This window comes from Stomoxys calcitrans, chromosome 1 (assembly GCF_963082655.1).
Source record: "Stomoxys calcitrans chromosome 1, idStoCalc2.1, whole genome shotgun sequence".
NCBI lineage: Eukaryota > Metazoa > Arthropoda > Insecta > Diptera > Muscidae > Stomoxys > Stomoxys calcitrans.
In genome coordinates, this window is record NC_081552.1 from 66,558,165 (window position 1) to 66,702,343 (window position 144,179).

The following is a 144,179-nucleotide window of genomic DNA, read 5'->3' on the forward strand; positions in this document are numbered from 1 at the left end:
ATAAGGGACTTAAATAAAAGATTTTTGGCGACAGAGTACAAATTTGATGTTATTTGTGTCCCTCCAATAAAAATAGCTTCTAATCTGATGTAAAAAATTTTGTTTGCCTCAGGGGATTCTGCCCCAACCTCAAAAACACCACAAAACCTCTAAAATTTAAATGAACACGATTAGGACGATATGGGTGTCGAATGAAAAGTATACCCACGACGTATTTACTAATTGGGGCAATATGGATATCTAATCTGATGTAGATCGCGACAATAAGGGACTTAAATAAAAGATTTTTGGCGACAGAGTACAAATTTGATGTTATTTGTGTCCCTCCAATAAAAATAGCTTCACACGGTCATAAAGGCCGTCCAGGAATTTAGATGAGAGGTCTATGGGATTGGAGTTCGTTATCCAATTTTAGGACAACTGCCTGAGACTGACCAAAAGAAAATCTAAGATACATGTAAACTGATCGGGACAAATGAAAGGCCTATGGGGACCTTCCAAGGGCCAAGAAGGACCTGTGGATATTAATAAATGTTTTATCCCATGTGATATGATTTTGTAAAAAAATTATTAATATGGATATCTCTCTCAATATTTTAGAGATCTGGGGACAATTTTCAGAATATGTATTTGCAAAAGCAACATACTGTCCAAAAGTGTCCAAAAGGCTTCATAGGGTGTATCGAAGTGCACCAGGCCAGCTATTTTACATATAAGTCAAAATTGGGAATATACAACTGCGACCTTAAAATGGCGCAGAGCAAACCCTTGATAGAATTCTTTAATTCCGTGGAAGAAACATCCGATTTCCCTATGCTAATGAAGGCCCATCCTCTACAACTATTACGGTAGGGTACATTAAGAAAACAGACAACGTATGGGCAATGTCTAGAGAGGAAACACCAGACCTACTTTTGGATACACATTACGATTACAATTCACCAAAAGAAAATGTGGCTACGATAGAAATTGTCACTGATGTGGATTCTTCGGTGATCATCCCAGAAAATTGTGTCAAAGACAAGAAGTCTTTGAGCGATAAAAAATTTCGACTCGTTTACATCGCCAGGACCTACAAACATATTGCCAGTCGAATGTTCGTAACAAATCGTATTCAATTGACTGGCTTCCTGAAAAAGGGAGGTATGGTCTCATCTGTGGGATGATGTTGGATGTAGTTTTCATTCAAAAACAGGTAAACCAAATTACTGTATCCCAAAGATTTTCGTCCTATAAGTCTGTCATTCTTTGTGGTGTAGACTGAAGAAGATTTATGGATAGAGGACGAGGTTTCCTAAGAATGGCTAGTCTCGATAACTGCCAACCTATAGCATATAATGGTTGCTACAAACAAATGTACAAAGTTATAAAACCTTGTACTACACTAATGGTGTACGGTATAAATATTGTGGTCTATGGAAAATGTGAAAAAAGGCGTACAAGAAGACGAGTATGCTGAAGACGTGGATATTGCGGCTTGGGGATTCATTAATAAAATAAAACTTGATGGGCCCATACGTTTCGATCTTTAGTCAAAGTTCAGGAAAGTCTACGCACGACGGCAAAATGGGCGTTAATCCGTCTAAAGCGGAAGTTGTTCTTCAAAGCAGAATATACAAGTTACCCACAGTGGCATCTGTTTCCTTGGGGGGAGAGAATATTCTATTACTGAAAGTGCAAAATACCAGGGTTTTAGCTGGAAAGGAAATTTAACTTCAAAAGTTTGAGGCTCGAAACACGTGGCAACCAGTAACGGTAGACCCTATTTTTTGGACCTATGGTGTTGTGGTTTGGTGGATGGCACTTTAGAAATCCAAATGATTACTTGTTTGTACACCTCAGCAAAACAGAGGATGACTGAAATCAATAATACAATACACTAAATGCCTTTGGACTCTGGACTGAACCATATCAACTACCAACTACTATATGTTAACACTGGTACTCGGGCAAGGACCACCGTTATTTGTCATAAAAATTTAAACTATATATTTTCCCCAGTGTTGTCAACGGCACACAATGGGCTAACCGGAGAAAAATACATGCATCTCATACTGTTAAATAGGAATGAATAGTTTAAATTTAAAATATCAAAATTTTGCTTTATTTTTTGCATAATTTTCCTTCAAGTTTTCGTACTTTTAGCCCTCAAAGTAATTTCATTTCTTTCCATTTTCATAAAGCGAAGGGATTAAGAAGTCTTAAATACTAACTTGACTAATTTCGAAATCAAACAACCCTGTTATCCCAAGACCAATATGGCCAATTTTTGTTACTAAATTTCAATAGATTTGCACCGATCTGAACTATATTCGGCAGAATTCTAGATAGGTCTTATAAAACTCCCGGTTAAAATTTCAGCCAAATCGAATAAAAAATATGCATTTTATGAGCTTAAGATGATTAATCTAGAGATTGGTATAGATGCACTCAGAGAAATTTGTTACAAAAAAGGAAAAATGTTTGCTATGATAGCAGAAAGTCTGTTGGAAATGCGACAGCAGTACTTTTTGATGAAACAGCAAACATTTTCTGTTCTTCTGGATGGCACGATCCGCATCGCTTGGAAACCGGGCCATAGCAGAGTAAATGATAATGAGAAAGCAGACGATTTGACAGTGAAGGTCAGAGGACTGCCATCATTAAACTTGGTTAGCTCAAAGCCTTTCGGGTCGACTCAGTCTGAGTTAAGGACGTTGGTGGCGAATGTGCATGTAACACTGTGGAACAGCGTAACGGTCGGTAGAACGACAAAAATCGTATGAGAAGATCCGAATTGTGAGAAGACGAGACATTAACTAAAAGGAAGTAAGTGGGTGGTCAGTATAGCTTTCGGTTTCAAAATAGGACACAAAGAAATACGAGACCACTAACACAAAATCGGAGAGGCAAGTGATATCATGTGGGGGAGATGATACGGCTTTGAATCATTTCATATGTCATGGTCTGGCTTTCGTGGCTAACAGATACCGGTACTTAGGTGGGGAAACAATACCAGACATGAACCAACTGAGGGGCGTGGTAGGGAAAACAATTTGTGGTTTTGTTAGAAGCACGGAATATCTAACTTAGGTTTTCTTCTTCGATGTTACCTTTCAGTATTTTTTAGTATTCAATGCACAACAAGCCGATTACTGGTTTAGGTGTATGCCCATTGTGGCATGGGGAGGATTTATATCCACATCCTCGTTTCAAGCTTATTTCCTAAAATGCCGATATGTGGTTAGGCAAGTTGCTGCCGCCACTGCCCTGAAATTAATGTAACTACGGGCACTGTATTATTCTTGACTCTATGCCCAATATCCTAGGCAGTATAGACTACACATTGTATGACTCGCTTTTCGATAAAAATTACTGTATCACTATACCTATAGCTCTATATTACTCCTGGTAATAGAGCATGCGAAGATTTCTTTGGATATATTGTAGTTTTAAGCAAAACAAGAAAAAGTGTGCAAAGTTCGGCCGGCCCGATTCTTGGGAACCCACCACCCCATGGTGGTTAAGTTGAAGGGCATTAATTTATTCTACATACCAAACTTCGCTCAAACCAGCAAAAATTGGAGCTTCTAGAAACCGAATAAGGATGATCGGGAGACCGGCTTATATGGGAGCTATATCAGGTTATAAACCGATTTTGGCCGTTCCAGGCACAGTTGTTGGAAGTCTTAAAAGAACACTACATGCAAAATTTCAGCCAAATCAGATGAGAATAGCGCCCTCTAGTGGCTCAAGAAGTGAAATCGGGAGATCGGTTTATATGGGAGCTGCATCAGGTTATACACCGATTTTGACCCCATTAGGCGCTGTTGTTGGAAGTCTAAATCGGACAAAAAATTCGGCTTCCAGGGGCCCAAGAAGTCAATTCGGGAGGTCGGTTTATGTGGGAGCCATATCAGGCTATAGACCAATTTAGACCGTACTTGGCACAGTTATTGAAATTGAAAGATAAAATTTTTAGCTAAATTTAACCCAGATGGGACGAAAATTGTGACTTCCAGTAGCTCAAGAAATCGAAACGGGAGATCGGTTTATATCAGAGCTGTATCCAACTCTGAACCAAATATGGTCCATTTGCAAACCCCAACGACCGACATCAATAGTAAGTATCTGTGCAAAATTTCAAGCGGCTAGCTTTACGCGTTCGACCGCTATCATTATTGCGACAGACGGACGGACATGGCTAGATCGAATCACAATGATGAGACGATCCAGAATATATATACTTTATGGGGTCGCAGAGCAATATTTCGTGGTGACTATATTAGTATACACCGATCCTATGGTGGTGGGTATAAGATGCAAAAATGCAATAAGTTCGGCCTGGTCGAATCTTGGTAACACACCACCATGGATGCCGCTCAAAATTTACACAAGATGAACTTGGTTCAAGAGTATATGTCTATTTAATGTTCAAAATTTAAAATTTCAGCCACAGCAATTGACGTTTCCAGGGGCTCAAGATGTCAATTCGTGAGGTATTGGGAGCTGGATTAGACAGTATTTGGCATCGTAATTGGAACCCATTACAGAATACCAAATATCAGCCTTATTCGAGAACAATTGCTGTTTCTAGTTGCTCAAAAAGACCGTTTCATATGGGAGCCATATCAAAATCTGAAAAGATTTGGCTCATTTGCAAATCCCAACGACTTACGTCTCCTCAACGACGTATCCTGGTAAACGGTCATTTCTATGGGATCAAACCAAACCACCTCCCCATAATACTCACCAACAACCGACTAAGCGATAACCTCTGAGCGCCAGACAATTATCAATCAGAAGCAGACCGATTGGGCCGGGTTCAGAGACCACACCAATCACATCTTCAGGGAGTTAACACCCCCCTCAAATTTGCTAGTTGCCGAGAAGAAATTCCGAGACATCATTTACGCAGCAGCCTTTTTCTTTATACTGGCCGATGTAATACGCCAAGTGCGGCCCCATTTCCCGGCGCAGGCAGTGATACTTGTAGACGAACGTAGTGAGCGTGGTCCGTTGCACGGACCCCCCCTAACCACAGAATTAGCAACTTGAAGGAGAGTCGTTCGTCGTATCCGTGGTCTCCGAGCCATTTCAATCACAATTTATAGTGAACGAAGTTAGGAGTATCATCAGTGGCGCCAGGTCATCCAATGCGTTGAGCCCCGACGGAATCTCTACACTGATGCTGAAGAATGTGAATCTACCTGAAGTCGAGTACATTACAACTGTCCTTAATCTGTCTTTGAACACTCTTTTAATACCCGATGTCGGGAAGATGGGAAGAGTAATTCCGCTACTGAAGGCTGGAAAGAACCCGAGGAGGAATCATACAGACCTTTCTCTCACCACTGTTAACCGTATACGTATCCTCAATTCCACGCCCTCCAGACGGCAAAAGGATCGTATCATATGCGGAGGATTGTACGATCATGGCATCAGGCTCCCCACCCATTGATGATTTCTACGAATGGAATGACAAAATTAGTATTCCCCAATCCCATGGTGGATGGTATAAAAATACTACGATAAATTTTACTATATTTTCCAACTAGCACTGTGCCACACTGTTTTATATCTTTAAACAAAATCACCGGATACATAGCTGTGTTACATTAGCATGAGCTGGGGCATGAAGTCCATTCTATGTTTACTTACGACTAGATTTTCCTTTCTCCCCATACAACCCCCCAAACTGCAAAACAGGAAACACAAAAGGCCTGCAGTGATTGTAGCATACCGAATATACTCTAGATTATGGCCATGGCTTTGATGCAAGCAATCTCAATCTCTCTGTGTCTTTTGCGTAGCTTTGTAGCCACAAGAAAGTGGGGCTAGCATACGCATGCAGGCATGAATATCCAGCTGAATGTAGCCATGGTGATCCAGTTGCAAGTGAACAATTTTTTCCACAATTTTAGGTCTTTTGTTTCCGCCTGAATCCTGCAGCTTCTTAACAAATTTGCATATTTCCGCTAGTGTTCCATATAATCTCACAGGCAAGAGCAATCACACACACACACACACCCATATACATAAGTAATCGGTTAAGAAAAATTCTATTTATACCCACCACCATAGAATGGAGTATACTTATATAGTCCTTCCGTTAGTAACATATCGAAATATTCGTCTAAGACCCCATAAAGCATATATACTCTTGATCGTCTCAAAATTCTGAGTCGATCTAGCCACGTCCGTCCGTTTGTCTGTCAAAATCACGATAGCGTTCGCTCGCGAAAAGCTAGAAACTTGAAAGTTTGCACAGATACTAAATATTGATTTAGGTCGTTGGGGATTGCATACATAGCTCAGATTTAAATATAGCTGACATATAAACCGATCTCCCGATTTGACTTCTTGAGCCTTTGGAAGCCGCAATTTTTGTCCGATTTGGTTGAAATTTTGCATCGGTCTTTAACCTGATAAATCTCCCATATAAACCGATCTCCAGATTTGAATTTTTGTAGTGTTCTGTTATGACTTTCAACAACTGTGTCAAGTACGATCCAAATCGGTCTGTACCCTGTTATAGCTCCCATATAAACCGATCTCGCTATTTGACTTCTTGAGCCTCTGGAAGCCACATTTGGTTGAAATTTTGCATGTAGCGTTCTGTAATGACTTTCAACATCTGGGCTTAGTACGGTCCGAATCGAACTTCAACCAGATATAGCACCCATATAAACCCATCTCCCGATTTAAATTCTTGAACCAGTACAGCCGCAATTTTTGTCCGATTTAGTTGAAATTTTGCGAGTAATGTTCTGTTATGACTTCCAACAACTGTGCTAAGTACGGCCCAAATCGGTCTATAACATGATATTGCTGCCATATAAACCGATCTCCCGATTTGAATTCTTGAGCCCTTACAAGCCACAATTTTTGTCACATTTGTCTAAAATTTTGTAAGTAGTATTCTATTAAAACTTCCAACACTTATGCTAAGTACGGTCCGAATCGGTATATAACCTGATACTGATATAACTCCCATATAAACCGATCTCCCGTTTCGACTTCTTGAGTCCTCACAAGCCGCGATTTTTGTCCGATTAGACTGAAATTTTGAATGCGGCGTTCTGTTACAACTTTCAACAACTGTGCCAAGTACGGTCCAAATCAGTCTATAGCCTGATGTAGCTCTCATGTAAACCGGCCTCTCGACCATCCTTGTTTGGTTCATAGAAGCTTTAATGTTTGCTTGTTCGACAGAAGTTTGGTATGTAGAATAAAATTATGCCCTTCAGCTACATTTATTTTGTATACATTTTTAGCAGAATCCGTAGTGGTGGGTTCCCAAGATTCGTCCCGGCCGAACTTAGCACGATGTTACTTGTTTCTTACTAACCTACCGCCAAGAGGACATAAATGCGTTTTTGTATTTGTCCTTCTGCTCATGTTGGCTCGGCCATTGCGCGTAAATCTTTTGGGTCCTCGTTGACAACAAGGAAGACAGGAAAATCGGCCATAAACTAAAGTGTCCTTATTTATATCGCTTTTATTGTCGTCAGCATATCGCCCTTCCTGCCGACTTATCGCTGAGGGAGGAAACTTGTCATGTTGTTATGCTGTTGTACCTTTTTGCAGTGCAATAAAATTTAATACACAACCATAACAACTAACATTGTGACAACGATAAAATGGAAACTACTGCAGAACGATAGTCATTACCATACGTTGCTATTTGCTGCGCCCGTAAGTACACAGCAGTATTGTATAAATTGTTTGAAATTAAATATACACAAAGCCCTTAAAGGGTTTTTGTTTCATGGCAAGTTATCATTAAATTATGATAAGCGAGTGGATGTAATTGAAATCAAATACATAGCAATGGTAGTTAATTTTAATTTCGTAGTTTAACGTTAGATCAAATTCACTCGTAGACGACCCTTTTGCCTTTTGGTAACATTAAAATTGGTTAAGGATTTGTTCACCACTTGTCCAATGACACAAGATGGCTAATGGCTAAGGATCGTAGAATTTTTTTATATATTACTAGCTGACCCGGGCCCGCTCCGCTGCGCTTTCTTTTACTTTACATGGAACAAAAGTTTCCTTAGAATATTTATTTTCGACAATTAAAGAGCTTTTAGTGAAATACCATGCTACGATAGAAGTATATCGCTTGGCTAAAAAGTTAAACAATATAAGTGCCCTTTATCTGTTTGGATGGAAGGTGTACAGCATTCTTAAAATACCATATTTTAACCCGATATTCTCAAGTTGTCTGATTTAGGGGTGCCCCCATATTGCCATTGCCCTTAAAATTGGATATCAAATTCGTTTTCTAATCAAATTTAAACTCTTTATTGCAAAAGTCAGCAAATATTTCCCGTTGGGGTATTGGCCCTAAAAACTATAAATATTTAGCTCCACTCTCTTTAGGACCCAAATTGTCTTGGTGAGAAAATACGTCCTATTTGGGGGTTGTTATGGTGGTGGGACTTCCGCTAGACAGTTGGCCCCTATTTTTTTTTATACCCTCCTATTATTTGCATTTTTATACCCCCCACCATAGGATGGGGGTGTACTAATTTTGTCATTCTGTTTGTAACACCTCGAAATATGCATCTGAGACCCCATAAAGTATATATATTCTTGATCGTCGTGACGTTTTAAGTCATACATGTCTGTCCGTCTGTCTGTCCAAAGCACGCTAACTTTTGAAGGAGTAGAGCTAGCCGCTTTGCACAAATCCTTCTAATAGGTGTAGGTCGGTTGGGATTGTAATGGGCGAAATCGGTACATGTGTTGATATAGCTGCCATATAAACCGATCTTGGATCTTGACTTCTTGAGCCTCTACAGGGAGCAGTTCTCGTCCGATTCGACTGAAATTTTGCACATGTGTGTTTTAGTGTGTTTTAATGTCACTTCCAACAACTGTGCGAAGTATGGTTCAAATCCGTTTATAACCTGATATAGCTGCTATATAAACCGATCTTGGGTCTTGACTTCTTGAGCTTTTAGAAAGCGCAATTCCTATCCGATGTGGCTGTAATTTTGCACGTGTTGTTTTGGTATCACTTCCAACATTTATGCGAAGTATCGTCCAAATCGGTCCATACCCTGATATAGCTGCAATATAAACCGATCTGGGATCTTGAGTTCTTGAACTTCTAGAGAGAGCAATTCTCATCCGACTTGGCACAAATTTTGTACAACGGCTTCTCTCATGGCCTTCAACATACGTGTGCAATATGGTCTGAATCGATCTATAGCTTGACACAGCTCCCATATAAACCGATCTCCGAATCGGACTATAACTTGATATAGCTCCTTCACCGTCCATATTCATTATTCTTTGTTTGCCTAAAAAGAGATACTGCGCAAAGAACTCGAACATCATATGCAGAATGTTATCAAATCGGACAAAAATTGCAGCTTCCATAGGCTCAAGAGGTCAAATCGGTTTATATGGTAGCTATATCTAAATCTGAACCGATATGGCCAATTTGCAATCCCCAATAACCTACATCAAGAGTAAGTATCTGTGCTAAAGTTCTAGCTTTACGTGTTCGACCGCTATCGAAATTTCGACAGACGGACGGGGAGACATGGTTAAATCGAATTAAAACATCGAGACGATCAAGAATATATAAAGTTTATTGGGTCTTAGATGAATATTTCGAGGTGTTACAAAAGGAATGACTAGATTAGTATACCCTTATCCTATGGTAGTGGGTATAGAAACTGGAGTGATTTTGTTGTTGTATTTTAGGACGTCTTTCCATGCGTTATAAATAGTGCCGATATTCATATTCAATTGATGAATACTAATCAAAGCAAATGCGAAACAATGGCTGGCTACTACTATAGCATGCTGGCTACCGGTCGTCGTGGTGCTCTAGATGATAAAGCGATAATTTAATAAATTATTAACGGGTTACATGATGAGGTTTTAGGGAGAAGCCTTTCCGCCATACGCTCAAAATATGCGCTCAGTGCAGAATGTGCCGGTAAAGAATTTGAACGTATATGAAGCAAGCACGATTGTAAATTTTTGTTGTCCATGATAGAGAAATCACCTGTGAAGTTCTACTTATACCCACCACCAAAGTATAGGGGTATATTGTCCGATTTCGCTTAAATTTGAAAAAGTGAGTTGTTTTAAGCCTACCGACATTAGACTCAAATATGGTTTAGTTCGAGCCATACTTACCGTTAAAGTCGATCAGATCGGAATATATTCAGACATAGCTGCCATATTGACCGATCTGCCGATTAAGAATCTTAAGTCCATAAAAGCTGCATAAAAGCTGCGATTTCGCTGGAATTTCACACCATGACTTATATTAAGCCTTCAGTTATCCGGCCAGAATATATTCCAGATTAGACTTTATTTAGATACTAGCTGGACAGGGCCCGCTCCGATACGCCTTCTTTCACTCTTATTTTATCTGAGTGCTATACGCACACGTCTGGAAATAAGTCCTGTTTGGGGATGCTGGCGCTAATGTGGATATTATATTGGTGCTCTTCTCCCAAATACCTTCATTGCAGCCTTATATTGCTATATGTCGTAAATATGTTCGGTATGGGGGCGAATCCCCATATATCAAATTAGTGCTCTGGTCATTATTGATTTTTATTTCATTTGGCTGGTGGCTTTGGATATCCCCCTAGATATCCCACCCAGAATAAGGATACAAATTTATGTATTTAAGTTATTATAAACAAGCTAAATTTCGCTCAAATCGCCCCACCTATCTCCGAGATCTAGCGTTTTTGAAAAAAGAGTAAGGGGAGGGCCCGCCCATTAAAGTTTGGATGTGAGATCTACTTCGTTCTCTTGGAATGGATTGGAGTAGCCAACATTTTTGGCCCGAAAGTGGATATCAGATTCATACTCCAATCAAAAAACCACATTGGAGCTACATACTGCTCTATTTGGTATATATATGTTGTTTTGGGGGGGCAAACTCTTTGCCCCGAATGTGGATATCAGATTCATACTCCACTTCCAAAAACCACATTGGACCTGCATATTGCTATATTGCGTATATTCGGTATATATGTGTGATTTAGAGGGAGTTTATGAGGTGAGGCGTTCCTGAAACACTTCGCCATGAAATATATACAGATTTGAGCCCCTTTTTGCCATAACCCACAAATATGTTCAGTTTGAGGGGTATGCAGAGTGGGTCGGCTACCCACGTACTAAGCCATGAAAAAATATCAGCATCGTACTCTAATCTAAAATTTCTTTAATTTGAACCCCAATTGCCATTCGTTTAGGGGGAGTTTATAGGGTGACATGACCGCCAAACATTTGGCCTCAAAATTGGATATCAAATTCGTTTACGACTATCAAATACCTATTATTTATCGGCATAGTATGCAATCATGACCGGATTGAAGGGAGTTTGGAGGCGTACAATGAAGTAATATCAGCATCGTGCTAGAGCACAATTTTGTTTAAGCCCCATAATGCCAAGCATTTTGAAGGAGGCTATCAAGATATTCAAGGCTATGGGCCTCGTTCAGTTTCAAACTAATTATTTTTATACCCTCCCCCATAATATGGGGGGTATACTAATTTCGTCATTCTGTTTGTAACTACTCGAAATATTCGCCTGAGACCCCATAAAGTATATATATTCTTGATCGTCGCGACATTTTATGTCGATCTAGCCATGTCCGTCCGTCTGTCCGTCCGTCCGTCTGTCTGTCGAAAGCACGCTAACTTCCGAAGGAGTAAAGCTAGCCGCTTGAAATTTTGCACAAATACTTCTCATTAGTGTAGGTCGGTTGGTATTGTAAATGGGCCATATCGGTCCATGTTTTGATATAGCTGCCATATAAACCGATCTTGGGTCTTGAATTCTTGAGCCTCGAGAGTGCGCAATTCTTATCCGATTGGAATGAAATTTTGCACGACGTGTTTTGTTATGACATCCAACAACTGTGCCAAGTATGGTTCAATTCGGTCCATAACCTGATACAGCTGCCTTATAAACCGATCTTGGGTCTTAACTTCTTGAGCCTCTAGAGTGCGATCCGATTGGAATGTAATTTTGCACGACGTGTTTTGTTATTATATCCAACAACTGTGCCAAGTATGGTTTAAATCGGTCAATAACCCGATCTTGGGTCTTGACTTCTTGAGCATCTAGAGGGCGCAATTCTTTTCCAATTTGAATGAATTTTAGCACGTAGTGTTTTGTTATGGTCTAACAAAGTGCCAAATATGGTTCAAATCGGTTCATAACCTGATATAGCTGTCATATAAACAGATCTGGGGACTTGACTTCTTGAGCTTCTAGAGGGCTCAATTTCGAAATTTCGCAATTTTTCGCAAGATGTTTTTTATTGTTACTTTCAACAACTATGTCAAATAAAGTACAAGTCGGTTCATAACCTGATATAGTTGCCATATAAACCGATCTGGGATCTTGACTACTTGAGCCTCTAGATGTCGCAATTATTATCCGATTTGCCTGAAATTTTGTACGACGGATTCTCTCATGACCATTAACATATGTGTTTATTATGGTCTGAATTGGTCTATAGGCCGATACAGCTCCCATATAAATCGATTTCTCTCTTTTACTTCTTGAGCCCACAAAGGGCGCAATTCTTATTCGAATTGGCTGACATTTAACACAGGTCTCCAACATATAGTTTAATTGTGGTCCAAACCGGACCATATCTTGATATCGCTCTAATAGCAGAGCAAATCTTTTCTTATATCCTTTTTTTTGCCTAAGAAGAGATGCCGGGAAAAGAACTCGACAAATAGGATCCAAGGTGGAGGGTGTATAAGATTCGGCCCGGCCGAACTTATTACGCTTTTACTTGTTTCTCACTCCGTTTGCAACACATCGAAATGTCCATTTCCGACCCTATAAAGTAAATATATTCTTGATCAGCGTAAAAATCTAAGATGATCTAGCAATGTCCGTCTGTCTGCCCGTCTCTCTGTTGAAATCATGCTACAGTCTTTAAAAATAGAGATATTGAGCTGAAATTTTGCACAGAGTCTTTTTATACCCTCCACCATAAGATGGGGGGTATACTTATTTCGTCATTCTGATTGTAACTACTCGAAATATTCGTCTGAGACCCCATAAAGTATATATATTCTTGATCGTCGTGAAATTTTATGTCGATCTAGCCATGTCCGTCCGTCTGTCCGTCCGTCCGTCTGTTGAAAGCACGCTAACTTCCGAAGGAGTAAAGCTAGCCGCTTGAAATTTTGCAAAAATACTTCTTATTAGTGTAGGTCGGTTGGTATTGTAAATGGGCCATATCGGTCCATGTTTTGATATAGCTGCCATATAAACCGATCTTGGATCTTGACTTCTTGGCCTCTAGAGTGCGCAATTCTTATCCGATTGGGATGAAATTTTGCATGACGTGTTTTGTTATGATATCCAAGAACTGTGCCAAGTATAGTTCAAATCGGTTCATAACCTGATATAGCTGCCATATAAACCGGTCTTGGGTCTTGACTTCCTGAGCCTGTAGAGTGCGCAATTCTTATCCGATTGGAATGAAATTTCACACGACGTGTTTTGTTATGATATCCAACAACTGTGCCAAGTATGGTCCAAATCGGTTCATAGCCTGATATAGCTGCCATATAAACCGATCTGAGGTCTTGACTTCTTGAGCCTCTAGAGTGCGCAATTCTTATCCGATTGGAATGAAATTTTTAACGGGGACTTGACTTCTTGAGCTTCTAGAGGGCGCAATTTCTATCCGATTTGGCTGAAATTTCGCAAGACGTTTTTCATTGTTACTTTCAACAACTATGTCAAATAAAGTACAAGTCGGTTCATAACCTGATATAGCTGCCATATAAACCGATCTGGGATCTTGACTTCTTGTGCCTCTAGAGGTCGCAAATATTATCCGATTTGCCTGAAATTTTGTACGACGGATTCTCTCATGACCATTAACATATGTGTTTATTATGGTCTGAATCGGTCTATAGGCCGATACAGCTCCCATATAAATCGATCTCTCTATTTTACTTCTTGAGCCCCCAAAGGGTGCAAATCTTATTCGAATTGGAGTATATATAAGATTCGGCCCGGCCGAACTTAGCACGCTTTTACTTGTTTTTGCCTAAGAAGAGATGCCGGAAAAAGAACTCGACAAATGCGATCCACGGTGGAGGGTATATAAGATTCGGCCCGGCCGAACTTAGCACGCTTTTACTTGTTTTCCATAACCAGGATAAGTTCGAAGATGGGCTTTATCGGACTATATCTTGATATAGCCCCGCTATAGACCGATCCGATCTTCTGCATTATGGCACAGATCGGTCCAGAGCAGCCATATAGACCGATCCCTTGATTTAAGGTCTTGGGCCCATAAAAGGCGCATTTTTGTCCGATTTTGCCATAGTTTGGGACAGTGAGTTGATTAATGCCCTTTGACATACTTTTTATACCCTCCACCATAAGATGGGGGGTATACTAATTTCGTCATTCTGATTGTAACTACTCGAAATATTCGTCTGAGACCCCATAAAGTATATATATTCTTGATCGTCGTGAAATTTTATGTCGATCTAGCCATGTCCGTCCGTCTGTCCGTCCGTCCGTCCGTCTGTCTGTCGAAAGCACGCTAACTTCCGAAGGAGTAAAGCTAGCCGCTTGAAATTTTGCACAAATACTTCTTATTAGTGTAGGTCGGTTGGTATTGTAAATGGGCCATATCGGTCCATGTTTTGATATAGCTGCCATATAAACCGATCTTGGGTCTTAACTTCTTGAGCCTCTAGAGTGCGCAATTCTTATCCAATTGGGATGAAATTTTGCACGACGTGTTTTGTTATGATATTCAACAACTGTGCCAAGTATGGTTCAAATCGGTTTATAACCTGATATAGCTGCCATATAAACCGATCTTGCGTCTTGACTTCTTGAGCCTGTAGAGTGCGCAATTCTTATCCGATTGGAATGAAATTTTGCACGACGTGTTTTGTTATGACATCCAACAACTGTGCCAAGTATGGTTCAAATCGGTCCATAACCTTATATAGCTGTCATATAAACCGATCTTGGGTCTTGACTTCTTGAGCCTCTAGAGGGCGCAATTCTTATCCAATTTGAATGAATTTTGGCACGTAGTATTTTGTTATGATATCCAACAACTGTTCCAAATATGGTTCAAATCGGTTCATAACCTGATATAGCTGTCATATAAACAGATCTGGGGACTTGGCTTCTTGAGCTTCTAGAGGGCGCAATTTCTATCCGATTTGGCTGAAATTTTGTACGACGGATTCTCTCATGACCATTAACATACATGTTTATTATGGTCTGAATCGGTCTATAGGCCGATACATCTCCCATATAAATATCGATTTATATGGGAGATGTATCGATTTATATCGGAGATCTATTTTACTTCTTGAGCCCCCAAAGGGCGCAATTCTTATTCGAATTGGCTGACATTTTACACAGGTCTCCAACATATAATTTAATTGTGGTCCAAACCGGACCATATCTTGATATCGCTCTAATAGCAGAGCAAATCTTTTCTTATATCCTTTTTTATACCCTCCACCATAAGATGGGGGGTATACTAATTTCGTCATTCTGTTTGTAACTACTCGAAATATTCGTCTGAGACCCCATAAAGTATATATATTCTTGATCGTCGTGAAATTTTATGTCGATCTAGCCATGTCCGTCCGTCTGTCCGTCCATCCGCCCGTCTGTCTGTCGAAAGCACGCTAACTTCCGAAGGAGTAAAGCTAGCCGCTTGAAATTTTGCACAAATACTTCTTATAAGTGTAGGTCGGTTGGTATTGTAAATGGGCCATATCGGTCCATGTTTTGATATAGCTGCCATATAAACCGATCTTGGGTCTTGACTTCTTGAGCCTCTAGAGTGCGCAATTCTTATCCGATTGGAATGAAATTTTGCACGACGTGTTTTGTTATGATATCCAAGAACTGTGCCAAGTATAGTTCAAATCGGTCCATAACCTGATATAGCTGCCATATAAACCGATCTTGGGTCTTGACATCTTGAGCCTCTAGCGTGCGCAATTCTTATCCGATCAGAATGAAATTTGCACGACGTGTTTTGTTATGATATCCAACAACTGTGCCAAGTATGGTTCATGGTTTTTGCCTAAGAAGAGATGCCGGGAAAAGAACTCGACAAATGCGATCCATGGGGGAGGGTATATAAGATTCGGCCCGGCCGAACTTAGCACGCTTTTACTTGTTTTTGCCTAAGAAGAGATGCCTGGAAAAGAACTCGACAAATGCGATCCATGGTGGAGGGTATATAAGATTCGGCCCGGCCGAACTTAGCACGCTTTTACTTGTTTAATATTGCACAGATCGGTCCAGATTTGTATATAGCTACCACATAGACCGATCTCTCGATTTAAGGTCTTGAACCCATAAAGGCGCACTTATTGGCCGATTTCGCCGAAATTTGGCATAGTGAGTAGCGTTAGGCTGTTCGACAACTTTCTGCAGTTCGGCCCAGATCGGTCCAGATTTGGATATAGCTGCCATATAGACTGATCTCTCGATTTAAAGTTTTGGCCTAATAAAAGGCACATTTATATTCCGATTTCGGTGAAATTTGACACATCCGTATCGAATATGGTTCAAATCGGTTTATATTTGGATATGGCTAACACAAAGACCAATATTTTGTTCTACAAAATTGAACAGTGACTTGTACTTATTAGACCACTCAATGTCCTTGCCGAATGTAGTCCAAATCGATCCATTTTTCGTTATAGCTGCTATGGGGGCATATATTTTTCTTTTTTCGCCGGATTATGACGAAAGTTGGTTTACATATATACCAGAGGTGGTGGGTATCCAAAGTTCGGCCCGGCTGAACTTAATGCCTTTTTACTTGTTGTTTGTATACCCATCACCGAAGGAAGGGGGTATATTCATTTTGTCTTTCCGTTTGCAACACATCGAAATATCCATTTCCGACCCTATAAAGTATATATATTCTTGATCAGCGTAAAAATCTAAGAAGATCTAGACATGTCCGTCCGTTTGTCCATCTGTCTGTTGAAATCACCCTACAGTCTTTAAAAATAGAGATATTCAGCTGAAACTTTCCACAGATTTTTTTTTTCTATAAGCAGGTTAAGTTCGAAGATGGGCTATATCGGACTATATCTTGATATAGCCCCCATATAGACCGATCCGCCGATTTAGGGTCTTAGGCACATAAAAGCCACATTTCTTATTCTATATTGCTGAAATTTGAGACAGTGGGTTGTGTTAGGCCCTTCGACATCCTTCATCAATTTGGCCCAGATCGGTCCAGATTTGGATATAAGTGCCATATAGACCGGTCCTCCGATGTAGGGTCTTAGGCCCTTAAAAGCCACATTTATTATCCGATATTGCGCAATTCTTATCCAATTGGGATGAAATTTTGCACGACGTGTTTTGTTATGATATTCAACAACTGTGCCAAGTATGGTTCAAATCGGTTTATAACCTGATATAGCTGCCATATAAACCGATCTTGCGTCTTGACTTCTTGAGCCTGTAGAGTGCGCAATTCTTATCCGATTGGAATGAAATTTTGCACGACGTGTTTTGTTATGACATCCAACAACTGTGCCAAGTATGGTTCAAATCGGTCCATAACCTTATATAGCTGTCATATAAACCGATCTTGGGTCTTGACTTCTTGAGCCTCTAGAGGGCGCAATTCTTATCCAATTTGAATGAATTTTGGCACGTAGTATTTTGTTATGATATCCAACAACTGTTCCAAATATGGTTCAAATCGGTTCATAACCTGATATAGCTGTCATATAAACAGATCTGTGGACTTGGCTTCTTGGGCTTCTAGAGGGCGCAATTTCTATCCGATTTGGCTGAAATTTCGCAAGACGTTTTTTATTGTTACTTTCAACAACTATGTCAAATAAAGTACAAGTTGGTTCATAACCTGATATAGCTGCCATATAAACCGATCTGGGATCTTGACTTCTTGTGCCTCTAGAGGTCGCAATTATTATCCGATTTGCCTGAAATTTTGTACGACGGATTCTCTCATGACCATTAACATACATGTTTATTATGGTCTGAATCGGTCTATAGGCCGATACATCTCCCATATAAATATCGATTTATATGGGAGATGTATCGATTTATATCGGAGATCTATTTTACTTCTTGAGCCCCCAAAGGGCGCAATTCTTATTCGAATTGGCTGACATTTTACACAGGTCTCCAACATATAATTTAATTGTGGTCCAAACCGGACCATATCTTGATATCGCTCTAATAGCAGAGCAAATCTTTTCTTATATCCTTTTTTATACCCTCCACCATAAGATGGGGGGTATACTAATTTCGTCATTCTGTTTGTAACTACTCGAAATATTCGTCTGAGACCCCATAAAGTATATATATTCTTGATCGTCGTGAAATTTTATGTCGATCTAGCCATGTCCGTCCGTCTGTCCGTCCGTCCGCCCGTCTGTCTGTCGAAAGCACGCTAACTTCCGAAGGAGTAAAGCTAGCCGCTTGAAATTTTGCACAAATACTTCTTATAAGTGTAGGTCGGTTGGTATTGTAAATGGGCCATATCGGTCCATGTTTTGATATAGCTGCCATATAAACCGATCTTGGGTCTTGACTTCTTGAGCCTCTAGAGTGCGCAATTCTTATCCGATTGGAATGAAATTTTGCACGACGTGTTTTGTTATGATATCCAAGAACTGTGCCAAGTATAGTTCAAATCGGTCCATAACCTGATATAGCTGCCATATAAACCGATCTTGGGTCTTGACATCTTGAGCCTCTAGCGTGCGCAATTCTTATCCGATCAGAATGAAATTTGCACGACGTGTTTTGTTATGATATCCAACAACTGTGCCAAGTATGGTTCATGGTTTTTGCCTAAGAAGAGATGCCGGGAAAAGAACTCGACAAATGCGATCCATGGGGGAGGGTATATAAGATTCGGCCCGGCCGAACTTAGCACGCTTTTACTTGTTTTTGCCTAAGAAGAGATGCCTGGAAAAGAACTCGACAAATGCGATCCATGGTGGAGGGTATATAAGATTCGGCCCGGCCGAACTTAGCACGCTTTTACTTGTTTAATATTGCACAGATCGGTCCAGATTTGTATATAGCTACCACATAGACCGATCTCTCGATTTAAGGTCTTGAACCCATAAAGGCGCACTTATTGGCCGATTTCGCCGAAATTTGGCATAGTGAGTAGCGTTAGGCTGTTCGACAACTTTCTGCAGTTCGGCCCAGATCGGTCCAGATTTGGATATAGCTGCCATATAGACTGATCTCTCGATTTAAAGTTTTGGCCTAATAAAAGGCACATTTATATTCCGATTTCGGTGAAATTTGACACATCCGTATCGAATATGGTTCAAATCGGTTTATATTTGGATATGGCTAACACAAAGACCAATATTTTGTTCTACAAAATTGAACAGTGACTTGTACTTATTAGACCACTCAATGTCCTTGCCGAATGTAGTCCAAATCGATCCATTTTTCGTTATAGCTGCTATGGGGGCATATATTTTTCTTTTTTCGCCGGATTATGACGAAAGTTGGTTTACATATATACCAGAGGTGGTGGGTATCCAAAGTTCGGCCCGGCTGAACTTAATGCCTTTTTACTTGTTGTTTGTATACCCATCACCGAAGGAAGGGGGTATATTCATTTTGTCCTTCCGTTTGCAACACATCGAAATATCCATTTCCGACCCTATAAAGTATATATATTCTTGATCAGCGTAAAAATCTAAGAAGATCTAGACATGTCCGTCCGTTTGTCCATCTGTCTGTTGAAATCACCCTACAGTCTTTAAAAATAGAGATATTCAGCTGAAACTTTCCACAGATTTTTTTTTTTTCTATAAGCAGGTTAAGTTCGAAGATGGGCTATATCGGACTATATCTTGATATAGCCCCCATATAGACCGATCCGCCGATTTAGGGTCTTAGGCACATAAAAGCCACATTTCTTATTCTATATTGCTGAAATTTGAGACAGTGGGTTGTGTTAGGCCCTTCGACATCCTTCATCAATTTGGCCCAGATCGGTCCAGATTTGGATATAAGTGCCATATAGACCGGTCCTCCGATGTAGGGTCTTAGGCCCTTAAAAGCCACATTTATTATCCGATATTGCGCAATTCTTATCCAATTGGGATGAAATTTTGCACGACGTGTTTTGTTATGATATTCAACAACTGTGCCAAGTATGGTTCAAATCGGTTTATAACCTGATATAGCTGCCATATAAACCGATCTTGCGTCTTGACTTCTTGAGCCTGTAGAGTGCGCAATTCTTATCCGATTGGAATGAAATTTTGCACGACGTGTTTTGTTATGACATCCAACAACTGTGCCAAGTATGGTTCAAATCGGTCCATAACCTTATATAGCTGTCATATAAACCGATCTTGGGTCTTGACTTCTTGAGCCTCTAGAGTGCGCAATTCTTATCCGATTGGAATGAAATTTTGCACGACGTGTTTTGTTATGATATCCAAGAACTGTGCCAAGTATAGTTCAAATCGGTCCATAACCTGATATAGCTGCCATATAAACCGATCTTGGGTCTTGACATCTTGAGCCTCTAGCGTGCGCAATTCTTATCCGATCAGAATGAAATTTGCACGACGTGTTTTGTTATGATATCCAACAACTGTGCCAAGTATGGTTCATGGTTTTTGCCTAAGAAGAGATGCCGGGAAAAGAACTCGACAAATGCGATCCATGGGGGAGGGTATATAAGATTCGGCCCGGCCGAACTTAGCACGCTTTTACTTGTTTTTGCCTAAGAAGAGATGTCTGGAAAAGAACTCGACAAATGCGATCCATGGTGGAGGGTATATAAGATTCGGCCCGGCCGAACTTAGCACGCTTTTACTTGTTTAATATTGCACAGATCGGTCCAGATTTGTATATAGCTACCACATAGACCGATCTCTCGATTTAAGGTCTTGAACCCATAAAGGCGCACTTATTGGCCGATTTCGCCGAAATTTGGCATAGTGAGTAGCGTTAGGCTGTTCGACAACTTTCTGCAGTTCGGCCCAGATCGGTCCAGATTTGGATATAGCTGCCATATAGACTGATCTCTCGATTTAAAGTTTTGGCCTAATAAAAGGCACATTTATATTCCGATTTCGGTGAAATTTGACACATCCGTATCGAATATGGTTCAAATCGGTTTATATTTGGATATGGCTAACACAAAGACCAATATTTTGTTCTACAAAATTGAACAGTGACTTGTACTTATTAGACCACTCAATGTCCTTGCCGAATGTAGTCCAAATCGATCCATTTTTCGTTATAGCTGCTATGGGGGCATATATTTTTCTTTTTTCGCCGGATTATGACGAAAGTTGGTTTACATATATACCAGAGGTGGTGGGTATCCAAAGTTCGGCCCGGCTGAACTTAATGCCTTTTTACTTGTTGTTTGTATACCCATCACCGAAGGAAGGGGGTATATTCATTTTGTCCTTCCGTTTGCAACACATCGAAATATCCATTTCCGACCCTATAAAGTATATATATTCTTGATCAGCGTAAAAATCTAAGAAGATCTAGACATGTCCGTCCGTTTGTCCATCTGTCTGTTGAAATCACCCTACAGTCTTTAAAAATAGAGATATTCAGCTGAAACTTTCCACAGATTTTTTTTTTTCTATAAGCAGGTTAAGTTCGAAGATGGGCTATATCGGACTATATCTTGATATAGCCCCCATATAGACCGATCCGCCGATTTAGGGTCTTAGGCACATAAAAGCCACATTTCTTATCCTATATTGCTGAAATTTGAGACAGTGGGTTGTGTTAGGCCCTTCGACATCCTTCATCAATTTGGCCCAGATCGGTCCAGATTTGGATATAGGTGCCATATAGACCGGTCCTCCGATGTAGGGTCTTAGGCCCTTAAAAGCCACATTTATTATCCGATATTGCGCAATTCTTATCCAATTGGGATGAAATTTTGCACGACGTGTTTTGTTATGATATTCAACAACTGTGCCAAGTATGGTTCAAATCGGTTTATAACCTGATATAGCTGCCATATAAACCGATCTTGCGTCTTGACTTCTTGAGCCTGTAGAGTGCGCAATTCTTATCCGATTGGAATGAAATTTTGCACGACGTGTTTTGTTATGACATCCAACAACTGTGCCAAGTATGGTTCAAATCGGTCCATAACCTTATATAGCTGTCATATAAACCGATCTTGGGTCTTGACTTCTTGAGCCTCTAGAGGGCGCAATTCTTATCCAATTTGAATGAATTTTGGCACGTAGTATTTTGTTATGATATCCAACAACTGTTCCAAATATGGTTCAAATCGGTTCATAACCTGATATAGCTGTCATATAAACAGATCTGTGGACTTGGCTTCTTGAGCTTCTAGAGGGCGCAATTTCTATCCGATTTGGCTGAAATTTCGCAAGACGTTTTTTATTGTTACTTTCAACAACTATGTCAAATAAAGTACAAGTTGGTTCATAACCTGATATAGCTGCCATATAAACCGATCTGGGATCTTAACTTCTTGAGCCTCTAGAGGTCGCAATTATTATCCGATTTGCCTGAAATTTTGTACGACGGATTCTCTCATGACCATTAACATACATGTTTATTATGGTCTGAATCGGTCTATAGGCCGATACATCTCCCATATAAATATCGATTTATATGGGAGATGTATCGATTTATATCGGAGATCTATTTTACTTCTTGAGCCCCCAAAGGGCGCAATTCTTATTCGAATTGGCTGACATTTTACACAGGTCTCCAACATATAATTTAATTGTGGTCCAAACCGGACCATATCTTGATATCGCTCTAATAGCAGAGCAAATCTTTTCTTAATCCTTTTTTATACCCTCCACCATAAGATGGGGGGTATACTAATTTCGTCATTCTGTTTGTAACTACTCGAAATATTCGTCTGAGACCCCATAAAGTATATATATTCTTGATCGTCGTGAAATTTTATGTCGATCTAGCCATGTCCGTCCGTCTGTCCGTCCGTCCGCCCGTCTGTCTGTCGAAAGCACGCTAACTTCCGAAGGAGTAAAGCTAGCCGCTTGAAATTTTGCACAAATACTTCTTATAAGTGTAGGTCGGTTGGTATTGTAAATGGGCCATATCGGTCCATGTTTTGATATAGCTGCCATATAAACCGATCTTGGGTCTTGACTTCTTGAGCCTCTAGAGTGCGCAATTCTTATCCGATTGGAATGAAATTTTGCACGACGTGTTTTGTTATGATATCCAAGAACTGTGCCAAGTATAGTTCAAATCGGTCCATAACCTGATATAGCTGCCATATAAACCGATCTTGGGTCTTGACATCTTGAGCCTCTAGCGTGCGCAATTCTTATCCGATCAGAATGAAATTTGCACGACGTGTTTTGTTATGATATCCAACAACTGTGCCAAGTATGGTTCATGGTTTTTGCCTAAGAAGAGATGCCGGGAAAAGAACTCGACAAATGCGATCCATGGGGGAGGGTATATAAGATTCGGCCCGGCCGAACTTAGCACGCTTTTACTTGTTTTTGCCTAAGAAGAGATGCCTGGAAAAGAACTCGACAAATGCGATCCATGGTGGAGGGTATATAAGATTCGGCCCGGCCGAACTTAGCACGCTTTTACTTGTTTAATATTGCACAGATCGGTCCAGATTTGTATATAGCTACCACATAGACCGATCTCTCGATTTAAGGTCTTGAACCCATAAAGGCGCACTTATTGGCCGATTTCGCCGAAATTTGGCATAGTGAGTAGCGTTAGGCTGTTCGACAACTTTCTGCAGTTCGGCCCAGATCGGTCCAGATTTGGATATAGCTGCCATATAGACTGATCTCTCGATTTAAAGTTTTGGCCTAATAAAAGGCACATTTATATTCCGATTTCGGTGAAATTTGACACATCCGTATCGAATATGGTTCAAATCGGTTTATATTTGGATATGGCTAACACAAAGACCAATATTTTGTTCTACAAAATTGAACAGTGACTTGTACTTATTAGACCACTCAATGTCCTTGCCGAATGTAGTCCAAATCGATCCATTTTTCGTTATAGCTGCTATGGGGGCATATATTTTTCTTTTTTCGCCGGATTATGACGAAAGTTGGTTTACATATATACCAGAGGTGGTGGGTATCCAAAGTTCGGCCCGGCTGAACTTAATGCCTTTTTACTTGTTGTTTGTATACCCATCACCGAAGGAAGGGGGTATATTCATTTTGTCTTTCCGTTTGCAACACATCGAAATATCCATTTCCGACCCTATAAAGTATATATATTCTTGATCAGCGTAAAAATCTAAGAAGATCTAGACATGTCCGTCCGTTTGTCCATCTGTCTATTGAAATCACCCTACAGTCTTTAAAAATAGAGATATTCAGCTGAAACTTTCCACAGATTTTTTTTTTTTCTATAAGCAGGTTAAGTTCGAAGATGGGCTATATCGGACTATATCTTGATATAGCCCCCATATAGACCGATCCGCCGATTTAGGGTCTTAGGCACATAAAAGCCACATTTCTTATCCTATATTGCTGAAATTTGAGACAGTGGGTTGTGTTAGGCCCTTCGACATCCTTCATCAATTTGGCCCAGATCGGTCCAGATTTGGATATAGGTGCCATATAGACCGGTCCTCCGATGTAGGGTCTTAGGCCCTTAAAAGCCACATTTATTATCCGATATTGCGCAATTCTTATCCAATTGGGATGAAATTTTGCACGACGTGTTTTGTTATGATATTCAACAACTGTGCCAAGTATGGTTCAAATCGGTTTATAACCTGATATAGCTGCCATATAAACCGATCTTGCGTCTTGACTTCTTGAGCCTGTAGAGTGCGCAATTCTTATCCGATTGGAATGAAATTTTGCACGACGTGTTTTGTTATGACATCCAACAACTGTGCCAAGTATGGTTCAAATCGGTCCATAACCTTATATAGCTGTCATATAAACCGATCTTGGGTCTTGACTTCTTGAGCCTCTAGAGGGCGCAATTCTTATCCAATTTGAATGAATTTTGGCACGTAGTATTTTGTTATGATATCCAACAACTGTTCCAAATATGGTTCAAATCGGTTCATAACCTGATATAGCTGTCATATAAACAGATCTGTGGACTTGGCTTCTTGAGCTTCTAGAGGGCGCAATTTCTATCCGATTTGGCTGAAATTTCGCAAGACGTTTTTTATTGTTACTTTCAACAACTATGTCAAATAAAGTACAAGTTGGTTCATAACCTGATATAGCTGCCATATAAACCGATCTGGGATCTTAACTTCTTGAGCCTCTAGAGGTCGCAATTATTATCCGATTTGCCTGAAATTTTGTACGACGGATTCTCTCATGACCATTAACATACATGTTTATTATGGTCTGAATCGGTCTATAGGCCGATACATCTCCCATATAAATATCGATTTATATGGGAGATGTATCGATTTATATCGGAGATCTATTTTACTTCTTGAGCCCCCAAAGGGCGCAATTCTTATTCGAATTGGCTGACATTTTACACAGGTCTCCAACATATAATTTAATTGTGGTCCAAACCGGACCATATCTTGATATCGCTCTAATAGCAGAGCAAATCTTTTCTTATATCCTTTTTTATACCCTCCACCATAAGATGGGGGGTATACTAATTTCGTCATTCTGTTTGTAACTACTCGAAATATTCGTCTGAGACCCCATAAAGTATATATATTCTTGATCGTCGTGAAATTTTATGTCGATCTAGCCATGTCCGTCCGTCTGTCCGTCCGTCCGCCCGTCTGTCTGTCGAAAGCACGCTAACTTCCGAAGGAGTAAAGCTAGCCGCTTGAAATTTTGCACAAATACTTCTTATAAGTGTAGGTCGGTTGGTATTGTAAATGGGCCATATCGGTCCATGTTTTGATATAGCTGCCATATAAACCGATCTTGGGTCTTGACTTCTTGAGCCTCTAGAGTGCGCAATTCTTATCCGATTGGAATGAAATTTTGCACGACGTGTTTTGTTATGATATCCAAGAACTGTGCCAAGTATAGTTCAAATCGGTCCATAACCTGATATAGCTGCCATATAAACCGATCTTGGGTCTTGACATCTTGAGCCTCTAGCGTGCGCAATTCTTATCCGATCAGAATGAAATTTGCACGACGTGTTTTGTTATGATATCCAACAACTGTGCCAAGTATGGTTCATGGTTTTTGCCTAAGAAGAGATGCCGGGAAAAGAACTCGACAAATGCGATCCATGGGGGAGGGTATATAAGATTCGGCCCGGCCGAACTTAGCACGCTTTTACTTGTTTTTGCCTAAGAAGAGATGCCTGGAAAAGAACTCGACAAATGCGATCCATGGTGGAGGGTATATAAGATTCGGCCCGGCCGAACTTAGCACGCTTTTACTTGTTTAATATTGCACAGATCGGTCCAGATTTGTATATAGCTACCACATAGACCGATCTCTCGATTTAAGGTCTTGAACCCATAAAGGCGCACTTATTGGCCGATTTCGCCGAAATTTGGCATAGTGAGTTGCGTTAGGCTGTTCGACAACTTTCTGCAGTTCGGCCCAGATCGGTCCAGATTTGGATATAGCTGCCATATAGACTGATCTCTCGATTTAAAGTTTTGGCCTAATAAAAGGCACATTTATATTCCGATTTCGGTGAAATTTGACACATCCGTATCGAATATGGTTCAAATCGGTTTATATTTGGATATGGCTAACACAAAGACCAATATTTTGTTCTACAAAATTGAACAGTGACTTGTACTTATTAGACCACTCAATGTCCTTGCCGAATGTAGTCCAAATCGGTCCATTTTTCGTTATAGCTGCTATGGGGGCATATATTTTTCTTTTTTCGCCGGATTATGACGAAAGTTGGTTTACATATATACCAGAGGTGGTGGGTATCCAAAGTTCGGCCCGGCTGAACTTAATGCCTTTTTACTTGTTGTTTGTATACCCATCACCGAAGGAAGGGGGTATATTCATTTTGTCTTTCCGTTTGCAACACATCGAAATATCCATTTCCGACCCTATAAAGTATATATATTCTTGATCAGCGTAAAAATCTAAGAAGATCTAGACATGTCCGTCCGTTTGTCCATCTGTCTGTTGAAATCACCCTACAGTCTTTAAAAATAGAGATATTCAGCTGAAACTTTCCACAGATTTTTTTTTTTTTCTATAAGCAGGTTAAGTTCGAAGATGGGCTATATCGGACTATATCTTGATATAGCCCCCATATAGACCGATCCGCCGATTTAGGGTCTTAGGCACATAAAAGCCACATTTCTTATCCTATATTGCTGAAATTTGAGACAGTGGGTTGTGTTAGGCCCTTCGACATCCTTCATCAATTTGGCCCAGATCGGTCCAGATTTGGATATAGGTGCCATATAGACCGGTCCTCCGATGTAGGGTCTTAGGCCCTTAAAAGCCACATTTATTATCCGATATTGCTGGCATTTGGAACGGTGAGTGATGTTAGGCCCTTCGACTTCCTTCATCAATTTGGCCCAGATCGGTCCAGATTTGGGTATAGCTGCCATATAGACCAATCCTCTGATTTGGAGTCTTAGGCGCCTAAAAGCCATATTTAATATCCGCTATTGCTGAAATTTGGTACAGTGTGTTGTATTAGGCTCTTCGACATCCTTCATCAATTTGGCCCAGATCGGTCCAGATTTGGATATAGCTGCCATATAGACCGATCCTCTGATTTAGGGGTTTAGTCTCATAAATGCCACATTTATTATCCGATTTTGCTGAAATTAGGGACAGTGCTTTGTGTTAGGCTCCTCGACATTTTTCTGCACCTTCTCCCATATCGGTCCAGATTTGGATATGGCTGCAATGTAGACTGATATCTCGATTCAAAGTCTTGGCCCCATAAAAGGCGCATTTATAATCCGATTTAATTGAAATTTGACACAGTGACTTATGTTAGGCTTTTCGACATCCGTGTCGTACATGATTTAGATCGGTTTATTTATAGATATAGCTACTGTACTTATTAGTATTTGGTCCAAATTGGAACATATTTCGATATAACTGCTATGGGACATAAGGTATGCAGTTTTCACCGGATTTTGATGAAAGTTGGTTTACATATATACCCGAGGTGGTGGGTATCCAAAGTTCGGCCCGGCCGAACTTAACGCCTTTTTACTTGTGTTTTTTGTAGGATAGGGGGAGAGGGACTGCCCTGTAACACGTCCTTACATTTGAGTACAATATATGCATTTATTGGGAGGAGAGGGTCGGTCCCCCCGACGCAAAGAACCAAACGACAATTAATTGGAGTCTTTTATTGCTATCACTATCTTTTATCGCTATCTATTGTCCTGCGGAACGGTAGGACGTGACCTAAATACTTAAATATTTATGCCATCATTAGATTTGAAATATACTGTCATAGACCTTTCATTGAATTGACATATTATCCCGATCGAACTATACATCCTATTGAAGGGTATTTAGTGCGTGGGCCTGTCCCAGATGTCCTAATTGTGCATACCAGATTCGTAGTCAACTCCCAAAGAAGTTTCATTCAATACCCATTTTGTGACGTTGAACACTTATTGCCCTTTTGGGGGTAGACACCTTGGACCAAATTCTTATAACAAATTCCAAATATCTTTCGTTTGATACCCTTATTGTCTCAATCGGTAAATACGTCCTGTTAAGGGATTTTGGGGGGTGGGGAGGCGCCTCAGACACCAAGGAATACATTTTTATATCACCATTGCACTCTACCTATAAATAGCTTTCATTTGATATCCATATTGTCCGAATCGGTAAATTTATCCGAGGGATGGCCCTCGGACACCAAAAAACAAATTTTTGTGTGAGATTAGTATTCTACTTTTAAATACCTTTCATTTGATACCCATATTGCTCAAAGTGGTTAAAGTGTCCTGTTGGGTGGTGTTTTTGGGGGTGGGGAGCCCCGGCACTTAGAGTAACATTTTAATGCCAAGTTCGTACTCTACTCTTAAATATGTTTTATTTGATTTGATTTTGATTATTGCCCAAAGCGATAAAAGTGTCCTCTTGGGGCTTTTTTGTGGGTGGTGGACCCCCCCTCCCCCCACCAAAAATTGAGAGTGAAATTTGTATACCAAATTTGTACTCTACTCTTAAATAACTTTCATTTGTTACCCATATTGTCCCAATCGGTACACATTTTTAAAAATTTTGTTTTTGGGATACCATTAGGTTGCATACAAAATTTCGCTTAAATCGGTGCACACATCTCCGAGATCTATCGTTTTTGAAAATTGGGTTAAGGGGAAGGGTCCGACCCCCTTCGGATATCACAAAATGTAGTACCCTATTTTCACCGGGCGCTCTATCAACCGTAAACATTTCATGAAAATCGGTTCAGCCGTTTTTGAGTCTATACAGAACAGACAAACAAACTAACAAACAAATAGAAAAACAAACAAACAAAGCGCAACAATTTCATTTTTATATAATAGAAGATAGCTGAACCTGGCCCGCTCCGCTGCGCCTTCTTTTACTTTGTATGGAACAAAAGTTTCCTTGGAATATTTATTTTCGACAACTAAAGAGCTTTTAGTGAAATACCATGCTACGAAAATAGTTTATCGCTTGACTAAAAGTTTAACAATATAAGTGCCTTTATTAGAATATGATGTTTATTGGTCTACGAATTTAAGTTTGGATGTAAGGTGTACTCCATTTTTAAAATACTTTATTTCAGCCCGATGTTCTAATGATGTCTGGGTGTTTTCGGGGGTGAGGTGCTCCCCCAGACACTTGGCCCTAAAAAAAGATCAGCATCGTGCTCTTCTCTCGTGCTCTTCTTAAACCCCATATTGCCATTGGTTTAAGAGGATGAGGCGTCCCCCAAGTTGGTTATCAAACTCGTTTTCTAATCTCAAATACCTTTCATTTGAGCCACATATTGGCATGGTCGAAAAATATTTAGCCTTTGGGGGGTGTTTTGGGGAAGGGGTGATGTCCTAAATACATGGTCCTACATTTGGATATTAAATTCGTATTCTACTCCCAAATACCTTTATTTGAGCCCCATATTGCGATGGTCAGTAAAAATTTGCTGTTTGTGGGGTATTTTGGGAAAATTGGCCCCGAAAATGGATATCAATTCTTCCTCTATTCCACAATAACTTTCGTTTAGGCTTCACATTGACATGGTCGGTAAATATGATCGATTTAGGGTTGTTTTGGGGATTGGGGTGGGCCCCCAAACACTAAGCCCGGAAAATATATCAGCCACGTACTCTATTATCATATATCTATATATCATTTATTTGAACCCCATATTGCCATTGGCCTCAAACTTGGATATAAAATTCGTTTTCTACTCTCATTTAAACTCCTTATTGCAAAAGTCAGCAAATATGATCGGTATGGGGTATTGGCCCTAAAAACTAAAAATATTTAGTTCCATTGTCTTGAGGATCCGAATTGTAGTGGTGAGCAAATACGTACTATTTGGGGGTTGTTATGGTGATGAGACGTCCCCTAGACAGTTTGTCCCGAATGTTGATGTCAGATTCATGGTCAACTCCCAAATATCTTTAATTTGAACCCCTTATTTCCATAGTCGGCAAACACGACCGGCTTTATGAATGTTTATGGGATCACCATCACCACTCAGTGATGCTTTGAAAATATATATCGGATTCGTGTTCTACTCTAAAAACCCTCCTATTTGAGCCTCATATTGCAATAGGTGTGGGGTTGGGGTGGCCCCATAGACACTCTTCGTATTCCACTCGCAATAACTTTTCATGGGGGTTGGTTGCTCTACTTCCAAATCTCTTACATTGGAGCCTTAAATTGCTATGGTCGGTGACTATGTTTCGCTTAAATCGCCCCACCCATCTTCGTTATCAGGTCCGCCCATTAAAGTTTGGATGTCAGATCTACTTCATTCTTTTGGTTTTGGTGGTGCATTGGAGTAGTCAAACCCTTTACCCTGAAAGTGGATATCAGATTTATACTCTACTCCCAAAAAACACATTTGAGCTACATATTGCTATTGTCGGTATATATGTCGTCCCTGAAACACTTAGCCATAAAATAGATATCAGATTGGAGCCTTTTTTTGCCATAATCCACAAATCTGTTCAGTTTGATGGGTATGTAGGGTTGGACGGCCTACTATGCACTTAGCACTGAAAAAATATCAGCATCGAGCCCTACTGTTAAATTCCTTTCATACCCCCAAACACTAGGCCTCAAAATTGCATATCAAAATCGTTTTCTCTGTCTAATACCTATTATTTGAGCCCCTTATTGCCATAGTAGGCAAACATGGCCATAGCTCCCATATATATCTTTCATCCAATATGGTCTTTTAAGGCTAAAGAAGCCACAATTTTGGTCCGATCTTTAATTTAGAATGAGTTAGTTTATTTGATGTCCAAATACGTGTGCAAAATTTCATTAAAATCGGTTCAGATTAAGATATAGCTCCCATATATGTCTTTCATCGGTTGAAGGCTATATTAGCCACAATTTTAGTCTCATCTTTACAAAATTTCGCATGAAATGTTTTATTTGACGTTCCAATATGTGTATCTTCCATATATCTTCCATTCGATATGGCTTTTTAAGGCTTTAGAAGCCAAAATTTTGATTTGATCTTTATAAAATTTAGTGTGAGGTGTTTTATTTGACGTTTTAGTTCGTGTGCTAAATTTAGTCAAAGACCGTCCAGATTTAGATATATGTAGCTCCCATATATATGTTTCATTTGATATTGCCTTTAACGCTCTAGAAGCCACAATTTAGGTCCTATTGTAAGAAAATCTTACAAGGTTCTATTCAATATACCAATTGGTATGCCAAATTAAAATCTGACTATATTTCAACATATTAAAAGTAGTACACAGTTACAGTAGGTTATTACAGAGTCGGCTCCGCCCGACTTTTACAATTCCTTACTGGTTTCTAATTCCTTTTTTTGGGTAGGATAGGTGGGCGGCGATTGCCCTCTGATACGTCCATTCATTTGAATACAATATATTCTCATTCGTCCTACATGACAGTTTGGTGTTGTTTTTATTGGGAGGAGAGCGTCGGTCTCCACGACGCTAAGACCCAAAAGACAATGACGAGATCTACATGTCCGGCAGAACGCCAGGACGTTATCTAGATTCTTGAATCCTTATATCAACATAAGATTTGAACTCTAATTTCATAGAACTTTCGTTTAAAGTTATCCCGATCGAACTACACGTCCTATCGATGTTTATTTAGTGAGTGGGCCGGTCCCAGACTCGGTCCAATATGTGTATATCAGATTCGTAGTCAACTCTCAAAGAATTTTCATTTTATACCCATTGTGTGACGTTGGACATTCATGCCCGTTTTGGGGGTTTTTGGGGTTAAAGAGGCTCCGTAGACACCTTGGACAAAATTCTTATAAGAGATGTGTACTCAACTTCCAAACACCTTTCATTTAATACCCATATTGGACCAACCGGTATATATGCCCTGTTGAGGGGCCATTTTTAAGCCAAGTTCATATTCTACTCATAAATATATTTCATTTGATACCCATATTGCCCAAAGCGGTAAAAGTGTCCTGTTAGGTGGTTTTTTGGGGGTGGGGTACCCCCCCCCAACATATAGGGTGCCATGTTTGTGCCAAGTTCGTACTCTGCTCGTAGATACCTTTCATTTGATACCCATATTGTTCCAATCTGTATATATGTCCTGCTGGGGAGTTTTGGTGGGTTGGGAGAGGTGGACGTCTCAGACACCAAAAAATTAACTTTTATGTCAGATTTGTATTCTACTTTTAAATACCATTCATATGATACTAATATTGCCCAAAGCGAAGAAAGTGTCCTGTTGGTGGGTTTTTTGGGGGTCGCGGACCCTCCCGACCACTTAAGGTGAAATTTTTATACCATGTTCGTACTCTACTCATAAATACCTTTCGTTCGATACCCATATTCTCCCAATCGGTAAACATGTCCGTTCGGGTGGGTTTTGGGATAGGGCGTTCCCCCATGTTATATGACCCAAAAATTGTATACCAATTTCGTGTTTTGGGGTACCATAAGGTGGCATACAAAATTTCGCTTAAATCGGTACACCTATCTCCGAGATCTGGCATTTTTGAAAATTTGGGTAAGGGGGGAGTTTTGATATCAAAAAATTTAGTACCCTATTTTCACCGGGGGTTGAAACTGTACCATCTGAAAAAAATTCATGAAAATCGGTTCAGCCGTTTTTGAGTCTATACGGAACAGACAAACTAACTAATAAACAAACAAACAAAACGCAACAATTTCATTTTTATATTGGATTGCCCAAAAAGTAATTGCGGATTTTTCATATAGTCGGCGTTGACAAATTTTTTCACAGCTTGTGGCTCTGTAATTGCATTCTTTCTTCTGTCAGTTATCAGCTGTTACTTTTAGCTTGCTTTAGAAAAAAAGTGTAAAAAAAGTATATTTGATTAAAGTTTCTTTTAAAAAATCCGCAATAACTTTTTGGGCAACCCAATATAATAGACTACCTGATTCGGGCCCGCTCCACTGCGCCTTCTTTTACTTTATATGGAACAAAAGTTTCCTTGGAACATTTATTTTCGACAATCAAAGATGTTTTAGTGAAATACCATGCTACGAAAATAGTATATCGCGTGACTAACAGTTAAACAATATGAGTGACTTTATCTGAATTCCATATGATCTTTATTGGTCTACGAATTTAAGTTTGGATGTAAGATGTACTCCATTCTTAAAATACTTCATTTCAGCCCGATATTCTCATGATGTCTGATTTAGTGGTGTTTTTGGGGGAGATGTATTCCCCCAGAAACTTGGCCCTGAAAAATATCAGCATCTCAAATACCATTTATTAAAACCCCATATTGCCATTGGCTTAAGAGGAATTTATAGGATGAGGCTTCCAAATCACATGTCCCCAAAATAGGCTATCAAATTCGTTTTCTTATCTCATTTAAACTCCTTATTGCAAAAGTCAGCAAATATGTCCGGTTTGGGGTATTAGCCTATTCCCCAAAATAGGCTATCAAATTCGTTTTCTTATCTCATTTAAACTCCTTATTGCAAAAGTCAGCAAATATGTCCGGTTTGGGGTATTGGCCCTAAAAACTATGAGTATATTTAGTTCCACTCTTTTGTAATACCCAAATCATCTTGGTGAGCAAATATGTCCTATTTGGGGATTGTTATGGTGGTAGGACGTCGGCTAAACAGTTGGCCCCTAATGTTGATGTCAGATACGTGGTCTACTCCCACATTCCTTTAATTTGAGCCCCATATTTCCATAGCCGGCAAACATGACCGGTTTGGGGGGTGTTTTGGGGCATGGGCGGCAACTCAGTGAGTTGGCCTTGAAAATAGATATCGGATTCGTTTTCCGCTTTAAAAACCCTCTTATTTGAGCCTCATATTGCAATAGTCAGAAAATTCTTACTATTTGGGTGGTGTTGTGGGGGGTGGGTGGCCTTATAGACACTTTACCGAATATTGATATTAAATTCGTGCTTTACTTTCAAAGACCTTTCATTTGAGCCCAATGTTGCTATGGTCGTAAATATGTCCCATCTGGGGGATGTTTTTGGTGAGAGGCGGCCCCCCAAACACATGCACCCATATTTGGATATCGGATTCGTATTTTACATTCAAATACCTTTTATTTAAGCCCCACTTTCCTACGGTCAGTAAATAAGTCCTGTTTGGGGGAGTTTTGGTATCACTTCCAACATTTGTGAGAAAAATGTTCCAAATCGGTATTGGTTCCATATAAACCGATCTTGAGTCTTGACTTCTTGAGCTTTTAACAGGCGCCATTCTTATCCGATTTGGCCGTAGTTTCGCATGTGGTGTTTTGGTATCACTTCCAAAATTTGTGCGAAGTATGGTCCAAATCGGTTCATAACCTGGTATAGGTGCCATATAAACCGATCTTGGGTCTTGACTTTTAGAAGGCTCAATTCTTATCCGATTTGGAACAAATTTTGTACAACGGCTTCTCCCATGGCCTTCAACGCACGTGTGAAATATGGTCTGAATCGATCTATAGCTTGATACAGCTCCCATATAAACCGGTCTCCCGATTTTGCTTCTTGAGCCCCGAATCGGACTCGACAGATGCGAACCTTGGTGGAGGGTGTATAAGATTCGGCCCGGCCGAACTTAGCACACTCTTTCTTGTTTATCTATCTATCTATATATATAAAAATGAATTTGTGTTTGTTTGTTTCTTTGTTCCGTATAGACTCAAAAACGGCTAAACTGATTTCTTTAAAATTTTCACAGATTGTGGAGAGTAGTCCGGAAGGAGCAATAGGCTATATAATTTATTGATATCTTTAGGGTGCGGACCCTCCCCCTTACCGACCCCAAAATAAAAGTGAACCGATCGGGACAATATGGGATTCAAATGAAAGGTATTCAGGAGTAGACTACGAATTTTATATTAAAAATTGGATCCAAGTAACCGGAGGCCGCCCGACCCAAAAACCCCCCAAAAAAAGTATATTGGTCGAAAATGACAATATGGGACTCGAATGAAAGGTATTCGGTCCGGAGGGAGCAATAGGCTATATAATTTGTTGATGTTTAAGGGGGACGGACCCTGCCCCGTTACCACAAAAACTCCACCCAAAATCAAAAGTGGCATTTGTCGAGTTCTATGCGTGGTATCTCTTTTTACGCAAACAAAAAATATTGAATAAGAACTGTTATGCTATTGAAGCTATATTAAGTTATGGTCTGATTCGGACCATAAATTAATGCTGAACATTGTAAAAGTCATTGTGTAATATTTCAGTTCATTTGAATAAGAATTCGATAGACAGATAGGTTTATATGGGAGCTGTATCAAGCTATTAATCGATTCAGACCATATTAGACATGTATGTTGAAGGTCATGAGAGAAGCCGTTGTACAAAATTTCTGCCAATTCGAATGAGAATTGTGCCCTCTAGTGGTTCAAGAAGTCAAGATCCCATATCGGTTTATATGATAGCTATATCGGCTTATGAACCGAGTTGAATCATACTAAACAGAGGTGTTGGAAGTGATACCAAAACACTGCGTGCAAAATTTCAGTCAAATCGGAAGAGAAATGTGCCCTCTAGAGGCTCAAGAACTCAACACCCAAGATCGGTTTATATGACATATCAAAACATATACCGATAGTCAAGATCCCATATCGGCTTATATGATAGCTATATTGGGTTATGAACCGAGTTGCACCATACTTAGCGCAGTTGTTGGAAGTGATATTAAAACACCATTTGTAAAATTTCAGTCAAATCGGACGACAATTGCGCCTCCCAACTGACCTACACTAATAAAAAGGATTTGTTCAAAATTCCAAGCGGCTAGCTTTTCTTCTACGAAAGTTAGCGTGCTTTCGACAGACAAACGGACGGACGGACAGACAGACGGACGGACATGGCTAGATCGACTTAAAATGACATGACGATTAAGAATATATATACTTTATGGGATCTCAGGGGCATATATTGGGGTGTAACAAACAGAATGATGCATAGACAACCACCAAATGACGATTACCTTAGAGTGGATTGTTTGTTTGTTTGTATGTTTCTTATGCTGTCATATAGTACCCTAAAAAACACCCCTAAATTGGACATATTTACCGACCATGGCAATATGGGACTCAAATGAAAGGTATTTGCGAATAGATACGAATCTTACATCCAAATGTGGGACCACGTTTCTGCGGGTCTACCCCTTCCCTAAACAGGACTTATTTGCTGACCATAGGAATATGGGCTTAAATAAAAGGTACGTAAGTATAGAATTCGAATTTGATATCCAAATATGGGACAAAGTGTTTGGGGTCCCGCCTCTCCCCAAAAACATCCCCCAAGGGGACAAATTTACGACCATAGCAATATGGGGCTCAAATGAAAGGTTTTCCGGAGTAAAGCAGAAATCTGATATTAATATTCGGGAAAAGTGCCTATGGGACCACCCCACCCCCACAACACCACCCAAATAGGAAGTATTTGCTGATTATTGCAATATGAGGCTCAAATAAGAGGGTTTTTAAAGTAGAACACGAATCCGATATATATTTTCAAGTCCAACTCACTGAGTTGCCGCCCATCCCCAAAACACCCCCCAAGGCGGTCATGTTAGCCGATTATGGAATTATGAGGCACAAATTAAAGGTATTTGGGAGTAGACCACGTATCTGATATCAATATTAGCCACCAACTGTCTAGGGGTCGTACCACCACCATAACAACCCACAAATAGGACGTATTCGCTCACCACGACAATTTGGGTCCTCAAGACAATGGAACTAAATATTTTTAGTTTTTAGGGTCAATACCCCATACCGGACATATTTGCTTTTGAGGCTAATGCCAATATGGGGTTCAAATAAATGATATAGAGATATATGAGAATAGAGCATGTTGCTGATATATTTTCCGGGCTTAGTGTTTGGGGACCACCCCAATCCCCAAAACACCAATAAATCTTACATATTTACCGACAATGTCAATGTGGAGCTTAAATGAAAGGTTTGGGGGGTAGAGCAAGAATTGATACCCACTTTCGGGGTCAATTTTCTGGGGGTCTACACCTTTCCCAATCTTACATCCAAACTTAAATTCGTAGACCATTAAAGATCATATGAGATTCAGATAAAGGCACTTATATTGATAAACTGTTAGTCAAGCGATAAACTATTATCGTAGCACGGTATTTCACTAAAAGCTCTTTAATTGTCGAAAATAAATATTCGAAGGAAAATTTTGCTCCATACAAAGTAAATGCAGGCGCAGCGGAGCGGGCCCAGTTCAGCTAGTGTCTTATATTTCACCCACTGATAAGTATGCCGATCGGCTTACAATCATTTCCCGATTCGATTTAGCTAAGTCCGTTTGTTCGTCAGTCTTTCTGCCTATCCATGTATTCTTGTAATCAAGGTGCCGGTCGCATTTGCAGTACGATTGTCGTAAAATTTTGCACATGCCACTTTTTTGGTCCCAGGACACACGGTATTTTGAACCAAATCGGATCTGATTTAGATATCGCTCTCATTTATATATTTCATCCGACATGGCCTTTTTAAGCTGTAGTAGCCACAATTTTGGTCCCTTCTTCACAACATTTTACATAAAGTGTTTTATTTGAAGTCCCAATAAGCGTCAAAATCGGTCCACATTCAGATATGGCTCCCATATATATCTCTCATCCGATATGGCCTATTTAGATTGTAGTCTTCCAAAATTTGCATTTCCTTACTTACTTTTCAATTTAACTTCTTTTTTTGTGATGTGGAACTTACCTTTCTTAGTGAGGTCACCATTCCAACTAAACTTATCTTTGTGCTTGTGTTTCCCATACACCCCATCCTATTGTAAGGGGATAAAAAGAATAAGAAAGTTATTATTACTACAAACTTTATTTTTTTAATTACAATTTGTTTTTTTTTTCAATAAACGTCATAATTATAAACAAGTAAAAGCGTGCTAAGTTCGGCCGGGCCGAATCTTATATACCCTCCACCATGGCTCGCATTTGTCGAGTTTTTTCCGGCATATCTTCTTAGGCAAAACAGGATATAAGAAAAGATAGCAGAGCAAATTAGAGCGATATAAATATATGGTCCGGTTAGGACCACAATTAAATTATATGATAGAGACCTGTGTAAAATGTCAGCCAATTCAAATAAGAATTGCGCCCTTTGGGGGCTCAAGAAGTAAAATAGAGAGATCGATTTATATGGGAGCTGTATCGGGCTAAAGACCGATTCAGACCATAATAACCACGTATGTTGATGGTCATGAGAGAATCCGTCGTACAAAATTTCAGGCAAATCGGATAATAATTGCGCGCTCTAGAGGCTCAAGAAGTCAAGACCCAAGTTCGGTTTATATGGCAGCTATATAAGGTTATGTACCGATTTATACCATACTAGGCACAGTTGTTGGATATCATAACAAAATACGTCGTGCAAAATTTCATTCAACTCGGATATGAATTGCGCACTCTAGAGGGTCAAGAAGTCAAGACCCAAGATCGGTTTATATGGCAGCTATATCAAAACATGGACCGATATGGCCCATTTACAATATCAACCGACCTACACTAATAAGAAGTATTTGTGCAAAATTTCAAGCGGCTAGCTTTACTCCTTCGGAAGTTAGCGTGCTTTAGATAGACAGACGGACGGACGGACGGACAGACGGACGGACATGGCTAGATCGACATAAAATGTCGCGACGATCAAGAATATATATACTTTATGGGGTCTCAGAGGAATATTTCGAGTAGTTACAAATAGAATGACAAAATTAGTATACCCCCATCCTATGGTGGAGGGTATAAAAATACAAAATAATCTAAACTCAAAAATCCATTCGAATTATTTTTTGTTTAACTTACTCTAACAACTCTGTAACATTTAGCAAATGTCTCGGCAAATGGCCAATGGCTTTTACAAAATTCGCTACCTGACAGGCATACAAATACCCCTTTTTCAGATTTTTATTAGTCATCCAACGCAACCAGGCGACTTGCTCATGGACATCGTCACAGATTACACACTCCGAGATTATTTCATTAAAATTGGCATGGGGATTATTTACACCAACCAAGGCAATGCCATGCCCGGGATGCCGTTGATCCACCATTATGCGGTAATAGAGCATGGGTACTGGCAGCAGACCATTGTTGTTGGCATCCCTGGCCAAATAGAAATCAGATTGTGGTGTCTGGCCACTGGTAGGGGATTTGCTGCTGGACGACAATTGCATGATGCCCCAGGTGCCGGTATAACAGTCGACCATAAGCTTCGACCTGGCAACATACTTGCGCACCTCATCCTCCAGAGTGGCCCATTGTCCACCATTGAAAGCCTGCCACTGGGGGGCCACGTTGAAGAAGTTAAAGGTGGACCTCTGCTGGCTGGCATATATGTAGTCGGCCTTTGCCGCCAAATGGCCACGAGCCAAGAACAGAGTGTTGTTGTCAAAGAGCATGGGCATGGACACATGCTGGCCGCCACCCTGTAAGGACGCCTCCATCGCCAATGATGCTTGCTGTTGTTGGTTGTGATGCGAGTAAAGGTAATGCATGTTGAAATCCTTGAAGTAACCTGCTTTGCTGAAATTCAAGCGCTTTACAAATCGCTGGAAATGAATGCTTGCTGGCAACAGTACATGCTGCACATACAAAGTGCGTAAATGGTCATTGTCATGGCAGATACGCATGGTCTCCACAAATCTATTCCTGCTGATGTTGTAGCCAACACGGTACATTTCGGCTTTGGAGTCCAGGCCATCTTTTGTCGCCTCAACAGAGGGGGGGCACTTCTCATGCAATTGTTCGATGGTGTAACGGGTGGATTTTTCACAAATGAATTGTCGGAATTCATATTTTTCTCCTTGCCACAGGAAGTTTTTATCTAGCAGGCAACGAGGACGTATTGTCCTGGTGTTCTTGGGAATGAGAAAAAAATTTCTGCTGGTGGTGGTGTTGATGCCAACAGTGGAAAAGAAGGAAGCGATAGTGATAGAGATGCTGCTGTTATTTGAGTTGCGGCTGTCGCCTACCGCCGTTGCCTTGGGCTTTGCCGTTGTACCATTGGCAAATGATTTGGTGCAATGTAGTTCAATGCTTGCTCCATGTGGTATCTGCAATTGTCCTTTCTCATTGGGCATCCAATATTGATTTGTATCTGGCACAAGGTAGAGCGGTTGCAATTCATTCGGTCGTGGAAAATCCTTTTGTACATCCAACAAACAAGCTGCTGGTCCTTTAAGGCACCCAGAACACAAGAGAAGTAATAACAAAAGAGAAGCAGTGAAAAGAATGAACAAAATGCAAGTAAGGCTATAAATTATTTTGCAGGCTATGGCAATTATTGCATAGGGCCATCATGGTGATAATGCACAATTAACATCGTCTCTATGGGGAAAATGTGCATTGGGTCTGTGGGAGGCATGGAAAGTAAGGTAGGATTATAATTAGACCATGAAGATGATATGCATGATGCAAAATGACACCTGATTAAATTATTCGTAAATGATCCTTGATTATTTACTCTTTGTCAGCAGAATGAAACAGAAACGCGATTTAAATTACCGGCATCAATGTAAGAGTATAATGTATCGTCTTTTACAGAGGTTCATTAAGATCGAGGTTAAGACTTCCCTCTGCCCTGGAAACCATGGGGATTAATAAAGATAAGAAAGACTGTATTTTTTCAATACTAATTAGAATTGTTGGTGTCTACCAAATAAGGATAAGTTACTGTGAAATTTTCGATAGGTGTGCAAGTGAGTGAGATCCAAATCTAATCACGTGATCGCACGTGACTGAGTAAGTGAAATCATGCTCATGACACTCATCACGAGTCATGAGATACTCACGAGGCAAAAAAAAAAACGAAAAACAAACAATTTGGAATGCTCTCAAATCATTCGAATCTGTCTACAGATGCAAAGAAAGGAAAAGAGCAAATAAGTGGCTATGCAGGGCTGATACAATTTATACATACATTAATATGCGTGCGTTCAAATGCTGAATGATTTGAGACGCATAGAAAAAAAATTAATACTCGCTTCGTGGAAAAATATTTGTTTAACCGTGATTCGTGATTGTTTCGTGAGTCGTGATTTTCTCGTGAGTGCCTCGTGAGTCGTGATTTTCTTGTGAGTCAGGCGTGAGCGTGAGTCGTGCGTGAGAAACATTTTTGTGTCTTGACCGTGCATGAAGGTGAGTTGACATAAAAAAGTCTTGAGCGTGAGTGAAAAATCACTCACGAGCACATCTCTAGTTGTCACCCGATCAAAACACGAGAAACAAAATAGATCATGTTGTTATAGATGGATGGAATTCAACCAACGTGTTAGATGTATGATTCTTGTTTAAACCATTGAGTGGAGCGGACGTTTTGATATTTTGCTCCGCATGAATTTTTTCTAGAAGAGAAATTTAAGTCACTCAGGGATAGCTGCGATAGAGGTATCCATTAGGCGGTTGATGATCTGCGTCTGTTTCCAGTGGCAGATCTAGAGCCCGGGAGTAGGCTTAGAATGGACTTCAAAGACTCAACAGCTGCAGAGGATATTGACAAAATGATCAAGCGGATCACGAAGGGCCTGAACGACTCGTTTCTGTCAGCATGCCCTAGTGCCAAGCGAAGGGGCAAACAGCGACGACCACCATGGTGGACCCCAGAGCTAGTTGGTCTAATGAATGACTGCAGAAAACTCTTCATCAGAGCAAAAGCCACTAGAGCACCACACGATTTGGACATACATAAAGCTGAGCTAAAAAAATATAAGGGCGAACTGAGAAAGGCTCAGAACAAATCTAGGGTAGAATTCTGCAGCTCCGTGGGGGTTCCATCGAAGGCCACTAGGCTAAGGAAGATTTTGTCCTCGAGACCTATTACGGTGGGGTATATTCAGAAGTCTGAGAATGTATGGACAATGTCTAGTGAGGAAACACTAGAACTACTCGGTGATACATTTTTCCTGGAAAATTCTACAACGGACAACGTGGCGCCGGAAGAGGTAGTCACTGGTATGCATTCGTCGTTGGTTATTTGGGAAATTGTGTCTGTGCCGAAAATCCTTTGGGCGATAAGAAGTTTTGAATCCTTTAAGTCGCCAGGCACTAACGATGTATCACCGGTTGAATTACAAGCTGTGTCTGACATACTAGTTCCCTGTTTTAGGGTTGGTATTCTATTCTGCTATCAGAATTGTCGCGGAAATCTTTAATTGTTCCGGGAGCGGAAATTGACAGCTATGTTTTGTTTTTATTTTCATACCAAAAGACGTTTTTTATCTGCACTTATGGTTTTATTAATTCTTTATTCGCAACTAAATAAAATAACAAAAAAACAAGTAAAAGCGAGCTAAGTTCGGCCGAGCCGAATCTTATATACCCTCCACCATGGATCGCATTTGTAGAGTTCTTTTCCCGGCATCTCTTCTTAGGCAAAAAATGATATAAGAAAAGATTTGCTCTGCTATTAGAGCGATATCAAAATATGGTCCAGTTTGGACCACAATCATATTATATGTTGGAGACCTGTGTAAAATGTCAGCCAATTCGAATAAGAATTAAAACAGAGAGATCGTCTATATGGCAGCTGTATCGAGCTACAGACCGATTCACACCATAATAAACACGTATGTTGATGGTCATGAGAGAATCTAGAGGCTCAAGAAATCAAAATCCCAGATTGGTTTATATGGCAGATATATCAGGTTATGAACCGATTTAAACCTTATTTGATATAGTTGTTGAAAGTAAAAAAAATACGTCATGCTAAATTTCAGCCAAATCGGATAGAAATTGCGCCCTCTGGAAGCTGAAGAAGTCAAGTCCCCAGATCTGTTTATATGACAGCTATATCGGGTTATGAACCGATTTGAACCATACTTGGCACAGTTGTTGGATGTCATAACAAAATACTTCGTGCGAAATTTCATTCCAAATGGTTAAGAATTCCGCACTCTAGAGGCTCAAGAAGTCAAGACCCAAGATCGGTTTATATGGCAGCTATATCAGGTTATGGACCGATTTGAACCATACTTGGCACAGTTGTCGTGCATATGGAAATATATATCGGTCCATATCAAAACAGGGACCGATATGGCCCATTTACATAATAATAACCGGCCTATACTAATAAGAAGTATTTGTGCAAAATTTCAAGCGGCTAGCTTTACTCCTTCGGAAGTTAGCGTGCTTTCGGACTGACTGACATGGCTAGATCGACATAAAATGTCGCGACGATCAAGAATGTATATACTTTATGGGCTCTCGGACGAATATTTCGAGTAGTTACAAACAGAATGGCGATATTAATATACTCCGCATCCTATGGTGGAGGGTATAATAAACAAACAATTGAAACCAATAAAACAAAAATGATGCCGACAATAATGTCAAGCGTTGCAACTAAAATCTCATTTTGCCTTTTACCTCTCTATAAATTACTACTTTTTTGCCTATTTTCCTCCGTTTCCTGCGTTTCGCCGACATTTCAGCTTTTCAGCATTCCGCCTGAAAAGCTGAACAGAATACTCAACTTTAGGGAGATATACTCTGTCTGTAACAGCATGTCATATATGCTTGTGGATTGAGAGACACAAAGGTCATTTCCATTCCGAAAGCAGAAAACCCCTATCACACGAATTCGAAAGATTTTCGTCCTATTAGTCGTCATCTTTTACGCTGAAGACTCTTGAAAAATTGATAGAAACATATCATAGGGCAAAGATCCCTAAAGGTCGCTTTTCGCGGCAACAGCATGCATATAGTAAAGGCAAATCCACTGAAGCAGCCCTTCACGACCTAGTCGGCTACATAGAGGGTTCTCTCGTTGTCAACGAATATACAATAGTAGCATTTCCTGACGTTGAAGGTGCTTTCAATAATGTAAAAACGACGTCAATCATGAAGGAGTTGAAGTTTCTAGGCATCAACTCTACCGTAAGATAGTTTATTAATAACTTACTTACTAGAAGATGTATTATTGGGTTGCCCAAAAAGTAATTGCGGATTTTTTAAAAGAAAGTAAATGCATTTTTAATAAAACCTAGAACTTTAATCAAATATACTTTTTATACCCACCACCGACGGATGGGGGTATATTCATTTTGTCATTCCTATTGCAACACATTGAAATATCCATTTCCGACCCTATAAAGTATATATATTCTTAATCAGCGTAAAAATTTAAGACGATCTAGACATGTCCGTCCGTCTGTCTGTTGAAACCACGCTACAGTCTTCAAAAATAGAGATATTGAGCTGAAATTTTGCACAGGTTCTTTTTTTTATCCATAAGCAGGTTAAGTTCGAAGATGGGCTATATCGGACTATATCTTGATATAGCCCCCATATAGACCGATCCGCCGATTTAGGGTCTTAGGCCAATAAAGGCCACATTTATTATATGATTTTGCTGAAATTTGGGACAGTGAGTTGCCTTATCCCCTTCGACATCCTCCGTCAATTTGGCTCAGATCGGTCCAGATTTGGATATAGCTGCCATATAGACCGATCCTCCAATTTACGGTCTTAAGCCCATAAAAGCCACATTTATTATCCGATTTTGCTGAAATTGGGGACAGTGAGTTGTCTTAGACAACTTTCGTCAATATGGTTTAGATCGGTTTAGATTTTGATATAGCTGCCATATAGACCAATCCTCCGATTTAGGGTTTTAGGCCCATAAAAGCCACATTTAGTATCCGATTTTGCTGAAATTTGGACAGTGAGTTGTGTTAGGTCCTTCAATATCCTTCGTCAATTTGGCTCAGATCAGTTTAGATTTGGATATAGCTGCCATATAGACCGATCCGCCGATTTAGGGTCTTAGGCTAATAAAAGCCACATTTATTATCCGATTTTGCTGAAATTCGGGACAGTGAGTTGTGTTAAGCCCTTCGACATCGTCTGTCAATATGGCTCAGATCGGTTCAGGTTTGGATATAGCTGCCATATAGACCGATTCTCCAATTTAGGTTCTTAGGCCCATAAAAGCCACATTTATTATCCAATTTTGAGAAAATTTGGGACAGTGAGTTGTATTAGGCCCTTCAACATCCTCCGTCAATTTGGCTCAGATCGGTTCAGATTTGGATATAGCTGCCATATAGACCGATTCTCCAATTTAGGGTCTTAGGCCCATAAAAAATCTGGACCGATCTGAGCCAAATTGACGGAGGATGTTGAAGGGCCTAATACAACTCACTGTCCCAAATTATCTCAAAATCGGATAATAAATGTGGCATTTATTATCCGATTTTGAGAAAATTTGGGACAGTGAGTTGTATTAGGCCCTTCAACATCCTCCGTCAATTTGGCTCAGATCGGTCCAGATTTGGATACTGCAGCTGCCATATAGACCGATCACTCGGTTTTAGGTTTTGGGGCCATAAAAAACGCATTTATTGTCCGATGTTGCCGAAATTTGGGACAAAGAGTTAAGTTAAGCCCCTCCACATATTTCTTTAAGTTGGTCTAGATCGATCAAGATTTGCATATAGCTGCCATATAGACCGATCTCTCGATTTAAAGTCTTGGCCCCATAAAAGGCGCATTTTTAATCCGATTGCGATTGAAATTTGACACAATGAATTACAAAAAAAAAAAAAAAAAAAAAAAAAAAACAAGTAAAAGCGTGCTAAGTTCGGCCGGGCCGAATCTTATATACCCTCCACCATGGATCGCATTTGTCGAGTTGTTTTCCCGGCATCTCTTCTTAGGCTAAAAAGGATATAAGAAAAGAGTTGCTCTGCTATTAAAACGATATCAAGATATGGTCCGGTTCGGACCACAATTAAATTATATGTTGGAGACCTGTGTACAATTTCAGCCAATTCGTATAAGAATTGCGAAGTAAAATAGAGAGAACGATTTATATGGGATCTGTATCGGGCTATAGACCGATTCAGAACATATTAAACACGTTTGTTGATGGTCATGAGAGGATCCGTCGTACAAAAGTTCAGGCATATCGGATAATAATTGCGATCTCTAGGGGTCAAGAATTCAAGATCCCAGATCGGTTTATATGGCAGCTATATCAGGTTATGAACCGATTTGAACCTTATTTGAGACTGTTGTTGAAAGTAAAAATAAAATACGTCATGCAAAATTTCAGCCAAATCGGATAGGAATTGCGCCCTCTAGAAGCTCAAGAAGTCAAATCCCCAGATCTGTTTATATGACAGCTATATCAGGTTATGAACCGATTTCAACCATACTTGGCACAGTTGTTGGATATTATGGCAAAATACTTCGTGCAAAAACTCATTCAAATCGGATAAGAATTGTGCGCTCTAGAGGCTCAAGAAGTCAAGACCCAAGATCGGTTTATATGGCTGCTATATCAGGTTATGAACCGATTTAAACCATACTTGGCACAGTTGTTGGGTATCATAACAAAACAGGTCGTGCGAAATTCCATTCCAATCGGATTAGACTTGCGCCCTCTAGAGGCTCAAGAAGTCAAGACCCAAGATCGGTTTATATGGCAGCTATATCAGGTTATGGACCGATTAGACCCATACTTGGCACAGTTGTTGGATATTATAACGAAACACGTCGTGCAAAATTTCATTCTGATCGGATAAGAATTGGGCACGCTAGAGGCTCAGGAAGTCAAGACCCAAGATCGGTTTATATGGCAGCTATATCAGGTTATGGACCGATTTAAACCATACTTGACACAGTTGTTGGATATAATAACAAAACAACAAAATAATGCAAAATTTCATCTCAATCGGATAAGAATTGCGCACTCTAGAGGCTCAAGAAGTCAAGACCCAAGATCGGTTTATATGGCAGCTATATCAAAACATGGACCGATATGGCCCATTTACAATACCAACCGACCTACACTAATAAGAAGTATTTGTGCAAAATTTCAAGTGGCTAGCTTTACTCCTTCGGAAGTTAGCGTGCTTTCGACAGACAGACGGACGGACGGACAGACAGACGGACGGACATGGCTAGATCGACATAAAATTTCACGACGATCAAGAATTTATATATACTTTATGGGGTCTCAGACGAATATTTCGAGAAGTTACAATCAGAATGACGAAATTAGTATACCCCCCATCTTATGGTGGAGGGTATAAAAAACAAGTAAAAGCGTGCTAAGTTCGGCCGGGCCGAATCTTATATACCCTCCACCATGGATCGCATTTGTCGAGTTCTTTTCCTGGCATCTCTTCTTAGGCAAAAAATTATATAAGAAAAGAGTTGCTCTGCTATTAAAACGATATCAAGATATGGTCCGGTTCGGACCACAATTAAATTATATGTTGGAGACCTGTTTAAAATTTCAGCCAATTCGTATAAGAATTGCGTCCATTAGGGCTCACGAAGTAAAATAGAGAGAACGATTTATATGGGATCTGTATCGGGCTATAGACCGATTCAGACCATAATAAACACGTTTGTTGATGGTCATGAGAGGATCCATCGTACAAAATTTCAGGCATATCGGATAATAATTGCGACCTCTAGGGGTCAAGTTCCAGATCGGTTTATATGGCAGCTATATCAGGTTATGAACCGATTTGAACCTTATTTGACACAGTTGTTGAAAGTAAAAATAAAATACGTCATGCAAAATTTCAGCCAAATCGGATAGGAATTGCGCCCTCTAGAAGCTCAAGAAGTCAAATCCCCAGATCTGTTTATATGGCAGCTATATCAGGTTATGGACCGATTTCAACCATACTTTGCACAATTGTTGGATATCATAACAAAACACGTCGTGCAAAATTTCATTTCAATCGGATAAGAATTGCGCACTCTAGAGGCTCAAGAAGTCAAGACCCCAGATCGGTTTATATGGCAGCTATATCAAAACATGGACCGATATGGCCCATTTACAATACCAACCGACCTACACTAATAAGAAGTATTTGTGCAAAATTTCAAGTGGCTAGCTTTACTCCTTCGGAAGTTAGCGTGCTTTCGACAGACAGACGGACGGACGGACGGACGGACGGACAGACGGACGGACATGGCTAGATCGACATAAAATGTCGCGACGATCAAGAATATATATACTTTATGGGGTCTCAGACGAATATTTCGAGTAGTTACAAACAGAATGACGAAATTAGTATACCCCCCATCTTATGGTGGAGGGTATAAAAATTTTGTTATATACAATTGAACAATAACTTTTACTTATTAGTATCTGGTCCAAATCGGAACATAGGTGCTATGGGACATAAGGTATGAATTTTACACCGTATTTTGAGGAAAGGTGGTTCACATATATATCCGAGGTGGTGGGTATCCAAAGTTCGGCCCTGCCGAACTTAACGCCTTTTTACTTGTTTTACACTTTTTTTCTAAAGCAAGCTAAAAGTAACAGCTGATAACTGACAGAAGAAAGAATGCAATTACAGAGTCACAAGCTGTGAAAAAATTTGTCAACACCGACTATATGAAAAATCCGAAATTACTTTTCGGGCAACCCAATACGACAGGCTTGGGATCTGTGGATCTAAAATTATGGGTCAGCAGAGGAACGCCTCATTGAGGTGTACTGTCTCCTCTACTTTGGAATATAGCCGCTAACAATATATTATTGTCTCTGGGAGAAAAAGGCATTAAAATGGTCGCGTAAGCTGATGAGGTGGCAATTGCGGTTAGGGGAAAGTTTCCCAGCACTCTTATAGACACACTTCAGGAAGCTCTGCGTGCAACAGCGAAGTGGGTAACCGAAAGTGGTCTAGGTATAAATCCGTGCTAGACGGAAGTATTTCCTTTCAGTAGAGGATACAGGTTACTTAAAATCCAACATTTTGGAAAGGGCAAGAAAAGCAACTCTTGCCTTATACACCTGCTAGAGAGCAAATGGCAAAAGTTGGTGGTTTAGATCGCGTATCATGCATTGGGTATATACTGCAGTTGTCAGACCCATAATGCTATATGGTGTTATGGTTTGGTGGACGGCGCGTCAAAAGTCCACCTACTGCTTAATACTCAACCGGATCCAATGGATGGCTTGCTTGTACATAGGCTCACTGAGGACGATCCCATCTGATGCACTGGATTTAATACTACATATAATGCCTTGGACAGCGCCCACTGCCGTGAGGTTAAGGGAGCTTTCTTACTGGTCATGTGGCGGCTACGGACACTGGATTATCCTTAATTCAATGTCCGATATTCCATGTAGTGTGGATTGCACCCTACCTAAGCCGCTTTTCTATAGAAAGTACCGTATCACTATTCCTGATAGAACCGATTGGAGCTACGATATCCTTGATAATATAAGTTACATAGACTTATATACGGATGGTTCCAAACTAGACGACCAGGTGAGCTTTGGAGTGTACTCTAAAGATCTAGAACTGGTCATATCGAAAAGGTTACCCGACCACTGCAGTGTGTATCAGGCGGAGATCCTTTCAATTAAGGAAGTGGTGGAATGGCTAAGAAATAATGTCATAACGACGATTGGCATAAATATCTTCTCAGGTAGCCATTAAATCCCTGGAGAATGTATTTCTGAACACGAAAACCGCCCTCGATTGTCGCAGATCTCTCAACGTGATGGCGGAACAGTTCAAAATTAACTTGTTCTGGGTGCCGGGCCACAGAGATATCTTGGGGAATTGTAAAGCGGATGAGCTTGCGAGACTAAGAACTATCCTACACATTCCAAGGATACTAGAATCTGAGGGTATGTATCTAGCGACATGTATGCTAAGTTTTCAGCATCAGGTCCGAAGGACAACGAATGATATATGGCCACAAAGAGGCCTTGAAGAGGTCTACCGCTTTGCTGTCATCGGCTACAATAGACGTCTCAGGCATTGTGTCCGTAATGACAGGTCACTGTCTAATAGGAAACATGCTTCCAGACTGAAGGTTGCCAGCAACGGCTTTTGAAGAAGCTGTAAGAACATCGAAGAAGAAGAGACTATTGAACACATTCAGTGTGTGTGTCCCGCAGAAGGAGTTCCACTTTAGGTTCTCATTTCTTTGAGAACCCGTCTGATTTAGCGGATGTGAACATTCGAAAGTTGTTAGGCTTTTTAAAGCGATATGGATGGTTCAACTGTAGGAACTAGAAGGCGAAATTGCCTTCTTCTTAAGTTCCTGTGGTATCACAATGGACGAAAACGTCTAAGTGAGTCTGATGGCCACTGCCACTTAAACCTAACCTAGATGTACAATCGATCCAAAAGACAAACATCGATTCGGATCATTACCTTGTTGTAGCAAAGGTTCGCATCCGTAGTAGTGTGGCAAAAAACGAACGATCTGACACTGCATGGAGTCTAGAAAGCTGGAAACACAACAGGTGGCAACGGCATACTCCACTCGGCTGACCCAATTGCTTGAAGAAAGCTTTCCCGATACTATAGTAGCGTAATGGCAAACCATTATCCACTCCATAGAAAAAGCCGCAACATCTGTACTTCGATACCAAAAGCCTTCCCCAAAGCGAATCGAGATGATCAGGAGGTAGAATGAAGTACGAAAATTCTACCAAAGAATTAGACATGGCATGGATAGCTGATACATATAGTGTGCTGAGAATATGGAAAAAACGCTTTTCCCAGTGCTGGTATCCGATGATGGTGAGCATGAGCATACCACAGAATCAATCCCTGACTGTGGTATAGAATGTATACCATCTAGTCAGAGGTCCACGTAGAAGGAACCCGGCTGAAAAACAATAAGGCAACAGGAGCCGATGGGTTGCCGGCAGAACGGTTTGAGACAGGAGGCGATACGCTGGTAAGACGTATGCATCAACTCGTCTGCGCAATCTGGCTAGAAGAACGCATACCAGACGATTTGAACCTCAGCATTCTATGTACTGCACACAAGAAAGGACACAAGACCGTATGTGCCAACTACAGGGGAATAAGTCTTCTCCCCCTACACATCAGTGTAGCTTAAGATCTGGTAAATCCACCATAGACCAGATATTTACACTGCGCTAAATTCTGGAAGAAACCCGTGAAGAACAAATCAACACCTACCATCTCTTCGTTGAGTTCAAAGCCGCCTTCGACAGCCCTATACGTTCCAAAGTATTTCAAACCATATCTGAGGTTGGTATCCCTGCAGAACTGATACGATTATGCAGGATGACGCTTGCTCGTACAGCCTTACTTAAAAAAGGATAGAACTTCTCCGAATCGTTCAATACCAAACAAGGTTTCAGACAAGGAGACAGCCCATTGTGTGATCTCTTTAATATTCTGCAGGAGAAGATTATAAAGGGTGATTTTTTAGCTATAATCTTTTTGGCAACACTGGTTTAAACAGCTCACTCACGTTTCGTGTTTTGTTTCATTGTCAAACATCTTCAGTTTGGTCTATAATTTTACCATGAATCGTCTTACAAATGAACAATGCTTGCAAAATTATTGAAATTTATTATCAGAATGCGTAATCTGTTAAAAAAGTTCAAAAAGTTCAAGCGCTTCTTCCATTTTACGACGAAGCACATTTTTGGTTCAATGGGTACGTTAATAAGCAGATTGTAGATTTTGGAGTGAAGATCAGCCAGAAACACTGCAAGAGCTAACAATGCACTCAGAAAAAGTCACAGTTTGGTAAGGTTTATGGGCTGGAGGCATCATTGGACCGTACTTCTTCAAAGATGATGCGAATCGTAACGGAACTGCGAACGGTGAGCGCTATCCCAAGATGACATTTTCTTTTGCCCAAAATGCAAGAGCTTGGCTTGCATGAGATGTGGCATCAACAAGGCGATGACACATGCCACACAGCACGCATATCAATGGACTTATTGAGAGGCGAGATCTGTGAACATTTTATTTCACGTTCGGGACCGTTCAATTGGCCACCTATATCGTGCGATTTAACGTCTTTAGACTATAATATGTGGAGCTATGTTAAAGCTCACATCTGTACAGACAAGACCTCTTCAAATAAAGATTTTAAGCATTTTTCTCAATTTTATGTGTTTCTTTAACTTTCCTATAACTGAAAAAATCACCCTTTACTCGATGCAGGTGTGAATAGGCATGGCATACTACTCACAAAAGAACATATGCCCTATGCAAAGCAGTTGCAGCCATTGAAAGTATCGAAAGAAAATCAACGAAAGTAGGTCTGTCAGCAAATGGAGATAAGACAAAGTGGATGAAATAAATCAACTCCTTAAAAGCTCTGGAGACCTGAGAAGATAAAGAAAATGGAGAAAGTTGGGAACTACAACTTTAAGATAGTCTGCAACTTTATCTACCTCGGCCCTGCCGTGACTGAAAGAAATGACTCCAGTTTTGAAATAAAAATAAAGATAATATTGACTAACAGAAGCTGCATATGATTAGCCAAGCAAATGCGGAGCAAATCCACTCCTCGGCAGGCGAAAATTACACTACACAAGCCACTGATACTACCCGTGCTGTTGTATGGTTCTGAGGCATGGGTACTTGTGAAAGCAGACGTTTGAGAGAAAAATCCTTCATAACATATTTGAACCAGTCTACGTCATATGAACAACAAGCTGTATGACGACACTAGCATAGTTATACGCATCAAAATGCAACGGTTGCGATGGCTAGGTCATATTGTCAGAATGTCCATATTGTCCAACATAGAAATTTTTTGAAGGCGGCTCTAATGGAGTGACCAAGTGGGGAGCGACATCTCGAAACTGGGTGTCAGAGATTGGAGAAGAAGCGCAGAAGATCGAGGAGCTTGGACATCTTTTCATATCTTTTCTACGTTCGTCTTGAGAAATAAATTTTCTGTAATGGTAAAGTAAAATCATATCGCCTTATCGTAGATGCCTGAGGAATGCATTATGAGCCCAATGGCCGTTTATAGGCAAAAAATCCAAGATAGCAGGTAAGGCTCTAGAAGTCAATACGCCGCACAGTGGGGCAAACGACGAAAAAATCGGAAATAAGTTCACAACTTTTTATCCGTTGATCTGAGCGGTAAAAAATATTCAAGACATTTGAAGAGGATGACATAGCCTGAAAGCCAATGTCCTCCTCTAAAACTCTAGAAGTTTAAACCAGCGACTGTGTGGGCAACGCCGCACAGTGGGCCAACGATGAAAAAATCGGAAAACCAGCGACTGTGTTGGCAACGCCGCACAGTGGGCCAACGATGAAAAAATCGGAAATAAGTTCACAACTTTTTATCCGTTAATCTGAGCGGTAAAAAACATTCAAGACATTTGAAAAGGATGACATAGCCTGAAAGCCAATGTCCTCCTCTAAGACTCTAGAAGTTTAAACCAGCGACTGTGTGGGCATAAAAACGCCGTACAGTGGCCCAAACGACGAAATAATCGGAAATAAGTACACAACTTTTTATCCGTTGATCCTGAAAGAAAATGTCCTCCTCTAAGACTCTAGAAGTTTAAACCAGCGACTGTGTGGGTATCAAAACGCCGCACAGTGGGCCAAACGACGAAAAAATCGGAAATAGGTTCACAACTTTTTATCCGTTGATCTAAGCGGTAAAAAATATTCAAGACATTTGAAGAGGAAGACATAGCCTGAAAGTCACTTTCCTGAAAGCCAATGTCCTCCTCTACAAATGTCTAGATATTTTGATACCCTCCACCATAGGATGGGGTGGAGGGTATAGAGGGTTTGTAACTACTCGAAGTATTCGTCTGAGACCCCATAAAGTTTATATATTCTTGATCGTCGCGACATTTTACGTCGATCTAGCCATGTCCGTCCGTCCGTCTGTCTGTCGAAAGCACGCTAACTTCCGAAAGAGTAAAGCTAGCCGCTTGAAATTTTGCACAAATACTTCTTATTAGTGTAGGTCGGTTGGTATTGTAAATGGGCCATATCGGTCCATGTTTTAATATAGCTGCCATATAAACCGATCTTAGGTCTTGACTTCTTGAGCCTCTAGAGTGCGCAATTCATATCCGATTTGAATGAAATTTTGGCACGACGTGTTTTGTTATGATATCCAATAACTGTGCCAAGTATGGTTCACATCGGTACATAACCTGATATAGCTGCCGTATAAACCGATCTTGGGTCTCGACTTCTTGAGCCTCTAGAGTGCGCAATTCTTATCCGATTGGAATGAAATTTTGTATGACGGATCCTCTCATGACCATCAATATACGTGTTTATTATGGTCTGAATCGGTGTATATCCCGATGCAGCTCCCATATAAATCGATCTCTCTATTTTACTTTTTGAGCCCCCAAAGGGCGCAATTCTTATTCGAATTGGCTGACATTTTACACAGGTCTCCAACATATAATATAATTGTGATCTAAACCGGATCATATTTTGATATCGCTCAAATAGCAGAGCAAATCTTTGCTTATATCATTTTTTGCCTAAGAAAAGATGCCGGGAAAAGAACTGACAAATGCGCTCCATGGTGGAAGGTATATAAGATTCGGCCCGGCCGAACTTAGCACGCTTTTACTTGTTTACCAATCAGATAAGCAAGTACAATGTTGTGGACTTATTTCCAACTTTTTTCGCCGTTTGGCCCACTGTACGCCATTGACAAAATTTGTTCTAGACCACGCCCACATTGAGCCTTGGATGTTAAATTTTCAACAATGTGATTTGTTTAATTTTTCATCTTTATCTATATAAAAGAGTTCCGTTACTGATTGGCTGACTGATTGACTGATCAATGTCCAGCCCAAACGGCTAAAGCTAGAATCATGAAATTTGCACGAATTTGGGCCTTATGTCGTAACCGCGTGATAAGAAGGCATCTCTTAATTGACGCGGTGGCACAAGGAACGGAAGAAAATTTAATAAATCGGGAGAATCTATATTCGAATCCAATAAATCTTTTATAAAAAGAATAATTTGAAGTTTTCTTCTACCTTTAAGAGTCATAATACCAAGCATATAGCAAAGACTTTCGTAAACTGTTATCAAAATAAAATTTCGTAATGCAAATCTAGTAAATCTCTTTTGAATCTTTTCTAGGCGGTTTATTGAGGTATCATAACACGGGCTCCAAATGATGGCACCATATTCAAGATAAGATCTTATTAACGAATCAAATAAAACCGTAATAGTATTAACATTTGAAAAATTTCGTGAATTTCTTTTTAAAAATCCAAATAGTGAGTTAGCTTTAGTTGTGATATAACCCATATGATCTTTAAATGTAAGACAACTTTCAAAATAAATCTCCAAATCTTTAACAAGGTTCTCACGCATAAACTGCAACCCATTAGCATATGTATAATTAAATAGAATTGAAAAATGTTTAAGGGTAAACGTAATGACTTTGCATTTTGATAATTTTAAGAAAAGATGATTATTATTACACCATAATAATACATTTTTTATATCACTCTCGAATTTTAAGCAGTCAGCAATGTTTTCGATAGCACGAATGACTTTTAAGTTATCTGCATATAACAGCACCTCTGAATATTCAAAAATTAAAGAAATGTCACTAATAAATAAAAGAACAAGTAAAAGCGTGCTAAGTTCGGCCGGGCCGAATCTTATTGTATATACCCTCCACCATGGATCGCATTTGTCGATAAGGATAAAAGAAAACAAGTAAAAACGTGCTAAGTTCGGCCGGGCCGAATCTTATATACCCTCCACCATGGATCGCATTTGTCGAGTTCTTTCCTGGCATCTCTTCTTAGGCAAAAAAGGATATAAGAAAAGAGTTGCTCTGCTATTAAAACGATATCAAGATATGGTCCGGTTCGGACCACAATTAAATTATATGTATGTTGGAGACCTGTGTAAAATTTCAGCCAATTCGTATAAGAATTGCGTCCATTGGGGCTCACGAAGTAAAATAGAGAGAACGATTTATATGGGATCTGTATCGGGCTATAGAACGATTCAGACCATTATAAACACGTTTGTTAATGGTCATGAGAGGATCCGTCGTACAAAATTTCTGGCATATCGGATAATAATTGCGACCTCTAGGGGTCAAGAAGTCAAGATCCCAGATCGGTTTATATGGCAGCTATATCAGGTTATGAACCGATTTGAACCTTATTTGACACAGTTGTTGAAAGTAAAAATAAAATACGTCATGCAAAATTTCAGCCAAATCGGATAGGAATTGCGCCATCTAAAAGCTCAAGAAGTCAAATCCCCAGTTCAGTTTATATGACAGCTATATCAGGTTATGGACCGATTTCAACCATACTTGGCACAGTTGTTGGATATTATAACGAAATACTTCGTGCAAAAATTCATTCAAATCGGATAAGAATTGTGCCCTCTAGAGGCTCAAGAAGTCAAGACCCAAGATCGGTTCATATGGCAGCTATATCAGGTTATGGACCGATTTAAACCATACTTGGCACAGTTGTTGGGTATCATAACAAAACACGTCGTGCGAAATTCCATTCCATTCGGATAAGAATTGGGCCCTCTAGAGGCTCAAGAAGTCAAGACCCAAGATCGGTTTATATGGCAGCTATATCAGGTTATGGACCGATTTGAACCATACTTGGCACAGTTGTTGGATATCATAACAAAACACGTCGTGCACAATTTCATTCTGATCGGATAAGAATTGTGCACGCTAGAGGCTCAAGAAGTCAAGACCCAAGATCGGTTTATATGGCAGCTATATCAGGTTATGAACCGATTTGAACCATACTTGGCACAGTTGTTGGATATCATAACAAAACACGTCGTGCAAAATTTCATTCCTATCGGATAAGAATTGCGCACTCTAGAGGCTCAAGAAGTCAAGACCCAAGATCGGTTTATATGGCAGCTATATCAGGTTATGGACCGATTTGAACCATACTTGGCACAGTTGTTGGATATCATAACAAAACACGACGTGCAAAATTTCATTCTGATCGGGTAAGAATTGCGCACGCTAGAGGCTCAAGAAATCAAGACCCAAGATCGGTTTATATGGCAGCTATATCAAAACATGGACCGATATGGCCCATTTACAATACCAACCGACCTACACTAATAAGAAGTATTTGTGCAAAATTTCAAGCTTTACTCCTTCGGAAGTTAGCGTGCTTTCGACAGACAGACGGACGGACGGACGGACGGACGGACGGACGGACGGACGGACGGACGGACGGACGGACGGACAGACGGACGGACATGGCTAGATCGACATAAAATTTCACGACGATCAAGAATATATATACTTTATGGGGTCTCAGACGAATATTTCGAGTAGTTACAAACAGAATGACGAAATTAGTATACCCCCCATCTTATGGTGGAGGGTATAATAATTGCTATGTTATTGGAACAATATCAAGTTCTGCTTCATTTCGAACCATAATTGAACTGAATATTGGAGACCATAGTAGAAGTCATTGTGTAAAATTTCAGCCAAATCTAGTAAGAATTGGGCATTTTAGGGGCTGAAGAAGTAAAATAGGGAGATCGGTTTATAGGGGAGCTGTATAAGGCTTTAAACCGATTCATGCCATATTCGACACGCATGAGAGAAGCCGTTGTACAAAATTTCAGCCAAATCGGAAAATACTTGCGCCCTCTAGAGGCTCAAGAAGTCAAAATCCCATATCGGTTTATATGGCAGCTATATCAGGTTATAGACCGATTTCAACTATTCTTAGCACAGTTGTTGAAACTTAAAGCAAAATATGTCATGCAAAATTTCAGCTAAATCGAATAATAATTGCGCCCTCTAGTGGCAAAAGAAGTCAAGACCCCAGATCGGATTATATGACAGCTATATCAAAACATGGACCGATATAGCGCATTTACAATCCCAACCAATCTACACTAATAAGAAGTTTTTGTGCAAAATTTCTAGCGGCTAGCTATGCTCCTTCGAAAGTTAGCGTGCTTTCGACAGACAGACGGACGGACATGGCTAGTTCGACTTAAAATGTCACGACGATCAAGAATATATATACTTTATGGGGTCTCAGACGAATATTTCGAGTAGTTACAAACAGAATGACGAATATAGTATACCCCCCATCCTATGGTGGAGGGTATAAAAAGAAGGGGCCCCAAATGGCTCCCCTGTGGAATACCAGATTTAAGTGGAATTGGATTTGAAAAATAACTCCCGACTCTGACATAAAATACTTGACATATTAGATACAAATCTATCCATTTAAGAAAACTGGAATGAATTTTTTGTTGAATTTTATCGAAAGCTTTTTGAAAGTCAGTATAGAGTACATCTAATTGATGTCCTGCTTCTACGCTTTTAATGCAAGTTTTATTAAATGAGAAAGGTTGGTGGAAGTTGATCTTCCCCGAAAAAAACGTGTTGTTGGATAATTATATGATTTTTAAAGGGATCAACAATTTTTTTTGCTTATTATTTTGTCCAAAAACTTTGAGATGGCAGATAATTTCACAACTGGGCGATAATTTTCTACCAAATCTTTTCAACCTGACTTGTGTATCGGGGATAGAACTGCCTGTTTCCATTCATCCAAAAAATAGCCTTCAGCAATTGATTGATTGAGGAGCATAGGAAATTGAATATGCACTGTAATAAAGAAATATAGGGAGAATAGCATCGAATCCAGAGGTCTTATTAACATCCAGTTGTATAACTTCCAATTCTATGAGACCAAAATTTGCACCTTCGGATAAATTTTTCAAGAAATCCATTGAAATATCTTCACCAACAGAATCTTCGTACACTGTAGAGAAATATGCAGTAAACAGGTTAGAGATGTTAGCCTCGCCAAATACAGTCAAGTGCCCATGACTCATGGATGACGGAATTCGATTAGTTTTTCGTTTGGAATTGACAAAAAAATTGGGATCCTTAGTAATTTTGCATTCAATTTCAGCAATATATCTTTTGTACAAAAAGTTGGATAAAAACTCAAACTCTCTTCGCAAACTGGTAAAACAATACCTAAAAGCCAGAGAACCAGTTGTTTTGTAGATTTTGTTGAATTTGTTTCTGCGATTTTTCAAATTAGTCAATCTGTGATTATACCATGGAAGCTAAAAACAGGTTCTCTTCTTTACCGGATCGAATTTGTTAAATGTTTCATTCAAAATTATGTAAAATAAGTGTATCGTGCGAAATAGATCATGGCTCGCTAATAACTGATCCCACGGTGTGGAATGCAAAAACTCGTCAATTTGAATGGATTGCAGCTTTAAAACCAAAGTAAAACTCATCATCATTTTCTGAAATAGTAGCGAAAACATCTATGTAAGTTACATATGCAATTATCGCTTACACAAACCAAATCCAATATACGATTAATATCATTCTTAATGTTGTTAATTTGAGTTAATCCAATAGAATGCATTTTGTCACAAAAGTAGCTTTCAATGATATTATGAACATTAAAAGGTATTAACGTTTACTCAGATTCCCAATATTCCCAAATTACACTGCCAAGATTGAAGTCTTCTAATATGCATGGAGTTGGAAATTAAGATAAAGATGAAACGACATATACAATGTTCCGCAAATGTAGTTGGTATAGCTCAAATCTACTTTGCGGTGGAATGTAGCTAACTATGAACACAATTTCTCGTTTAGGCAGATTAATTGTATGAGGCAACGTCACAACAGCACAAACTTGCTCGACATCCTCGCTGCTGTAAGGAAGGTTGATTTCGGTATGACTATCTTAGTATCTGTTACCAATAACACGCCTCCTCCTCTGGTGACATTATTATTAAGGACGCGGTCATGTCTGAAGACTTGACAATCTAAATCGAAAAGTTCACTGTATAAAATACGAAATATTAGCCAAGTTTCCGTAATAGCAATTGTCAAAATGGGAGCTTGCAGCCAGAAACAATTCATTCATTTAAGTCCATAAGTCACTGGCATTGTGATAAAAAAAACTTTAACAAAATCATTGTGATTTACGCAGTTATCAATTTGGAGTCCACATCCAGTTTACTGGCAACAAATTTTATTATCGCTTCTGGTTCAGTGGAGATTTTAAATTTAAACATGTAGATATTTCAATCTATGAATAACTTCGAAACCATTGCAAGCTGCATCTCTTCTAAATATATTTCGCTTGTTTTGGTTTTCTCTTCCTCTCTTCCAACAGTCACCCAAGCATTGTCCCATTCTTCGTTGTTGACATTATAGCATCCACAAATTTGTCGAACTCATCAACAGTAGAAGAAGCAGCAGAGGGGGCAACAAAAGGATCCCAAGCCGGTTTTTGTTTTGGTTTAGAATTTTTAGTTTTTTCTTTTACTTCTTTATAATCATCATAAAATTTTCGCTCCAGGGCCAAAAATTTGTTTGGCATTTCTCTGACTTTTTGAGAGAGTATTTAAATCTTCTGTCTGTATCATTTGAAACAACAATGCTAGCATCGTAACGCCACAACAAATTTGGATTGTTTGTTAAGAGTTTTATGTGATCGGGGAGCAAATTAACACACTTATTATGAAAAAATTCGACCACAAACTGAATCACATTTTACGTAGGCGAAAGATGATAATAATTTATCAGAGGGGGCCGTTATTTGCTCTTTACAAATGCCGCGAACTTTTGCCTTAATCGCTCTTAAAAAACACGTCCGTCGCTGTTAATAATTCAGTGAGATCTGGAAAGATCACATAAAAAACAAAATATACCTCTTGAAACACAGGACAAAAAGAACGAATTTTCTTCTGGGCCATAGGTCAGAGTAAAGTCTGGAGAATAAAATCATATTATACAAAGGTATATTGAAGCCACTGTGGACCTACGGGATTCAGTTCTAGGGAACTGCCAGTAAATTCAACATTAAATTAATTGAGGCGAAACAATCAAAACCATTGAGGCTTATTTGCAGAGCACCTTGGTTTATCAAGAACAAGAATATCCTTAGCGATTTACACATACCAACGGTTTAGGAAGAGATCAATTCGTATTCTACAAACTACCTGAAACGACTTCATAATCACTCAACCCTTTGGCAATTGCTTTGCCTGATGCTACAAATGAAATATCGAGACTGAGATGATTCTATATCATAAATTTACTTTTTAGAGATTAAATTGAATGTGTTTCATTAATTATTTACAAAGTTAATTTAGAATAAAAAAATGTCGCAAGACAGATTGTTAATAAAATACATTTGGAAAAAAATATATTCGTCCATTTTGGTACTAAAACGTATAAAGTATATTTATTCGACCCTATAAAGTATATTTATTCTTGATCAGCGTCAAAATCTAAGACGATCTAGCCATATCCGTCCGTTTGTCTTTAAAAATAGATATATTGAGCTGAAATTTTGCACAGAGTCTTTTTTTCCATAAGCAGGTTAAGTTCGAAGATGGGCTATATCGGACTATATCCTGATATAGCCCCCATATAGACCTATCGGGCGATTTGGGGTTTTTGGCTCGTAAAACCACATTTGTTATCCGATTTTGCTGAAATTTGGGACAGTGAGTTGTGTAAGGCCGATCTGGACCAAATTGAAGAAGGATGTCGAAGGTCCTTCTTCAATTTGGTCCAGATCGGTTCAGATTTGGATATAGCTCTCATATAGACCGATCCGTCGATTTAGGGTCTTAAGCCTATAAAAGCCACATTTATTATCCCATTTTGCTGAAATTTGGGACAGTGAGTTAAGTTAAGCCCCTAAATATACTTCTGCAATATGACACTGAGCGGTCCAGATTTGGATATAGCTGCCATATAGACCTATCCCTCGATTTAAGGTTTTGGGCCCATAAGAAGCGTATTTTTTATCCGATTTGCCATAATTTGGGACAGTGAGTTAAGCAACGCCCTTCGACATCTTTCTGCAATACTGCACAGATCGGTCCAGATTTGTATATAGCTGCCATATAGACCGATCTCTCAATTTAAGGTCTTGAACTCATAAAATGCGCAATTATTGCCCGATTTCACCGAAATTTGGGATAGTGAGTAGCGTAAGGCTCTTCGACAACTCTCTACAATTTGGCCAAGATCGGTCCAGATTTAGATATAGCTGCCATATAGACCGATCTCTCAAAGTTTTGGCCCCATAAAAGTCACATTTATAATCCGATTTCGGTGAAATTTGACACATCCGTGTCGGATATGGTTCAGATCGGTCTGTATTTGGATATGGCTAACAAAAAGAACAATATTTTGTTCTACCAAATTGAACAATGACTTGTACTTATTAGACGACTCAATGTCCGTGCCGAATTTGGTCCAAATCGGTAAATTCTTCGGTATAGCAGCTATGGGGGCATACATTATTCATTATTTACCGGATTATGACGAAGGGTGTATCCAATCCAAGGGTATCCAAAGGTCGGCCCGGTCGAATTTAATGCCTTTTTACTTGTTTGTTAATGCTTTACTAATGTGCACATGACTGGAATGGCCTTTTGTTTCTAAATTTTATGAATAAAGATTATGGAAAGTATGCATTCAGAGGTGATTCCATGAGTGTATACTGATAGAAAAATGACAATACTTTACCAATGCCGCCTGGTATTATTTTGTTCGCGTCATTGGCAAAGATTTTTAATACCATTTGGTATCAATTCAATACCAAGCAATGGAGGCTATTACCAATTGACGGCATCACATTTGTATTCTTGTCATCGTGCCAGAACTGATGTTGACCGTTGTTCTTAAAATATTAATGCCATTACAAAATATTTGTTAAACAAATAAATAAAAAGTTTTAATACAATTTGAGTGCGTAAAAACCTGTTCAAATACTCGAAATAGGTGCAAATGGAAATAGTACAAATTCTAAGAATTGTGTCAGTGTATCCATATGAAAACCACTTCTGGGAATCAATGGATATGGAATCGATTGCTCAATGCAAAGAATTAGGGATGGTCGCGATGTATCATTACTTTTGTAATTATTAGCATAAATAATCAAAATATAATTAGATTAGAATTATTTTCAATCGTTTTCTTTTTTGGTTCATTAGGGGGTGTAATAATCAATAACGAATTGATACTAAAATCAATATCGGTCTGGTGCTAATACCAATTACAGATTGGCATTTAAACCAAAAACCAGTTCGGTAAAGGCTAGCACACTCACAGAAAAATGTTTGTTGAAAAAAGCAAATACTGTCTGCTTAATATTAGTAGGTAAGTTTGCTACTATTGTAGAAGTAGTACTGCAATTTCAGAGTAGCAGGCTTACTGCTGAAAAGTCCGTTGTTCGCTAAAAATTACTGCTGCTTAGTTATAAAGGGATGCTAAAAGAAACAAATAAAAGGGTGCTAAGGTCAGCCGGGCCGAATCTTGGGAACCCACTACCATGCATTCTGCTAAAAATTTATACAAAATAAATTTAGTTAAAGGGCATAATTTAATTCTACATACCAAACTTCTGTCAAACCAACAAAAACTAAAGCTTCTAGGAAGCGAACAAGGATGATCGAAAGACGGGTTTACATGGGAGCAATACCGGGTTATAAACAGATTTAGACCGTATTTGGCACAGTTATTGGAAATCGTAATAAAACACCGCATCCAAAATTTTAGCCAAATCGGACAAAAATTGCGGCTTCTAACGACTCAAGAAGTCAAATCGGGAGATCGGTTTATAAGGGAGTATATCAGATCATAGGACGATTAGGACAGCATTTGGCACGGTTATTGAAAGTCATAACAGAACACTGCATGCAAAATTTCAGCCAAATCGGCTTCCAGGAGCTCAAAGAGTCAAATCGGGAGACCGGTTTATATGGGAGCTATATCAGGATATAGACCGATTCGGTCCGTACTTAGCTATCTTAGCAATCTAATAACGGAAGACTACGTGAAAAATTTCAGCCGAATCGGACAAAAATTGCGGCTTCCAGGGGCTCAAGAAGTCAAATCGGAAGTACGGTTTATATGGGAGATATATCAGGTTATAGACCGATTCTTACAGTACATAGCAATGTTGTTGGAAGTCATAACAGAACATTACATACAATATTTCAGCCATTGGACAAAAAAGGCGGGTTCCATGGGGCTCAAGAAATCAAATCGGGAGAACGGCTTAGAATATTCGGACCGTACTTAGCAATGTTATTGGAAGTCATAACAGAACATCACGTGCGAAATTGCAGCCAAAATTTCGCACAAAAATTGCGGCTTGTAAGGGCTCATGAAGTCAAATCGGGAGATCGGTTTATATGGGAGCTATATCTAAATCTGAACCGATATGGTCCATTTGCAATCCCCAACGATCAACATCAATACTAAGCAACTGTGCAAAATTCCAAGCGGCTAGCTGTACGCGTCCATCGAAGATAGTTGTCCTCTTCGGAAAAAAAACCCTGGTTGAACGGTCCGCAAACTTTTTTACAGAGCACGTCGTAAAAAGCGAAAGTTTATTGGGATGGGTATTACACACGGCTCAAGGAATGCAATAAGATTACCAGAGCAGCAAAACGTGCCTCTTGGAAGCTTTTCTGCGAACAGGTCGTAGCGTTACTGACGCCGCCAAGATAAACAAGTAAAAAGGCGTTAAGTTCGACTGGGCCGAATTTTGGATACCCACCACCTCGGGTATATATGTAAACCATTTTTCGTCAAAAACCGGTGCAAAATTCACACCTTAGACACCATAGCAGCTATATCACTATATGTTCCGATTTGGACCAAATACTAATAAGTAAAAGTCATTGTTCAATTGTGTATAACAAAATATTGGTTTCTTTTAGTAGTTATATCTAAAAGTAAACCGATCTGAACTATACACGACACGGATATCGAAAAGCATGACATAAGTCAGTATGTCAAATTTCAGTGAAATCGGAATAAAAATGCGCTTTTTATGGGGCCAAGACTTTAAATCGAGAGATCGGTCTATATGGCAGCTATATGCAAATCTTGATCGATCTAGACCAAATTGCAGAAATATGTGGAGGGGCTTAACTTAACTCTTTGTCCCAAATTTCGGCACCATCGGACAATAAATGCGCTTTTTATGGGCCTAAGACCCTAAATCGGAGGATCGGTCCATATGGCAGCTATATCCAAATCTGGACCGATCTGAGCCAAATTGTTGAAGGGCCTAACAAAACTCACTGTCCCAAATTTCAGCAAAATCGGATACTAAATGTGGCTTTTATTGGCCTAAGACCCTAAACCGGCGGATCGGTCTACATGGCAGCTATGTCCAAATCTGGACCGATTTGGGCCAAATTGACGAAGGATGTCGAAGGACCAAACACAACTCACTATCCCAAATTTCAGCAAAATCGGATAATAAATGTGGCTTTTATGGGCCTAAGAACCTAAATCGGAGAATCGGTCTATATGGCAGCTATATCCAAATCTAAACCGATCTGAGCCAAATTGACGAAGGATATTGAAGGGCCTAACACAACTCACTCTCCCAAATTTCAGCAAAATCGGATACTAAATGTGGCTTTTATTGTCCTAAGACCCTAAATCGGAGGATCGGTCTACATGGCAGCTATGTCCAAATCTGGACCGATTTGGGCCAAATTGACGAATTTAAGCAAAATCGGATAATAAATGTAGCTTTTATGGGCCTAAGACTCTATATCGGAGGATCGGTCTATATGGCACCTATATCTAAATCTGGACCGATCTGAGCCAAATTGACGGAGGATGTCGGGGGGGAGCTTAACACAACTCACTGTCCCAAATTTCAGCAAAATCGGATAACAAATGTGGCTTTTATTGGCCTAAGACCTTAAATCGGTGTATCGGTCTATATGGGGGCTATATCAAGATATAGTCCGAAATAGCCCATCTTCGAACTTAACCTGCTTATGGACAAAAAAAAAAGATTCTGTGCAAAGTTTCAGCTCAATATCTCTATTTTTGAAGACTGTAGCGTGATTTCAACAGACAGACGGACAGACGGACGGACATGTCTAGATCGTCTTAGATTTTTACGCTGTGTTGCAAACGGAATGACAAAATGAATATACCCCATCCTTCGGTATTGGGTATAAAAAGTTTCTCTCAAAAACACATGTCAAAACTGAAACTTTTGTAGACGACATAGGAGTGTGAGCAGAGACAACGGAGGACATATTGAAGCTTTTGACACAGCGTGCCTAGGACTTGCATATACACCAAATGCCTGGCAGAAGGCAAGGGTGTTGTTTATACCCAAGCCCGGCAAGGCAAGTTATGCGACACCAAAGGCCTACAGACCCATAAGCCTTACGTGCTTTCTACTCAAAATCATGGAAAGTATAGTGGACACCATGATAAAGAGTATGACATCCAGCGAACTGCTAAAATGGGAACAGCATGCCTTTGTCAAGGGAAGGCGATGGAGACTGCCCTGAACGAGGTTGTGCATATAATAGAAGAATCCTTCGATGCCAAAACGTACACACTGGCGGTATGCATTGACATCGAGGGGGCTTTTACCAATGTGCGGACCGACACTCTGATCCAATCCTTAGTCCAATACCGGGTGGATCCGGTTCTTAGAGACTGGATAAACCATATGCTAAGGAACAGGTGGATTAATTGTGTGTCCCATGGCATAAATATAAGGAAGTAATTGGCACAATGCAAGCCACAGAGGGACATTTTATCGCCACTCCTATGGATGACCACCATAAATGACCTATTACGGATGCTGACTGAGGAGGGATTTGAACTCGTCGATGTTATAATTCTTCTAAGGAGTAAGGATCCGAACGAGCTATGCAGAAGGGCCGAAAGGATCTTGCATATGGCATACGACTGGGCTAGACCCAGAGGTCTCAATGTTACCCAAAAAATACTGAACTATGCCTGTTTACGAGTAAGACGAAGGAAGGTCAATTTAACGCACCACGTTTCCTCAATCAGACGATTTCGATATCTGACAAGGTCAAAAACTTAGCTGTGATCTTGGACAGGAAACTGAATTGGAAGTGTCACATTCTGGAGCGTACTGAGAAGGCTCGCATATGTTGGGCACTATGTAGGCGGACCGTAGGCTCGAAATGGGGCCTGAATCCGAGGATAGTCCACTGGCTCTACAGGAGTTTGATTAGACCAATACTTACTTACAACACAATTGTTTAGTGGACAGCTATAAATAAATAGGGCAACATAAGGGCCATACAACAGGTTCAGAGAACATGTTATACTGGAATAGGCGAAGCGATTAGGACCAAGCCCACTAGGGCACTGAAGACTATTCTAGATATGCGACCCATTGACATACAGATCAAGTGTGAGGCAGCCACTGCAGCTATGAGACTTAAGGCGATGGGATAATGGATTGAGGATGTGTGCAGCTCATACCATCGCGGTATAATCGAGACGACGATAGGAAACCTGGAAGGAAGGAAAGAGGTTCCCGATCGGATACCTGAGATGAACCTTGAAGTCGAGTGGTTGACGGAAGTCTTGGATTGACGGAACTCTAGTATTGTCATTTGGAAGATCATTTAACACGGATGGATCAAAGCTAGTGGACAGAGTGGGTCTGGGGGTCTACATTGAGAACCCAAGGACTGAGATTTGTTTTAGATTGCCTCACCATAATACGGTCCTGTAGGCGGAGATCCGAGCGATCACGGAATGTGTGAGGTGGTGTGGTGCTAACGCGAGGACGTCGAGTGTGAGCATCTTTAACGACGGTAAAATTGCCATAAGGGAATTAACAACCAGGACGGTATGGTCACGAACAGTCTGAGGATGGCAAAGTCCATATCGTTTGGGTGCCGGGCCATAACGGAGTAAGGGGAAATGAAAGGGTAGACGATTTGGCGGTGAAGGCCAGAGGACTTCAGTCCGAGTTAAGGAAGTGGGCGACGAATCCGCATGCAACATTGTGGAACAGCGAAACAGTCGGCAGGATGGCGAAAATCCTATGGGGTGATCCGGATCGTGAGAGGATGCGGCTATTACTGAAAGAAACAAAGAAGGAGGTCAGTATAGCTATTGGTATTTTAACGGGACACATAGGACTACGAGCTTGCTTATCTAAAATCCGTGCGGCAAGATGACGAGACGTTGGAGCACTTCCTTTGTCATTGTCCGGCTTTCGTGTCTAACAGATACCGGCACTAAGGTGGGGACGCAATACCACACATGAACCAACTAAGGGGAGTGGTATTGAAAATAATTAAGGATTTTATAAGTAGCACGGAATTCCAAATTAAAATTTTCTTTTTAAAGGTTACTTTATAGTTATTAGAGCGCAAAACAAGCCGATCACTGGCTTAGGTGTATGTCCATAGTGGCATGGGGCGGATTACTGTCTGCACTCCCTTTTCAACCTTATCTAACCTTAATATTGATGTAGGTCATTGCGGATTGCAAATGAGTCATATCTGATCAAATTTAGCTATAGCTCATATATAAACTATTACGGCAAGTTAACAAAAAGCTGGGAAATTTCCAGCAAGTATTGGGAGAGAATAAAAGGGATTGATTTCTTAATAAAACAGTACATCTTATATATAACAAGTATAAGCGTGCTAAAATCGGCCGGGCCGAATCTTATATACCCACCACCATGGATCGCATTTGTCGAGTTCTTTTCCCGGCATCTCTTCTTAGGCAAAAAAAAAAAGAATATAAGAAAAGATTTGCTCTGCTATTAGAGCGATATCAAGATATGATCCGGTTTAGACCACAATTAAATTATATGTATGAGACCTGTGTAAAATGTCAGCCAATTCGAATAAGAATTGCGCCCTTTGCGGGCTCAAGAAGTAAAATAGAGAGATCGATTTATATGGGAGCTGTATCGGGTTATAGACCGATTCAGACCATAATAAACACGTATGTTGATGGTCATGAGCGAATCCGTCGTAAAAAATTTCAGGCAAATCGGATAATAAATGCGACCTCTAGAGGCTCTACTCGACTATATAAAACCCTACACCTACCCTATAATTACAAATTCGGGCAACATATCTTATATATAACAAGTAAAAGCTAAGTTCGGCCGGGCCGAATCTTATAAACCCTCCACCATATAAACCCTGATCAAGAATATATATACTTTATAGGGTCGGAAATGGATATTTCGATGTGTTGCAAACGGAATGACAAAATGAATATACCCCCATCCTTCGGTGGTGGGTATAAAAATGTCCATTAAATTTGTCAATTATATGAACATTCTTCGAAAAGTGGAGGTGTATTCAGCATACTCATAACATATTCATAGCATAAAGAAAATATTACTCATGCACGCCAACGAGAAAGTGGCATAAACAAAATTCAAATCAAATTGCATAAACAAGCCAGCAATCACAGACCACGGTCACAACTGCTTACACAGCAGTTGAAATATATTTCCGTGGTCAACAAACTCATTGACCTATAGCTGCTATGAAATTCTTTGTGCTGATATTGCTGCATTTCACTTACACTTTTCGGGAGAATAGATAGAGGTACATCATTCCCACGAAGGGCATTGAATCCATTGCATATTTTTATACCCTCCACCATAGGATGGGGGGTATACTAATTTCGTCATTCTGTTTGTAACTACTCGAAATATTCGTCTGAGACCCCATTAAGTATATATATTCTTGATCGTCGTGACATTTTAAGTCGAACTAGCCATGTCCGTCCGTCCGTCTGTCTGTCGAAAGCAAGCTAACTTTCGAAGGAGCATAGCTAGCCGCTTGAAATTTTGCACAAAAACTTCTTATTAGTGTATCGGTCCACGTTTTGATATAGCTGCCATATAATCCGATCTGGGGTCTTGACTTCTTTTGCCACTAGAGGGCGCAATTATTATCCGATTTAGCTGAAATTTTGCATGACATATTTTGCTTTAAGTTTCAACAACTGTGCTAAGAATAGTTGAAATCGGTCTATAACCTGATATAGCTGCCATATAAACCGATATGGGATCTTGACTGCTTGATTTGGCTGAAATTTTGTACAACGGCTTCTCTCATGCGTGTCGAATATGACATGAATCGGTTTAAAGCCTAATACAGCTCCCATATAAACCGATCTCCCTATTTTATTTCTTCAGCCCCTAAAATGCCCAATTCTTACTAGATTTGGCTGAAATTTTACACAATGACTTCTACTATGGTCTCCAATATTCAGTTCAATTATGGTTCGAAATGAAGCAGAACTTGATATTGTTCTAATAACATAGCTATTATTTTCTTTTATCCTTATCGACAAATGCGATCCATGGTATATGGTATATAAGATTCGGCCGGCCAAACTTAGCACCACAAAACAAACAACTCAATATAGCAATGTCATTGGGCATATATCTGCCCAATCCAGTACTTTCTATGGTGGTGGGTATAAAGAAAACACAAATGTAAATGTGTGTCTCAGTGGATGTTTATAATTATCACTAAATGTATAATTTCCATAATCTTTTTTCTTTAAATTTAGGTACAAAAGGCCATGGCAGTCATATACACATTAGTAAAGCAATAACAAACAAATAAAAAGGCGTTAACTTCGACCGGGTCGAACTTTGGATACCCACCACCTCGGCTATATATGTAAACCACCTTTCATCACCTTGAAGAAGGGTGTCGAAGGGCCTAACACAGTCACTGTCCCAAATTTCGGTGAAATAGGATAATAACCTTAACTCGAGAGATCGGTCTACATGGCAGCTATATCCAAATCTGGATCAAAAAATCGAATACAAAATAATGTGGCTTTTATGGGCCTGAGACCCTAAATTGACGGATCGGTCTATATGGGGGCTATATCAAGATATGGTCCGATATAGCTCATCTTCGAACTTAACCTGCTTATGGACATAAGAAAAATCTGTGCAAAGTTTCAGCTCGATAGTTCAATTCAAAGACTGTATCGTGATTTCAACAGACAGGCGGACGGACATGGGTAGATCGTCTTAGATTTTTCCGCTGATCACGAATATATATAATTTATAGGGTCGGAAATGGATGTTTTCGATTTGTTGCAAGCGGAATGAAAAAATGAATATACCCCCATCCTTCGGTGGAGGGTGTAAAAATACGAGCTAGCTCGGCCACATTTCAAAATGTTTACCAATGGATGGATCATGCATCATGCACATTTTTTTCTGCAGACTTGTGCATTCAAAACAGCAGATTTTGTTAGTTGAAATAGCAGTATGAAATGTTTGCTAATACAGTAGCCCTACGTTTGCTGTAACAGGAGTAAAGTCTGCCTTACCATTTTCAGCAGACATAAACTGCTGTTTAAGCTAACTTTTTTGGTGTTTTGAATAACAAATTTGGTTGTATGTACCAAACGCTACTGTCTTATATATAACAAGTAAAAGCGTGCTAAGTTCGGCCGAGCCGAATCTTATATACCCTCCACCATGGATCGCATTTGTCGGGTTCTTTTCCCGGCATCTCTTCTTAGCCAAAAAAAAGGATATAAGAAAAGATTTGTTCTGCTATTAGAGCGATATCAAGATATGGTCCGGTTTAGACCACAATTACATTATATTATGTTGGAGATCTGTGTAAAATGTCAGCCAATTCGAATAAGAATTGCGCCCTTTGTGGGCTCAAGAAGTAAAATAGAGAGATCGATTTATATGGGAGCTGTATCGGGCTATAGACTGATTCAGACCATAATAAACACGTATATTAATGGTCATGAGAGAATCCGTCGTACAAAATTTCAGGCTAATCGAATAATAATTGCGTCCTCTAGCGGCTCAAGAAGTCAAGATCCCAGATCGGTTTATATGGCAGCTATATCAGGTTATAAACCGACTTGTACTTTATTTGACATAGTTGTTGAAAGTAACAATAAAATACGTCTTGCGAAATTTCAGCCAAATCGGATAGGAATTGCGCCCTCTAGAAGCTCAAGAAGTCAAGTCCCCAGATCTGTTTATATGACAGCTATATCAGGTTATGATTTGAACCATATTTGGCACAGTTGTTGGATATCATAACAAAATACTACGTGCTAAAATTCATTCAAATTGGATAAGAATTGCGCCCTCTAGAGGCTCAAGAAGTCAAGACCCAAGATCGGTTTATATGACAGCTATATAAGGTTATGGACCGATTTGAGCCATACTTGGCACAGTTGTTGGACATAATTATAAAACACATCGTGCAAAATTTCATCCCAATCGGATAAGAATTGTGCACTCTAAAGGCTCAAGAAGTCAAGACCCAAGATCGGTTTATATGGCAGCTATATCAGGTTATGAACCGATTTGAACCATACTTGGCACAGATGTTGGATATCATAACAAAACACGTCGTGAAAAATTTCATCCCAATCGGATAAGAATTGTGCACTCTAAAGGCTCAAGAAGTCAAGACCCAAGATCGGTTTATATAACAGCTATATCAAAACATGGACCGATATGGCCCATTTACAATACCAACCGACCTACACTAATAAGAAGTATTTGTGCAAAATTTCAAGCGGCTAGCTTTACTCCTTCGGAAGTTAGCGTGCTTTCGACAGACAGACGGACGGACGGACAGACAGACGGACGGACATGGCTAGAACGACATAAAATTTCACGACGATCAAGAATATATATACTTTATGGGGTCTCAGACGAATATTTCGAGTAGTTACAATCAGAATGACGAAATTAGTATACCCCCCATCTTATGGTGGAGGGTATAAAAATCAATTTGTGTTTGTTTGTAGGTTTGTTTATTTGTTTGTATGTTTGTGTGTTCCTTATAGACTCAGAAAAGGCTGAACCGATTTTCTTCAAATTTTCACAGATGGGGGGGTGTACCCCTTCCCCAAAACACCCCCCAAACAGGACTTATTTACTGACCATGTGAATATGGTTCTTAAATAAAAGGTATTTGAATGTAAAATTTGAATCTTATATCCAAATATGGGACCAAGTGTTTGGGGGCAGCCTCTCCCCAAAAACCTCCCCCAAAGGGGAAAATTTTACTACCATAGGCATATAGGGCTCAAATGTGCTTTGGGGGTAAAGCACCAATCTGATATCAATGTTTGGGAAAAGTGTCTATGGGTCCACACTTCCCCCACAACACCACCCAAATAGGAATTATTTGCTGACTTTAGCAATATGAGGCTCAAATAAGAGGGTTTTTAAAGTGGAACACGAATCCGATATATATTTTCAAGGCCAACTCACTGAGTGGCCGCCCATGCCCCAAAACACCCCCCAAGCCGGTCATGTTTGCCGACTATGGAAATATGGGGCTCAAATTAAAGGTATGTGCGAGTTGACCACGTATCTGATATCAACATTAGGGGCCAACTGTCATGCGGACGTCGCACCACCATAACAACCCCAAAATAGGACGTATTTGCTCACCAAGACAATTTGGGTCTTAAAGAGAGTGGAACTAAATATTCATAGTTTTAAGGGCCAATAACCCAAACCAGACATATTTGCTAACTTTTGCAATAAGGAGTTTAAATGAGATTAGAAAACGAATTTGATATCCAATTTTGAGGGAAATGGCAATATGGGGTATAAATAAATGATATATAGATATATGAGAATAGAGCACATTGCTGATATATTTTCCGGGCTTAGTTTTTGGGGGACTTCCCCACCCTCCAAAACACCCCTAAATCGGGCATATTTACCAAACATATCAAAGTGGAGCTTAAATGAAAGGTATTGGGGGAGAACAAGAATTGATACCCATATTCGGGACCAATTTTCTGGGGGTCTACCCCTTTCCCAAAATACCCCACAAACAGCAATTTTTTAGTGACCATGACAAATAAAGGTATTTGGAAGTAGAATACGAATTTGATATCTAAATGTAGGACCATGTATTTAGGGCATCACCCCTTTCATAAAACACCACCAAAGGGAAAAAATGTTTCGACCATGCCAATATGTGGCTCAAATGAAAGGTATTTGAGATTAGAAAACGAATTTGATAACCAATTTTGGGACCATGAGTTTGGGTGACGCCTCATCCTGTGAAATCCCCTCAAAACCAATGGCAATATGGGGTTTAAATAAATTGTATTTGAGAAAAGCGCACGATGCTGATATTTTGTCAGGGTCAAGTATCTGGGGGACCACCTCTCCCCCGAAAACACCACTAAATCAGACATCATGAGAATATCGGTCTGAAATGAAGTATTTTGAGAATGGAGTACACCTTACATCCAATCTTAAATTCGTAGACAAGTAAACATCTTATTGGATTCGGATAAAGGCACTAATATTGTTCAACTCTTTGTCAAGTTAGCATGGTATTTCACTAAAAGATTTTTAATTGTCGAAAATAAATATTCCAAGGAAACTTTTGTTCCACGTAAAGTAAAAGAAAGCGCAATGGAGCGGGCCCGGGTCAGCTAGTTCATTATATGTTTCATCCATACTATCAGGAATTGTTTTTGTTCCATATGATGTTGCGTTACTATCCACACCGAATGGCACTGAAATGATCACGTTTGGTATAAACTTTTCTCTGGATGCAGAAAATAAAACGTACAAAATGGTATTATTTTTACGAATTGAGCTAAACATCTCAAAATTGCGTATAGTTACACCTGTGCCAGGTATTGTTCAAATCGGTCCATGACCTGATATAGCTGTCATATAAACCGATCTTGGGTCTTAACGATTTGAATGAATTTTTGCACGAAGTATTTGTTATGACATGCAACAACTGTGCCAAGTATGGTTCAAATCGGTTCATAACCTGATATAGCTGTCATATAAACAGATCTGGGGACTTGACTTTTTGAGCTTCTAGAGGGCGCAATTCCTATCCGATTTGGCTGAAATTTTGCATGGCGTATTTTTTTTTATTCTTACTTTTAAGAGCTGTGTCAAATAAGGTTCAAATCGGTTCATAACCCGATATAGTTGTCATGTAAACCGATCTGGGATCTTCGGACCATTAATGAATTGCATGTTAAAGACTGTAGTAGAAGTCATTGGGTAATATTTTAACCCATACGGATAAGAATTGCGCCTTGTAGGGACTCATGAAGCATATAGATCGATTCAGACCATATTGGACACGTATATTGAAAGTCATGGGAGAAGCCGTTGTACAAAATTTCTGTCAAATCAAATATGAATTGCGCACTCTAGAGGCTCAAGAATTCAAGATACCAGATCGGTTTATATGGCAGCTATATCAGATTATGTACCGATTTTCGTCATACTTAGCAGTTATTGAAAGTCATAACGGAACAGCTCATGCAAATTTTCAGCCAAATCGGACGAGAATTGGGCCCTCTAGAGGCTCAAGAAGTCAAGACCCAAGATCGGTTTATATGGCAGCTATATCAAAACGTGAACCGATTTTGCCCATTTACAATCCCAATCAACCTACACTGCTGAAAGGTGTTTGTGCAAAATTTCAAGATCCTAACTTTACTCCTTTGAAGTTAGCGTGCTGTCGACAGACAGACGGACGGACATGGCTAGATCGACATAAAATGTCACGACGATCAAGAAAATAAATACTTTATGGGGTCTCAGACGCATATTTCGAGATGTTACAAACAGAATGACAAAATTAATATACCACCATCCTATGGTGGAGGGTACAATAAAATTAAATAAGACACTAAAAACAAAGCAATGTAAAATCAGTAAGGAAAGGTATAAGTCGGACGGTGCCGACTGTATAATACCTTACACCTACCCCATAATAGAATGTGGGAGCTAAACCCAATTCAGAACCAATTTTGATGGACCTCAGTGCTTGTTTTCAGATGGTTTATTTAACAATCCCTATCAAATTTCGAGTAAATATATTCACACTATAATAGCTGACAACTTCCAACATTATTGCAAATTACCCAAAAACTGACAAAAGGAACTAAATCTTAATCTGAACCGAACACATTTTCCAGATATTGTGGTAGTCAGCGAGGAAAGCGTTGTTCAAATTTTGGCAATCGATTGGCCAGGTGGTCGGACCACTTCCCAAAAACATCTCCCAAACGGGACAAATTTACGACCATAGCAATATGGGGCTCAAAATGAAAGGTCTTTGGTAGTAAAGCACGAATCTGATATCAATATTCGGGAAAAGTGTTTATGAGGCCACCTCACACCCACAACACCACCCAAATAGGAAGTATTTGCTGACTATAGCAATATGAGGCTCAAATAAGAGGGTTTTTAGAGTAGAACTCGAATCCGATATACATTTTTAAGGCCAACTCACTGAGTGGCCGCCCATCCCCCAAAACACCCCCCAAGCCGGTCATGTTTGCCAACTATGGCAATATGGGGTTCAAATGAAAGGTATTTGGGAGTAGACCACGTATGGCAATATGGGGTTCAAATGAAAGGTATTTGGGAGTACACCACGTATCTGATATCAACATTAGGGACCAACTTTCTAGGGGACGTCCCACCACCATAACAACCCCCAAATGGGACGTATGTGCTCACCACGACAATATGGGTCTTCAAGACAATGGAACTAAATATTAATAGTGTTTGGGGCCAATACCCCATACCGGACAAATTTGCTGACTTTTGCAATAAGGAGTTTAAATAAGATTAGGAAACGAATTTTATATCCAATTTTGAGGCCAATGGCAATATGGGGTTCAAATAAATGGCATATATATTGTAGATGTATGACATTAGAGAACGTTGCTGTTATATTTTCCGGGCTTAGTGTTTGGGGACCACCCCAATCCCTAAAACACTCCTAAATCGGGCATATTTACCAAACATGTCAATGATCCACTTTTAGGACCAACTGTCTGGTCTACTCCTTTCCCAAAATACCCCACGAACACCAATCTTTTACTTACCATCGCAATACGGTGCTCAAATAAAGGTATTTAAGAATAGAATACGAATTTGATATCCAAATGTAGGACAATTTATTGAGGGCATCACCCCTTTCCCGAAACACCCCCCAAAGGGTAAACATTTTTCGACCATGCCAATATATGGCTCAAATGAAAGGTATTTGATATTAGAAAGCGAATTTGATAACCTATTTTGGGGTCATGTGTTTGGGGGACGCCTCATTGTATAAAGTCCCCTAAACCAATGGCAATATTGGGTTAAAAAAATGGTATTTGAAAGAAGAGCACGATGCAGATATTTTTTCTTGGCGAAGTGTCTGGGCCTCACCCCCGAAGACACCACTAAACCACCACATAAATAAAGTATTTAAAGAGTGGAGTATATATATATATATATACATTTATATATATATATATATATATATATATATATATATATATATATATATATATATATATATATATATATATATATATATATATATATATATATATATATATATATATATATATGTCCGCCTACGACGCTGAACGTCTGGGCTCAAAACCTGGCGAGACCATCAGAAAAACAATTTCAGCGGTGGTTTTCCCCTCCTAATGCTGGCAACATTTGTGAGGTACTATGCCATGTAAAACTTCTCTCCAAAGAGGTGTCGCACTGCGGCACGCCGTTCGGACACGGCTATAAAAAGCACTCACTGATTTGTAAGAAATTTGCCCTTGTTCCTTTGTGGAATGTTCATGGGCAAAGTTTGCAATTTGCAATATCTACATCTGAACCTATTTTTTATGAAATTCGCCAGTAATTTCGAGAGCCATTAGAAAACCCTTAGTGGCAAATTTCGAGAGATTCGATTAACAAATGACCAGTTTACTGCATTATACCAGCAAATGGGAAAAACATACATGAGGAAGCTATATCTAATTCTAAGCCGATTTTTTCCAACTTCAATGGGCTTCGTCTCTAGGCAAAAAAAAAAAAACATGCCTGCACCAAATTTTAAGACGATCGCATAAAAACTGCGACCTCTACTTTGTACACAAATTAACATGGACCGACGGACAGACAAACAGACGGACATAGCTTAATCGAATTAGAAAGTGATTTGGAGTCGATCGGTAAACTTATCAATGGTTCTTTCTTTCTTCCTTCTGGGTGTTACTACCCTACAGACACTACCACAGTAGTGTAAATGGCCCATATCGGTCAATGTTTTGATATAGCTGTTACATAAACCAATCTTGGGTCTTGACTTCTTGAGCCTCTAGAGTGCACCATTCTTATCCGATTGGGATGAAATTTTGCACGACGTGTTTTGTTATGATATCCAACAACTGTGCCAAGTATGGTTCAAATCGGTGCATAACCTGATATAGCTGCCATATAAACCGATCTTGGGTCTTGACTTCTTGAGCCTCTAAAGTGCGCAATTCTTATCCGATTGGGATGAAATTTTGCACGACGTGTTTTGTTACGATATCCAACAACTGTGCCAAGTATGGTTCAAATCGGTCCATAACCTTATATAGCTGTCATATAAACCGATCTTGCGTCTTGATTTCTTGAGCATCTAGAGGGCGCAATTCTTATCCAATTTGAATGAATTTTAGCACGTAGTATTTTGTTATGATATCCAACAACTGTGCCAAGTATGGTTCAAATCGGTCCATAACCTTATATAGCTGTCATATAAACCGATCTTGCGTCTTGATTTCTTGAGCATCTAGAGGGCGCAATTCTTATCCAATTTGAATGAATTTTAGCACGTAGTATTTTGTTATGATATCCAACAACTGTGCCAAGTATGGTTCAAATCGGATCATAACCTGATATAGCTGTCATATAAACAGATCTGGGGACTTGACTTCTTGAGCTTCTAGAGGGCGCAATTCCTATCCGATTTGGCTGAAATTTCGCAAGACGTATTTTATTGTTACTTTCAACAACTATGTCAAATAAAGTACAAGTCGGTTTATAACCTGATATAGCTGCCATATAAACCGATCTGGGATCTTGACTTCTTGAGCCTCTAGAGATCGCAATTATTATCCGATTTGCCTGAAATTTTGTACGACGGATTCTCTCATGACCATTAACATACGTGTTTATTATGGTCGGAATCGGTCTTTAGCCCAATACAGCTCCCATATAAATCGGTCTCTCTATTTTACTTCTTGAGCCCACAAAGGGCGCAATTCTTATTCGAATTGGCTGACATTTTACACAGGTCTCCAACATAATATAATTTAATTGTGGTCCAAACCGGACCATATCTTGATATCGCTCTAATAGCAGAGCAAATCTTTTCTTATATCCTTTTTTTTGCCTAAGAAGAGATGCCGGGAAAAGAACCCGACAAATGCGATCCATGGTGGAGGGTATATAAGATTCGGCCCGGCCGAACTTAGAACGCTTTTACTTGTTTTAGTGTATTTTGTATTGAAATTTTGCATATAAACTGGATAACTCAGGTATAACCATGTAAAATTTCATGCAGATATCTCTATCCGTTCCAAAATGGCAGCTACCGCAGGATACCGCAGAACCAACCAACGGTGATGGTATAGAATGTTTAACTCCTAGTTAGAATGAAGTCCAAGTAGCAGTGAACCGACTAAAGAACAACAAGGCAGCAGGAGCCGACGGGTTACCCGCTGAACTATTTAAGACCGGAGGCGACACGCTAATAAGGCGTATGCATCGGGTTGTCTGCGCAATCTGGCTAGAAGAACACATACCCGATGATTGGAACCTCAGCATACCATGTTCCGTAAACAAGAAAGGAGACAAGACGGGATGTGCCAACTACAGAGGCATAAGTTTCCTCCCCATTTCATACAAGATAATCTCGAGCGTACTGTGTGAAAAAGTAAAACCTAAAGTCAATGAGATATTGGGCCTATCAATGCGGCTTTCGACCTGGTATATCCACCCTGGACCAGATATTCACACTGCACAAATCCTGGAAAAGTCCCGAGAAGGACAAATCAACACATTCCATCTCTTTGTTGACTACAAAGCCGCTGTTGATCCCGATTTACGTTCAAAAGTATTTCAAGCCATGTCTGAGTTTGCAATATTAATAAGACTCTGCAGGATGACAGTTGTTGATACGGGTTCATCAGTAAGAATAGAAAAGAATCTCTCGGAACCATTTAATACCAAACGAGGTTTCAGACAAGAAGACAACCTATAGTGTGAACTATTTAATATTCTGCTGGAAAATATTATACAATGTGCAGATGTGAAGAGATATGACACCCTAATCACAGGAGAACACATGTTACTCGTCTATGACGACGACATCGACATCATAGGTCGGTCACCGGAAGTAGTAACTGCAGCCTTTGAAAGAATCGAAAGAGAGTCAGTGAAAATAAGTCTGGCAGTTAATGGAGTTAAGATGAAATGGATGGTTTCAACTCCCAAAACGCTTGTACAACCGAGCACATAAAGAAAATGAAGAAAGTTGGGAACCACAACTTTGAGATAGTCAGTAATTTTATATACCTCGACACCGCCGTAACCGAAACGAATGACACCAGTTTTGAGATAAAGCGAAGAATAATACTGGCAAACATATGCTACTTTGGACTAAGTAAGCAGTTTAGAAACAAGGCCACCTCTCGACAGACGAAGATTACACTCTACAAGACACTGATACTACCCGTGTTTTAATATGGTTCTGAAGCATGGGTACCTGTGAAAGCAGATGAGGTAGTGCTTGGAGTATTTGAGAGAAATATTCTTCATAAAATACATGGACCAGTTTGCGTTAACGGAGAATATAGGCGACGTATTAACCACGAGCTGTATGAGCTGTATGACGACGATAGCATAGTTACACGCATCAAAATACAACGGCTGCGTTGGTTAGGTCATGTTGTCAGAATGGATGAAGAAGCTCCAGCAAAGAAGTCTTTTGAAGGCAAACCGGGAAGACCAAAAGCCCGATGGAAAGATCAACTGATGGGAGACACCTCGAAACTTGGTGTCAGAGATTTTAGAATGAGCGAAGAAGATCGAGGCGGTTGGAACCCTATTCTACGTTCGGCTAGTGGAACAAACGTTCTGTCATAGCCAATTAAAGTAAGTAACTCGCATAACTTTTGACTGCAAAATAGGACCTTAGCATATATCGCGACAAAAAATAGTACATTTTAAAATTGTTAAAAAATTTTAAATCGGTTCAGAAATGATTTCTCAAGCAACAAAATAAGAGACGAGTCTCTGCGAAAATTTCAGAAAAAAAAAATTTGTTAGTCAAATTCCTTGGACACTATAAAAGTTATCCCGCACATTTAGGCCTGTTTTTTGTAGGGCTTTTTGAGCACTTTCCAGCGAAAGTTTTTAAAAATCGGGTCATAAATGCGTCTTTGAAAACCCGAACAAAATTGTCTAGGGCCGAGGTGACCAATTAGAAGGCACTCCAATGGGTCCCTGGGACTTCTAGGGCCGTGAAATTTTGCATATAAACTGGATAGCATCTCTGCTATAACCATGTAGAATTTCATGAAGAATTTCACGGCAGACTTATTTCGACTTATTTTTTTCCATTCCACTGTGCGACGTTCAATAACTGTGCCATGTACGGTTAAAATCGGTCTATAACTTGACATAGCTCCCATATAACCCAATCTCCCGATTTGACATCTTGAGCCCCTGAAGAACGTAATTTTTGTCCCATCTGGCCAAAAATTTTACAAGTAGCGTTCTGTTAGGACTTCCAAAAAATGTGCCAAGGACGGTCCAAATCGGTCTTTAACCTGATGTAGCTCCCATACAAACGATTGTCTGATTATCTCTCGATTATTCTTGTTCGGTTCCTAGAAGCTGTCATTTTGCCTTGTTTGGCAGATATTTGGTACGTGGTAAAATTATGCCTTTCAACTAATTTTACTTTGTGTCGATTTTACGCAGATGTGGTGGGTTTTAAAGGTTCGGCCCGGCTGAACTTAGCATGTATTTACTTGTTTTGTTTTTTGGAGTAATCCTTTCAGTTTCCGGGGGCGGATAACTGGCCCGGTGCCCCATCCGCATGGGTTACGTGGGATCGCACATGTATCCCTCTACGTCGCGAGCAGCCTACTTCAAGATCAGATGCTCCCCTCCAGCCGCTCCTAACCTGGTAGCAGACGCTGATGTTGGTCATTGGTTATTTGAAGGCGCCAATAAATCGCCTTGTCATTTCGAGTATCATTACCACTCAATATTTAAGGATTTAAGAGAAGTCACTGGTAACAAAGATGTGTTTCATTTCAAAGTTGACATTTCGTTAGGGTACGCTTGGTCTTGACAGGACTTAAATATGAACAACTTGACCACATATATGCCTTCTTCTTGGAAAAATGGCTTAAATTCGTATTTGAAAGTACGTGCACCCATTATCTAGTATATATATTTAAACACTAATGTTTGGCTTAAACGAAGTATTTCCCATTTACTTATTCTGTTTGGATTTGGAACTAATGTCAACAAGGGGAAATCAGATTGCTTAATTTTTATATGACAGTTAAGTTCTGCATCTTCGATAGGAGTGTAGGATAACTCAGAAGTTGGCCAATCCGATTCATGAGAATATAAAAATGAGGGGCCTGTAAACCATCTTGTATGGTAGCACAAGTTACACTGTTGCATTTTGTGGCTTCGTCTGCAACATTTTGAGCAGATAGAACCCATCACCACTGATTGATGTACGAGCCTTCTAAAATTTCCCCAACTCGTACTGCCACAAATTGGTGGAATTTCCTCGCGTCCGAACTAATCCAATATAAAACGTCCATGGTATCATACCAAAATGTTTTCGAATGAACCTCGATGTACATTTCTTTTACGACAAAGTTGAACAATCGCAATCCAGTGATGGGAGCCATCAATTCATATTTTGGCACAGAAATAGGCTTTAAAGGTGCAACCTTGGTCTTAGAAGCGACCAGGCTACACTTCACATACCCTCACATTGGACCCTTAAATAAGTCACCGCAGCATAAACATGGATGCTTGCATCTACAAGTGTGTGAAGTTGAACATTCGAAGAATGCGGACATTTGATAAATTCAGTAGTAAACATGCCCAAGCTCGCCACTTCTCACACTCTTGATCGCGAATAGGTTCATCCCAATTCACTGCAGACCTCAAAATTTCCTGTATAGTGATCTTTTCTTGAATGACAAAGTGACAAAAAAGTCATAATGGGTACGTTTTTCTTCGTGGGTATGATACTTTTGTCAAATACTTCAAGACCAAATTTTCCAATTAAGGTAAGCTCATCATTCGAGGGGTCCACCACATACCTAAAACCTTCTCGAACTTTCCATCTATATCTGCAAGAGATTTTTGTATTTGCGTTTTGGGCTTCTGTAACTCGCTCAGAATCTTGTCCGAATTAGAAAGCCCGTTACGCATTTCAAATCCCCCTTCTATGTGAATATATCGCACTATTTTTGCCATTTCCATCATCTCTTCAAAATCCAAGCTTTGAAGCCAATCATCCACAAACATGTTATTTAAAATCGCTTAAACCGCTTTCGGATGTTTACACGCACAGCGCTCAGCATTTTTATACCCTCCACCATAAGATGGGGGGTATACTAATTTCGTCATTCTGTTTGTAACTACTCGAAATATTCGTCTGAGACCCCATAAAGTATATATATTCTTGATCGTCGTGACATTTTATGTCGATCTAGCCATGTCCGTCCGTCTGTCCGTCCGTCCGTCCGTCCGTCCGTCCGTCCGTCCGTCCGTCCGTCCGTCTGTCTGTCGAAAGCACGCTAACTTCCGAAGGAGTAAAGCTAGCCGCTTGAAATTTTGCACAAATACTTCTTATTAGTGTAGGTCGGTTGGTATTGTAAATGGGCCATATCGGTCCATGTTTTGATATAGCTGCCATATAAACCGATCTTGGGTCTTGACTTCTTGAGCCTCTAGAGTGCGCATTTCTTATCCGATTGGGATGAAATTTTGCACGACGTGTTTCGTTGTGATATCTAACAACTGTGCCAAGTATGGTTCAAATCGGTCCATAACCTGATATAGCTGCCATATAAACCGATCTTGGGTCTTGACTTCTTGAGCCTCCAGCGTGCGCAATTCTTATCCGATCACAATGAAATTTTGCACAACTTGTTTTGTTATGATATCCAACAACTGTGCCAAGTATGGTTGAAGTCGGTCCATAACCTGATATAGCTGCCATATAAACCGATCTGGGGTCTTGACTTCTTGAGCCTCTAGAGTGCGCAATTCTTATCCGATTGGGATGAAATTTTGCACGACGTGTTTTGTTATTATATCCAACAACTGTGCCAAGTATGGTTCAAATCGGTCCATGACCTGATATAGCTGCCATATACACCGATCTTGGGTCTTGACTTCTTGAGCCTCTAGAGTGCGCAATTCTCATCCGATTGAAATGAAATTTTGCACGACGTTTTTCGTTATGATATCTAACAACTGTGCTAAGTATGGTTGAAATCGGTCCATAACCTGATATAGCTGTCATATAAACAGATCTGGGGATTTGACTTCTTGAGCTTCTAGAGGCCGCAACTCCTATCCGATTTGGCTGAAATTTTGAATGACGTATTTTATTTTTACTTTCAACAACTGTGTCAAATAAGGTTCAAATCGGTTCATAACCTGATATAGCTGCCATATAAACCTATTTGGGATCTTGACTTCTTGACCCCTAGAGGTCGCAATTATTATCCGATATGCCTGAAATTTTGTACGACGGATCCTCTCATGACCATCAACAAACGTGTTTATTATGGTCTGAATCGGTCTATAGCCCGATACAGATCCCATATAAATCGCTCTCTCTATTTAACTTCGTGAGCCCCAATGGGCGCAATTCTTATACGAATTGGCTGAAATTTTACACAGGTCTCCAACATATAATTTAATTGTGGTCCGAACCGGACCATATCTTGATATCGTTTTAATAGCAGAGCAACTCTTTTCTTATATCCTTTTTTGCCTAAGAAGAGATGCCAGGAAAAGAACTCGACAAATGCGATCCATGGTGGAGGGTATATAAGATTCGGCCCGGCCGAACTTAGCACGCTTTTACTTGTTGTTCTTTATAAAGTTGGTCAAAGAAGGGGAGCAGGAAGCACCGAGGGTCATGACTGTCATTACATACACATCAATTTAATCTTTGTCAATTCCGTTACGCCATAAAAACTTTTGAGCCTGTTGGTCTTCTTTTACAATGCGAATTTGGTGAAACATTTCACGAATGTCACCCGAGATGGCAATTGATCTCTCATGAAAACCAAGCAAAACACCAAATAAATTGTTTAACAGATCTGGACCTTTTAAGAGTACTGTATTTAGCGACTGTATTTTTAACGGCGGCGTCAGCATCCCAAACAATAAGTGTCGTGTTCATGTTTTTATTATTGACTGTAAAAATGGGAATGTACCACGACTTCCCGCCTGAGGCTATTTCATTTTCCTCAAATTTTCTTATGTATCCCTTTTTGCTTATAGTCAAGAAGCGTTTCTAAAAGAAATGATTTCAAAGAGCGGTTTTGGTTCATTATAGCCTCTAGAAAATACAATCTTCGACAAGCCGTAGAAAACGAATGTGGAAGGTTTATGTTGTCATACTTCCATAACAAACCAGTCTCCCATACATTTACCTTTTCAATATATTTGGTGTTCAATTGCATGATTTTAACTGCACGCTCGTCGCTTTTAGATCGGAGAGGGTGTTTGTTTATTCTTACGCCCACCGAGTCTAAAGAAAAGTAATATTGCAATAAGTCACCCATACGATCGTCTATTTTGCAAAATAGACGTGCTTTATCCTGTGTGCAGGAGATTTATCCGTAGAAAGCCGTCCATACACACCCCATCCTATGCGACTTCTCGTTGCGATTAATCCATTAATTTTGCCTACTCGTATTTCCAGAGGTACACAGAGCCTTGCGTTATCGATTCCGATTAGAATTCTTGCTTTGGCCGATGTATATGGTGAAATGGTCACATTTGCCAAATATTCACAGCTCTCAACATTTTCTTTTGTGAGGGTTTGGATCGGCAAACTAACATTTGTAATTGTCCTTACATTTTGCATTTCCATTTTGTTCTCTAGCTGTAAGTGTGATGATACACGCACAAAAACTAATCTTGACCTCTCATCTATTTTTGTAACATCACCCTTCCATTGCAAGCACAACTCCTCTGTGGGCCCGTTTAAGCCTAACTAACTGGGATTTCAGACATGGTGTCAAAGAGAAAGATGCTCAGTATGCTTTGACATTTCATCATGAATAGACTTACTAACGAGCAACGCTTGCAAATCATTGAATATTATTACCAAAATCAGAGTTCGGTTCGAAATGTGTTCATTCACCGTTCAGCGATGAGGCTCATTTCTGGTTGAATGGCTACGTAAATAAGCAAAATTGACGCATTTGGAGTGAAGAGCAACCAGAAGCCGTTCAAGAACTGCCCATGCATCCCGAAAAATGCACTGTTTGGTGTGGTTTGTACGCTGGTGGAATCATTGGACCGTATTTTTTCAAAGATGCTGTTGGACGCAACGTTACGGTGAATGAACACATTTCGAACCGAACACTGATTTTGGTAATAAAATTCAATGATTTGCAAGCGTTGCTCGTTAGTAAGTCTATTCATGATGAAATGTCAAAGCATACTGAGCATCTTTCTCTTTGACACCATGTCTGAAATCCCACGTGATCTGTCAAATACTAATGCATGAAAATCCTAACCTCAAAAAAATCACCCTTTACAAGGCGAGTTCGTTTTATAATATATAAGTGTGCACGATGATCACTCATCAATGAGGGCAAACGTGTTTAAAGAATACGATTTTCCGTAAAGTGTGACAGGATGGTTTTGAGCAGTCGTCCACTCCGCATTGCCTTTTCCAATAACAACGTCGCAGTGACTGTTTCTTGAAGCACCACAAGCAGAGATTATTATCTCGTATATATTGGGTTGCCCAAAAAGTAATTGGGGATTTTTCATATAGTCGGCGTTGACAAATTTTTTCACAGCTTGTGACTCTGTAATTGCATTCTTTCTTCTGTCAGTTATCAGCTGTTACTTTTAGCTTGATTTAGAAAAAAGTGTAAAAAAGTATATTTGATTAAAGTTCATTCTAAGTTTTATTAAAAATGCATTTACTTTCTTTTAAAAAATCCGCAATTACTTTTTGAGCAACCCAATAATTTCATCTTTCGTTAAAAGTGAACAACAACAAGTAAAAGCGTGCTAAGTTCGGCCGGGCCGAATCTTATATACCCTCCACCATGGATCGCATTTGTCGAGTTCTTTTCCTGGCATCTCTTCTTAGGCAAAAAAGGATATAAGAAAAGAGTTGCTCTGCTATTAAAACGATATCAAGATATGGTCCGGTTCGGACCACAATTAAATTATATGTTGGAGACCTGTGTAAAATTTCAGCCAATTCGTATAAGAATTGCGCCCATTGGGGCTCACGAAGTTAAATAGAGAGAGCGATTTATATGGGATCTGTATCGGGCTATAGACCGATTCAGACCATAATAAACACGTTTGTTGATGGTCATGAGAGGATCCGTCGTACAAAATTTCAGGCATATCGGATAATAATTGCGACCTCTAGGGGTCAAGAAGTCAAGATCCCAAATAGGTTTATATGGCAGCTATATCAGGTTATGAACCGATTTGAACCTTATTTGACACAGTTGTTGAAAGTAAAAATAAAATACGTCATTCAAAATTTCAGCCAAATCGGATAGGAGTTGCGGCCTCTAGAAGCTCAAGAAGTCAAATCCCCAGATCTGTTTATATGACAGCTATATCAGGTTATGGACCGATTTCAACCATACTTAGCACAGTTGTTAGATATCATAACGAAAAACGTCGTGCAAAATTTCATTTCAATCGGATGAGAATTGCGCACTCTAGAGGCTCAAGAAGTCAAGACCCAAGATCGGTGTATATGGCAGCTATATCAGGTTATGGACCGATTTGAACCATACTTGGCACAGTTGTTGGATATAATAACAAAACACGTCGTGCAAAATTTCATCCCAATCGGATAAGAATTGCGCACTCTAGAGGCTCAAGAAGTCAAGACCCCAGATCGGTTTATATGGCAGCTATATCAGGTTATGGACCGACTTCAACCATACTTGGCACAGTTGTTGGATATCATAACAAAACAAGTTGTGCAAAATTTCATTGTGATCGGATAAGAATTGCGCACGCTGGAGGCTCAAGAAGTCAAGACCCAAGATCGGTTTATATGGCAGCTATATCAGGTTATGGACCGATTTGAACCATACTTGGCACAGTTGTTAGATATCACAACGAAACACGTCGTGCAAAATTTCATCCCAATAGGATAAGAAATGCGCACTCTAGAGGCTCAAGAAGTCAAGACCCAAGATCGGTTTATATGGCAGCTATATCAAAACATGGACCGATATGGCCCATTTACAATACCAACCGACCTACACTAATAAGAAGTATTTGTGCAAAATTTCAAGCGGCTAGCTTTACTCCTTCGGAAGTTAGCGTGCTTTCGACAGACAGACGGACGGACGGACGGACGGACGGACGGACGGACGGACGGACGGACGGACGGACGGACAGACGGACGGACATGGCTAGATCGACATAAAATGTCACGACGATCAAGAATATATATACTTTATGGGGTCTCAGACGAATATTTCGAGTAGTTACAAACAGAATGACGAAATTAGTATACCCCCCATCTTATGGTGGAGGGTATAAAAATTGTGGACATTCTGCTAGTCGATGGCTTTGTTTACACTTAAAGTAAAGTGTTGTTGTATTGGCTCCCTCTTTTTTCTCATCCGTGACGTCATGTACGTTAATGCGTTCTTTTGTATGCTTTTTAGATTCGTCACAGCATGTTGGCATAAATGACGTCACACGGGATGTGCAAGCCGCTAAATTGTAAAGCCGCCCATCGAATACAGCAATATCAACACGAGACGAAGAGAAACGGTATCTACCCCAAATTTAGTGTTAAAGAGAAACGGTATCTACCCCAAATTTAGTGTTAAATCGCACGGCAATTTGACCACTAGCTCATTAAAGAGCATTGGATCATTCAAATACTGCCTGCATAGTAGTATAGCGAGAGCAAAATAATGAGAGCCTCCAATCCAATCTTTTTGAACAGCTGGGTGCTCTGTGAGTTTTTATTTCTGTCCAAAAAGAATTCGTTAACATGTTTCCAGTATGCGGTACCACAGCTGGTAGTCCTCTACTAGTTAGTGGACTGTTTTGTAGTTCAAAAACTGCCGAACTGCTTACAATTTTGCACCGCAATAGGAAAATTTATTTATATAGGTGCTAGTATATCTAAACTATATAGTATTTGTTTTGTTGAAAGCTCATTAAATGGTTTGTAAGCCTCCAAATTTATTTCCATTTGAGTTTATTTGTAAAGAAATTTATTGGTCATGGAGTTTAAGTTTTATAGTAATCCATTTTTTCAAAATTTCAAATGCTTAGCTTTACTATTTCAAAAGTTCTTGACCGAACGAACTTTTGAAATAGTTAAGCTAAGCATTTGAAATTTTGAAAAAAAATTGTTGAAGCTATACTGACTATAAATGATTTAGAGATTACGAAAATGTTTAGTTCTAAAACTAATATTTTGAGTTAATAGACGCAATAATGAAATTAGTATACCACTCTCCTATGACGGGGGGTACAGTACATGTTACGAAGGATGGGGGTATATTCATTTTGTCATTTCGTTTGCAACACATCGAAATATCCATTTCCGACCCTATAAAGTATATATATTGCGGATCAGCGCAAAAATCTAAGACGATCTAGACATGTCCGTCCGTCTGTCGGTTGAAATCACGCAACAGTCTTTAACAAGTAAAAGCGTGCTAAGTTCGGCCGGGCCGAATCTTATATACCCTCCACCATGGATTGCATTTGTCGAGTTCTTTTCCTGGCATCTCTTCTTAGGCAAAAAAGGATATAAGAAAAGAGTTGCTCTGCTATTAAAACGATATCAAGATATGGTCCGGTTCGGACCACAATTAAATTATATGTTGGAGACCTGTGTAAAATTTCAGCCAATTCGTATAAGAATTGCGCCCATTGGGGCTCACGAAGTTAAATAGAGAGAGCGATTTATATGGGATCTGTATCGGGCTATAGACCGATTCAGACCATAATAAACACGTTTGTTGATGGTCATGAGAGGATCCGTCGTACAAAATTTCAGGCATATCGGATAATAATTGCGACCTCTAGGGGTCAAGAAGTCAAGATCCCAAATAGGTTTATATGGCAGCTATATCAGGTTATGAACCGATTTGAACCTTATTTGACACAGTTGTTGAAAGTAAAAATAAAATACGTCATTCAAAATTTCAGCCAAATCGGATAGGAGTTGCGGCCTCTAGAAGCTCAAGAAGTCAAATCCCCAGATCTGTTTATATGACAGCTATATCAGGTTATGGACCGATTTCAACCATACTTAGCACAGTTGTTAGATATCATAACGAAAAACGTCGTGCAAAATTTCATTTCAATCGGATGAGAATTGCGCACTCTAGAGGCTCAAGAAGTCAAGACCCAAGATCGGTGTATATGGCAGCTATATCAGGTTATGGACCGATTTGAACCATACTTGGCACAGTTGTTGGATATAATAACAAAACACGTCGTGCAAAATTTCATCCCAATCGGATAAGAATTGCGCACTCTAGAGGCTCAAGAAGTCAAGACCCCAGATCGGTTTATATGGCAGCTATATCAGGTTATGGACCGACTTCAACCATACTTGGCACAGTTGTTGGATATCATAACAAAACAAGTTGTGCAAAATTTCATTGTGATCGGATAAGAATTGCGCACGCTGGAGGCTCAAGAAGTCAAGACCCAAGATCGGTTTATATGGCAGCTATATCAGGTTATGGACCGATTTGAACCATACTTGGCACAGTTGTTAGATATCACAACGAAACACGTCGTGCAAAATTTCATCCCAATCGGATAAGAAATGCGCACTCTAGAGGCTCAAGAAGTCAAGACCCAAGATCGGTTTATATGGCAGCTATATCAAAACATGGACCGATATGGCCCATTTACAATACCAACCGACCTACACTAATAAGAAGTATTTGTGCAAAATTTCAAGCGGCTAGCTTTACTCCTTCGGAAGTTAGCGTGCTTTCGACAGACAGACGGACGGACGGACGGACGGACGGACAGACGGACGGACATGGCTAGATCGACATAAAATGTCACGACGATCAAGAATATATATACTTTATGGGGTCTCAGACGAATATTTCGAGTAGTTACAAACAGAATGACGAAATTAGTATACCCCCCATCTTATGGTGGAGGGTATAAAAATAAAGATATTGAGCTGAAATTTTGCACAGATTCTTTTTTTATCCATAAGCAGGTTAAGTTCGAAGATGGGCTATAACGGACTATATCCCATATAGACCGATCCGCCGATTTAGGGTATTAGGCCCATAAAAGCCACATTTATTATCCGATTTTGCTGAAATTTGGGGCAGTGAGTTGTGTTGGGCCCTTCGTTATCCTTCGTCAATTTGGCTCAGATCGGTCCAGATTTGGATATAGCTGCCATATAGACCGATCCTCCAATTTAGGGTCTAAGGCCCATAAAAGCCACATTTATTATCCGATTCTGCTGAAATTTGGGACAGAGAGTTGTGATAAGCCCTTCGACATTCTTCGTCAATTTGGCCCAGATCAGTCCAGATTTGGATATAGCTGCCATATGGACCGATCCCCGGATTTAAGGTTTTAGGCCCATAAAAGCCACATTTATTATCCAATTTTGCTGAAATTTGAGACAGTGAATTGTGTTAGGCCCCTCAACATCCTTCGTCAATTTGGCCCAGATCGGTCCAGATTTGGATATAGCTGCCATATAGACCGATCCTTCGATTTAGGGTCCTAGGCCCATAAAAGCCACATTTATTATCCGATTTTGCTGAAATTTGGGACAGTGAGTTGTGATAAGCCCTTCGACATCCTTCGTCAATTTGGCCCAGATCGGTCCAGATGTGGATACAGCTGCCTTATGGACCGATCCCCTGATTTAGGGTTTTAGGCCCATAAAAGCCACATTTATTACCCGATTTGGTTGAAATTTGGGACAGTGAGTAAAGTTAGGCCCTTCGACATTCCTTGTCAATTTGGCTCAGATCGGTCCATATAGACCGATCTCTCGGTTTTAAGTTTTGGGCCCATAAAAGGCGCATTTATTGTCCGATGTGGCCGAAATTGGGGACAGTGGGTTAAATTAAGCCCTTCGACATACTTCTGCAATATGGCACAGATCGGTTCAGATTTCGATATAGCTTCCATATGGCCCGATCTCTCGATCTAAGGTTTTAGGGTCATAAAATGCGCGTTTATTGTACGATGACGCCGAAATTTGGGACGGTGAGTTGTGTTAGGCCCTTCGATATCCTTTTTAAATTTGATCCAGATCCGTCCAGATCTGCCATATAGACCGATATCCCGATTTATAGTCTTGGTCCCATAAAGTCGCATTTGTAATCCGATTTCACTTAAATTTTACACAGTGACTTATGCTAAGCATTTCGACATCCGTTTAGTACATATTTCAAATCGGTTTAATTTTAGATATAGCTACTTAAAAGACCAATATTTTGTTATACGCAATTGAAAAATGACTTGTACTTATAAGTATTTGGTCCAAATCGGAACATATTTCGATATAGCTGCTATGGGGCATAAGGTATGAATTTTTCACCGGATTTTGACGAAAGGTGTTTTACATATATACCCGAGGTGGTGGGTATCCAAAGTTCGGCCCGGCCGAACTTAACGCCTTTTTACTTGTTTCGTTATACATTTTCTATTTAACTATAATCGCACTTACCTTCAGTATCAATATCTTGTGCATTGATATGATTCAACTGCTTAATCACATCTCCCACATCCTCATGCGGTTTAATTGCTTGGCGGCCATCAACACTTGAAATCATTAAAATTGCAAAAATCCCCCATACCACAAATGAAGTTAGCACAAAGGTAAACTTGAGCAGAAAAGTACCGCATAACATCTTTACCCTATTAGCACCCAACACAGACTAAATTAGGCAGTACTTTGTTCAGAGTCATAACATGACGCTATTTCTGATGTCTCTCATATACTCCCAATGAGTTTTTTCTGCTACTTTTTAAAAATAGAATTTATATCGCATGCGTGTGACTGTAAATAAACTCAGAATTTGTAAGGTAATCAAGCTTATGAAATAAAATGTTGTCCATAATATAACGAAAATGTTCAGGCACCACATAATAGTAGGAAGCTCACATATTATTGGAACTTGTTTTTGTTTTTGGCAGAAACTTTAAATGGATGTTAGATTAAAGGCAGCTTTTGACATTTCAAACATAAACAAGTAAAAGCGTGCTAAGTTCGGCCGGGCCGAATCTTATATACCCTACACCATGGATCGCATTTGCCGAGTTCTTTTCCCGGCATCTCTTCTTAGGCAAGAAAGGATATAAGAAAAGATTTGCTCTGCTTTTGTTATATTATTACATGTTGGAGACCTGTGTAAAATGTCAGCCAATTCGAATAAGAATTGCGCCCTTTGTGGGCTAAAGAAGTAAAATAGAGAGATCGATTTATATGGGAGCTGTATCGGGCTATATACCGATTCAGACCATAATAAACACGTATGTTAATGGTCATGAGAGAATCCGTCGTACAAAATTTCAGGCAAATCGGATAATAATTGCGACCTCTAGAGGCTCAAGAAGTCGAGATCTCAGATCGGTTTATATGGCAGCTATATCGGGTTATGAACCGATTTGAGCCATACTTGGCACAGTTGTTGGATATCATAACAAAACACGTCGTGCAAAATTTCATTCAAATCGGATAAGAATTGCACACTCTAGAGGTTAAAGAAGTCAAGACCCAAGATCGGTTGATATGTCAGATATATCAGGTTATAAACCGATTTGAACTATACTTGGCACAAATGTTGGATATCATTACAAAACACGTCGTGCAAAATTTCATTCCAATCGGATAAGAATTGCGAACTGTATCGGCTCAAGAAGTCAAGACCCAAGATCAGCTATATCAAACCATGGATAAATTTGAACCATACCTGGCAAAGTTATTGGCTATCATAACAAAACACGTCGTGCAAAATTTCATTCCAATCGCTATGAATTGCGCACTCTAGAGGCTCAAGAAGTCAAGACCCAAGATTGGTTTATATGGCAGCTATATCAAAACATGGACCGATATGGCCCATTTACAATACCAACCGACCTACGCTAATAAGAAGTATTTGTGCAAAATTTCAAGCGGCTAGCTTTACTCCTTCGGAAGTTAGCGTGCTTTCGACAGACAGACGGACGGACGGACATGGCTAGATCGACATAAAATGTCGCGACGATCAAAAATATATATACTTTATGGGGCCTCATACCCTCCACCATAGGATGGGGGGTATACTAATTTCGTCATTCTGATTGTAACTACTCGAAATATTCGTCTGAGACCCCATAAAGTTTATATATTCTTGATCGTCGCGACGTTTTATGTCGATCTAGCCATGTCCGTCCGTCTGTCCGTCCGTCCGTCTGTCCGTCCGTCCGTCCGTCTGTCTGTCGAAAGCACGCTAACTTCCGAAGGAGTAAAGCTAGCCGCTTGAAATTTTGCACAAATACTTCTTATTAGTGTAGGTTGGTTGGTATTGTAAATTGGCCATATCGGTCTATGTTTTGATATAGCTGCCATATAAACCGATCTTAGGTCTTGAATTCTTGAGCCTCGAGAGTGCGCAATTCTTATCCGATTGAGATGAAATTTTGCACGATGTGTTTTGTTATCATATCCAATAACTGTGCCAAGTATGGTTCAAATCGGTCCATAACCTGATATAGCTGCCATATAAACCGATCTTGGCTCTTGTCTTCTTGAGCCTCTAGAGTGCCCAATTCTTATCCGATTTTAATGAATTTTGGCACGGCGTGTTTTGTTATGATATCCAATAACTGTGCCAAGTATGGTTCAAATCGGTCTATAACCTGATATTGGGTCTTGATTTCTTGAGCCTCTAAAGTGCGCAATTCTTATCCGATTTGAATGAAATTTTGCGCGTAGTATTTTGTTATGATATCCAACAACTGTGCCAAGTATGGTTCAAATAGGTTCATAACCTGATATAGCTGTCATATATCCAATTCCTATCCGATTTTGGCTGAAATTTCGCAAGACGTATTTTATTCTTACTTTCAACAACTGTCTCAAATAAGGTTCAAATCGGTTCATAATCTGATATAGCTGTCATATAAACCGATCTGGGATCTTTACTTCTTGAGCCTCTAGAGGTCGCAATTATTATCCGATTTGCCTGAAATTTTGTACAACGGATTCTCTCATGACCATCAACATACGCGTTTATTAGGGTCTGAATCTGTCTGCTATATCACGTTATAGACCGATTTGGAGCAAGTGTTTGGTTCACAGAGCTTTGAATAGAGAGCGCAGGCATTCTATTGAAATGGTCCTGAATTTGATGCGCGTTCAGCGGTAATTGAGGGTTAGAGAGAGCAGTTGGCAAACTATGTGAACACGATTTCGAGAAAGAGGAGGCCATCCAACTAAAGTGTTGTTCCTTATCAGTAGACTTAACTTTTGCAAGCCTTGCCGTCGAGCTATGATTCTACTATGAAAGTAGCTTTGGTGATTTCGATTCTATATGGGAGCTATATCACGTTCTAGACCGATTTGGACCGTACTTGGCACAATTTTTTGAAGTCATAACAGAATAATATAGTCAAAATTTCAGTCAAATCAGTCAAAAATTGCGGCTTGTAAAAGCTCAAGAATTCAAATCGGGAGATCGGTTTATATGGGAGCTATAGCAGATAATAGACCGAGATCGACTCAGAACGTCGAGGCGATCAAGAATATATGTACTTGATAATGTCTTTGACGAATATTTCGGGGTGGTACAAACGGAATGACTATATTAGTAAATCCCCATTCTATGGTGGTGTTCTGTTATGACTTTCAACAACTCTGCCATGAACGGTCCAAATCGGTCTATAACTCTTACCTCTCCGATCTCCCGATTTGACTTCTTGAGTCCTCACATGACGCTATTTTTTCGATTTGGCTGAAATTGCATGCGGTATTCTGTTACGACTTCCAACAACTGTGCCAATTACGATCCTAGTCAACCTGACATAGCTCCCATAAAAACAGGTATGTAGAGTAAAATTATGCCCTTTAACTAAATATATTTTGCACATTTTATTAGCAGAATCCATGGTGGTGGGTACCCAAAATTCGGCCCGGTCGAATTAACACATGTTTAACATGTTTTTAAATAGAACAAAAAAGGTTGTGGATATCAATTTAATTCTTTATTTCTGTGAAAATAGGTTCGATGCCATTATGTATGGAACTCGATTTCTTTTCTATAACCACCAATCCGAATTTCTGTTGTAAATTTTAATAATTTCGACTCGTTGTTGGCTCGTATATCTTTCCATCACGAAATGGCAAATTTCACTGAAGAAAAATTTGAAAAGAGCAGCAAAACATATGGCGTCGTTTGTAGTTCCTATCTGTCTACTTTTTTAGTGTCCCTGAAAAAACCCTGTAAGTGCAGGTACCTATGAAATGATATAAGCTGCTTAATTTGTTGCATTGTACCCCGTAGACTTAGCACGAAATTAAACATTTTTGCACTCTCTGTAAGCAATACCATTACAAACGAAGACTGAAGCCGGTGGTGAGGTTAAATTTTTTTTAAAAAGAACACAAAATTTCGTTTTCTTAGCGCCATGTCGAAAAAATGCGTTACTTTTTTGTACAATTGAAATCACCAACAATTGGAGTTCCATATTGTTCCCCTTCATATCATTTAAATTGGTTTTGTGGCGTGTCCTAGATACTTGACCCCAAATTCGCAAATATAAGATTTGTATATACTCCCAAAGTTCTCTTATTTAAGCCCTTTTTGTTTCGTTGGTGCCACATGAGCATTTCCGACAGTTGTTCCCTAATATGCGTCCTCCACTTTCAAACATCTTCCATTTATGTTCGGTATTGTTCCGGTTGACCTTGGTTTCAGTTTTGGGTCGAGCGACTTCCCAAACACTTGATGTCTAAAACTAACCCCCCTTATTTCGGTTGGCGATGGCGTAGTCGAAATTCAAAATTTTTCATTTTTATACCCTCCACCATAAGATGGGGGGTATACTAATTTCGTCATTCTGTTTGTAACTACTCGAAATATTCGTCTGAGACCCCATAAAGTATATATATTCTTGATCGTCGTGACATTTTATGTCGATCTAGCCATGTCCGTCCGTCTGTCCGTCCGTCCGTCCGTCCGTCCGTCCGTCCGTCCGTCCGTCCGTCCGTCCGTCCGTCCGTCTGTCTGTCGAAAGCACGCTAACTTCCGAAGGAGTAAAGCTAGCCTCTTGAAATTTTGCACAAATACTTCTTATTAGTGTAGGTCGGTTGGTATTGTAAATGGGCCATATCGGTCCATGTTTTGATATAGCTGCCATATAAACCGATCTTGGGTCTTGACTTCTTGAGCCTCTAGAGTGCGCATTTCTTATCCGATTGGGATGAAATTTTGCACGACGTGTTTCGTTGTGATATCTAACAACTGTGCCAAGTATGGTTCAAATCGGTCCATAACCTGATATAGCTGCCATATAAACCGATCTTGGGTCTTGACTTCTTGAGCCTCCAGCGTGCGCAATTCTTATCCGATCACAATGAAATTTTGCACAACTTGTTTTGTTATGATATCCAACAACTGTGCCAAGTATGGTTGAAGTCGGTCCATAACCTGATATAGCTGCCATATAAACCGATCTGGGGTCTTGACTTCTTGAGCCTCTAGAGTGCGCAATTCTTATCCGATTGGGATGAAATTTTGCACGACGTGTTTTGTTATTATATCCAACAACTGTGCCAAGTATGGTTCAAATCGGTCCATAACCTGATATAGCTGCCATATACACCGATCTTGGGTCTTGACTTCTTGAGCCTCTAGAGTGCGCAATTCTCATCCGATTGAAATGAAATTTTGCACGACGTTTTTCGTTATGATATCTAACAACTGTGCTAAGTATGGTTGAAATCGGTCCATAACCTGATATAGCTGTCATATAAACAGATCTGGGGATTTGACTTCTTGAGCTTCTAGAGGCCGCAACTTCTATCCGATTTGGCTGAAATTTTGAATGACGTATTTTATTTTTACTTTCAACAACTGTGTCAAATAAGGTTCAAATCGGTTCATAACCTGATATAGCTGCCATATAAACCTATTTGGGATCTTGACTTCTTGACCCCTAGAGGTCGCAATTATTATCCGATATGCCTGAAATTTTGTACGACGGATCCTCTCATGACCATCAACAAACGTGTTTATTATGGTCTGAATCGGTCTATAGCCCGATACAGATCCCATATAAATCGCTCTCTCTATTTAACTTCGTGAGCCCCAATGGGCGCAATTCTTATACGAATTGGCTGAAATTTTACACAGGTCTCCAACATATAATTTAATTGTGGTCCGAACCGGACCATATCTTGATATCGTTTTAATAGCAGAGCAACTCTTTTCTTATATCCTTTTTTGCCTAAGAAGAGATGCCAGGAAAAGAACTCGACAAATGCGATCCATGGTGGAGGGTATATAAGATTCGGCCCGGCCGAACTTAGCACGCTTTTACTTGTTTTTTTTAATTTTTGGTATCACGTAAGTCGAATTTGACTATCAAATTTGACGAAAACGTAGATATAACAAGTAAAAGGGTGCTAAGTTCGGCCGGGCCGAATCTTATATACCCTTCACCATGGATCGCATTTGTCGAGTTCTTTTCCCGGCATCTCTTCTTAGGCAAAAAAAGGATATAAGTAAAGATTTGCTCTGCTATTAAAGCGATATCAAGATATGGTCCGGTTTGGACCACAATTAAATTATATGTTGGAGACCTGTGTAAAATCTCAGCCAATTCGAATAAGAATTGCGCCCTTTGGGAGCTCAAAAAGTAAAATAGCGATATCGATTTATATGGGAGCTGTATCGGGCTATAGACCGATCCAGACCATAATAAACACGTATGTTGATACTCATGAGAAAATCCGTCGTACAAAATTTCAGGCAAATCGGATAACAATTGCGACCTCTAGAGGCTCAAGAAATCAAAATCCCAGATCGTTTTGTATGGCAGCTATATCAGGTTATGAACCGATTTGAACCTTATTTGACACAGTTGTTGAAAGTAAGAATAAAATACGTCATGCAAAATTTCAGCCAAAGTGGATAGGAATTGCGTCCTCTAGAAGCTCAAGAAGTCAAGTCCCCAGATCGGTTTATATGACAGCTATATCAGATTATTAACCGATTTAAACCATACTTGGCGCAGTTGTTGGATATCGTAACAAAACACATTGTGCAAAATGTTATTCAAATCGGATAAGAATTGCGCCTTCTAGAGGCTTAAGAATTCAAGACCCAAGATCAGTTTATATGGCAGCTATATCAAAACATGGACCGATATGGCCCATTTACAATACCAACCGACCTACACTAATAAGAAGTATTTGTGCAAAATTTCAAGCGGCTAGCTTTACTCCTTCAGAAGTTAGCGTGCTTTCGACAGACAGACTGACGGACAGACGGACGGACTTTATGGGGTCTCAGACTAATATTTCGAGTAGTTACAAACAGAATGACGAAATTAGTATACCCCCTATCCTACGGTGGAGGCTATAAAAATTAATTTCATTCTGAACTACATCGCGCCTGTTTGTCGTAAGAGTATGGAACCTACATTATATTATTTTCATACCCATCACCGAAGGATGAGAGTATATGCATTTTGTCATTCCATTTGCAACAAATCGATTTAAGTTCTTGGGACAATAAAATCACGTTTATTACCCGATTTCGCTGAAATTTGACACAGGCGGTGTGCAAGGCTTCTCGATATTCAAATTCAATATGGTTCAGATCGGTATATATTTGGATGTAGCTGTCATATACATATACCGATCTCCAGATTTAAGTTTTTAAGCCTAAAAGAGATGCATGGAGTGTGTATCCAAAGTTCGATCCGACCGTACCCAATGCCTTTTTACTCGTTTTTTATACCCACCACCGAAGGATGGGGGTATATTCATTTTGTCATTCCGTTTGCAACACATCGAAATATCCATTTCCGACCCTATAAAGTATATATATTCTTGATCAGCGTAAAAATCTAAGACGATCTAGACATGTCCGTCCGTCTGTCCGTCTGTCTGTTGAAATCACGCTACAGTCTTTAAAAATAGAGATATTGAGCTGAAATTTTGAACAGGTTCGTTTTTTGTCCATAAGCAGGTTAATTTCGAAGATAGGCTATATCGAACTATATCTTGATATAGCCCCCATATAGACCGATCCGCCGATTTAGGGTCTTAGGCCCATAAAAGCCACTTTCATAATCCGATTTTGCTGAAATTTGGGACAGAGAGTTGTGTTAGGCTCCCGAACGTACTTCGTTAATTTTGCCCAGATCGGTCCAGATTTGGATATAGCTGCCACTAAGGCCGATCCTCCAATTTAGGGTCTTAGTCCCATAAAAGCCACATTTCTTATCAGATTTTACTGGAATTTAAGAGAGTGAGTTGTGTTAGGCCCTTTGACATCCTTCATCCTTTGGCCTAGATCGGTTCAGATTTGGATATAGCTGCCATATAGACCGATCCTCCGATTTAGGGTTTTAGGCCCATAAAACCACATTTATTATCTGATTTTGCTGAAATTTGGAACAGTGAATTGTGTTTGGCCCTTCGTCATCCTCCGTCAATTTGACTCAGATCCCTATAGATTTGGATATAGCTGCCATATAAACCGATCTTCCGATTTAGGGTCTTAGGCCCATAAAAGCCACATTTATTATCCGATTTTGCTGAAATTTGAGACAGTGAGTTGTGTTAGGCCCTCCAGTATCCTTCATAAATTTGGCCTAAATAGGTCCAAATTTGGACATATAGGGCGATCCGCCGATTTAGGGTCTTAGGCCAATAAAAGCTACATTTGTTGTCCGATATCGTCATCCTCCGTCAATTTGACTCAGATCGCTATAGATTTGGATATAGCTGCCATATAAACCGATCTTCCGATTTAGGGTCTTATGCCCATAAAAGCCACATTTATTATCCGATTTTGCTGAAATTTGAGACAGTGAGTTGTGTTAGGCCCTCCAGTATCCTTCATAAATTTGGCCTAAATAGGTCCAAATTTGGACATATAGGGCGATCCGCCGATTTAGGGTCTTAGGCCAATAAAAGCTACATTTGTTGTCCGATATCGCCGAAATTTGGGACATTGAGTTAAGTTAAACCCCTTGACATAGTTCTGCATTATGGCACAGAGCGGTCAAGATTTGGATATAGCTGCCATATAGACCGATCTCTCGATTTAATAATTTGGGCCAATAAAAAGCGCAATTTATTGTCCGATGATGCCGAAATTTGGGATAAAGAGTTGAGTTAAGCCTTTCCACATATTTCCGCAATTTGGTCTAGATCGATCAAGATTTGCATATAGCTGCCATGTAGACCGATATCTCGATTTAAAGTCTTGGTTCCAAAAAAGACGCATTTATAATCCGATTTAACTAAAATTTGACACATTGACTTATGTTAGGCTTTTCGATATCCATGTTGTATATGGTTCAGATCGGTTTATATTTATACCCTCCTCCTCATTCTGTTTGTAACTACTCGAAATATTCGTATGAGACCCCATAATATATATATATTCTTGATCGTCGCGAAATTTTATGTCGATCTAGCTATGTCCATCCGTCCGTCCGTCCGTCGAAAGCATGCTAACTTCCGAAGGAGTAGAGCTAGCCGCTTGAAATTTTGAACAAATACTTCTTATTAGTGTAGGTCGGTTGGTATTGTAAATGGGCCATATCGTTCCATGTTTTGATATAGCTGCCATATAAACCGATCTTGGGTCTTGACTTCTTGAGCCTCTAGAGTGCGCAATTCGTAGCGATTGGAATGAAATTTTGAACGACGTGTTTTGTTATGATATCCAACATTTGTGCCAAGTATAATTCACATCGGTTCATAATCTGGTATAGCTGTCATATAAACCGATCCGGGGTCTTGATTTCTTGAGCCTCTAGAGGGCGCAATTATCGTCCAATTTAACTGAAATTTTGCACGTAGTGTTTTGGTATTGCTTTCAACAACTGTGCTAACTACGATTCAAATCGGTTCATAATCTGGTATAGCTGTCAAATAAATCGATCTTGGATCTTGACTTCTTGAGCCAATTGAGGGCGCAATTCTTATCCGATTTGGCTGAAATTTTGCATGAGGTGTTTTGTTATAACTTCCAATAACTGTGCTAAGTATGGCGTAAACCGATATAGAACCTGATATAGCTGCCATAAAAACCGATCTGGGATCTTGGCTTCTTAAACCTCTAGAGGGCGCAATTCTCATCCGATTTGGCTGAAATTTTGTACAAGGGCTTCTCTCATGACCTTCAACATACGTGTCTAGTATGGTCTGAATCAATCAATAGCTTGATACAGCTCTTATATAAACCTATCTCCCGATTTTGCTTCTTGAGCCCCTACAAGGCGCAATTCTTATCCGAATGAACTGAAATATTACACATGGACTTCTACAATGTCAATCAGCATTCATTTATGGTCCGAATCGGACTATAACTTGATATAGCTCCAATAGGATAACAGTTCTTATTCAATATTCTATGTTTGTCTAAAAAGAGATACCGCGCATAGAACTCGACAAATGCGATCAATGGTGGAGGGTATATAAGATTCGGCCCGGCCGAACTTAGCACGCTCTTACTTGTTAGATATAGCTACTAAAAAGACCAAAATTTTGTTATACATAATTGAAAAATAACTTGTACCTATTACAATAGTATTTGGTCCAAATCGGATCATATTTCGATATAACTTCTATGGGATATAAGGTATGCAATTTTCATTGGATTTTGATGAAAGGTGGTTTACATATATACCAGAGGTGGTGGGTACCCAAAATTCGGCCTGGCCTTACTTACTTAACGTCTTTTTACTTGTTAATTTTCAAACTGGAATTACTCCTAAATGGTCCATGGGAAGTATACCCGAATCCCACATGTATTCCTAGGACATTTTATCTAGAATCTGTCAAATCAAATTTCAAAGTGATTCGACCAACAGTTTAGTTTCTATTGAGATTTAAATGGGAACGTGTGAAAGGCTCCTTGTAATGAAATTTCAAGAAATCGTTAACACTGTATTTTGTACGAGACCAGTAAGAACCACATATGATCCCTTTACCGTATTCCTCATCACCGGAAACATGGCGTACATCCTAATACACGAATCAAATCGGAAAGGCAGGGAAGTGAACGCTGCATGAAATTTAGCAAATCCAACTAACACAAATCAGTGGAAACCAATTACTTTGAAAGAGTTAGATGCTTTTTTGGCTAATATTTTGTATGCTGGACTCACTTAATCGAATAGAAAACCCCTTGAAGAGTTATGGGGTCCAACGCGCCGTCCTATATATAAAGCTGCATTATCATTAGGTTGTATGAAGTGCATAAAATAATGCCTTAGATTCGACAATGGAAATATGCGACAACAGCGACTAATCAACAACAAAACTGCAGCCATTTATGATATTTGGCAAATGTTGCAGTCTAAAAGCTGGTACTAAAGGGTGATTTTTTGAGGTTAGGATTTTCATGCATTAGTATTTGACAGATCACGTGGGATTTCAGACATGGTGTCAAAGAGAAAGATGCTCAGTATGCTTTGACATTTCATCATGAATAGACTTACTAACGAGCAACGCTTGGAAATCATTGAATTTTATTACCAAAATCAGTGTTCGGTTCGAAATGTGTTCATTCACCGTTCAGCGATGAGGCTCATTTCTGGTTGAATGGCTACGTAAATAAGCAAAATTGCCGCATTTGGAGTGAAGAGCAACCAGAAGCCGTTCAAGAACTGCCCATGCATCCCGAAAAATGCACTGTTTGGTGTGGTTTGTACGCTGGTGGAATCATTGGACCGTATTTTTTCAAAGATGCTGTTGGACGCAACGTTACGGTGAATGAACACATTTCGAACCGAACACTGATTTTGGTAATAAAATTCAATGATTTGCAAGCGTTGCTCGTTAGTAAGTCTATTCATGATGAAATGTCAAAGCATACTGAGCATCTTTCTCTTTGACACCATGTCTGAAATCCCACGTGATCTGTCAAATACTAATGCATGAAAATCCTAACCTCAAAAAAATCACCCTTTATATCTGTTTTTGATATATATTTATTACTAGCTGGACAGGGCCCGCTCCGCTGCGCCTTCTTTTACTTTATATGAAATAAAATTATCCTTAGCATATTTATTTATGTCAATTAAAGAGCTTTGAGTGAAATACCATGCTACGAAAATAGTATGTGTATATAGCTTGAGAAACAGTATAACAATATAAATGCCTTTATCTGAATTCAATATAGTAGTTATTCGTCTATGAATTCGCTCGGAGGGTTTATGGTCATTTAAGATCGAAGCCCGATATTCTCGTATGGATCTTGGTAGTGAGAAGTGCCCATGGTGGTGGTTGGTCCGTTAAGGGGGTGGTGTGGACCCTTTAGAAGCGTGGTCCCGTAAGTGGGTATGCATTTCGTGCTCCACTCCCAAATTCCTTTTATTTAAGCTCCAAATTGCCAAGATCGGTAGATATGTATGTCCAATTTAGGGATGATTTGTGGGGTGAGGTGGTTCTCCAGACACTTAGCCCTGAAAAAATATTATCATCGTGCTCTACCTTAAAAACTATTTTTTAAACCCCATATTGTCATTGTTTTAAGGGGGACGCCTCATCCCCTCATCAACAAAATTGTTTATTCAATTGGTTTTTTAATACCCTACACCACTACTGAGACACAGGGTGTTATAACATAGTGAATTATTGTAGTTTGTAACACCCAATAGGAAGAGAGATAGACCCATTGATAAATATACCGATAGACTCAAAATCACTTTCAGATTCGATTTAGCTATGTTCGTCTGTCTGTCCGTCCGTCTGTCCATGTTAATTTGTTCAAATTTGGTACAGGCGTGTTTTTTGGCCTAGTGACGAAGCCTATTGAAATCGAAAAAAAATCGGTTTAGATCTGAATATAACTCCCATATATATGTTCGTCTGATTTTCAGTCATAATTCAATAAAATAGTCATTTGTAAACAGATTCTCTCGAACTTTGGCAAGAAGGATTTTCTTTTTACTCCCGACATTAATGATGGATTTCATGGAAATCAGGTTTAGATTTAGCTCTCATACATATCTCCCGATTTTAACTTCTTGCCAAAATTTTGCAAAATGCTTTCCTCGACGACTGCCACAGTATCTGAGGAGTTGCTCGAAATCGGTTCAGATTTAGATATAGCTCTCATATATATGTTTGTCCGATTTTGAGAAATATTGCAAAAAATTGCTTTTTGTTAACCGATTTTGTCGAAATTTGCAAGAAGGATTTTCTTATGACTCTCAATATTACTGGTTAATTTTATAGAAATCGGCCCAGATTTAGATATAGCTGTCATATATATATAAGGCCAGATTTTCACCCCAAGAGCCACATTGTTTGACCAATCTTTGCCAAAATTTTGCACAATGATTTCCTCGACGACTACAACATTATCTGAGAAGTTTGCTCAAAATCGGTTTAGAATTAGATATAGCTCCCATATTTATGTTCGTCAGATTTTGGGTAAATTGCCATAATATTGTCATTTGTCAACCATAGTTTTTATGGTTTGAACATATTTGCTCGCCTTGGTCCATAAAACTTGGTTCAGAATTGGATAAGTCCCACATTGTACTTAGTACGGTAGGTGTAGGGTATTATATAGTCGGCATCGCCCGACTTTTGCCCATCCTTACTGGTAAAATCTCAAATACCTTTCAATTGAGCCACATATTACCATGGTCAGTAAGCTTTTACTTTTTTGGGGGGTTTTTGGGGGGGGGGGGGTGTTTTGGGCGAAGGGGCGGTGCACCCAGAAAGGGGAGACACCCAAAAAATTGGTTCCGAAAGTGGGTATCAATTTCGTGCTCTACTCCCCAATACCTTTCACTTGAGCCCCACATTGAAATGGTCGGTAAATATGTCCGATTTAGGGTGTTTTGGGGATTGGAGTGGTCCCCCACACACTAAGCCCGGAAAATATATCAGCAACGTGCTCTATTCTCATATATCTATTTATCATTTATTCGAACGCCATTTTTCCATTGGCCTCAAAATTGGATATAAAATTCGTTTTCTAATCTCATTCAAACTCCTTATTGCAAAAGTCAGCAAATATGTCCGGTTTGGGGTATTGACCTTAAAAACTATGAATATTTAGTTCCTTTTTCTTTAAGACCCAAATTGTCTTGATGAGCAAATATGTCCTATTTGGGGGTTGTTATGGTGGTGAGACGTCCGCTAGACAGTTGGCTCCTAATGTTGATATCAGATACGTGGTCTACTCCCAAATACCTTTAATTTGAGCCCCATATTTCCATAGTCGGCAAACATGACCGGCTTGGGGGGTGTTTTGTGGGATGGGCGACCACTCAGTGAGTTGGCATTGAAAATATATATCGGATTCGTGTTCCACTTTAAAAACCCTCTTATTTGAGCCTCATATTGCAATAGTCAAAAAAAATTTACTATTTGGGTGGTGTTATGGGGGTGGCACGGCCCAGTAGACACTTTTCCCGAATATTGATACAAATTTGTGCTTTACTCCCAAAGACTTTTCATCTGAGCCCCATATTGCTATGGTAGTAAATTTGTCCCCTTTAGGGGGAGCATTGGGGAAGCGGTGGATCCCCAGAAATTTGGACCCACATTTGGATATCAAATTCGTAATCTACTCGCAAATACCATTTATTTGAGTCCCATATTGCCATTGTCAGTAAATACGTTCGTTTTGGGTGGTTTTGGGGGTTGGGGTATGAAACCCCCAAACACTTGGTCCGACAATTGGATATCAGATACGTTTTCTAATTTTAAATACCTTTCATTTGAGTCCAATATTGTCGTGATTGGTATATATATATATATATATATATATATATATATATATATATATATATATGTAAGGTTTTGGGTTGGGGCGCCTACGTACGTACCCCATCACAAATTTAGATACTAAATTTTTGTTTGTAGGCTTCTATAAGAGAGCACACAAATTTTCGCTTAAATCGCACTACCCTTTTCCGGGATCTGGCGTTTCTGAAAATATTAGAAATCAAACAAGTAAAAGCGTGATGAGTTCGACCGGGCCGAATCATATATACCCTCTCGACATCTCTTCTCAGGCAAAAAAAGGGTAAAAGAAAAGATTTGCTCTGCTATTAGAGCGATATCACGATATGGTTCGGTACTGACCACAATTCAATTATATGTAGGAGACCTGTGTAAAACGTCAGCCAATTCGAATAAGAATTGCGTCCTTTGGCTCAAGAAGTCAAGATCCCAGATCGGTTTATATGGCAGCTATATCAGGTTATGAACCGATTTGAACCATACTTGGCCTAGTTGTTGGAAGTCATAGTGAAACACGTCGTTCAGAATTTCACCCCCATCCTATGGTGGAGGGTATAAAAATGCAGTACCTTATTTTCACCACGGGATCATTATGCACCACCAGTGATTATTTCAAGAAAATCGGTTCAGCCGTTTCTGTGTCTATAAGAAACACACAAACAAACAATCAAAAAAACAAAAAAAACAAACACAAATTGATTTTTATACCCTCCACCATAAGATGGGGGGTATACTAATTTCGTCATTCTGTTTGTAACTACTCGAAATATTCGTCTGAGACCCCATAAAGCATATATATTCTTGATCGTAGCGACATTTTATGTCGATCTAGCCATGTCCGTCCGTCCGTCTGTCTGTCGAAAGCACGCTAACTTCCGAAGGAGTAAAGATAGCCGCTTGAAATTTTGCACAAATACTTCTTATTAGTGTAGGTCGGTTGGTATTGTAAATGGGCCATATCGGTCCATGTTTTGATATAGCTGCCATATAAACCGATCTTGGGTCTTGACTTCTTGAGCCTCTAGAGTGCGCAATTCTTATCCGATTGGAATAAAATTTTGCACAACGTGTTTTGTTATGATATCCAATAGCTGTGCCAAGTATGGTTCAAATCGGTCCATAACCTGATATAGCTGCCATATAAACCGACCTTGGGTCTTGACTTCTTGAGCCTCTAGCGTGCGCAATTCTTATCCGATTGGAATGAAATTTTGCACGACGTGTTTTGTTATGATATCCAACAACTGTGCCAAGTATGGTTCAAATCGGTTCATAACCTGATATAGCTGCCATATAAACCGATCTTGGGTCTTGACTTTTTGAGCCTCTAGAGTGCGCAATTCTTATCCGATTGAAATGAAATTTTGCACCACGTGTTTTGTTATTATATCCAACATCTGTGCCAAGTATGGTTCAAATCCGTCTATAACCGGATATAGTTGCCATATAAACCGATCTTGGGTCTTGACTTCTTGAGCCTCTAGAGGGCGCAATTCTTATCCGATTGGAATGGAATTTTGCACGACGTGTTTCGTTATGATACCCAACAACTATGCCAAATATGGTTCAAATCGGTTCATAACCTGATATAGCTGCCATATAAACCGATCTGGGATCTTGACTTCTTGACCCCTAGAGGTCGCAATTATTATCCCATATGCCTGAAATTTGTACGACGGATCCTCTCATGACCATCAACAAACGTGTTTATTATGGTCTGAATCGGTCTATAGCCCGATACAGATCCCATATAAATCGTTCTCTCTATTTTACTTCGTGAGCCCCAATGGGCGCAATTCTTATACGAATTGGCTGAAATTTTACACAGGTCTCCAACATATAATTTAATTGTGGTCCGAACCGGACCATATCTTGATATCGTTTTAATAGCAGAGCAATTTTTTTCTTATATCCTTTTTTGTCTAAAAAGAGATGCCGGGAAAAGAACTCGACAAATGCGATCCATGGTGGAGGGTATATAAGATTCGGCCCGGCCGAACTTAGCACGCTTTTACTTGTTTTATATATAATACTAGCTGACCCGGGCCCGCTAAGCTGCGCCTTCTTTTACTTTATATGGAACAAAAGTTTCCTTGGAATATTTATTTTCGAAGATTTTTTAGTGAAATACCATGTTAACTTGACTAAGAGTTTAACAATATAAGTGCCTTTATCTGAAGCCCATATGATCTTTATTGGTCTACGAATTTAAGTTTGGATGTTAGGTGTACTCCATTCTTAAAATACTTTATTTCAGCCCGATATTCTCATGATTTCTGATTTAGTGGTGTTTTCGGGGGAGAGGTGATCCCCCAGATACTAGGCCCTGAAAAAATATCAGCATCGTGCTCTTCTCTCAAATGCCATTTATTTAAACCCCATATTGCCATTGTCTTAAGAGGAGTTTACAGGATGAGGCGTGCCCCAAACACATGACACCAAAATAGGTTGTCAAATTCGTTTTCTATCTCAAATACCTTTTATTTGAGCCCTATATTGGCACGGTCAGGAAAAAAGCTCTGTTTGATGGTGATAGTATGGCCTTTCAGATATTTCTCCCCAATGTGGATATCATATTGGTGCTCTACTCCCAACTTTCTTGCATTTGAACCTTATATTGCTATGGTCGGTGAATATGTCCGGTATAAGGGTGTTTTTGGGGGCAAGGTGGACCCTCTGTATCTGATTCGTGCTCTAGTCTCAAATACCTTTCATTTGAGCCTAATATTGTCATTATTAGTCTATATTTTCATATGGCGGGCTTTAGTGCTCGACATCCCACCTTAAATAAGAATACCAAATTACTATTTATATTTAATACCAAATTATTGTGCTATTGCAGAAACTATTGCCAAATTGCAGAAAGATGTCAAACAGCTTAAGGCAACTCAGACGATTCGGTGAAGGCCGGAGGACTACCGTCAATAAACTTGGTTAACCCGAAGCTTTTCGGTTCGACGCAGTCCGAGTAAAGGAAGTGGGCCACGAATGCACAAGCAACATTGTGGAACAGCGAAACGGTCGAAAGGACGGCGAAAATCCTATGGGGGGATCCAGATCCTGAGAAGACGAGGCTGAAAGGAAGCAAGAAGGAGGTCAGTATAGCTATTTGTATCACAACGGGATACATAGGACTACGAGCTCACTTATGTAAAATCGGTGCGGCAAGTAATAGCATGTGTAGGGCATGCGGGGAAGATGATAAGACGTTGGAGCATTTCCTTAGTCACTGCCCGGTACTTAGGTGGAGATACAATATCAGACATGAACCAACTTACGGGAGTGGTATTGAAAACAATTAAGAATTTTGTATGTAGCACGGAAATCCTGGTTTAAAATTTCTTTTTAGAGTTTTCTTTGTAGCCAAGCCGATTACTGGCTTAGGTGTATGTCCGTAGTGGCATGGGGCGGATTAATTTCTGCACCCTCCTTTCCTGGCCTGGCCTAACCTAACCTAATGTAATTCACCGTTCCAAATTTCGGCGATATCGGACAATAAATGCTCCTTTTATGGGCCCAAGACCCCAAATCGATAGATCGGTCTTTATGACAGCTATATCCAGATCGGATCCGATCTGACATAAAATGTAAAATATGTCGAGGGGCGTAACACAACTCTCTGTCCCAAATTTCGGCGATATCTGACAGTAAATGAGGCTTTTATGGGCCCAAGACCTTAAATCGGCGGATAGGTCTATATGGGGCTATACAGGGTGGCTGATGAATATTGCTACAATGATGAATATTGCTACATTTTTTTTTCGGTGTATGGAATACATTTTTCTTTTATTCATGTTAAATTAAATTATTAAATTAATTATTAAATTATTATTAATTAAATTAATTAATTAATTAATTAAATTAATTATTAAATTATTATTATTAAATAGAAAAAAAGTTATTACATTTTTTTTTTGGTAGCGGCTTTCATCAGCCACCCTGTATATAGATAAAGTCCCATATAGCCCATCTTCGAACTTAACTTGCCTATGGATAAGAAAAGAATCTGTGCAAAGTTTCAACTCAATATTACTATTTTTAAAGAATGTAGCGTGATTTCAAGAGACAGACGCACAAACATGACTAGATCGTCTTAGATTTTTACGACGAACAATATATACTTTGTAGGGTCGGAAATGGACATTTGGATATGATGCAAACGGAATGACAAATGGATATACTACGATCCACCGGTGGTGGGTATAACGACCACCATAAGATGGAGGTATACTAATCGCGTCATTCCATTTGTAACACCTCTAAATATTCGTCTAAGAACCTATCAAGTGTATGCATTCTTGATCGTCTCGTCGTTCTGAATCGATCTAGCCATGTCCGTCCGTCTATTGAAATCACGATAGAGGTCGAACGCGTAACACTAGCGCTTGAAATTTTGCACAGATACTTAATATCCATGTAGATCGTTGGGGATTGCAAATCGGCCATAGCGGCTCAGATTTAGATATAGCTCCCATAAAAACTAATCTCCAGATTTGACTTCTTGAGCCCCTGGAAGCCGCAATTTTCTTCCGATTTAGCAGAAATTTTTGCATGTGGTTTTCTGTTATGATTTCCAACAACCGTTTCAACTACGCTCCAAATCTGTCTATAACCTGATATAGCTCCCATATAAACCGATCTCTCGATTTGACTTCTTGAGCTTCTGGAAGCCGCATATAAACCGGTCTCTCGATTATCCTTGCTAGGTTCCTACAAGTTTTAATTTTTGCTGGTTTGAATGAAGTTTGGTATATAGAATAAATCTATGCCCTACAACTTAAATTATTTTGCATAAATTGTTAGCAGAATACATGGTGGTGGGTTCACAAGTTCCCAAGCACGCTTTAAGTTGTTTAATTTAAGAAGCAATTTGATATTATTATATATAATTGGATCTACTCATATGTCGGACAAATTGGAGATAAAATTTTATCTAATAGTATTACATTGTATCAGATTGTATACAACTAGAACTAACTAGATACAATTAGAACCAATTATATATAACCTTTTCAGATTCAATTATATCTGTCATTAGCCCCTATATAAACCGATATCCTGATTTGACATCTCAAGCCCCCGGAAACCTCAATTTTTATACTCACCACCGAAGGATGGGGTATATTCATTTTGTCATTCCGTTTGCAACACATCGAAATATCCATTTCCGTCCCTACAAAGTATATATATTCTTGATCAGCGTAAAAATCTAAGACGATCTAGACATGTCCGTCCGTCTGTCTGTTGAAATCACGATACAGTCTTTAAAAATAGAGATATTGAGCTGAAACTTTGCACAGATTCTTTTTTTGTTCATAAGCAGGTTGAGTTCGAAGATGGGCTATATCGGACTATATCCTGGCATAGGCCGCATATAGTTCGATCCGACGACGTCTTGTCTTAGGCCAATAAAAGCCGCATTTATTATCCGATTTTGCTGAAATATGGGACAGGGAGTTGCGTTAGGCCCTTCGACATTCTTCGTTAATTTGGCCCTGATCGGTCCAGATTTGGATATAGCTGCCATATAGACCGATCCGCCGATTTAGGGTTTGAGCCCATAAAAGCCACATTTATTATTCGATTTTGGGACGCCAAATTTGCCATATAGACCAATATCTCGATTTAAAGTCTTGGCCCCATCAAAAGCGCATTTCTAATCCGATATCACTGAAATTTGAAACAGTGATTTTTGTTAGGCTTTTCGACATCTATGTTATATATGGTTCAGATCGGTTTATTTTTATGTATAACTACTAAAAAGACCTATATTATACCCTCCACCATAGGATGAGGTTTCGTCATTCTGTTTGTAACTACTTGAAAAATTCGTCAGAGACCGCATAAAGTATATATATTCTTGATCGTCGCGACATTTTATGTCGATCTAGCTATGTCCGTCCGTCTGTCTGTCGAAAGCTCGCTAACTTCCAAGGGAGTAAAGCTAGCTGCTTGAAATTTTTCACAAATACTTTTTATTAGTGTAAGTCAGTTGGTAATGTAAATATCCATATCGATCCATGTTTTGATATAGCTGCCATATAAACCGATCTTGGGTCTTGACTTCTTGAGCCTCTAGAGTGCGCAATTCTTATCCGTTTGGAATGCAATTTTGCACGACGTGTTTTGTTATGATATCCAACAACTGTGCCAAGTATGGTATGACGTATTTTATTCATTTCGAACCGAACACTGATTTTGGTAATAAAATTCAATGATTTGCAAGCGTTGCTCGTTAGTAAGTCTATTCATGATGAAATGTCAAAGCATACTGAGCATCTTTCTCTTTGACACCATGTCTGAAATCCCACGTGATCTGTCAAATACTAATGCATGAAAATCCTAACCTCAAAAAAATCACCCTTTACTTATTAGTATTAAGTCCAAATCGGAGTATATTTCGTTATAACTGCTATGGGACATAAGGTATGCAATTTTCACCGGGTTTTGATGAAAGGTGATTTATATATATACCCGAAGTGTTGGGTATTCAAAGTTCGGCCTGGCCGAACTTAACGCCTCTTTACTTATTATACGATAAAGCTGAAATTCTGTACGTAGTTTTCTGTTACGACTTTAAACAATCGTGCCACGTAGGGTTCAAATCCTTTGCGTAAACTTTTAGCAGAATCCATGGTGGTGGGTTCCTACTATTCGGCCAGGGCGAACTTAGTATGGTTTTACTTGCTATACCCTCCACCATGGTATGGGGGTATACTTATTTCGTCATTCCGGTTGTAACACCATAAAATATTCGTCGAAGACCCCAAAAAGTAATATATTATTGATCATCATGACATTTTAATTCGATCTAGTCATGTCCGTCCATCCGTTCATCTGTCGAAAGCACGCTAATTTTCGATGGAGTAAATCTAGCCGCCTGAAATTTTGCACAAATACTTCATATAAGTGTAGGCCAGTTGGGATTGTAAATGGGCCATAGCGATTCATGTTTTGATATAGCTGCCATACAAACCGATCTTGTCCCACCCACATTTTCGCAAAATTGAAAATTGCCAAAATTCTTGTTACTGTGAATTTTGTAAAGATACCTCTTTTTTTGAAACTTGTTGTAGCTATTGGGTTCAGGAACTTACACATAGGCGTTGACATTTGGTCATTAAGTCAGAGCAGAATTTTACACTGATTGACAACACAGTGCAAATATCTTTTGGAAGGTTTATTAATGGCTTTGAATGCTAGACAACGGCAACTGCTCTTGCTGCTGCTTCGTGTGCCCAGGTTCGCATTAACGAAAATAGCCAAGAATAGAGCTGCCTTGGAAAAATTCTAGCTCGAGTTAGGAAAGAAGCATCGTAATGCAATTTGGATTGGCGTAAAGTAGACGACTGAAGCCAGTTACAACAAAGCCATGTTTTGGTGGAAAATTGTCTTGTCACTTACGATTTCAACATTTCATATTTGGTACAAATTTTCGAATACTTGTCAAGACATCGATCATTTCTAGCAAATTTTTATACCCACCATAGGATGGGGGTATACTTATCTAGTCAATCCGTTTGTAACACCTCGAAATTTTTATCTGGGACCCCATAAAGTATATATATTCTGGATCGTCTCGACATTCTGATTCGATCTAGGCATGTCCGTCCGTCCGTTCGTCTGTCGAAATCACGATAGCGGTCAAACGCGTAAAACTAGCCGCTTGAAATTTTGCACAGATACCTAATATTGATGGGGACTTAAAATGGGCCATATCGGTTCAGATTTAAATACAGTTCCCATATAAACCGATTTCCTGATTTGAATTTTGAGACCCTGGAAGCCTCACTTTTTGTGCGATTTTGCACGTAGTATTTTGTTATGACTTTCAACAACTGTACTTAGTACGGTCCAAATAGGTATATAACCTGACACAGCTCCCATATAAACCGATCTCCCGATTTGATTTTCTTAAGCCCCTGGAAGTCTCAATTTCCACCCGATTCGGCTGAAATTTCGAACATAGTGTTCTGTTACAACTTTCAACGACTGTATTTAGTACCGTTAAAAACGGTCTAAAACCTGATATAGTTCCCATATGACCCGATCTCTCATATAAACGGTCTATAACCTGAGATAGTTCCCATATAAACCGATCTCCCGATTGGAATTCTTGAGCCCCTGGAAGCCGTAATTTTTTTCCGATTTGGCTGAAAGTTTGCTCATAGTGTTCTGTTATGATTTCCAACAACTGTGACAAGTACCGTCTAAGCCGGTCTATAACCTGACAGATCTCCCATATAAACCGATCTAACGATTTGACTTCTTGAACCCCTGGACGCCGCAATTTTTGTTGGATTGGCTGCAATTTTGCACATAGTGTTCCATTACGACTTTCAAAAACTATACTAAGTACGGTTCAAATCGGTCTATAACCTTATATACAATAGCTCCCATATAAACCAATTTCCAGATTTGAGTTCTTGAGCCCTTGCAAGCCGCAATTTGCGTCCGATTTGGCTAAAATTTTGCATGTGGTGCTCTGTTATGACTTCCAACAACAGTGCCAAGTACAGTCTAAATCGGTCTTTAACCAGATATAGCTCCCCTATTTTAACAGAATCCATGGTAGTGGGTTCCCAAGATTAGGCCCGGCCGAACTTAGCACGCTTGTACATGTATAATTTGACCCATCTCCGTTCACTGTGAAAGTAAATAAGCTATTTCGTACCTTTTGGTACGACAATGAATGATTTGTTACAATATCACTTAGTCAGCTAGACCCATTGATAAATATACCGATCGGTTTAGAATCACTTTCAGATTCCATTTAGCTATGTCCGTCTGTCAGTCTGTCTGTATGTCCGTGTATTATTGTGATCAGGTTACAGGTCGAATTTATTGTCCAGCTGTCACGAAATTTGCACATATCACATCTTTTGCCTAAGGACAAAAGCTATTGATTTTGAAAAAAATCGGTTCAGATTTAGATATAGCTCTCATATATATCATTCATCCGATATAGCCTTTAAAGACTGTAGAACGCACAATTTTAGTCCGATCTTAAAAATATTTTGAACGAGGTGTTTTATTTGGCGTCCTAATACGTGTTCATCCGGTATGGAGTTTTAAGGCTGCAGAAGCTACATATTTGATCCGTTCTTTAAAAAGTTTAACACGAGGAGTTGTACTTGTAGTCGCTCTGGGTGTAGGAACTGGCACATCGGCGGTGACATTTGGTTAAAGTGTGAACTGAGTTTTGTACTGCTTGCCGACACACTGTTTATAGGCCGATTCTTATCTTTCAAAACCTTCAAAATGTGGTTTTCCTTGCGTTTATCTTAGTTTTATAGTGATAGTTTTGGCGAATTAGCTGCAGTATTTTGATGAAATTTTTATACCGTCCACCATAGGATGGGGGGTATACTAATTTCGTCATTCTGTTTGTAACTACTCGAAATATTCGTCTGAGACCCCATAAAGTATATATATTCTTGATCGTCGCGAAATTTTATGTCCATCTAGCCATGTCCGTCCGTCTGTCTGTCGAAAGCACGCTAACTTCCGAGTAGAGCTAGCCGCTTGAAATTTTGCACAAATACTTCTTATTAGTGTAGGTCGGTTGGTATTGTAAATGGGCCACATCGGTCCATGTTTTCATATAGCTGCCATATAAACCGATCTTGGGTCTTGACTTCTTGAACCTCTAGAAGGCGCAAATCTTATCCGATTTGAATGAAATTTTGCACGACGTGTTTCGATATGATGTCCAACAATTGTGCCAAGTATGGTTCAAATCGGTTAATAATCTGGTATAGCTGTCATATAAACCGATCTGGGGTCTTGATTTCTTGAGCCTCTAGAGGGCGCAATTATCGTTCGATTTTACTGAAATTTTGCACGTAGTGTTTTGGTATTGCTTTCAACAACTGTGCTAAGTACGATTCAAATCGGTTCATAATCTGGTATAGCTGTCATATAAACCGATCTTGGATTTTGACTTCTTGAGCCAATTGAGGGCGCAATTCTTATCCGATTTAGCTGAAATTTTGCATGAGGTGTTATGTTATAACTTCCAATAACTGTGCTAAGTATGGCGTAAATCGATATAGAATCTGATATAGCTGCCATATAAACCGATCTGGGATCTTGACTTCTTGAACCTCTAGAGGGCGCAATTCTCATCCGATTTGGCTGAAATTTTGTACAAGGGCTTCTCTCATGACCTTCAACATACGTGTCTAGTATGGTCTGAATCGATCAATAGCTTGATACAGCTCTTATATAAACCTATCACCCGACTTTGCTTCTTAAGCCCCTGCAAGGCGTAATTCTTATCCGAATTAACTGAAATGACAGAGGAAATGCTCCAACGTCGCATCATCTTCCCCGCATGCCCTACAGATTCTTTCACTTGCCGCACCGATTTTACATAAGTGAGCTCGTAGTCCTATGTATCCTATGTATCTTGCTTCCTTTCAGTAGTAGCCTCGTCTTCTCACGATCTGTATCCCCCCATAGAATTTTCGCCGTCCTGCCGATCGTTTCGCTGTCCCACAATGTTGTATGCGCATTCGTCGCCCACTCCCTTAACTCGGACTGCGTCGACCCGAAGACTTCGTCTGCCCTTTCATTTCCCCTTACTCCTTTATGGCCCGGCACCCAATCGATGCGGATTTTCCCATCCTCAGAGAAGGCGTTAATCTGCTTCTTACACTGCAAGACTGTTCGTGACCTTACCGTCCTAGTTGTTATTGACCTTATGGCAATTTTACTGTCGGTAAAGATGTTCACACTCGGCGTCCTCGCGTTAGCACCACACCACTTCACGCATTCCGTGATCGCGCGGATCTCCACCTGCAGAACCGTATTATGATCAGGCAGTCTAAAACAAATCTCAGTCCCTGGGTTCTCAATGTAAACCCCCAGGCCCACTCTGTCCTCTAGCTTTGATCCATCCGTGTAATATGATCTTCCAGATGACAATACTAGGGTTCCGTCAATACCAGACTTTGCCGATGGCAGCAGTGCCTCGCACTCGACTTCTAGGTTCATCTCAGGTATCCGATCGGAAACCTCTTCCCTTCTTTCCAGGTTTCCTATCGTCGCCTCGATTATACCGCGATGGTATGAGCTGCTCCCATCCTCAATCCATTCTGCCATCGCCTTAAGTCTCATAGCCGCAGTGGCTGCCTCACACTTAATCAATATGTCAATGGATCGGATATCTAGAATAGTCTTCAGTGCCCTAGTGGGCGCTATGCCAAGACAACATGTTATCTGAACTTGTTGTATGGTCCTTATGTTGCACTTTTTCTCCATAGCAGTCCACCAAACTACTGAGGCGTAAGTAAGTATTGGTCTAATCACGCTCCTGTAGAGCCAGTGGACTATCCTAGGATTCAGGCCCCATTTCGAGCCTGCGGCCTACATAGTGGCCAACATCTGTGAGCCTTCTCAATACGCTCCTGAATGTAACACTTCCAATTTAGTTTACTGTCCAATACCACACCTACGTATTTGGCCTTGTCAGATATCGAAATCGTCTTATTGAGGAAACGTGGTGCGTTAGATTCGCCCACCTCCGTCTTCCTCGTGAACTGGCATATTTCAGTCTTCTCTGGGTTAACATTGAGACCTCTGGGACTAGCCCAGTCATATGCAAGGCCTTTCTGCATAGCTCGTTCGGATCCTTACCCCTTAGAAGAATTATAACATCGTCTGCATAGCAGACGGGTTCAAATCCGTACTCTGTCAGCATCCGTAATAGGTCATTTATGGTGGTCACCCATAGGAGTGGCGATAAAATACCCCCTGTGGCGTGCCTTGTGGCACTTTCTCCCTTATATTTATGCCATGGGACGCACAATTTATCCACCTGTTTCTTAGCATATGGTTTATCCAGTCTCTAAGGACCGGTTCCACCCGGTACTGCTCTAAGTATTTTATCAGTGTGTCGGTCCGCACATTGTTAAAAGCCCCCTCGAAGTCAATGCATACCGCCAGTGTGTACGTTTTGGCATCGAAGGATTCTTCTATTATATGCATAACCTCGTGCAGGGTAGTCTCCACCGAACTTCCCTTGACATAGGCATGTTGTTTGTATTTGAGCAGTTCGCTGGATGTCATACTCTTTATAATGGTGTCCACAATACATCTCATGGTTTTGAGTAGAAAGGACGTTAGGCTTATGGGTCTGTAGGCCTTTGGTGTCGCATAACTTGCCTTACCGGGCTTGGGTACAAACACCACCCTTGCCTTCTGGCAGGCTTTCGGAGTATATGAAAGTCCTAGTCACGCTGTGAAAATTTTGGCCAGACGAGACGCCAGAGAGTCTGCCTCTTTCTGTAGTTATGGGTTTTCATCAAAAGTCTAACATGTCCTCCATTGACTCTGCCCTCACTCCCATGTCGTCTACTAAAGTTTCAGTTTGGACATGGGTTTTTGTGAGAAACTTTTTCATCTTGGCGGCATCATTAACGCTATCGACCTGTTCGCAGAAAAGCTTCCAGGAGGCACTTTTGCCGCTAGATAATCTTGTTGTATTCCTTGAGCCGTGTGTAATACACATCCCAATAAACTTCCGCTTTCTTACGACGTGCTCTGTTAAAAACTCTGCGGACCTCTTTCCCAATATTGCGAATCTATCGAAGAACCCCACCAGTGCAGTCGTAATCCTGTTGACATTTTCGTCAATCTCTTCTATGCTTGGACAATCTAAATTATCTTGCCCAAGTCTTCCGAATTTTGTCCAGTTGGTTTTCGACTTATTCCGGAAGCTTATCTGATTCGGCGCTGGCTGCGCTAAACCTTATGTAGCGATGGTCAGAGAAAGAGTGTTTCATGGAGACCCCCAATCCTGATTCTCATCGATGAGATTTTCCGAGTATATCGTCACCCTAATCCTTTTAACAAAGGTAGCGGTGTTACCAATATTAAGTGATATTAGGTCGTTAGTGTTCAAGAACTCTGCCAGGGCTTGGCCCCCCTTATTAATGTTGGTACTACCCCACGATATGTGGTGAGAGTTCGCATCGCACCCTATAAGTACCTCGTTTCCTGTCTGTACCTAACCCATTAAATACGAATGGGTAGAAAAATACCCAAGAATAAAGCTGTCTTAGAAAAATTCCAGCTTGAGCTAGAAGGAGGATTCCTTATAAAATTTGGACTGGTATAAAGTGGACGACTAAAAGTAGTTAGAAACGATTTTTCCAATGATATAAAGTCATGTTAAACATATAAAGTCATGTTTAAGGGTAAATTGGCTTGTCGAAATTCGGCAACTTTCACACAAAAAAAAAAACAAACACAAATATTTTTCACAAACTTTTTAGGAGTGAGATTTCTGGAATCTATTTTAGTGTCTTGTTGCATTTGTTGGTTTCTATATTAAAAACTAGCTGACCCGGGCCCGCTCCGCTGCGCCTTCTTTTACTTTATATGGAACAAAAGTTTCCATTTTATATATTAGTTTTGGGGGATGGGCGGCAACTCTGTGAGTTGGCCTTGAAAATATATATCGGATTCGTGTTCCACCTTAAAAATCCTCTTATTATACCCACCACCGAAGGATGGGGGTATATTCATTTTGTCATTCCATTTGCAACACATCGAAATATTCATTTCCGACCCTATAAAGTATATATATTCTTGATCAGCGTAAAAATCAAAGGCAATCTAGAAATGTCCGTCCGTCTGTACGTCTGTCTGTTGAAATCACGCTACAGTCTTTAAAAATAGAGATATTGAGCTGAAACTTTGCACAGAATCCTTTTTGTCCATTAGCAGGTTAAGATCGAAAATGGGCTATATAGAACTGGATCTTGCTATAGCCCCCATATAGACCGATCCGCCGATTTAGGGTCTTAGGTCCATAAAAGCCACATTTAATATCCGATTTTGCTGAAATTTGGGACAGTGAGTTTTGTGCTAGACCCTTCGCCATCATTCGTCAATTCGGCCCAGATCGGTCCAGATTTGGATATAGCTGCCATATAGACTGATCCTCTGATTTAGGGTCTTAGGCCCAAAAAAGCCACATTAATTACCCGATTTTGCTGAAATTTGGGACAGTGAGTTGTGTTATGTACTTTAACATTCTTCTTAATTTGGCCCAGATCGGTCTAGATTTGGATATAGCTGCCATATAGACCGATCTCTCGATTTAAGGCTTTGGGCAGATAAAAAGCACATTTATTGTCGGATGTCGTCGAAATTTGAGACAGTGAGTTAAATTAAGTCCCTCGACATACTTTTGCCATATGATACAGATCGGTACAGATTTGGATATAACTGTCATATAGACAGATCTCTCGATTTAAGGGTTTGAGCCCATAAAAAGCGCATTTATTGTCGGATGTCGCCGAAATTTGGGACAGTGATTTGTGTTAAATCGGTCCAGATTTGGATACAGCTGTAATATAGACCGATTCCTCTATTTAAAGTCTTGGCCCCATAAAAGGCGCATTTATAATCCGATTTCACTGAAATATGACACAGTGATTTATGTTAGGCTTTTCGACATCCGCGTCGTATATGGTTCAGATCGGTTTATTTTTAGATATATCTACTAGAAAGATCAAAATTTTATTATACACAATTGAACAATGACTTGAACTTATCAGTATTTGGTCCAAATCGGAACATATTTCGATATAGCTGCTATGGAGCATAAGGTATGCATTTTTCACCGGATTTTGACGAAAGGTGGTTTACGTATGTACCGAGGTGGTGGGTATCCAACTTAATGCCCGGCCGAACTTAATGCTTTTTTACTTGTTTGAGCCTCATATTGCAATAGTCAGAAAATACTTACTATTTACTTTAATCAAATTTACTTTTTTTAAAAGTAACAGCTGATAACTGACAGAAGAAAGAATGCAATTACAGAGTCACAAGCTGTGAAAAAATTTTTCAACGCCGACTATATGAAAAATCCGCAATTACTTTTTGGGCAACCCAATATATATCCGTATCTCGGAATAAGTACTACCTATTACGAAAAAAAATTTAAAGGTGGCGTCAGACTTTGATTGTTGTCCTCCCTTCTTATAGGTGTGGGTGCATTGGCACCTGTAGTCGAGAGTAGTGCTTGAAGCGAACAACGAGTCGTCAGACTACTCTCAGAAGAGACGGATAAACCAGGGGATATTCGTCCCCAGCCTTTAAGTAAAGGTGGTGTTTCTGACCCGGAATTAGACAGCGACAGTGTTAATGAAACAGTCATCGCATCGGGATGACGGCAGAAGTGAGCGATGGTTTTGCTAAGCTCACAAGCAGACCGAGGAAGGAGACAGAGGAGTATGTACCGACAGCGCAATCGGGCGAAAGTGCAGGATGCTGGAAGGATAGAACTGACATTCCAAGCACTTCTACGAAAGCTGGAAAAAGAATCAGATCTCCCGAAGGGCTAATGCTAAAATGCGTAAGAAGAAAAAGAGCGCCACGCTTTCAATTACACTGGGAAACAAAGCCAGCCATCCCGCAATGGAGACCCCAGACAGTGTCCTGCAGCGGCCCCTGAGTCTTAATGGAGGACTGTGACTTCCAAAAGGAGGCCACAACCATCACGGAAGAGGAAGATGCTCGTTGAGAATGGTAAGGAGCCGCCCTCTTACGCCAGAGTGCTAAGGAAGTACAACGAAGATGAGCCGAATTTAGCAGTCATCAATATCGGCTGTGTATCCGGTAGGATTCCACCAGATCATCGGTCCCAAGTGAAGGATCTGGTTAACGATCAGATTTTCGAACATATGTGGAACTCTGTAGAGGGCCCACCCATACAAATAATGAGCTGCGAGTATGGAGAGGAAATCTTTACGCTGCGTTTTGCGTCGACGGAACGTACTTTGGGTGTAATATATGATTCTGATATTCGAATTTGGTGAAAGAAAATATCAAGGAATCATATGACAAAGATTTTCATGAAGAAACAGTTCGAAAAATTTTGAAATAGGCCGATTATCTTGGTCGTTTGGCCCGGAGAAAGCCTTACATATCCGAAACCCATCGAAAGAAGCGAATGGAATTCGCAAAAAGGTATACAAAATGGCTCCAAAAGTTTAGGAACGAGTCTTATGTTCAGGCGAAAATAAGTTTTGTCTACTTGAAAAAAAACAAGTAAAAGCGTGCTAAGTTCGGCCGGGCCGAATCTTATATACCCTCCACCATGGATCGCATTTGTCGAGTTCTTTTCACGGCATCTCTTCTTAGTCAAAAAAGTATATAAGAAAAGAGTTGCTCTGCTATTAAAACGATATCAAGATATGGTCCGGTTTGGACCACAATTAAATTATATGTTGGAGACCTGTGAAAAATTTCAGCCAATTCGTATAAGAATTGCGCCCATTGGGGCTCACGAAGTAAAATAGAGAGAACGATTAATATGGGATCTGTATCGGGCTATAGACTGATTCAGAACATAATAAACACGTTTGTTGATGGTCATGAGAGGATACGTCGTACAAAATTGCAGGCATATCGGATAATAATTGCGACCTCTAGGGGTCAAGAAGTCAAGATCCCAGATCGGTTTATATGGCAGCTATATCAGGTTATGAACCGATTTGAACCTTATTTGACACAGTTGTTGAAAGTAAAAATAAAATACGTCATGCAAAATTTCAGCCAAATCGGATAGGAATTGCGCCCTCTGGAAGCTCAAGAAGTCAAATCCCCAGATCTGTTTATATGACAGCTATGTTAGGTTATGGACCGATTTGAACCATACTTGGCACAGTTGTTGGATATCACGACGAAATACTTCGTGCTAAAACTCATTCAAATCGGATAAGAATTGTGCCCTCTAGAGGCTCAAGAAGTCAAGACCCAAGATCGGTTTATATGGCAGCTATATCAGGTTATGAACCGATTTAAACCATACTTGGCACTGTTGTTGGATATCATAACGAAACACGTCGTGCAAAATTTCATTCCAATCGGATAAGAATTGCGCACTCTAGAGGCTCAAGAAGTCAAGATCATAACAAAACACGTCGTGCGAAATTCCATTCCAATCGGATAAGAATTGCGCCCGCTAGAGGCTTAAGAAGTCAAGACCCAAGATCGGTTTATATGGCAGCTATATCTGGTTATGAACCGATTTGAACCATACTTGGCACAGTTGTTGGATATCATAACGAAACACGTCGTGCAAAATTTCATTCCAATCGGATAAGAATTGCGCACTCTAGAGGCTCAAGAAGTCAAGACCCAAGATCGGTTTATATGGCAGCTTTATCCGGTTATGGACCGATTTGAACCATACTTGGCACAGTTGTTGGATGTCATAACAAAACACGTCGAGCAAAATTTCATTCTGATCGGATAAAAATTGCGCACGCTAGAGGCTCAAGAAGTCAAGACCCAAGATCGGTTTATATGGCAGCTATATCAAAACATGGACCGATATGGCCCATTTACAATACCAACCGACCTACACTAATAAGAAATATTTGTGCAAAATTTCAAGCGGCTAGCTTTACTGCTTCGGAAGTTAGCGTGCTTTCGACAGACAGACGGACGGACGGACGGACGGACGGAGGGACGGACGGACGGACGGACGGACAGACGGACGGACGGACGGACGGACAGACGGACGGACATGGCTAGATCGACATAAAATGTCGCGAGGATCAAGAATATATATACTTTATGGGGTCTCAGACGAATATTTCGAGTAGTTACAAACAGAATGACGAAATTAGTATACCCCCCATCTTATGGTGGAGGGTATAAAAAATTGTGTAGCAGAAAGTTGGAACAACACTAAATAAAGAAAACATTGTTCCCACAGTTAAACATGTCTGCTTAAGGTGTTGGAAACCTAACTTTTGTAGAGTCAACTATGGATCAATACGACTATATAAATATATTTAAGCAAAATTTGAGTCAAAGTGCTGAGCAACTTGGCCTCGGAGATGGCTTTTGGTTCCAGCAAGACAACGACCCAAAGCACACGGCACTAAAGGTGAAGTTGTGGTTGTTGTACAATACGTCGGCTCGTCAGAGGTATTCACGCTCCCTGGGAGGGCGCAAAGCTCGACCTGGTGAGAGAGATGGACATCTCCAAGCTCACAAAAGCGAAAGTCTTCATCAAGGGACGGGACAGTAAATTTGCGACGGAACACATGTTGTTCTTGGGCAAGCAAACCCAAGGTTTGGTCGCAAAGAAGTGGGAGGTCTTCCACAAGGAGAAAAAGAAACTCTCCTTGTTGTTGGCATTGATCAAGACTCCGTGACGAGTTTAGCTAAGACAAAAGGCATGGCACACTACGGGAGCAAGGCGGCCTTTTTTAAGATTGGAAAGACTATGATAGGCAGAGATTCTCATATTGAGACATCAGATCGTGCAATGGCAGGTGACTTAATACCGCCCAACGAACAGGTGGCTGACAACGAGACAATCACCGCCTCTCTCAATATTGAAAAAACTAGCATAAGTAAACATCCTAATACTAAAATATCAGGCAGTGCAGTGGCGAGAGACCCAACACAGCCTAACAAACTGGAACCCGACGACGGACCCATCACCAACTTAAAGATTCGGAATACTGGAATAGGTAAAGATCCTAATATTGAAACTTTAGGCAGCGCAGCGACAAAAGACTCAATGCAACCCAACGAACAGAGAACGGATGATGGTACCAGCACCTACTCACAAGAAGCCTATTTTCTTAAGACTTGGAAGACTAGAATAGACAAATATCCTAGCATTGAAACACCAGGCAGTACAGGGAATGGGAACTCACTGCAGCCTTACGAACAGGGACCCGACGATGGAATCATTACCGACTTTGTAACGATTCGGAATATTAGGATAGGCAAAGAACCTAATACGATGAAATCACGCAGTGCAGTGACAGGAAAGTCAATGCAATACTCCCAAGATTCCCATATATTCCTAGGTTCCCATCTACTGGAGGACCATTAATTGAGGTAATCCAGATAAACCTTCATTGAAGCGAGACTGCTACACACTCTCTGACGGAGAAAATCAGCAAGGGCAAATTCATATTGCCTTAATTCAGGAGCCGTGGACGACCCGGAACAAAGTTTCTGGACTGAACCATATCAACTACCATTTATTCTATGCTAACACTGGTATTCGGCCGACGACCTGCGTTATATGTCATAAAAATTTTAATTATATAATTTCCCCAGAGTTGTCAACGTCGGATGCAACAGTGGTGAGGCACTGAGACGGTGGAGCATACCTGGCATGACTTTATCTGTCTTTCGACTCTCCGACACCGCCACCCACGTCGGAGCTGCAACGGCTGGTGAGGCAAGCAAAACAGACAGGAAACGAGGTACTAATAGGGTGCGATTCGTGGGGTAGTACCAACACTAATAAGCGGGGCCAAGCCATTGCAGAGTTCTTGAATACAGACGACTTATGTGACGACATGTTCGGAAAATCGTCGTTTTTCCTCATCCATTATATGTGGATTGGAGGGTCTCCATGGAACACTCTTCTCTGACCATCGCTATATTAGGTTTAGAATAGCACGGCCAGCGCCGAATCCGATAAGCTTCCGGAATAAGTTGAAAACCAACTGGACAAAATTCGGAAGGCTACTCAGAAGAAGACTTGGGCAAGATAATTTAGATTGTCCAAGCATAGAACAGAGTGACGAAAATGTCAACAGGATTACGACTGCACTGGTGGGGTCCTTGGAAAATAGTTGTCCTCTTCCGGAAAGGAAATCAGCCCAAGAAAACCCCTGGATGACCGGGGAGATTCGCAATATTGGGAAAGAGGTCCGCAGACATTTTAACAGAGCACGTCATAAAAAGGCGGAAGTTTATGGGAATGTGTATTACACACGGCTCAAGGAATACAATAAGATTACCAGAGCGGCAAATCGTGCCTCCTGCTTTTCTGCGAACAGGTCGATAATGACGCCGCCAAGATAAAAACGTTTCTCACAAAAACCCATGTTCAAACTGAATCTTTAGTAGACGATATGGGAGTGAGAGCAGAGACAACGGAGGACATGTTGAAGCTCTTGATGAAACCCATTTCCCACAGGATACGAAATGACTCACGGAGACACCGGAGTCTTGATAAAATGACGTTGATCGAAGGTTTATAATTACGGAATTTATGGTGAAGGAATCCATGAGCTTCAAATCATCATCGAACGAGCTATGTAGAATGGCCGAAAGGGTCCTGCATATGGCATATGACTGAGCTAGACCTAGAGGCCTCAATGTTGGGCCAATTTAACGCACCACGTTTCATCAATGAGACGATTTCGATACCTGACAAGGTCAAATACTTGGGTGTGATCTTGTATAGGAAACTGAATTGGAAGTGTCTTTCAGGAGCGTACTGAGAAGGCTCACAGATGTTGGGCACTATGTAGACGGGCCATAGACTCGAAATGGGGCCTGAGTCCGAAGATAGTCCACTAGCTCTACCCGAGCGTGATTCGACCAATACTTACTTACGCCTCAGTAGTTTGGTTGACTGCTGTAGAGAAAAAGTGCACGTAAGGACAAATACAACAGGTTCAGAGAACATTTTGTCTTGGCGATGAATGCCCACAAGGGCACTGCAGACTATTCTAGATATCCGACCCATTGGCATACATATAAAGTGTGAAGCAGCCACTGCGGCTATTAGATTTTAGGTCTCATGAATGGGTTGAGGATGGGAGCAGCTCATACCATCGCGGTATAATCGAGGCGACGATAGGAAACCTGGAAAGAAGGGAAAAGGTTTCCGATCTATGAGATGAACCTTGAAGTCGAGTTTGAGGCACTGCTGCCATCTGCACAGTTTTGGATTGACGGAACCCTAGTATTGCCATTTGGAAGATCATGTTACACGGATGGATCCAAGCCAGAGGACAGGGTGGGCTTGGGGGTTTACATTGATAACCCAAGGACTGAGATATGTTGAGATCTGCCTGAGCAGAATACGGTCCTGCTGGCGGAGATTCAGGCGATCACGGAATGCATGAAGTGGTGTGGTACTAACGCGAGGACGTTGAATGTTAACATCCTACCGACAGTAAAATGGCCATAAGGGCAATAACAACCAGGATGGTAAGGTCACAAACAGTCTTGCAGTGTAAGAAGGAGATTAACGCCTTCTCTGAGGATGGCAAAATCCGCTACGTTTGGGTTCCAGGCCATAACGTAGCTAGGGGGAATGAAAGGGCAGATGATTTGGCGGTGAAGACCAGAAAACTGTCGTCGATAAACTTGGTTAACCCGAAACCCCCGAAGGGCATGCAGGGAAGATGATGAAACGTTGGAGCAATTCTTTTGTCATTGCCCGGCTTTCGTGTGTTACAGATGCCGGCACTCAGGTGGGGACACAATACCATGAACCTACTTAGGGCAGTAGTATTGAAAACAATTAAGGATTTTGTAAGTAGCACGGAATTCTCAACTTAAAATTTTCTTTTTCGAGGGTACTTTATAATCTTTAGAGCGCACAATAAACCTATTACTGTCTTAGGTGTATGTCCATAGTGGCATGGGGCGGATTAATATCTACACCTCTACGCACCCCACATTTTTTCAAAATAAAAAATTTCGAAAAAATTTTCTGTTACTGTGAAATTGGTAAATATACCTAAAATTTTGTTCAAAAATTGTCGTAGCTACTGGGTGCAGGAATTGGCCCATCGGCGCTGAATTTTGTACGGCTTACCAACACACTATTTTCAGGCCGATCCTAATATTTCAAAGCCTTCAAAATGTGATTGTCTTTGCGATAGTTATAGTGATTGTTTTGGCGAACCAGCTTCAGTATTTTGATGACATTTTCATACCCACCACTGAAGGATGGGGGTATATTCATTTTGTCATTCCGTTTGCAACACATCGAAATATCCATTTCCGACCATATAAAGTATATATATTCTTGATTAGCGTAAAAATCTAAGACGATCTAGACATGTCCGTCCGTCTGTCCGTCTGTCCTGTAAAAATCTAAGAAGATCTAGACATGTCCGTCCGTCTGTCTGTTGAAATCACGCTACAATCTTTAAAAATAAAGACATTGAGCTGAAACTTTGCACAGATTCCTTTTTATACCCACCACCGAAGGATGGGGGTATATTCATTTTGTCATTCCGTTTGCAACACATCGAAATATCCATTTCCGACCCTATAAAGTATATATATTCTTGATCAGCGTAAAAATCTAAGACGATCTAGACATTTCCCTCCGTCTGTCCGTCTGTCTGTTGAAATCACGCTACAGTCTTTAAAAATAGAGATATTGAGCTGAAATTTTGTAAAGTTTTTTTTTTTGTCCATAAGCAGGTTAAGTTCGAAAATGGGCCAAATCGGACTATATCTAGATATAGCCCCCATATAGACCGATCCGCCGATTTAGGGTCTCAGACCCCATTTATTATCCGATTAGGCTGAAATTTGGGGCAGTGAGTTGTGTTAGGCCCCCCAACATCCTCCGTCAATTTGGCTCAGATCGGTCCAGATTTGGATATAGCTGCCATATAGACCGATCCTCCGATTTAGGGTTTTAGACCCATAAAAGCCACATTTATTATCCGATTTTGCTGAAATTTGGGACAGTGAGTTGTCTTACGCCCTTCGACGTCCTTCACCAATTTGGCCAAGATCGGTCCAGTTTTGGATATAGCTGCCATATAGACCGATCCTCCGATTTAGGGTTTTAGACCCATAAAAGCCACATTTATTATCAGATTTTGGTGAAATTTAGGACAGTGAGTTGTCTTAGGCCCTTCGACATCCTTTGTCAATTTGTCTCAGATCGGTTCAGATTTAGATATAGCTGCCATATAGACCGATCTCTCGATTTAAGGTTTTTAGCCCATAAAAGGCGCATTTATTGTCCGATGTCGCCGAAATTTGGGACAGTGAGTTGTGATAAAACTTTCGATATTATTTGTCAATTTTGCTCAGATAGGTCCAGATTTGGATATAGCTGCAATATAGACCGATCTCTTGATTTACGGTTTTGGGGCCATAAAAGGCGCATTTATTGTCCGATTTCGCCGAAATTTGGGACAGTGAGTTGTGTTAGGCTCTTCGACGTCCGTGTCGTTTATGGTTCAGAGCGGTTGATTTTTAGATATATCTACTAAAAAGAGCAGAATTTTGTTTTACACAGTTGAACAATGACTTGTACTTATTAGTATTTGGTCCGAATTGGAACATATTTCTATATAGCTGCTAGGGGTCATAAGGTATACATTTTTCCTAGGATTTGACGAAAGGTGGTTTATATATATACCCGAGGTGGTGGGTATCCAAAGTTCGGCCCGGCCGGGCAGGTTAAGTTTGAAGATGGGTTATATCGGACTATATCCTGATAAAGCCCCCACATAGACCGATCTGCCGATATGTTGTCTTAAGCCAATAAAAGCCTCATATCCGATTTTGCTGAAATTTGGGACAGTGAGTTGCGTTAGGCCCTTCGACATCCTTCGTGAATTTGGCCCGGATCGGTCCAGATTTGGATATAGCTGCCATATAGACCGATCCTCCGATTTAGGGTCGTAGGCCCATAAAAGCGACATTTTGCTAAAATTTGGAACTGTGAGTTGTCTTCGGCCCTTCAACATCATTCGTCAATTTGGCATTAATCGGATCAGATTTGGATATAGCTGCCATATAGACCGATCTCTCGATTTAAGGTTTTGGGCCTATAAAAGGCGCATTTATTGTCCGATTTTTGCCGAAATTTGGCACAGAGAGTTAAGCTCCTCCACAAATTTCTGCAATTCAGTCTAGATCGATCAAGATTTGCATATAGCTACCATATATACCGACATCTCGATTTAAAGTCTTGGCCCCATAAAAGGCGCATTTATTATTCGATATTACTGAAATTTGAAACAGTGACTTATGTTAGGCTTTTCGACATCTATGTTGTATATGGTTCAGATCGGTTTATTTTTATACCCTCCACCATAAGATGGGGGGTATACTAATTTCGTCATTCTGTTTGTAACTACTCGAAATATTCGTCTGAGACCCCATAAAGTATATATATTCTTGATCCTCGCGACATTTTATGTCGATCTAGCCATGTCCGTCCGTCTGTCCGTCCGTCCGTCCGTCCGTCCGTCCGTCCCTCCGTCCGTCCGTCCGTCCGTCCGTCTGTCTGTCGAAAGCACGCTAACTTCCGAAGCAGTAAAGCTAGCCGCTTGAAATTTTGCACAAATATTTCTTATTAGTGTAGGTCGGTTGGTATTGTAAATGGGCCATATCGGTCCATGTTTTGATATAGCTGCCATATAAACCGATCTTGGGTCTTGACTTCTTGAGCCTCTAGCGTGCGCAATTTTTATCCGATCAGAATGAAATTTTGCTCGACGTGTTTTGTTATGACATCCAACAACTGTGCCAAGTATGGTTCAAATCGGTCCATAACCGGATAAAGCTGCCATATAAACCGATCTTGGGTCTTGACTTCTTGAGCCTCTAGAGTGCGCAATTCTTATCCGATTGGAATAAAATTTTGCACGACGTGTTTCGTTATGATATCCAACAACTGTGCCAAGTATGGTTCAAATCGGTTCATAACCAGATATAGCTGCCATATAAACCGATCTTGGGTCTTGACTTCTTAAGCCTCTAGAGGGCGCAATTCTTATCCGATTGGAATGGAATTTCGCACGACGTGTTTTGTTATGATCTTGACTTCTTGAGCCTCTAGAGTGCGCAATTCTTATCCGATTGGAATGAAATTTTGCACGACGTGTTTCGTTATGATATCCAACAACAGTGCCAAGAATGGTTTAAATCGGTTCATAACCTGATATAGCTGCCATATAAACCGATCTTGGGTCTTGACTTCTTGAGCCTCTAGAGGGCACAATTCTTATCCGATTTGAATGAGTTTTAGCACGAAGTATTTCGTCGTGATATCCAACAACTGTGCCAAGTATGGTTCAAATCGGTCCATAACCTAACATAGCTGTCATATAAACAGATCTGGGGATTTGACTTCTTGAGCTTCCAGAGGGCGCAATTCCTATCCGATTTGGCTGAAATTTTGCATGACGTATTTTATTTTTACTTTCAACAACTGTGTCAAATAAGGTTCAAATCGGTTCATAACCTGATATAGCTGCCATATAAACCGATCTGGGATCTTGACTTCTTGACCCCTAGAGGTCGCAATTATTATCCGATATGCCTGCAATTTTGTACGACGTATCCTCTCATGACCATCAACAAACGTGTTTATTATGTTCTGAATCAGTCTATAGCCCGATACAGATCCCATATTAATCGTTCTCTCTATTTTACTTCGTGAGCCCCAATGGGCGCAATTCTTATACGAATTGGCTGAAATTTTTCACAGGTCTCCAACATATAATTTAATTGTGGTCCAAACCGGACCATATCTTGATATCGTTTTAATAGCAGAGCAACTCTTTTCTTATATACTTTTTTGACTAAGAAGAGATGCCGTGAAAAGAACTCGACAAATGCGATCCATGGTGGAGGGTATATAAGATTCGGCCCGGCCGAACTTAGCACGCTTTTACTTGTTATATATAGCTACCAAAAAGACCAATATTTTGTTATACACAATTGAACAATGACTTGTACTTATTAGTATTTGGTCCAAATCAGAGCATATTTTTTGATGAAAAGTGATTTACATATATACACGAGGTGTTGGACATATATACCGTGGATCGAATTTGTCGAGCTCTTTTCCCGGTATCTCTTTGTAGCCAAACAAAGAAAAAAACAAAAGAATTGCTATGTTATTGGAACTATATCAAGTTATGATTTATTTCGGACCATAATTGAATCGAATATTGGAGGCCATAGTAGAAATCATTGTTTAAATCAAAATCTAGTAAGAAATGCGCCCTTTAGGGCGTAAGAAGAAATGGAAGCTGTATTCGGCTATAAATGGATTCAGACAATATTCAACACGAATGTTAAAGGTCATTTGAGAAGCAGTTGGCCAAAATTTCAGCCAAATCTGAAAATAATTGCGCTCTTTATATATGGTTATGAACCGATTTGAACCATTTTTAACACAGTTGTTGGAATTCATAACAAAACACCTCATGCAAAATTTCAGCTAAATTGGATAATAATTGCGCTCGCTAAAGGAAGTCAAAAGAAAACAAGCCATGCAAAATTTCAGCCAAATCGAATAGGAATTGCTCCCTGTTGAGGCTCAAGAAATCAAGCCCCAAATCGGTTTATTTGGCAGCTATACCAGGTTATGAACCGATTTGAACCATACTTAGCACAGCTGTACAAAGACATAACAAAACACGTTATGCAAAATTTCATTCAAATCGGATAGGAATTGCGCTTTCTAGTGGCTCATGAAATTAAGATCCAAGATCGGTTTAGACGGCAGCTATATCAAAACATGGACCTATAGGACCCATTTACAATCCCAACCGACCATAAAAAGTTTTTGTAAAAAGTTTCAAGCGGCAAACTTTACTCCTTCGAAAGTTAGATGGTTAGATCGATTTATATATATATATATATATATATATATATATATATATATATATATATATATATATATATACATATATATATATATATATATATATATTTCATGGGGTCTTAGACGAATATTTCGAGGAGTCACAAACAGAATGACGAAATTAGTAAACCCCCCTTCTATCGTGGAGGGTATTAAAATTAAGAAACAATAAATGTTAAATAATTAAAAAAGTTTATTTTGACCAATTTTTACGACGAGCCACCTACATTCTGCTTAATTGCTGCGCTTATTTCTCCTCCCATGGCGAAACAATTAAAGGTGGTCTCATTTGTTTAACAACCACAAATCATATGGTGCAATCTCGTCATCAAGATGTCATTTCAAAATTGGCATTGTTCTCAACACAACCAAAGAAACTTGCACTCAAACTCAAACAAAGAGAACGTGCAAAAAAATGGGGAAGTTTGCTGAGAATAGGTCTGCTCGCATACTTTTCCACTAAAAATTTGAAGGAGAGTAAGACCCATTTTATTCTCTTAAAAAAATTTGCAAGCAAAGTACGCGAACGACTTACATTGAAAATTTACAGAAAAACAGATGATCTTTGTTTTGGTTGGTTTTTTATTTGCTTGCTTGGAAAACAATTTTTTTTTATATAAAAAATGCTAGATACATTTGTGAGGTATTTTCCTTAGATAAACGTGAATTTATTAACCCGAGAGTGAAAAGGCTAGAATGGGAGCCATTTGTATATCCGTGATCTCCGCCGAACAGTCATCACAAATTATCATGCAATCCCATGGCAGCCGGTTGTACGTACCGCATTGGCCCGATTGAGTCTTTCATTGATCCGATGGAATCTTTCAGTGTACAACACACTGCCTCATCAACAACAACAACCGTGCACGAAGGTACGAGTGCCATCCGTGGCGCTAAGTCGCGCAAAGCGCTGGTTCCAGACAGAATCTCTACACTGATGCTGATGAATCCGGATCTAGCTGGAGTCGATTGCCTTATAACTGTTCTCATCCTATCTGAACACTATTATAGTACCCGATGTTTGGAAGTTTGATCCAGCTACTGAAACCTGAAAAGGACAAGAGCAATGGGGAGTCGCACAGACTGATATTCCTTCTCTAATCAGTAGCCAAGATGCATAAGGGACTAATCCTCCCACTCCTCTCGTTGGACAATTTCCTTTCGCCGAACAGCAGTATGCATTTTGAAGGCTGTCCTATGCAACTGATTTACATCACCGTATACAAAAGTACACTTGTTGCGCTGACAAAGATACCTTGGATTAACCATCTTGGTCTTTTGGTTATTGTGGCTGGATAAATTGCTACGACCACTGATGTGAGGCTAAGGAAGCTTTCTATTTGGTCATGTGTCGGCTATGGATACTTTGTTATCATTGAAGATATCTGTATCCGTTTAACAATTGGCAGACTAATTTGCACTATTTTCTTCTAATCCCACTGTGCGTCACTTGTTAGACCAGCTTGCTAGACCCTTTCAATCCCATGACAGCAACACAGCCTTGGGAACAATGTTGGTTTCATCGTAGCTCTCCCATAAGGGTGATTCCATTTTTGTTGTCTGGAAGGATACAATGCATAGCGGATTTAAAAAGGTGGTCTCATGCGAACAACTGTTAACAGCCGGCCTGGTTTGACGGTATTAAGATGTCATATTTTTGTTTGCATTCTCTTTCTTGTTATCTTCTTTCTCGCATATTCTCTGCTCATGTACGCACACGTATACACACATGCACACATATTTCTTTGAGTGTGTCTGCAAAACGTCGATCAGCTTGATGACAAGATAGCGAATTGCCACGTATGATTTGTGGTTGTTGAACAAATGAGACCACCATTAAATGATTCGCCATTTATACAATGTTTAAATTTTTCAAGTTTTTCCAAATAATTCCGCAAATTTTGCACTTACCTTCTAATGTAGAACAACAAACTTGAAGTAAAATTACAACTTCATTTGTCGAGTTTTCTGTATCTGAACACTAGCTGCTTCCATGAATCTTCAACTGTTAAAATTTGCCCTCTCTCGCGCACTTGTCTGCTGGCAAATAAAGTACGGAAACGACTTCCTGTAAAAATTTGTGCAAATTTGCACAAATTTTTGAGTTCCCGAACACAGCTAATGATTGTATGCTGACATTTTAATACCGTCAATCTGGCCGTCTGTTTTCAGCTGTTCGCGTGAGCCCACCTTCATAAATCTACCTTTTTGTCCTCCCAACTTCATAAAAATCGATCGAAAATCCAAAATTTTGAAGGAAAAGATGTCCGATAAAAATCGGATCCAACTATTACCGTATATGGCTATAATTTGCATCATGTCTTTTTATACCCTCCACCATAAGATGGGGGGTATACTAATTTCGTCATTCTGATTTTAACTACTCGAAATATTCGTCTGAGACCCCATAAAGTATATATATTCTTGATCGTCGTGAAATTTTATGTCGATCTAGCCATGTCCGTCCGTCTGTCCGTCGAAAGCACGCTAACTTCCGAAGGAGTAAAGCTAGCCACTTGAAATTTTGCACAAATACTTCTTATTAGTGTAGGTCGGTTGGTATTGTAAATGGGCCATATCGGTCCATGTTTTGATATAGCTGACATATAAACCGATCTTGGGTCTTGACTTCTTGAGCCTCTAGAGTGCGCAGTTCTTATCCGATTGGGATGAAATTTGGCACGAAGTGTTTTGTTATGATATCCAACAACTGTGCCAAGTATGGTTCAAATCGGTGTATAACCTGATATAGCTGCCATATAAACCGATCTTGGGTCTTGAATTCTTGAGCCTCTAGAGAGCGCAATTCTTATCAGATTGGAATGAAATTTTGCACGACGTGTTTCGTTATTATATCCAACAACTGTGCCAAGTTTGGTTCAAATGGGTCCATAACCTGATATAGCTGCCACATAAACCGATCTGGGGTCTTGACTTCTTGAGCCTCTAGAGTGCGCAGTTCTTATCCGATTGGGATGAAATTTGGCACGAAGTGTTTTGTTATGATATCCAACAACTGTGCCAAGTATGGTTCAAATCGGTGTATAACCTGATATAGCTGCCAGATAAACCGATCTTAGGTCTTGACTTCTTGAGCCTCTAGAGTCCGCAATTCTTATCTGATTGGGATGAAATTTTGCACGACGTGTTTCGTTATTATATCCAACAACTGTGCCAAGTTTGGTTCAAATCGGTCCATAACCTGATATAGCTGCCACATAAACCGATCTGGGGTCATGACTTCTTGAGCCTCTAGAGTGCGCAATTCTTATCTGATTGGGATGAAATTTTGCACTATGTGTTTTGTTACAATATCCAATAGCTGTGCCAAGTATGGTTCAAATCGGTCCATAACCTTATATAGCTGTCATATAAACCGATCTTGGGTCTTGACTTCTTGAGCCTCTAGAGTGCGCAATTCTTATCCGATTGGGATGAAATTTTGCACTACGTGTTTTGTTACGATATCCAACAACTGTGCCAAGTATGGTTCAAATCGGTCCATAACCTGATACAGCTGCCATATAAACCGATCTTCGGTCTTGACTTCTTGAGCCTCTAGAGTGCGCAATTCTTATCCAATTAAAATGAAATTTTGCATGACGTGTTTTGTTATGATATCCAACAACTTTGCCAAGTATGGTTCAAATCGGTCCATAACCTGATACAGCTGCCATATAAACCGATCTTCGGTCTTGACTTCTTGAGCCTCTAGAGTGCGCAATTCTTATCCGAAATGAAATTTTGATATCCAATAAATGTGCCATGTATGGTTCATATCGGTCCATAACCTGATATAGCTGCCATATAAACCGATCTTGGGTCTTGACTTCTTGAGCCTCTAGAGTGCGCAATTCTTATCCGATTGGAATGAAATTTTGCACGACGTGTTTTGTTATGATATTCAACAACTGTGCCAAGTATGGTTCAAATCGTTCTATAACCTGATATAGCTGCCATATAAACCGATCTTGGGTCTTGACTTCTTGAGCCCTTTAGAGTGTGCAATTCTTGTCCGATTGGAATGAAATTTTGTACGACCGATTCCCTCATGACCATCAACATACGTATTTATTATGGTCTGAATCGGTCTATAGCCCGATACAGCTCCCATATAAATCGATCTCTCTATTTTACTTCTTGAGCCCCCAAAGGGCGCAATTCTTATTCAAATTGGCTGACATTTTACACAGGTCTCCAACATGTAATAATATAATAATGGCAGAACAAATCTTATCTTATATCCTTTTTTGCCTAAGATCCATGTTGGAGGGTATGTAAGATTCGGCCCGGCCGAACTTAGCACGCTTTTACATGTTTTAACTCATTTCCTTACTTAAGGTGGGTATGAAGTTCCTTTCATTGTAAGCTATTCAGATTTTCATACCCTCCACCCTCAATTTGGCTCAGATCGGTCCAGATTTGGATATAGCTGCCATATAAACCGATCCTCCGATTTAGGGTCCAAGGCCCATAAAAGGCGCATTTATTGTCCGATATTGCCGAAATTTGGGTCTGTGAGTTATGTTAGGCTCTTCGACATTTTTCTGCAATATCGCACAGATCGGACTAGATTTGGATATAGCTGCCATATAGAATAGAATGATCTCTCGGTTTTAGGTTTTACGGCCATACAAGGCGCATTTATTGTGCGATGTTGCCGAAATTTGGAACAGTGAGTTGTGTTAAGTCCTTCGACATCCTTCTTTAATATAGCTCAGATCGGTCCAGATTTGGATATAGCTGCCATATAGACCGATATCTCGATTTAAAGTCTTGGGCCCATAAAAAAGCATTTATTATCCGATATCACTGAAATTTGAAACAGTGACTTGTATAAGGCTTTTCGACATATATGTTGTATATGGTTCAGATCGGTTTATTTTTATACCCTCCACCATAAGATGGGGGGTATACTAATTTCGTCATTCTGTTTGTAACTACTCGAAATATTCGTCTGAGACCCCATAAAGTATATATATTCTTGATCGTCGCGACATTTTATGTCGATCTAGCCATGTCCGTCCGTCTGTCTGTCGAAAGCACGCTAACTTCCGAAGGAGTAAAGCTAGCCGCTTAAAATTTTGCACAAATATTTCTTATTAGTGTAGGTCGGTTGGTATTGTAAATGGGCCATATCGGTCCATGTTTTGATATAGCTGCCATATAAACCGAATTTGGGTCTTGACTTCTTGAGCCTCTAGCGTGCGCAATTTTTATCCGATCAGAATGAAATTTTGCACGACGTGTTTTGTAATGACATCCAACAACTGTGCCAAGTATGGTTCAAATCGGTCCATAACCGGATATAGCTGCCATATAAACCGATCTTGGGTCTTGACTTCTTGAGCCTCTAGAGTGCGCAATTCTTATCCGATTGGAATGAAATTTTGCACGACGTGTTTTGTTACGATATCCAACAACTGTGCCAAGTATGGTTCATATCGGTTAATAACCTGATATAGCTGCCATATAAACCGATCTTGGGTCTTGATTTCTTAAGCCTCTAGAGGGCGCAATTCTTATCCGATTGGAATGGAATTTCGCACGACGTGTTTTGTTATGATACCGAACAACAGTGCCAAGTATGGTTTAAATCGGTTAATAACCTGATATAGCTGCCATATAAACCGATCTTGGGTCTTGACTTCTTGAGCCTCTAGAGGGCACAATTCTTATCCGATTTGAATGAGTTTTAGCACGAAGTATTTCGTCGTGATATCCAACAACTGTGCCAAGTATGGTTCAAATCGGTCCATAACCTTATATAGCTGTCATATAAACAGATCTGGGGATTTGACTTCTTGAGCTTCTAGAGCGCGCAATTTCTATCCACTTTGGCTGAAATTTTGCATGATGTATTTTATTTTTACTTTCAACAACTGTGTCAAATAAGGTTCAAATCGGTTCATAACCTGATATAGCTGCCATATAAACCGATCTGGGATCTTGACTTCTTGACCCCTAGAGGTCGCAATTATTATCCGATTTGCCTGAAATTTTGTACGACGGATTCTCTCATGTTTATTATGTTCTGAATCGGTATATAGCCCGATACAGATCCCATATTAATCGTTCTCTCTATTTTACTTCGTGAGCCCCAATGGGCGCAATTCTTACACGAATTGGCTGAAATTTTACACAGGTCTCCAACATATAATTTAATTGTGGTCCAAACCGGACCATATCTTGATATCGTTTTAATAGCAGAGCAACTCTTTTCTTATATCCTTTTTTGACTAAGAAGAGATGCCGGGAAAAGAACTCAACAAATGCGATCCATGGTGGAGGGTATATAAGACTCGGCCCGGCCGAACTTAGCACGCTTTTACTTGTTATATATAGCCACTAAAAGACCAATATTTTGTTGTATACAGTTGAACAATGACTTGTACTTTTTAGTATGTGGTCCAAATCGGAGCATATTTCGTTATAACTGCTATGGGACATAAGGTATGCAATTTTCAGCGGGTTTTGATGAAAGGTGATTTACATATATACCCGAGGTGTTGGGTATTCAAAGTTCGGCCCGGCCGAAATTAACGCCTCTTTTCTCGTTTTTATTTCGGACAGAAAAGCATAATAAAACAAGTAAAAAGCGTTAAGTTCGGCCGAGCCGAACTTTGGATACCCACCACCTCGGGTATATATGTAAACCACCTTTCATCAAAATCCGGTGAAAAATGCATGCCTTATGTCCCATAGCAGTTATATCGAAATATGATCCGATTCGGACCAATTACTTATAAGTACAAGTCACTGTTCAATAGTGTATAACAAAACAAAATATAACAAAAAAAAACAGGTAAAGGCGTGCTAAGTTGGGCGGACCGAATCTTATATACCCCCCACCATGGATCGCATTTGTCGAGTTCTTTTCCCCGCATCTCTTCTTAGGCAAAACAGGATGTAAGAAAAGATTTGCTCTGCTATTGGGCGATATCAAGATATGGTCCGCTTTGGGCCACAATTAAATTATATGTTGGAGACCTGTGTAAAATGTCAGCCAATTCGAATAAGATATGCGCCCTTTGGGGGCTCAAGAGGTAAAATAGAGAGATCGATTTATATGGGAGCTGTATCGGGCTATAGACCGATTCCGACCATAATAAACATGAGAGAATCCGTCGTACAAAATTTCAGGCAAATCGGATAATAATTGCGACCTCTACAGGCAATTATGACAGCTATATCAGGTTATGGACCGATTTGAACCATACTTAGCACAGTTGTTGGAGATCATAACAAAACACGTCGTGCAAAATTTCAATCCAATCGGGTCAGATTTGCGCACTCTAGAGGCTCAAGAAGTCAAGACCCAAGATCGGTTTATACTACAGCTATATCAGTTTATGGACCGATTTGAACCATACTTGGCACATTTGTTGGATATCATAACAAAACACTACGTGCAAATTTGATTCCAATCGGATAAGAATTGCGGACTCTAGAGGCTCAAGAATTCAAGACCCAAGATCGGTTTATATGGCAGCTATATCAAAACATGGACCGATATGGCCCATTTACAATACCAGCCGACCAACGCTAATAAGAAGTATTTGTTTCAAGCGGCTAGCTTTACTCCTTCGAAAGTTAGCGTGCTTTCGACAGACAGACGGACGGACATGGCTAGATCGACGTAAAATGTCACGATGATCAAGAACATAAATGCTTTATGGGGTCTCAGACGAATAATTCGATTAGTTACAATCAGAATGACGAAATTAGTATACCCCCTTTCCTATGGTGGAGGGTATAAAAATACGGACGAACATCTCCAGATCGTCTTAGATTTTTACACTGATCAAGAATATATATATTTTAAAAGTCGGAAATGGATATTTCGATGTGTTGCAAACGGAATGACAATATGAATATACGCCCATCCTTCGGTGAAGGGTATAAAAATATTTAAAAATGTTGTGTCGCAAAACGCATTGATCAGGCACAACAAATTTTATTGAAATTTTGGCTTTAGAAAAAATTTTAATAATATATTAGTGCCCGGGCTGTTTAGAATCTTACGCTGAATTATTACAAATGTGTCTTTAGGAACAACTGTGATGAAGTTTTGTCTTTAAAAATGTTACGCTGGAATGTTGTCTTTAGAAAAGTTTCATTAAAATTTGTTTAGAAAAAAAATCATTTCAATTTGCTTAGAAATTTTTAGATGGTCCTGGTCTGATCGAAATGTTCTCTCTGTGAAATATTATAAGTATGAAATGTTGTCGTATTAAAAAGTTTTACTAAAATTTTGTGTTTAGAATATATTTAATAAATTTTGTTTTTATACCCTCCACCATAAGATGGGGGGTATACTAATTTCGTCATTCTGATTGTAACTACTCGAAATATTCGTCTGAGACCCCATAAAGTATATATATTCTTGATCGTCGTGAAATTTTATGTCGATCTAGCCATGTCCGTCCGTCCGTCTGACTTCTTAAGCTTTTAGAGGGCGCAATTCCTATCCGATTTGGCTGAAATTTCGGAAGACGTTTTTTATTGTTACTTTCAACAACTATGTCAAATAAAGTACAAGTCGGTTCACAACCTGATTTAGATGCCATATGAACCGATCTCGGATCCTGACTTCTTGAGCCTCTAAAGGTCGCAATTATTATCCGATTTGCCTGAAATTTTGTACGACGGATTCTCTCATGACCATCACATACGTGTTTATTATGGTCTGAATCGGTCTATAGCCCGATTTTTATACCCTCCACCATAAGATGGGGGGTATACTAATTTCGTCATTCTGTTTGTAACTACTCGAAATATTCGTCTGAGACCCCATAAAGTATATATATTCTTGATCGTCGTGACATTTTATGTCGATCTAGCCATGTCCGTCCGTCTGTCCGTCCGTCCGTCCGTCCGTCCGTCCGTCCGTCCGTCCGTCCGTCCGTCCGTCTGTCTGTCGAAAGCACGCTAACTTCCGAAGGAGTAAAGCTAGCCGCTTGAAATTTTGCACAAATACTTCTTATTAGTGTAGGTCGGTTGGTATTGTAAATGGGCCATATCGGTCCATGTTTTGATATAGCTGCCATATAAACCGATCTTGGGTCTTGACTTCTTGAGCCTCTAGAGTGCGCATTTCTTATCCGATTGGGATGAAATTTTGCACGACGTGTTTCGTTGTGATATCTAACAACTGTGCCAAGTATGGTTCAAATCGGTCCATAACCTGATATAGCTGCCATATAAACCGATCTTGGGTCTTGACTTCTTGAGCCTCCAGCGTGCGCAATTCTTATCCGATCACAATGAAATTTTGCACAACTTGTTTTGTTATGATATCCAACAACTGTGCCAAGTATGGTTGAAGTCGGTCCATAACCTGATATAGCTGCCATATAAACCGATCTGGGGTCTTGACTTCTTGAGCCTCTAGAGTGCGCAATTCTTATCCGATTGGGATGAAATTTTGCACGACGTGTTTTGTTATTATATCCAACAACTGTGCCAAGTATGGTTCAAATCGGTCCATAACCTGATATAGCTGCCATATACACCGATCTTGGGTCTTGACTTCTTGAGCCTCTAGAGTGCGCAATTCTCATCCGATTGAAATGAAATTTTGCACGACGTTTTTCGTTATGATATCTAACAACTGTGCTAAGTATGGTTGAAATCGGTCTATAACCTGATATAGCTGTCATATAAACAGATCTGGGGATTTGACTTCTTGAGCTTCTAGAGGCCGCAACTCCTATCCGATTTGGCTGAAATTTTGAATGACGTATTTTATTTTTACTTTCAACAACTGTGTCAAATAAGGTTCAAATCGGTTCATAACCTGATATAGCTGCCATATAAACCTATTTGGGATCTTGACTTCTTGACCCCTAGAGGTCGCAATTATTATCCGATATGCCTGAAATTTTGTACGACGGATCCTCTCATGACCATCAACAAACGTGTTTATTATGGTCTGAATCGGTCTATAGCCCGATACAGATCCCATATAAATCGCTCTCTCTATTTAACTTCGTGAGCCCCAATGGGCGCAATTCTTATACGAATTGGCTGAAATTTTACACAGGTCTCCAACATATAATTTAATTGTGGTCCGAACCGGACCATATCTTGATATCGTTTTAATAGCAGAGCAACTCTTTTCTTATATCCTTTTTTGCCTAAGAAGAGATGCCAGGAAAAGAACTCGACAAATGCGATCCATGGTGGAGGGTATATAAGATTCGGCCCGGCCGAACTTAGCACGCTTTTACTTGTTTTTCTTGAGATTTTACTTCTTGAGCCGCAAAGTGCGCAATTCCTATTCGAATTGGCTGACATTTTACACAGGTCTCCAACATATAATTTAATTGTGGTCCAAACCGGACCATATCTTGATAACGCTCTAATAGCAGAGCAAATCTTTTGTTATATAATTTTTTTGTCTAAAAAAAGATGCCGGGAAAAGAACTCGACAAATGCGATCCATATTATTTTTAGGGTACTATATGAGTGCACACAAATTTCCGCTTAAATCGCACCACCCATATCCGAGATCTGGCG

At 39.9% G+C, this 144,179-nt stretch overlaps 1 protein-coding gene across 1 annotated transcript; it reads right to left on the minus strand.

Annotated features, from left to right (window-relative positions):
- Positions 1–5,766: 5,766 nt before the first annotated feature.
- LOC106095414 (uncharacterized) lies at positions 5,767–93,100 on the minus strand. The gene is made up of 3 exons (XM_059365312.1): positions 92,966–93,100; positions 39,405–40,776; positions 5,767–5,974 (listed from the first exon to the last, which is right to left on the minus strand). The coding sequence occupies exons 1-3, from the start codon at positions 93,069–93,071 to the stop codon at positions 5,767–5,769; spliced, it is 1,686 nt and encodes a 561-aa protein (XP_059221295.1). The 5' UTR covers positions 93,072–93,100.
- Between the last annotated feature and the right edge of the window lie 51,079 nt (positions 93,101–144,179).

What these genes read in the sequence shown, in the direction of transcription:
- LOC106095414 (XM_059365312.1), bottom strand. Translation starts at nt 93,071, where the DNA reads ATGATTTCAAGTGTTGATGGCCGCCAAGCAATTAAACCGCATGAGGAT. An exon ending in ACAAGATATTGATACTGAAG is followed by an intron (nt 40,777 to 92,965) that starts GTAAGTGCGATT and finishes GGTGCCTTAAAG; the next exon opens with GACCAGCAGCTTGTTTGTTG. An exon ending in AATGTTACAGAGTTGTTAGA is followed by an intron (nt 5,975 to 39,404) that starts GTAAGTTAAACA and finishes CTTGCCTGTGAG; the next exon opens with ATTATATGGAACACTAGCGG.